This window comes from Moschus berezovskii, chromosome 7 (genome assembly GCF_049115385.1).
Source record: "Moschus berezovskii isolate FMDL1 chromosome 7, NW_MosBer_1.0, whole genome shotgun sequence".
Taxonomy (NCBI): Eukaryota; Metazoa; Chordata; class Mammalia; order Artiodactyla; family Moschidae; genus Moschus; species Moschus berezovskii.
In genome coordinates this window covers 67352377-67493699 of record NC_142466.1, presented here as the reverse complement: position 1 = coordinate 67493699, position 141323 = coordinate 67352377, and the positions used below count along the sequence as shown (strand labels likewise).

The 141323-nt window shown below is 47.3% G+C and overlaps 8 protein-coding genes and 1 long non-coding RNA gene across 15 annotated transcripts; 6 read left to right on the top strand and 3 right to left on the bottom strand.

Moving 5' to 3' along the window:
- The first annotated feature begins 24607 nt into the window (after positions 1-24607).
- Positions 24608-25546, top strand: LOC129557331 (olfactory receptor 13J1-like). Its single transcript, XM_055427890.2, has one exon. The coding sequence runs from the start codon at positions 24608-24610 to the stop codon at positions 25544-25546; it is 939 nt and encodes a 312-aa protein (XP_055283865.2).
- Positions 25547-34707: 9161 nt separating this feature from the next.
- Positions 34708-35910, top strand: LOC129557330 (olfactory receptor 2S2-like). The gene has a single exon (XM_055427888.2). The coding sequence runs from the start codon at positions 34801-34803 to the stop codon at positions 35908-35910; it is 1110 nt and encodes a 369-aa protein (XP_055283863.2). The 5' UTR covers positions 34708-34800.
- Positions 35911-42119: 6209 nt separating this feature from the next.
- On the bottom strand, positions 42120-74364 carry TMEM8B (transmembrane protein 8B). Of its 3 annotated transcripts, none has more exons than XM_088837967.1 (13): positions 73720-74364; positions 69257-69446; positions 68686-68893; positions 62198-62331; positions 61648-61916; positions 60722-61047; positions 57366-57459; positions 57087-57210; positions 56867-57009; positions 56487-56665; positions 51395-51541; positions 51132-51262; positions 42120-51005 (listed from the first exon to the last, which is right to left on the bottom strand). In XM_088837967.1, the coding sequence occupies exons 1-13, from the start codon at positions 74243-74245 to the stop codon at positions 50423-50425; spliced, it is 3054 nt and encodes a 1017-aa protein (XP_088694093.1). In that variant the 5' UTR covers positions 74246-74364; the 3' UTR covers positions 42120-50422. The 3 variants fall into 3 exon arrangements, 2 of the variants coding, with proteins under 2 accessions (XP_088694093.1, XP_055283002.1); XM_055427027.2 differs by having other exon boundaries at positions 50430-50900; positions 51146-51262; XR_008686097.2 differs by having other exon boundaries at positions 50763-50900; positions 51146-51320.
- Positions 46151-47134, top strand: LOC129557148 (olfactory receptor 2S2-like). Its single transcript, XM_055427698.2, has one exon. It carries the CDS (start codon positions 46151-46153, stop codon positions 47132-47134), a length of 984 nt encoding a protein of 327 aa, XP_055283673.2.
- Positions 74365-74405: 41 nt separating the features above from the next.
- FAM221B (family with sequence similarity 221 member B) lies at positions 74406-82110 on the top strand. Its single transcript, XM_088837969.1, has 7 exons — positions 74406-75268; positions 77260-77716; positions 77865-78008; positions 80915-81025; positions 81151-81348; positions 81570-81689; positions 81833-82110. Exons 2-7 carry the CDS (start codon positions 77260-77262, stop codon positions 82012-82014), a joined length of 1212 nt encoding a protein of 403 aa, XP_088694095.1. The 5' UTR covers positions 74406-75268; the 3' UTR covers positions 82015-82110.
- LOC129556806 (uncharacterized) lies at positions 80061-85156 on the bottom strand. Its single transcript, XR_008686098.2, has 3 exons — positions 83511-85156; positions 81163-81334; positions 80061-80804 (listed from the first exon to the last, which is right to left on the bottom strand). It is a non-coding gene; the product is annotated as an uncharacterized LOC129556806 (long non-coding RNA).
- Positions 85157-85273: 117 nt separating this feature from the next.
- HINT2 (histidine triad nucleotide binding protein 2) lies at positions 85274-87707 on the top strand. The gene is made up of 5 exons (XM_055427031.2): positions 85274-85648; positions 86873-87013; positions 87112-87216; positions 87321-87393; positions 87515-87707. Exons 1-5 carry the CDS (start codon positions 85466-85468, stop codon positions 87604-87606), a joined length of 594 nt encoding a protein of 197 aa, XP_055283006.1. The 5' UTR covers positions 85274-85465; the 3' UTR covers positions 87607-87707.
- A 135-nt stretch (positions 87708-87842) lies between these two features.
- SPAG8 (sperm associated antigen 8) lies at positions 87843-91097 on the top strand. 2 transcript variants are annotated; one of them, XM_055427029.2, is made up of 7 exons: positions 87843-88762; positions 88870-89761; positions 89863-90037; positions 90226-90271; positions 90356-90470; positions 90601-90663; positions 90772-91097. In XM_055427029.2, the coding sequence occupies exons 1-7, from the start codon at positions 88725-88727 to the stop codon at positions 90946-90948; spliced, it is 1506 nt and encodes a 501-aa protein (XP_055283004.2). In that variant the 5' UTR covers positions 87843-88724; the 3' UTR covers positions 90949-91097. The 2 variants fall into 2 exon arrangements, with proteins under 2 accessions (XP_055283004.2, XP_088694094.1); XM_088837968.1 differs by having other exon boundaries at positions 90601-91097.
- Positions 91098-91165: 68 nt separating this feature from the next.
- On the bottom strand, positions 91166-111713 carry NPR2 (natriuretic peptide receptor 2). 4 transcript variants are annotated; one of them, XM_088837965.1, is made up of 23 exons: positions 110281-111713; positions 109814-109915; positions 109236-109441; positions 103255-103368; positions 102826-102961; positions 102488-102582; positions 102092-102224; positions 101772-101856; positions 101066-101186; positions 100829-100903; positions 100540-100617; positions 100202-100306; positions 100013-100084; positions 95144-95303; positions 94811-94966; positions 94565-94733; positions 94255-94401; positions 93644-93767; positions 93386-93454; positions 92177-92351; positions 92007-92105; positions 91656-91747; positions 91166-91525 (listed from the first exon to the last, which is right to left on the bottom strand). In XM_088837965.1, exons 1-23 carry the CDS (start codon positions 110945-110947, stop codon positions 91460-91462), a joined length of 3246 nt encoding a protein of 1081 aa, XP_088694091.1. In that variant the 5' UTR covers positions 110948-111713; the 3' UTR covers positions 91166-91459. The 4 variants fall into 4 exon arrangements, with proteins under 4 accessions (XP_088694091.1, XP_088694092.1, XP_055283000.1 ...); XM_088837966.1 differs by lacking the exon at positions 109814-109915 and having other exon boundaries at positions 101066-101227; positions 102088-102224; XM_055427025.2 differs by lacking the exon at positions 109814-109915 and having other exon boundaries at positions 91189-91525.
- Between the last annotated feature and the right edge of the window lie 29610 nt (positions 111714-141323).

Below are 141323 nucleotides of genomic sequence, written 5' to 3'. Positions count from 1 at the left end.
AAGACTCAGCAGTGGCCACAGGACTGGAAAAGTCAGTCTTCATTCCAATCCCAAAGAAAGGCAATGCCAAAGAATGCTCAAACTACTGCACAATTGCACTCATCTCACACACTAGTAAAGTTATGCTCAAAATTCTCCAAGGCAGGCTTCAGCAATATGTGAACCATGAACTTCCAGATGTTCAAGCAGGTTTTAGAAAAGGCGGAGGCACCAGAGATCAAATTGCCAACATCTGCTGGATCATGGAGAAAGCAAGAGAGTTCCAGAAAAACATCTATTTCTGCTTCATTGACTATGCGAAAGCCTTTGACTGTGTGGATCACAATAAACTGTGGAACATTCTGAAAGAGATGGGAATACCAGACCACCTGACCTGCTTCTTGAGAAACCTGTATGCAGGTCAGGAAGCAACAGTTAGGACTGGACATGGAACAACAGACTGGTTCCAAATAGGAAAAGGAGTACATGAAGGCTGTATACTGTCACCCTGCTTATTTAACTTCTATGCAGAGTACATCATGAGGAACACTGGGCTGGAAGAAGCACAAACTGGAATCAAGATTGCCGGGAGAAATATCAATAACCTCAGATATGCAGATGACACTACCCTTATGGCAGAAAGTGAAGAGGAACTAAAAAGTCTCTTGATGAAAGTGAAAGAGGAGAGTGAAAAAGTTGGCTTGAAACTCAACATTCAGAAAACAAAGATCATGGCATCTGGTCCCATCACTTCATGGGAAATAGGTGGTTAAACAGTGGAAACAGTGTCAGACTTTATATTTGGGGGCTCCAAAATCACTGCGGATGCTGATTGCAGCCATGAAATTAAAAGACGCTTGCTTCTTGGAAGGAAAGTTATGACCAACCTAAATAGTATATTAAAAAGCAGAGACATTACTTTGCCAACAAAGGTCCGTCTAGTCATGGCTATGGTTTTTCCCGTGGTCATGTATGGATGTGAGAGTTGGACTGTGAAGAAAGCTGATCACCGAAGAATTGATGTTTTTGAACTGTGGTGTTGGAGAAGACTCTTGAGAGTCCCTTGGACTGCAAGGAGATCCAACCAGTCCATTCTAAAGGAGATCAATCCTGGGTGTTCATTGAAAGGACTGATGCTAAAACTGAAACTCCAATACTTTGGCCACCTCATGCAAATAGTTGACTCACTGGAAAAGACTCTGATGCTGGGAGGGATTGGGGGCGGGAGGAGAAGGGGACGACAGAGGATGAGATGGCTGGATGGCATCACCGGCTTGATGGACATGAGTTTGAGTGAACTCGGGGAGTTGGTGATGGCCAGGGAGGCCTGGCGTGCTGAGATTCATGGGGTCGCGGAGAGTTGGACACGACTGAGCAACTGAACTGAACTGAACTAGCATAACCCTGAGATACCTTCACAACCACAGTACAAAAACACTGCAGACAAACCTCAAAATCCTAAAAAATAAATAACATATTTATATGCCTAGCAGAATATTGAGAGACTAATACTCCATAAACAAGTAAAGTTTGTTCCAGGAAAGTCAGGTGGTTTGATAATTTTAGAAATCTATTGTAATTACTTAAATAAAGAGAAGAAAAAAGTAAAACCATATAATCATCTCAACAGATGGCAAAAACACATTTGATAACGTTCACTAGGCATTCCTGATAAATTTTGCAAATGAACAGAAAAATAGGATACTTTCTTAACATGATTAAAAAGAAAAATATCTCATACCAATAGCCAATATCATGATTAATGGTAAATAAACATAGGCATTCCCATTAAAATCAGGAACAAGCAAGCATGCTACCTCTCACCACTTTTACTTAGTATAGTTAAATAAGAGCATAAAATAAAAGGTAGAAAATTTAAAAGAATATTCTGGAAAACTATTCACACTAACGAGAGTTTAGTGAAGAAAACTTTTAAATAAAAATACAAAAAGCAGTGACTTTCGTATATAACAGCAATAACTAATTCAAAAAGTCAGAATAAATAAATCAGCAACAAAAATTATAAAATATCTAGCAATAAAATTAACAAGTGTACTTACTGATGGGCAGAAAAAAAGACACCGTATTCCTGAGGACTGTGAAGGAAAACCTGAGTAACTGGAAAAACACACGTGTGTCTGACAAAGACGACCCCCTGTAATAAGTCCATGCCAAGCTCGGGGAAAACCAGTTGTGATCAACATTCACTGGGATCTGTTGGATTAGTTGTTAATTGTGATAAAGGTAATTTTTTGCAGCATATTAATGTGCTGTTTTATTTTGCCTTTCTAAACAGGTGAACTTCTTCCTACTTCATCGGGGCATCCATCTGGAGAGAGATTTAAATTATTACAGAAAGTATACAAAGAGGAGTTAACATGCAGTCTCTGACATTTAAAGTAGGGCTTTGTCTTTCAGGTCAAGCCATTTTTCTGAGAGGGTCTAAATCCTTTTTCCTCCCCCTTTCAGTGTACTGAATGAAGACACAAGCTGAGGACCCAGCCTGCGATGTTCCCTGATAATGCAGAAACCACCCCGTCCCACAGACGACAGCCAAGTGGCAGAGGTGTGACACTCTAAGGAAGATGAAGGCCATGCTACCCAGGGCCAGGGGAAAACTTGTCTCCTCTTTTTTTTTTTTTTTTTCAGTTGTGGAGGGATCTTTAGTTTTGGCGTGAGAACTCAGTTGCGGCAGTTGGGATCTAGTTTCCTGACCAGGGATCGAACCCGGGCCCCTTGCATTGTGAGGTCAGAGTCTTAACCACTGGACCACAAAGGAAGTATAGACACAGCCCTTTTCCAACTGTACCTTGCAACGCACAGGGGATAGTTGTGACCCCAGTCATCGCTCCGGGCCTTTTTGGTTTATCAAGCGCTTTCAGCAACACGGAAAAGTACATAGAGTGGGTATGACAATTATTTCCACTTTAGAGGTGAAGCGACCATGGCTCAGAGAGGTTAGCTTTCTTGCCCAAGGTCACACAGCTCATAAGGATCAGAGCCAGGATTGACTTCAGAGCATACACAAAGGGGGTAATTAAAGAAGTTTCCATGAAAAGATACTTTAAAGAGCTAGGGGCAGGGCTCAGGGAACCAACAGAGGACTAGAAAGCAACCCCAAATGTTATGGTTTGAACTGGGTTCCCCAAGGATGATACATTGAACCAGAACCTCAGAATGTAACCTTATTTGGAAACAGGGTCAGGAATTTCCTGGTGGTCCAGTGGTTTGGACGTTGTGCTCTCACTCTTAAGGACCAGGTTTCAGTCCCCTATCTGGGAACTAAAATCCCATAAGCCACATGGCTCAGCCAAAAAAAAAAGGAGTGATTCATGGCAGGTATGATCAGCAAAGATTAGATTATCCTGGAGAAGGGTGGGCCATTAATCCAATATGAGTTGTGTCCTTATACCGAGATATAGAGAACTATGCCCTATGACCATGGAGGCAGCAACTGGAGTGCTATATAAGAGTCTGAGATGCAGTACTTGGATGCAGTCTCAAAAACGACAGAATGATCTTTGTTCGTTTCCAAGGTAAGCCATACAATATTACAGTAATCCAAGCCTATGCCCCAACCAGTAACGCTGAAGAAGCCGAAATTGAACGGTTCTATGAAGACCTACAAGACCTTTTAGAACTAACACCCCAAAAAGATGTCCATTTCATTATAGGGGACTGGAATGCAAAAGTAGGAAGTCAAGAAACACCTGGAGTAACAGGCAAATTTGGCCTTGGAGTACGGAATGAAGCAGGGCAAAGGCTAATAGAGTTTTACCAAGAGAATGCACTGGTCATAGCAAACACCCTCTTCCAACAACACAAGAGAAGACTCTACACATGGACATCACCAGATGGTCAACACCGAAATCAGATTGATTATATTCTTTTCAGCCAATGATGGAGAAACTCTATACAGTTAGCAAAAACAAGACCAGGAGCTGACTGTGGCTCAGATCATGAACTCCTTATTGCCAAATTCAGATTTAAATTGAAGAAAGTAGGGAAAACCACTAGACCATTCAGATATGACCTAAATCAAATCCCTTATGATTATACAGTGGAAGTGAGAAATAGATTTAAGGGACTAGATCTGATAGATAGAGTGTCTGAAGAACTATGGACAGAAGTTCATGACATTGTATAGGAAACAGGGATCAAGACCATCCCCATGGAAAAGAAATGCAAAAAAGCAAAATGGCTGTCTGAGGAGGCCTTACAAATAGCTGTGAAAAGAAGAGAAGCGAAAAGCAAAGGAGAAAAGGAAAGATATAAGCATCTGAATGCAGAGTTCCAAAGAATAGCAAGGAGAGATAAGAAAGCCTTCCTCAGCAATCAGTGCAAAAAAATAGAGGAAAACAACAGAATACGAAAGACTAGAGATCTCTTCAAGAAAATGAGAGATACCAAGGGAACATTTCATGCAAAAATGGGCTCGATAAAGGACAGAAATGGTATGGACCTAACAGAAGCAGAAGATATTAAGAAGAGGTGGCAAGAATACACAGAAGAACTGTACAAAAAAGATCTTCACGACCAAGATAATCACGATGGTGTGATCACTCTCCTAGAGCCAGACATCTTGGAATGTGAAGTCAAGTGGGCCTTAGAAAGCATCACTACGAACAAAGCTAGTGGAGGTGATGGAATTCCAGTCGAGCTATTTCAAATCCTAAAAGATGATGCTGTGAAAGTGCTGCACTCAATATGCCAGCAAATTTGGAAAACTCAGCAGTGGCCACAGGACTGGAAAAGTCAGTCTTCATTCCAATCCCAAAGAAAGGCAATGCCAAAGAATGCTCAAACTACTGCACAATTGCATTCATCTCACACGCTAGTAAAGTCATGCTCAAAATTCTCCAAGCCAGGCTTCAGCAATATGTGAACCATGAACTTCCAGATGTTCAAGCAGGTTTTAGAAAAGGCGGAGGCACCAGAGATCAAATTGCCAACATCCGTTGGATTATGGAAAAAGCAAGAGAGTTCCGGAAAACCATCTGGTTTCTGCTTTACTGACCATTCCAAAGCCTTTGACTGTGTGGATCACAATAAACTGTGGAACATTCTGAAAGAGATGGGAATACCAGACCACCTGACCTGCCTCTTGAGAAACCTGTATGCAGGTCAGGAAGCAACAGTTAGAACTGGACATGGAATAAGACTGGTTCCAAATAAGAAAAGGAGTACATCAAGGCTGTATATTGTCACCCTGCTTATTTAACTTCTATGCAGAGTACATCATGAGGAACGTTGGGCTGGAAGAAGCACAAGCTGGAATCAAGATTGCTGGGAGAAATATCAGTAACCTCAGATATGCAGATGACTCTACCCTTTGGCAGAAAGTGAAGAGGAACTAAAGAGTTTCTTGATGAAAGTGCAAGAGGAGAGTGAAAAAGTTGGCTTAAAGCTCAACATTCAGAAAACTAAGATCATGGCATCTGGTCCCATCTCTTCATGGGAAATAGATGGGGAAACAGTGGAAGCAGTGTCAGACTTTATTTTTTTGGGCTCCAAAATCACTGCAGATGGTGATTGCAGCCATGAAATTAAAAGACGCTTACTCCTTGGAAGGAAAGTTACAACCAACATAGACAGCATATTAGAAAGCAGAGACATTACTTTGCCAACCAAGGTCCGTCTAGTCAAGGCTATGGTTTTTCCAGTGGTCATGTATGGGTGTGAGAGTTGGACTGTGAAGAAAGCTGATCGCCAAAAAATTGATGCTTTTGAACTGTGGTGCTGGAGAAGACTCTTGAGAGTCCCTTGGACTGCAAGGAGATCCAACCAGTCCATTCTAAAGGAGATCAGTCCTGGGTGTTCATTGGAAGGACTGATGCTAAAGCTGAAACTGCAATACTTTGGCCACCTCATGCGACGAGTTGACTCACTGGAAAAGACTCTGATGATGAGAAAGGTTGGGGGCGGGAGGAGAAGGGGATGACAGAGGATGAGATGGCTGGATGGCATCGCCGACTCTGTGGACATGAGTTTGAGTGAACTCCAGGAGTTGGTGATGGACAGGGAGGCCTGGCGTGCTGTGATTCATGGGGTCACAAAGAGTTGGACACGACTGAGTGACTGAACTGAACTGAATAATAAAATAGAACGATTCTAACAATATACTGCTGCTGCTGCTGCTATACTAATATATACTAAATATATAATATAATATAAAACATTATGTGAATGTACTCCTCTCTCTCTCTCACACACACAATGTCTTATTGTTCTGTACTTGCCCGTCTTCTTGTGATGACAGGAGATGATGCAATGCCTTTGATGAGACGAAGTGAGGGGAATGATGTAGGCACTGTGATACAGTGTTAGGCTACCACTGACTTGACTGCTCCAGGTGATTTCTGTTTCTTTCTTCACAGTTTCACAGATAGAAGATTCTCTCTGCAACCTTAGCATACGATTTTTTTCTTTCCTTACTAAGAATAACTTTTATCTTTTCAGTTCAAGGAAGCATTTTATGGCCTCTCTTTGGTGCATCTGAATTGCCAGCATCACTACTCTTGCACTTCAGAGCCATTATTAAGTAAAATAAGAGTTACTTGATCATAAGCACTGCTATCCCAGACAGTCAATCTGAATAACCTAGATGGCTACTAAGTGTCTTATGGCCCTGGCAAGATTTTATCCTCTTACTGAGAGCAGCCTTCAATTTAAAACATGAATTGCTTGTTTCTGGAATTTTCCATCTAATGTTTTTGGACCTCATTTGACCACACGTAACTGAAACCATAAAAAGCAACACCACAGATAAGGTATATACTGTATACCTTATAATACTGTAATTGTGACTTAGAATTCTATTCATTTATGTAATTAACATTCATGCAGCCAGGCCCTGTGTTTGGAGCTGAGGCTAGGGAGAAGAAAGACGCAGCCCTTGCCCTCTAGGAACTTGTTACCTTGAATGGGAGACAGAAACACAAATGATTACGAGGTACCAGGTAAATTCTGGAACCCGAGTGTTTTCAAGGCCCCAGGAAATTGCAAAGGAGAGGGTCATTTATAAGCAATAAACTCCTTTCCGTTCCCTCTCCAATCCACTATTTTTATACACATTTGAACTTATCTCACTTAATCCTCACAATTCCATGATCCCCATGTCACATATCAGGCTTACAGAATTAACACACTTGCTCTGGGTCACACAGCTAGGAAATGGCAGAGCCAGAATCAAGTCCAGGCCTGCCTGACCCCAAAGCCTACATTGAATCCCCGGCTGCATTGTGCTAGACTGAGAGATGGAACCACTAAGGCACGATGCCTCCCTCGGAAATAGAAATTGTGCCTCTGACGACCCAAGAAAAGGAAAAGGAGGACATGAAAACGGAAGACTCTTTCAAGGACTTTTGCCCTAAAAATTGGAAAAACATGCCACAAAGCAGCTAAACATGTGTACCGGAACTCCCGAGACTGTGCTCTGGAGCCTGTGCTCTGCAGCAAGAAAAGCCACCAAAACGAGACGCCTGCACCCCTCAATGAAGAGCAGCCCCCATTCGCCACAACCAGGGAAAGCCCGTGCACAGCAATGAAGGCCCAGGGCAGCTATAATACGTCAATAAGTAAGTAAACAATAACAGGGGCTTTCCTGGTGGTCCAGTGGTTGAGACACCATGCTTCCACTGCAGGGGGTACAGGTGCAATCCCTGTTCAGGGAGCTAAGATCCTGCATGCCATGTGGCATGGAAGAAAAAAGTAGGCAATAAAAAAAAATAATAAGATGGTTGGATAGATGGATTGAGCAAATGTTAGCAGATGGCTAACAGCTGCGGAGACTAGAGTTTAAGTACATGGCTGTTTACAATTTTTTCAATTCTATTTGTTTGAAAATTTTCACACACACATAAATGTTGGAGGCAGGGGAAATTAAGCAATAGTTGAGGGGGCAGTAGGAGAACAGATTTTCCTAGTGCTGTTCCATATGGTAGCTACTAGCCACATGGCTATGAATGCATAACTATGGCTAGTCTGAGTTGAGAGCTTCTATATAAGTAATTTAGACATCAAAATCTTAATACACAAAAGAATGGAAACTAGCTCATGATTAATTTTTATCTTTTTTATATGTTGAAATGATCATTTTGATAAAGTGGGTTAAATAAAATGTTCAGTTCAGTTCAGTTCAGTCGCTCAGTCGTGTCTGACTCTTTGCAACCCCATGAATCACAGCACGCCAGGCCTCCCTGTCCATCACCAACTCCCGGAGTTCACTCAAACTCATGTCCACAGAGTCAGTGATGCCATCCAGCCATCTCATTCTCTGTCGTCCCCTTCTCCTCCCGCCCCCAACCTTTCCTAGCATCAGAGTCTTTTCCAGTGAGTCAACTCATCGCATGAGGTGGCCAAAGTATTGCAGTTTCAGTTTTAGCATCAGTCCTTTCAATGAACACCCAGGATTGATCTCCTTTAGAACGGACTGGTTGGATCTCCTTGCAGTACAAGGGACTCTCAAGAGTCTTCTCCAACACCACAGTTCAAAAGCATCAATTCTTCGGCACTCAGCTTTCTTCACAGTCCAACTCTCACATCCATACATGACCACGGGAAAAACCATAGCCTTGACTAGACGGACCTTGGTTGGCAAAGTAATGTGTCTGCTTTTTAATATACTATCAAGGTTGGTCATAACTTTCCTTCCAAGGAGTAAGCGTCTTTTAATTTCATGGCTGCAATCAGCATCTGCAGTGATTTTGTTACTGGAATTAATTTCACCTATTTATTTTTACATTTTTAATCCCAATACAAAAATTACATATGCAGCTCACATTACATTTCTACTGGACAGAGCCCTCTAGAGCATCCAGTCACCATTGGTCCTGGTCCTTTGTTCACACACAGCTGCTCTGGGCCAAGCCTTGTGCCAGGGGAGCTGAATCAAACACAGTCACAGACTCAGATAGCTGAAGGTCGCAGTCCTGGGGACAAGCCAACACAGATTGGAAAACATCAGATAATTTCACGATTTCAGCATCTTAGGAATCTCAGTGACTTCCCTGTTTGTAGGTGTCCATTAGGTGCCTTTTGGATTATACTTGAGCTTCCCTGGTGGCTCAGATGGTAAAGCGTCTGCCTGCAATGCGGGAAACCTGGGTTCGATTCCTGGGTTGGGAAGATCTTCTGGAGAAGGAAACGGCAACCCACTCCAGTACTCTTGCCTGGAGAATCCCACGGATGGAGGAGCCTGGTAGGCTACAGTCCATGGGATTATACTTGGGGGCAGAATCTTCCTAGAGAACATTCGGAAATATATGGGGGTATGAGCAGTTGTCAGGTTGACTGGGGTGGCGGTCAGCATTTCACATGTAGGATGTAGGATAGTAATTACCGCAATGACAGAGATACTCCAGGAGGAATTTTTCTATCCAAAACACCAGTAGGGTACCTGCTGAGAAACCCAGAAATAAAGAAAGAGTGACACACCTGTTTCTGCCCTCTGGATAAGGACTCTGAGGCCTGTTCTCCAAACCACAGAGGGCAGCACCATTATTTCTGTGGTGGCAAGAACAAGGAACTTCTGGGCTCCTGAATCACATAATCCAATTCCTGTCTCCTTAAGGGTAGGGAAAACACCTGGGGATAGTCAGGGAAGCCCAAGGGCTTCGCTCCCAGCAGGAAACCTGTCTGATTATAAAGACTGCCAATAGACAGTGTTCAATTATCCCAGCCTAATTAGCCTTCTGGGAGCCTGTTTCCAGAGTCAGGGCACCACCTCCAGCATCAGCCCTAAGATGCCACAGGCACAACATTTCTGGAGTGGTGCCTGGGGATAATGAGTCATCCTTTTGGACTGATCTCAGGGGCTGGAGCTATGGGAGATGGGGAGTGTGGAGGGGTGTCCCACATAATTCAGGTTGAAGGACACGGAGTCTCAACATTCCACAGACCACAGAGGGCCTTAGTTGAGGAACAGGTAAAGGTGGAAGGACTCGGAGAGGGAGAGTCACAGCCAGCTTTTGAGAAGCTCAGAAACCCCTTCATTCTCTGGTGGTCCAGGGGTTACGACTCCTAACTTTCACTGCACGGAGCATGGGTTTGAACCCTGGTTGGGGAACTAAGATCCCACATGCCATGTGTTGTGCCCAAAAAAGTAAAAAAGAAAGAAATCTCTTCTTAGAAGAAGGTGCAGAAGTCCAGACAAGAGATGATGGGTGCCTGCGTTAAGGCAGTATTAGGGAGAGGAACAGATGAACAGATTTAAAGTGTATTTTTGAGAGGACATTCTAACTCTTTGATGTGGAGAATTAAGGAGGAGTCAAGTATATCTCCGAAGTATCTGGAATGACCTACCGAGTGGTGAATTGGGCAGGAAACCTGTTAGTGAAGGGAAGAGAGAGATGAGGCGGCAGCTGGAGGAAAAAAATATGTCAAAGCAGGTTTTATTTTAAAGATACAACAAGATTAAGCCTTATGCTCCCAGAGGAGTCACTAGGGGAGAAGAGTAACTCATGAAATGAGGTTCCTGAGAAAGAGAAGGATTAGGACCAGGGATAGGATCAAGTGGGATGTTTTCAGATCGAGTCCCTGTCTCAGGGTCTGATGTCATGAGCCCCGGCGACTAGGTACTTGAATTGATTCCCCCTTGGGCTTCCTTCCTCTTGCTTCCTGCCCACATTTTTTTAAAAAAAATTCTAAGGTATGTGCTGTGTATTATAAAAGTATAAAAAAAAGCAAAAGGATAGAAAAAGATATGTTAATCAAATGTTAAGCAAAAGAAAGATGGTATAATATTAATAACAGACAAGATAAAATTTTCAAGCAAAAATGATTACTTAAAAGGATTTCTTGTTGTTGTTCAGTTGTTCAGTCATGTCCCACTCTTTTGCAACACCATAGACTGTAACTCACCAGGCTCTTCTGTCCACAGGGTTTTCTGGGCAAAATTACTGGAACGGGTTGCCATTTCTTCCTCCAGAGGATCTTCCAAACCCAGAAACTGAACCCAGGTCTCTGCGTCTCCTGCACTGCAGGCAGATTCTTTACTGCTGAGCCACAGGGGAAGCCTGAAGAGGATCTCTACATATACACAAAAGATTGTTTTCTGGGGACTTCGCTGGCTGTCCAGTGATTAAGAATCTGCCTTCCAGTGCAGGGGATGCAGGTTCAGTCTTTGGCCAGGAACTAAGATCCCACATGCCGTGGGGAACTAAGCCTGAGTGCTGCAATTAAGACCTGACACAGTCAAATAAATAAAAATAAATATTAAAATCTTTTTTCACCAGCAGCAAATACCAATTCCAGTCTTGTTGTACCTGATGACATAGCTTCAAAATATATAAATTAAAAATTTATAGAACTGTAACCAGAACTGATAAATTCATAATGAAGAAAACAGTTGTAGCATATATATGTAAGTAACTGAGATACGAAGCTGACAAAACAATCAGTAGGGATTTAGATTTAAACAAAGGAATTATAAAACTTGATAAAATGGACATATATAGAAACACTGCCCTCAACAGAGAAGACATTATTTTCAAACACTCAGATAATATTTATGAAAAACATTCAGAGAGTAGGTTATAACACAAATCACAACAGATTTTAAATAAACAGATATCATATATACCACATTTGCTGATGACAATAAAATTAATTTTTATAATGAAATTAAATTAGAAATCAAGCTGAGATCAATTGTAATTTAAATAAACAGATATCATATATACCACATTTGCTGATGACAATGAAATTAATTTTTATAATGAAATTAAATTAGAAATCAAGCTGAGATCAATTGTAAAAATTAGAAAGATTTACCTAAAAACTTCCATTTGCTTGGAAATTAGGAAATATACTTCTAGAAATAATAATAGTAAAAATTAGAAGTTATTTAGAACCAGACAAAAATAGTATATATCAAAACTTGTGGCATGAAAAGAAAAGAGCATTTATATTGGAAAAAAGAAAGAAAGTCTGTAATTTAATGAGATTTTAAAAATGAGAAAAAAGAAGCCCAAAGTTAGCAGAAGAAAGAAGATAGTGGAGATTAGAGCAGAAATAAATCAGTGAATAGAAAAATGATAGAAAAAGTCAACAAAACCAAGTTAATTTTTTTCTTAATAGAACTAAGGAAAAAGTAGAGAAAAGACTCGAATCAGAAATGAAAGAGGAGACATTGCAAGAGATCACACAGAAATAAAAAGGAGTATTAACAATTATTATGAACAACTGAACACAAATATTTAATAACCTAGAAGAAATGGATGCATTCCTAGAAACCTAACAAAACTGAAATGAGAAGAAATTTGAAAGCCTGAATAGACCAGTAACAAATAAGGAAACTGAATCAGTAACCAAAATATTCCAACAAGAAAGCCCAGGACTAGTTGGCTTCACAGGTGAAAACTACTAAACATTCGAAGAAGAATTAAAACCAATCCTTCTAAAACTCTTCCAAAAGAAAAAAAAGAGAAGCACGAACACTTAGAGACTCATGTTATGAGGCTAACATCACCCTGATTCCAAAGTCAGACAAAGTCACCACTAGGCTGGTGCCACGGAGAAGGCAATGGCAAGCCACTCCAGTACTCTTGCCTAGAAAATCCCATGGATGGAGGAGCCTGGTAGGCTGCAGTCCATGGGGTCGCTAAGGGTCGGACACGGCTGAGCAACTTCACTTTCACTTTTCACTTTTACTTTTCACTTTCACATTTTGGAGAAGGAAATGGCGGCCCACTCCGGTGTTCTTGCCTGGAGAATCCCAGGGATGGGGGAGCCTGGTGGGCTTCCGTCTATTGGGTCACACAGAGTCGGACACGACTGAAGTGACTTAGCAGCAGCAGCAGCAGGCTGGTGCCAAAGACTCAGGATCTTACTTTCTGGACCAAAGTTGGGACATAGTTTTCTGATTTGTGAATTTGTTGATGTGAAAAGCCATCCAGATTTATAAAAATGAAATTATATTTGAGGGATTACGCTCATTGAAAATGGCATAAAGATAAATATACAGCTTAAAGAAAGAACATGTCAGTGAACAGATGGGTGGATTCTAAGAGAATAGATTGTTTTAATACAGATTTGTTCTCTTCTGTCAGAGTCTCCAAGCGGTAAGAAACTAGCAAAGCCCAAGGTGGCCAGATAAAGAGCCGCAGAGCTGGGGCACACAGATTTTATTTCTACCAGATTATTATATCTATCATTCTACTGCCATAGAAATCTGCCTGGGCCTGAGCCTTGCAATTCAAGGTCTCACAGCCACTCCAACTCCCCAGCCCCAAAAGTCCAGAAGAATGGCCTGATGCCCACCAGGTGGAGCCCAGGAGCTGGAGCCCTTCAGCTCAACCCAAATCAATCCTAAACAGACAAGAAGGAAATATCATGAGGAAGATGGGTTTATTTCAGAAATACAAGGAGAGTTCAACATGGGAACTATATGGATGGGAATCACTTCATTAACGGTTACAAAAGAGCTACGTGATCAGTTCACAGTAAAAGACCTGGATTAATGGAGAGACAATGTTTCTGAAGGGCTCCCCTAGTGGCTCAGTGGTAAAGAATCTAACTGCAATGTAGGAGATGCAGGTTGATTCCTGGGTCGGGAAGATTCCCTGGAGGAAAGCATGGCAACCCACTCCAGTACTCTTGTCTGGAGATTCCTCAAGGGCAGAGGAGCCTGGTGAGCTACAGCCCTTAGGGTCACAAAGAGTGGGACGCGACTGAAGTGACTGAGCAGCAGTGTTCCTAAAGGGGAAAGCTTGATTTCACGAAAATGTCACTTTTGCCCCCAAGTTAGTCAATAAATGAAAGGCAAAATCTCGGAATTTTTATGAAATTTGACAAGCTTATTGCAAAATTTTTCTGGAAAAGAAAATTTTCAAGGATAGCCAATATATTATTGAATAGGCTATTATGAGAAAATTTGCCCTAAAGGATATCAGTACACTCTACAAATCTATAGTAACTGAACAGTGTGAATGGGGACAGTAAAAAAAATAAAATAAAATTTCTTTAGAACAAAACAGTGAGTCTAGAAAGAGACTCATACAAAAGGATAATCTTTACAATAAATTCTGTTGGGGCAAGTAAACAAACTTACCCTATCTTGCAAGTAAATAACTAGATAAATAAATCCAGATAAAATAAGAGTGAAATTAAAAAACAAAACTTTAGAAAAGTACTAGGATAAAATATAGAAAATAAAATGTATTTAAAAGTTTGGAGATATGAAGCAAAAGAAAGAAATTTAATTACTCCAAATAATTAAACTTCTATATAACAAAAGGCACCATAAACAAACATAAAGGCCAAATGACAGAAAATATTCGCCACACATATAATAAACAAAGGATATCGTAGAGAATACATAAGGGACCCTTAGAAATCAGTAGTCTTCAAAATTAGAAGAATGGGCATAAAATATGAAGACAATTAACAAAAGGAGAATATTTAACAGCAAAAATTGATGTATGAAATTATATTTAACAGGATTCAGTTCAGTTCAGTCGCTCAGTTGTGTCCGATTCTTTGAGACCCCATGACTCGCAGCATGCCAGGCCTCCCTGGCCATCACCAACTCCCGGAGTTCACTCAACCTGGAGTCGGTGATGCCATCCAGCCATCTCATCCTCTGTTGTCCCCTTCTCCTCCCGCCCCCAATCCCTCCCAGCATCAGAGTCTTTTCCAATGAGTCAACTCTTTGCATGAGGTGGCCAAAGTATTGGAGTTTCAGCTTTAGCATCAGTCCTTCCAATGAACACCCAAGACTGATCTCCTTTAGAATGGACTGGTTGGATAAGTAATAAGAAAAATGCAAAGTAAAACAATGATATCCATTTTCATCCATCATAATGCAAAATATAAAAGGCTGATAACACACAATATCTGTCAGGGTATGGAGAAATGAGTACTGTTCACACTTGGAGATCTAAATTAAGACAGAATTTTTGAGGGCAATTTGGTTGCATCTTTCAAAAATTTAAATAATTATACTAATGACCTAATAATTTCCTACCAAGATATCTATCCTAGAGAAATATATGCGTGTGTCAAAGAGTCGCATAGAATCATACTATGCAGATTGTTTGCATGGCAAAAAGAAAAACGTTGGAGATTTAAAACAGGAAATAGTCAATTATGATTTAGTATATTTATGCAATAGATCATTCAGTTCAGTTCAGTTCAGTCGCTCAGTCATGTCGGACTCTTTGCAACCCCATGAATCACAGCACGCCAGGCCTCCCTGTCCATTACCAACTCCTGGAGTTCACTCAAACTCATGTCCATCGAGGCGGTGATGCCATCCAGTCATCTCATTCTCTGTCGTCCCCTTCTCCTCCCGCCCCCAATCCTTCCCAGCATCAGAGTCTTTTCCAGTGAGTCAACTCATCCCATGAGGTGGCCAAAGTATTGGAGTTTCGGCTTAGAATCATACTGTGCAGATTGTTTGCATGGAAAAAAGAAAAACGTTGGAGATTTAAAACAGGAAATGGTCAAGTAAGATTTAGTATATTTATGGAATAGATCATTAAGCACCATCTTATCAAGAAACAAGTATATGGAAATGTCTACATTGTAAATGTCTATATTGTGATTTGTTACAAAGCAAGCTTCACATGTTAAGGAAAGACAAAAGTTTTTTTAAAAAGACCCAAATAGAACTTTTAAAGATGAAAAATACTATTTCTGAGATAAAAATTATATTAGATGACTCAGTGCAACATGGTACCCTTGACTGGCTCCAGAAAATAAAAATGACATTAGTGGGAAATTGGTGAAATTTGAGTAAAGCCTGTAGTTTAATTATATTGTATTAATTTCTTAGTTTTGATAGATGTACTATGTTTATATAGGGTGTTAACATTAAAGGAAGCTTGGTGAAGGGTATATAGGAAACCTAGGTACTGTTCGGGAATTCTTCTGCCAACCTAAAACATTTTATAGGTTTCTTTTTAATATATTGAGTGGGATTAATGGCAGACCAAAACCTGCAGAACAAAATATTTGGTTAACTTGATGACATAGCAATATAAACTATCGAAAATAAAACAGAGAGGAAAAAACTGAAAAAGAAAAGAAAGAGTAGAGTATCAGTGATCTTTGGGACAACTTCAAGTGCCCTAAGATAAGTCCAACTGGGAAAATGGTGACAAAATAAATAATGTAAAAAGATAACGGTTGAAATTTTTCTAAATATGATGAAAACTACCAATCCACAGATCCAGAAATCTCAACAAGCCTCAAGCAGAAGAAACATGAAAACACCTACACCAAGGCACATCATAATCAAATTGCTTAAAACCAATTGTTAAAAAAAAAAATTAAAAGCAGCCAGAGAAAAAGGCACATTATGCAAAGGCACAAACATAAGGATGGCAGTAGACTTTTTTCTAGAAACCATGTAAGTCAGACAGTTGTGAAACATCTTTAAAATATGGGGGTGGAGGGGTTGGGGAGATAATACCATCAGAAATATGTACCAAGCAAGACTACTTCTCAAAAACGAGGGCAAAATAAAAATATTTTCAGATATACAGACGTTAAAATACTTTATCATCAGTAGACCATATCTATAAGAATGTTGAAAGAATTCCTTCAAGTAAAAGAAAAGTGATACCCGGAGGAAACCTAGATCTATACAAAGCAATTAAGAGACCTGGAAGTGTAAAATAAATATAATATAAAAGATTTTTATATTATATATAAACAAATATAGCAATTTTTTCTCTAATTTTTAAACTTCTTTTAAAAATAGTTGATTATTTGAAGCAAAAGTAGTATGGTATTGCAGGATACGTAACATATGTGAAATGAAAATATATGACAACAATAGCTCAAAGCCGAAGAGAGGGGAAATAAAAGTGCATTGTTAAAAGGTTTATACACTATTGGTGAAGTGGTACAGTATTAATTAAAGCTAAACTGATAGGTTATACTTAAAGCAACCACTAAAAAGAAATGATCACTAGTATGCCACTATGGGGCTTCCCAGGTGGCACAGTGGTAAAGAACTCGCCTGCCAATGCAGGAGATAAAAGAGATGCAAACTCCAAGCTTGGGTTGAGAAGATCCCCTGGAGTAGGAAATGACAACCTGCTCCAGTATTCTTGCCTGGGAAATTTCACTGACAGAGAAGCCTTGTAGGTTATAGTCCATGGGATTGCAAAGAATCAGACATGACTGAGTGACTAAGCACACACACACACCACATGCCAATACAGGGGAAAAAATGAAATCATAATGAATACTCAATTAATCCAAAAGAATACAGAATAAAATTTAAAAGGGAGAAAATAACAGATGGGACAACAGATAGTAAAAAGCAAGATGGAAGATTTAAACCCAACCATATTCATAATCATTTTAAATGTAAATGGTCTAAACATCCCAATTAAAAAGCAGAGGTTGTCAGATTGAATTTTTAAAGGCCCAAATCTATCATAATAGTGTATAAAGTAGATTTTAAAGAATGTTAACAATGATAAAGGGCTTTCCTGGTGGCTCAGTGATAAAGAACCTGCCTGCCAGTAGAGGACACCTAGGTTCGATTCCTGAGTTGAGGATCCCCTGGAGAAGGAAATGGCAACCAACCCCAGTATACTTGCCTGGAGAATCCCATGGACAGAGGAGCCTGGCGAGCTACAGTCCATGGGGTCACAAAAGAGCTGGACGTAACTTAGCGACTAAACAACAACAGTGATAGAGTCACTTGAAAATGACAAAGGGATCAATTCATCAAGCATACATAACAATCCTAACAGTTCATATATCTAATGATAGAACTTCAAAGTAAATGAAGCAAATACTGACAGAACAGAAAGAGAAATAGACCAATCTATCATTGCAGCTGTAGATTTCATCACCTCTCCTTCCATAATTGATAAAAAATAGAAAATTAGGAAGGATAGAGAAGATTTGAACAACACTCTTCACTAACTTGATATTTATAAAACTTTACCCAGTAATAGCAGGATACACACTTTTTTTCAAAATGCATAGAAAACACTTATCATGGGGCAGGGCAGGCCACCAATATTTCTCATTCCCCTCCAACTCTGAGTCGCAGAGGATAAATTTATGGTCAGTGCAGCTAAGAAGTTGGGGGCTCCCTTTCTCCCCAGAGTCCACTCTTGTAGGGTGGAGGCTCTATACCAGATGGAGCAACAGAGAATACTTGGGCCCCAGTCTCACTCACCCCAGCTTTCAGGGTGCTGGGAGAGACAAGCTAAGATGACAAGAGGCTCCTACCTACCAAGGTGCTCTTAACCCAGCACCCAGAGCAGTGGCTCAGAGACTGTGTCCAGGGGAAGAGGAAGTCTATAAGAAGGGAAAACTCCAAAGCTCTCCTTCAAAGGAACTGACTCCATCTGAAACAGAGTGAGCAGAAATTAATCCTAAACATGCCCCAGGAAACAATGCACAGTAATGCAAAGACAAATAACCCAATTTTAAAATGGGCAAAGGATCTGAATAACCGTTTTCCAGAAAAGACATAAATGGCCAATATTCATGTGAGAAATGCTCTACATCACTTGTCATCAAGGAAATGCAAACCACAGTGAGATCACACCCACTAGGATGGTTATAACCAAAAAGGCAGATAATAACAAGAGTTCATGAGGTTCTGGAGAAATTGGAACCCTAATAGATTGCTGATGGGATATAAAATGGTGCAGTCATTTTGGAAAACAGTCTGATAATTCCTCAGAAGTTTAAGGAGAGTTATCATATGACCCAGCAATCCCACTCTTAGGTATATACCCAAGGAAATGAAAACATACATCCATACAAAAACTTGTATTACGTGAATGTTCATAGTGGTAATATCCATAATAGTCAAAAAGTGGGAACTCAATGTCCTTCAACTGATGAATACATGAACGAAAACATCCATTGCCATAGACAATATTGTGTCCTCCAAATATTCACATGCTGTGATCCTAACCCTAATGTGATCATAGGAGGTGGGGCCTTTGGGAGATGATTAAGTCATAAAGGTTGAGCCCTCATGAATGGGATTCAGTTCAGTCCATTTCAGTCGCTCAGTTGTGTCTGACTGTTTGCAACCCCATGAACCGCAGCACGCCAGGCCTCCCTGACCATCACCAACTCCCAGTCTACCCAAATCCATGTCCATTGAGTCAGTTATGCCATCCAGCCATCTCATCCTCTGTTGTCCCCTTCTCCTCCTGCCCTCAATCTTTCCCAGCATCAGGGTCTTTTCCAGTGAGTCAGCTCTTCGCATCAGGTGGCCAAAGTATTGGAGTTTCAGCTTCAACATCAGTCCTTCCAATGAACACCTGGGACTGGTTGGATCTCCTTGCAGTCCAAGGGACTCTCAACAGTCTTCTCCAACACCACAGTTCAAAAGCATAATGAATGGGATTAGTGCTTTTATAAAATAGACCCCAGAAATGTAAATGGATGCAGCCACTATGGAAAACAGTATGGAGGTTCCTCAAAAAACTAGAGTTGCCACATGACTTGACAGTCCCACTCTGGGGCACATATCTAGACAAAACTATATATAATTTGAAAAGATTCCAATGTTCATTGCAGTACAATTTACAATAGCCAAGCCTCCACAACTATGAAAAATAAATTTCTGTTGCTTATAAGTTGCCCAGTCTGTGGTATTCTGTTCTAGCAGCCCAAACAGAGGAAGATATATACATACCATGGAATTTTATCGAGAAATTAAGTACTGATACATGCTATAGAATATAGCTCAAGCTTAAAAGCATCACGCTGTTAATATATGAAAGAAATCAGTCACGAAGGGACACATATCATATGATTTCATTTATATAAAATGACCAGAATAGAATTATATATAGAGAAAGTGGATTAGTGGTGGCCTAGGGCCAGAAGAGGAGAAGGCAATGGCAAGCCACTCCAGTACTATTGCCTAGAAAATCCCATGGATGGAGGAGCCTGGTAGGCTGCAGTCCGTGGGGTCGCTAAGGGTCGGACACGACTGAGCGACTTCTTTCACTTTTCACTTTCCACTTTCACACATTGGAGAAGGAAATGGCAGCCCACTCCAGTGTTCTTGCCTGGAGAATCCCAGGGATGGGGGAGCCTGGTGGGCTTCTGTCTATGGGGTCACACAGAGTCGGACACGACTGAAGTGACTTAGCAGCAGCAGCAGCAGGGCCAGAAGAAGCTTGAGTGGAAATGGAGTGTGACTGTTAATGGGGACAGAGTTTCCCTTAAAGGTGAAACTGCCTATCAATTGTTTATTCACTCACTCGATTCTCTTTAAATGTATTCACCAAGAGTGGCCTATACATTTACTTAATTATGCATGCATCCATCCATTCATTTATTGATCCTGTAAACGTTCATGGCCCACACTGAGGACTGACCTGTGAGGGTGGATTCCTGGCCCTGAGCCACCTCCTCCAACTTTTCTACACCAATTAAGATCTCTAAGTAGACTCTGTGTAATTGGGTCTTTGGGACATCATCCCTGAAGCACCCCAAATTTCTAAGCTGGGTGAATTTCCCCTTCTGCCTCTAAATTGCCTTGGGGATGGCGCAATGCCCCGGTGCAGCAAGCTTTGAAAGGTCCCTGCTCCCCGGGAGGCTGTTGGCCAGCATGGAGCTGGGAGCTGCTTGATCTCTGGCTGCTGAGAGTAAACCACCAGGCACCCTGTTCAGCCTTGATCCCACCGGAATTTCCTAGTTCTATCAAACCTGACACACTTCAGAGAATGCGCTGAATTCTAAGTGCTTGGTCTATTTCTCCCAAATTCTAAGAGCTCCACTTAACTGTATCACATTGCAAACACTTCACTAAACTCTACGAAAGCCTAAGTGTGTCTTCTTAGTTTGGAAAGCTCCATCAGTGTGAAACTCCGGGTCCTGTCCACTGAGGTTCCCTGGATAGAGGAGGCTCAGACCTGCTTCTTGGACCTGTTTTCTCCTGACTACAGCCAGTGAAAGTTCCTGGTCTCGGAAACATCTTCCAGGGAACAAGGCACATGGATCTGGAAGAGGCTAAAGGTAAGTAAAAAAATGGTGACATGGGGCAGAGGAAGGGGCTGGGCTCAGGAGCCCCGGGGAACTCCTGCAGCCTTGGTTTCCCCTCTAACTCACTGTGCAGCACTGGGCAAACCCCTTCCTTCTTTGAGCTTCACTTCTCCCATATATAAAAAGGGGTGGTCTTGCTGATCTGCAAGCCCCCTCCCAGTTCAAGCAGGTGTCATCCAGACTAGGAACCGCTTGGATTGAGCAGCCACCTGCTCACTCCCAATGTGTCTTAGTCTCAGGAAGTGGCAATGGGACAGGAAGAAGTTGGCTATGGCCAGGCTGGGGGCTTCAACTTGGCCTTCAGAATCTGGGTGAGGAGGGGAGAGGGCAACCTCCCTGCCGACCCATGGAAGTAAGCGGCTGGAAGCCAGTGAGAAAGGTGAGCACCATCCTCCAGGTGCACACACACAGCCGTGATGCATACAGGACAGAGGGCTCAGGTGGCCAGGGGAAGGATAAAGGGAGGCTCCTCAGGGGAAGGGGCACTTGAACTGGTTTTCAGATAGCATTTGGCCAGCAGTACACAGAATGACACTGTGGACTCAGCAAACGAAGCTCCCTGGCCCAGCTCTGGGAACCAGAGGCCCACAGCCTGTAGCCACATCCCTCCTCCGGGCTCTTCTCGGCCCCCAGCCCAGGAGAGAAGGCTGAGCAGCTCAGATTCTCAGGTTCTCAGCTCTCAAAGGCAGATGAAGCACTGAGCAGGTCTGCTCACCATGTCCCGGGTCTGAGCTTTCTTTGTCCTCATGGTTCATCCCAGGCAGAGATTGCTCCCCAACCGCAGGGCTGCTGCTTCTCCTGTGATACGTCCAGGGCCCCTGTCTGGTCTCCACGCACCTCCTCTGTCCTGCCTGATCCTCTGAAGCTCTGGCCACAGGTCCAAAGGCCTACTCTACTGGTTGTGTGTGTGTGTGTGTGTGCGTGAATGTGTGAAAGAGAACAAGAGTGAGTGCCTGCCGCACATACCTCAAGCAAAGGACTGTACGTGCACACACATGAGCCTGATGTGGTGTGTATACTCACAGGTGAATGTGTGCACAGTCAAGTGTTTGTGCAGTTTGTGCATACAGGCAGGCAGGTGCCTGTGTGGTGACCTGTGTGGGTGTATGTATATTCTGACAGGTGGATCTGCAGCCATTGACTGCAGACAGTTGCCAATGACTTTAGGGGATAAATTATGTGGTCCATTGAACTATGCAAAGGAGGAGGCTATGGCCTGACCCAGCCACTGGGGCTGTAGCACAGTGCCCACCAACTCTGTGCCTCCCCAACCCTGGCACGGCTCCTGCTGCCACTGCCACTCCATCCAGGGTGTCTCTCCAGGAAGCCAGCCTGGAGTTTCCCTGCTGAAACTTGAAGGGAGCTCACAGCTCACACTCTCCTGACCCTGCAACGTCTCTGCTGCTGCTGCTGCTGCTAAGTCGCTTCAGTCATGACCGACTCTGTGTGACCCCATAGACGTTAGCCCAACAGGCTCCCCCATCCCTGGGATTTTCCAGGCAAGAACACAACGTCTCTAGATACAGTCAAACTGAGGCAAGACCTTCTATCTGAGATCCCAGGGCAAGGCCAGTGCTCTCTTTGCTGCAGAAAGTCCCCTCCGCCCCCGAGGCAGCATGCAAATCTCGGGACACCGCATCTGTGCATGTGAGGGCATAGTCCACAGAGGCCCCAGCCTGGGCCTGACTGGGTGGTGGAGGCCCAGGGAGACCCAGAGAGAGTCCACATCAGGAAGGATTTCGTGATGCTTCGAGTGGCCTGACAGCAAAAATAAAAGTGTGTCTAAGGGAGTAACCTTCCTGTCACTAGAGGCATGCAAGCAGAAGCAGAATGAGGCTCAGGTAGGAACTGGAGAGGATTTTTATCAGGGAATGGTTTAGGCTTCCTGGCCTGGGGGAACACGTGTTCTCATTCCTTCCCTGGTGCCTAGCACCATGTCTGGAGTGTGATAGGAACTCAATTCTGAAAGGAATAAACTTGGGAGGACTAACAGAAGGAAACTGTCTCCTGCATGGGTGGTGTTGACAGGAACTGGTGCCCAACCCAGACCCAGGCTTGGACAGTGTCCCACGGGCTTCAAGAGCCCAAAACACTAGGGAAAGTTTAAGTCCTGCTCCTTAGCTGGTGAGAGGATTGGGAGTAGGGGGAGACACTTAGGAGAAAGATGTCCATCTAGGGTGATGAAAGAACAACCAATATTTAGGGTTTAACAGAAGCAAACATCTGCTGTGAGCTCGGTGCAGCTGTCATGCTGGTAGGAGAACAGGATTCTAGACTCACCTTGCCAGGAACCTGCTGTGCAGCCTCAGTTTTCCTACCTGCCCAGTGGGAGCTCCAATGGATTAATCTCTCAGAGCATATTCCACTCTGATGCCTAGGAGTTCATGAAGCCCAAGCAGCCCTGGCTCAGGTTCAGAGAAAATAGGAGGCAGGCTGAAAGGTCCATCAAATTTTCACTCAAAAACACATCAGTAGTCAGTTCAGTTGCTCAGTCATGTCCAACTCTTTGCGACCCCATGGACTGCAGCATGCCAGATTTCCCTGTCCATCATCAACTCCCGGAGCTTGCTTAAACTCATGTCTATTGAGTCAGTGGTGCCATCCAACTATCTCATCCTCTGTCTTCCCCTGCTCCTCCCACCTTCAATCTTTCCCAGAATCAAGGTCTTTTGTAATGAGTCAGCTCTTTGCATCAAGTGGTCAAAGTATTGGAGCTTCAGTTTCAGCATCAGTCCTTCTAATGAATATGGTGAAGATCAATTCTGAAGGTCAATCTGCAGTAGCTGATGAAGCAGGATTTATGGGCTCACAGGCGGACGAGCCCCTAATAGGCTCAGAGGCCAGGAGCCCCTCCATATAGAGAACGTGTGCTTCATGCATGGAAACCAGAGCTGACTGCAGAGGCAAGTCAGGGTTTTTTTCAGGCTGGGGGATAAATGAGACAGGCATCTCCATCAGTGGGAACAGTGTGATGTAACTCAAGGCTTCCTGAAAGCCAGGAGGACCCTCAGAGACTATCTAGCCCAGTGAGTCTCAACGTGTGGTCCCCTGACCAACAGAACAGCATCACTCAAACTTAATAAGATAGAAACTCTGTGTTTTCACAAACTTTCCAGGTGTTTCTCATGTAATCTTTACAGGTGATCCTAAGATTTGAGGACCTTCCATCCAGCCCATTGTTCCTGAAACTATGCTGCTAGAATATTTATTTGCAGAAGGTTAATGGGTGCTCTGTGAAAGGAGGATCTATGGTCAAATAAGTTTGGGAACTACCTACTCTCTGCATCACTTTTAGAAAGTCACAAATCACAGTGGTGTGCTAACAACTCTGAGAAGTTCCGCAGTAAATTATTTACTTTGGATTAATCCAACGTTGTTTCAAATTGCTTTTCCAGATTGCCCAGATTTCCATTAACACTCTCTCAGAGAAATTCTGACCCATCTCAATCCTCATTTTTCACGTGTATCTATTGAAAACTGGAAGAAGTATGGGGACTGCTCAAAGTCTCAGAGAGAAAATACGTCAGGGCTCGAAAAGGCCCTAGCAATATGCTTCACCCCTAAAGAGACTCTGTGGGCTCCCCACCACCCTGCACCCTCTTTTCCTGCCTCCCAGACATGCATCCCTCCAGAGCTCTTTGATATGGAGCCAGTCAACAGCACAGAGGTGTCTGAGTTCTTCCTGAAAGGATTTTCAGGTTACCCTGCCCTGGAGCACCTGCTATTCCCTCTGTGCTCAGCCATGTACCTGGTGACCCTGCTGGGGAACACAGGCATCGTGGCGGTCAGCGTGCTGGATGCCCGCCTACACACACCCATGTACTTCTTCCTGGGCAACCTCTCCATCCTGGACATCTGCTACACGTCCACTTTTGTGCCCCTGATGCTTGTCCACCTCCTGTCAGCCCAGAAGACCATCTCCTTTCTTGGCTGTGCACTTCAGATGTGTCTGAGTCTGTCTACAGGCTCCACAGAGTGTCTGCTGCTCGCCATCATGGCCTATGATCGCTACCTGGCCATCTGCCAGCCCCTTAGATACCCTGTGCTGATGAGCCAGCGGCTCTGCTGGTCGCTGGCGGGAGCCGCCTGGGTCCTCTGTCTCTTCAAGTCAGTGACTGAGACAGTCATTGCCATGAGTCTGCCCTTCTGTGGCCACCGTGTGGTCAGTCACTTCACCTGCGAGATCCTGGCAGTCTTGAAGCTGGCCTGTGGTGACACGTCCATCAGTGAGGTCTTGCTGTTGGTGGGTGCCATCTTGCTGCTGCCCGTGCCCCTGGCCTTCATCTGCCTGTCCTACACGCTTATCCTGGCCACCACCCTGAGGGTACCCTCAGCCGCCGGGCGCTGCAAAGCCTTCTCTACTTGCTCAGCACACCTGGCGGTGGTGATGCTTTTCTACGGCACCGTCATCTTCATGTACATGAAACCCAAGAGCAAGGAGGCCCGTGTCTCTGACGAGGTCTTCACGGTCCTCTACGCTGTGGTCACACCCATGCTGAACCCCGTCATCTACAGCCTGAGGAACAGGGAGGTGAAGGAGGCTGCCAGGAAGGTGTGGGGTGGGATACAGACCTCCAGGTGAGGGCGGCCAGGGCCCCTGCAGGTGAGCAGGTCAGGTCTGCCTTTGCTACAGAAAGGATGGGTAGGGCACAGGGTTGGGGGTCTGGAATCTTCAACCCAGACAGGCAGCACCACCTCCCACTGATCCTGCCGCAGATCTGAGCTCATGATTCCGCCTTTGTTCCTTCCCCAGGCAGAGCCTGGGCCAGCTCTCAGCATCACTCCCCGCGTCTTCACACCAGCCTCCCAGCTGGCCTCAAGATTTCAATCTTGTTCCTCCCAACCTATCCTCCAAGGGTCATCCAGAGGGATATTTCAGAAAAGCCTATTTGATCATGTCTCTCTCTTGACTGAAACCCCTGAATGGCTCCCAGAGCTCTCAGGATGAAGAGAAAGGGCTTCACTGGGGGCATTCCAGGCCCCTGCAACCTGGCCCTACTGGTCATGGTCAACCGCCTTCCCCGCCCTGTGCCCCACAGACTCCCTCCTGTCAGCAGCACACACCAACCCGACAGGAGCCTCGGTGCGCCCAGCAATATCCAGCTCTGTGCCCTTATTGGTTCTTCCCACAAGGCAGCCCCCACCCAGCACACAGCTCCATGTGTAAAAGGACTGCCTGATCCTCAAGGCCCGTCTTTTTATTTTTAAAATGTAGTTCCCTAAGCTACACATGAGGTCCTTGTTGTTTTCCTGTTTTATATATAGTACTGTAAATCTGTTAAGCCCCAACTCCCCTCCCCCCACCTCAAGGCCCGTCTTGAATGCCACCTCCTCCCCACTCTGCGCCCTCTCACTGTGCTCCTCCTGCTTTATTTCAATGTTGCTCTAAAAGCCAGTAGTACCGGATTTCACTCTGTCCCAAGGTCTGGCCCTGCCCAACCCCAAGCCCACACTGGTTTCTTAAATAAACAGAAAACACATCAGTGTAGAGCAGAGCCTGGGGTACTCCCCAAATCTGAGCAGAGCTGAGATGAAGTTCACAGATGACAGGCACAGTCTGGCACCTGGGGAGGTGACAGCAGAGGCAGTGACGAGGTCCAGCCTCCAAGATTTCCAGCCCAGCCCAGGCCCTGGGTCACTGGTCACCAGGAGCAGCTGAAGGTCTGGCTTCCTCTATCGCTTTAGCTGCAGCCGCTCCATTGCCTCCCCACTGAGCATCCAGGCTTCATGTGGCCTTGGGGAGACTCTGCTTCACCCGTCTTCAACCCACCTACTAAGACCCTGCCATTTCCCCCTCTTCCTGGAGCACAGCCTCTTCCCAGGTTTGAACATATAGAGGAAACGGACTCAGACTTGAGAGCATCTCCATTCCCTGCCCCCTCTGGCCTCGGTGGTACCATCTTGTGTGATGGGAGAGCTCAGCCGCCAAGCATCAGGCCAGCTCTCCTGTGCCCTGTGGGTAAGCACAATCTGAGCCCTTGGATACCCTCCAGTCCCTCTTCCTGCTTCCTCTGTTGGTCAGAACAGAGGCACAGAGGAGAGCAGCACAGCCCACAGCCCACAGCTGACCAAGCCAGGACGAAGCTTCTGCAGAGATGTTCTGCTAGGCCTTTGATGCCATGACAGGAGTTTGGACTTTATGCTGTGGGGACTGGGAGTTTACAATCACACTTACTTTTAGCAGGGTCACTGATTAGACACCATTCTTCACCCATGAAAGTGGCAAAGAATTTTTCTAACATATATTGCTAACTATGGTGCAGTGAAGCAGGTAATATCACACATAGCTGGTGAGGGTGGGAATAAATTTATATGAACTTCCTGCCAAGTAAGTTGTGGGTATGAATCAAGACACTTGAAAACATCATACCCTTTGACCCAACACCTCTACTTTTAGGAATTACTCAGAGAAAATTATTACAGGTACAAAGATTTATCTATTTATCTATCTATATATTACTCACAGAGGTATTTTTGGTAACAAAAACTTGTAAGACTCATAATGTCCAACTGGGGCAGAATGTGTAAATAAATTCTGGTGGAGCCCAATGATGGACTGTGACACAGCCATTGTAAATCTTATTTTTTGAAGAATAATTGATGATGGGAAATGTCCACACTGTAATTAACATAAAAAGGTAGAACAAGTAACTTTGTACTCAATATAATCTCAATTTTTTAATGATATTTTCTTAAGAATATATGAATAAGTATGTATATAGAAATTCCTGGAAAATTATGACAAAATATTAACAATTGTTTCCTACAGGTGATGGAGTTACAGATTTATATTGCTTTCTTAATCATTCTTTCCAACCTTGTTCAATACTTCTAAAATGAACATGACTTTGAACTTAAAAGATAGCATTACTTTTGAGAAATGGAAGATCACGTGGCTCCAGATGGAGCACAGAGGAGACGCGCCCATGCCCGAGGGAAGGAAGTGAGGACGCATGGATGGCGCCTGACCCAGGAGGGCGGTCAGGCAGGGAGGGTGGAGCTGAGACCTCTTGGGGACATTGGGCTGATGGCAGAGATGGCTGAGGGAGAAGGAGACTGTGGTTTGGTGCTTGAGCTTCCGGGTTATTTGGGTGGATATCACATCACCCTGAGAGTCAGCCTGAGAGATGGGGAAGAAAAGAATAGGAGGTGGCAGGAGGGCTGGGGGGAGCTGGTTTGCGGGCATCCACAGAGTGGCAAGACGGTCCCGTTCCTCAGCAGTTAGAAAACAAGTGGTGACAATCTTCCAATGTTTTATTTTGACCTGTGTTCTTGACAAAAAGATATTCCCAGAGACATATCACAGTTTATTCAGGAAATGTGAATTGCTGCTGCATTATTTAAGTCTGTTTTTAGTCTGTCAAGTTGTCATTCTTTCTTGTGAAAGAAAGAGAATGGCATGGGAAGGGAAACATAAAAGAGAACCTGCAGAAACTCACACACCCCGCTCAATCATTGACTTTATATCCGTCACAGGGGCCCAGAGCCTCATCCTGTACAGCAATTCCCTTTCCTTAACCTTCCCTGGTGGCTCAGTGGTAAAGAACCCGCCTGCCAATGCAGCAGACACAATTTCGACTCTTGGGTTGGGAAGATCCCCTGGAGAAGGGAATGGCAACTCCAGTATTTCTGTGCAGGAAAACCATGGACAGAGTAGCTTGGTGGGCTACAGTCCACAGGGACACAAAAGAGTCAGACACAACTTAGCGACTAAACTATAACAACCGCCTTTCATGAGCACAGGTTCCCATAGCACTCCTGCCAGGAGACACCCCATTTCACAGCCCCCAAGACTCAGGTCCAAGGGGCAGGGCTGCAGTGAGACCCGGTCTTCAGATTCCTGTCCGGTGTCTCTCCTCTGCCCACCTCACCCAGCCAGGCCCTCCTGGGGCAGCACAGGAAACCTGGGGTCTCTGAAGCCCCGTCGTGCCAAGCCTGCAAACTTGTGTCATTGCAGAGTCTGAACTTTAAATTGGACAGGGACTACGAGGTCCCCGAAGGCAGGGAGCAGGAGAGATGTCTACATGACAGGGGACCAGAAGGCTCAGCCTTGGGAGCTTGGGGCCTCAATCCTGGCCCACCCCAGCACAGTGTTTCTGCTGGTAGTGAACTCAGAACTCCCTCACTCTGCTCTCCCAAGCCTCAGATCACCTCACCTGGCAGCTGCTCCAGCCACCTGCCTGCACTGATGTCACTGGACCAACAGGTAGGAGGCAAGGAAAATCAATCTAGCATGTTGACTATCTTCATGAAACCTTTTTTAATCATACAGAAACCAGAATACCTGCTTGGAGAAGGGAACAAAGTGATACTATAATATCCACTACCACTTACCCTGTGCAAACATCAGTGCTAAGACCTTTCACTGAATCCTCAAAATTGCGCCACAAAGAAATACTATTCTTATCCCTACAGGTAAGGAGGCTGAGGCTGAGAAAGCCATTAGCAAGTGGCAGGTCTCAGACCTGGGCTTGGCGGTCTGACTCCAAAGCCCACACTCACCGGTTCTGCCGTCACAGTGTGAAGTGATGCGGGAATCCAGATGCGGGAACTTCTGGGTCATTCTAACAGGAACTTCTTCTTGCGCTCAACTTCCTTTTAAAATCATGTCTGAAGGTTAAAATAAGAGTGAAATGGTTCAAACTAGATTCACCAACCAATGAAACTGGCATGATATTCCAACTGGGTTGGAAGTTGCTAGAAAGATGAGGGAATATTTCAGGGATGGTACAGAGTATCCAGTTCAGTTCAGTTCAGTCACTCAGTCGTGTCCGACTCTTTGTGACCCCATGAATCACAGCACGCCAGGCCTCCCTGTCTATCACCAACTCCTGGAGTTCTCTCAAACTCATGTCCATCGAGTCGGTGATGCCATCCAGCCATCTCATTCTCTGTCATCCCCTTCTCCTCCTGCCCCCAATCCCTCCCAGCATCAGAGTCTTTTCCAGTGAGTCAACTCTTCGCATGAGGTGGCCAAAGTATTGGAGTTTCAGCTTTAGCATCAGTCCTTCCAGTGAACACCCAGGACTGATCTCCTTTAGAATGGGCTGGTTGGATCTCCTTGCAGTCCAAGGGACTCTCAAGAGTCTTCTCCAACACCACAGTTCAAAAGCATCAATTCTTCGGCGATCAGCTTTCTATAAGAAACCACATAATGAATAATTCCATTTCACACAAGGAGAAACTCAATGAAGGTCATAGAGCAGAATGGGAACAAGGGCAAGAATCAAACCTGGACCCCTCACTCCCAGTCTAGGGCTCCTTCCAGGGCATCACCTTGCCTCTCAGGAGGGCTAGAAGTGGGGAGAGAATTAGACAATGATTTTCTGTAAACCTGACTTTCCGGGACGTGATGGAATGAGAGACCTGTCAGACAGATGCTAGAGTGGTTTCATGAGTCTACTGCAAAACACCATTGCACCAAAATGCTCTGGAGCATGTCTGGTCCTCCTCCTCTGGGCATGCGGTAGGATTACACAGGGCAGCAGGCTGTGGACAGATGGGACACATGTCGCTTCTGAGTCGGAGCAGTGACCAGTCAGTGTGAGATGCTCTGCTGGGTTCTTCCCCAGCTGTGAGAACTGGTGACGTCCCAGATGGTGGAGCCAGGGTATCTGAGGATGACAACCTGGAACAGAGCCCCCTGAAAACCTGCAGTCTACACGAAGGGTGAGAACTAAACCTCTGTCCTGGTAAGTCACTAAAATCATGAGGCTGTGTGTTACTGCAGCAAGACTCTGCTCATCTTTTTTCACTGTAAGATCTTTCTTATTTTAAACTTTAAGCTTTTTATTTTGTATTGGGCTATAGCTGATTAACAATATTGAGGTAGTTTCAGGTGAACAGGGAAGGGACTCAGTCATACAGATACATGGACCCATTCTCCCCCTACCCCGCCCCACCATCCAGGCTGGCACATAACATTGGGTAGAGTTCCATGTTTTGTGCAATACGTCCTTGTTAGTTATCCATTTTGAAAATAGCCAAAATTCAGCTCATCTTAATTGATAGATCAAGAGAATTACAGTTGCTGTCTGTGGTACCAGCCTGAGCCCATGTTGCAGTCCAAGCTGTCATGCATGGTATTTTCTAGACAGAGTCTTATTTCTTTGGGGTCACAAGCCTACAGCTTCATGGGCTGTTCCTGACTTCCATGACTGTGTTCTGATCAGAAGCTTAAATTGCAAGGAAACCCACCTGTCTCCTCATTTAGCTCTTGAGAGAGCAGTTGTTCTTGCCTGGAGGAGATGGCAGCCCAGAGCTCTCGTCCCTGTGATCACATCCTGCGTGTGCACATCGGGAAAGGGGAAGGAGGGCGATCTCAAGCTAGGAAATGCGGGATCAGGATTTTAGCAGAAGGAAAGCACTGGATCTCAAACGGCAGCTCCTGTGTGGGGTGCTGGAGAGGTGGGGGGTAAATTGGACAGCCCTTTGATTTCCGTGGCTCACAGTCTATTGTGTGAGAGAGAATGACACACACAACAAACCTTGCTAACAACTGTGTGAGTGTCATGTTGTCAGGATGGTCAGTGCTGTGGAGACGTCTGAGAAGGCAACCCCAGGGAGGAGGTGGGTGTGAGCTGAGCCTTGGAGGATTAGTACAGAGAGAAAGGTGCTCCAGCCTGAGGAAAGCAGGAGAAGAGGGAGGGACAGGAGCCTGTGGGGTTTGTCCACCAGCGGGAAGTGGTCTGCTGAGGTGGGGAGGCATCCCTGAAGGTACAGGAGGTGAGGCGGGGCTGAGGGGAGGCCAGAGCCTGATGACAAAGCCCTCTGATGTACATGCCACTCCCACTTCGTCTCTCTGATGGAGACAAGGTTGGGGAGAGAAAGGCAGAGTTAGGTGGTTTCCTACCTTTTATTTGCCTGAAAACACCCCTACTCCTGTGTCCAGTGTCAGAATCGGAGGTTATCAGGACTCTTGGACATAGCCAAAGGCCTTATACTTGAATCTGAAATGAAGCTGTGGACTTAATCCAGCCACATGAAGTCATAACCTAGGAGTGAGCTGCCCTTTTAACTTCTGCTTTCCAGACCTCAAGTTTTACTCTGTCTTTACATTCCAGACTCAAAGAGAATCTAGATGTTTCTAAAGCCAAGTGAGAGGAAGGAATAGGACCCAGGTCACCAAGAAACACGGGGATGACTGTAAACACTGTGAGGGCAGAAGGCACACAAGCCTCTGCTGTGTTGCCAGCACTCAGCGCATAGTTCAGTTCAGTTCAGTTCAGTCGCTCAGTCATGTCCAACTCTCTGCGACCCCATGAATCACAGCACGCCAGGCCTCCCTGTCCATCACCAACTCCCAGAGTTCACTCAACTCATGTCCACAGAGTCGGTGATGCCATCCAGCCATCTCATTCTCCGTCGTCCCCTTCTCCTCCCGCCCCCAACCTTTCCCAGCATCAGAGTCTTTTCCAGTGAGTCAACTTGTCTCATGAGGTGGCCAAAGTATTGCAGTTTCAGCTTTAGCATCAGTCCTTCCAATGAACACCTAGGATTGATCTCCTTTAGAATGGACTGGTTGGATCTCCTTGCAGTCCAAGGGACTCTCAAGAGTCTTCTCCAACACCACAGTTCAAAAGCATCAATTTTTTGGCGATCAGCTTTCTTCACAGTCCAAATCTCACATCCATACATGACCACGGGAAAAACCATAGCCTTGACTAGACGGACCTTTTTTGGCAAAGTAATGTCTCTGCTTTTTAATATACTATCAAGGTTGGTCATAACTTTCCTTCCAAGGAGTAAGCGTCTTTTAATTTCATGGCTGCAATCAGCATCTGCAGTGATTTTGGAGCCCAAAAAAATAAAGTCTGACACTGTTTCCACTGTTTCCCCATCTATTTCCCATGAAGTGATGGGACCAGATGCCATGATCTTTGTTTTCTGAATGTTGAGCTTCAAGCCAAACTTTTAGCTGCTCAATAATAATATCCTGAAGTGTGAATGAACAAGCCATCACACTCATGCAGTTATTTACCTTTTTGCCAAAGTTCAGCAAGAGAATCCCTACCTTGAAATGTTTACATGGGTAAGGTTTACGGTCAGTGACTGACCCAGATTAATCACCTACCCCATATGATCCAGAAACTTCCTTAACAATATCACCCTGATTTAGGCTGGAGGAGGGAAAACCAGCACTGGCTCTGGGAAGAGAGGGAGTCCCGACAGATGCTGGAGGTCTTGTCTGGGAGGAGGGGAGCAAAGATCCAGCAGGTGCCATGGTTGAAGGTGCAGTCTCTGACCTGAAGCCTTGTTGCTAGGTGATTTACCGGTACTTTTTTATGTGAGTCTCATCTGGACCACACAGAATCCCCACTTTTCCAAAGGAAATTGAGTCTCACAGGCCAAGTGACTTAGTCAATATTGCACAGCTATACTTAGTTATGAAACTGTTATGCAGGGCTGGGTTTTTGAATTAACTATCTGTTGACCAACTGGCCTTGGAAGCATTCTCAGTATGAGGTGCCTGGAGGAAGTAGACAGAGTTTGCTCTCAGGTGTGATAGAGGAGACAGGTGTGCAGCACAAGACCAGGAAGGATGGCCAAGGGCTGTGGGAGGAAGAAGGGAGCAGATAACTGCAGGGGGCAGGCAGGTGGGAGAGAAGGAGAGATGAGCTGGGCTCTGAAGAGGAGAAGCATCCCCCTTCTGGGGAAGAGAGGGAGGACAAGCCTTCAAAAGGGAACTTCTTGGGCAAAGTTATAGCTCTGGGGAAAGACATGGTTTATGTAGGAAGAGTAAGCTCACAGGCTGATATGAAATATAGTTGCAATTCTACAGGAAGAATGAGAGGGAGGGAACCATTGCTGAAGGACGGAGAGGACTCTAACGTTGTCATAGGACATTGGCCTCACGTCAATCTAGGTGTGAAGAGATGGAGGGAGGGGTAATTTGATCTTCTGACAAGCTGAAGTTCACTATCAGCTCCTATTTATCCCTAAGAGCAGGGGGTCATCTGGGCCACAAGACAGCTTTCCATCTAACACTTGGCTCCCTCCTGACACTGGCATTTCCCAAGGGGCTGAGACCAGCTCAGACGAGACATGGAGGCTCCTGGGCAAAGACTGTGGCCGCTTCCCACCCTCCCTTTATAGAGCTGGTCAGTGACCCGGGACACCTCTGCCAGATTGGAACCTGCCCTTCCCTTCTGTGTAATATTATTGTCAATATCATTTATTCTAAAAAGCTATATGGAGGCCAAGAGGAAATTCAATTGGCTTTTATGACCAGAGTTAAATGTTGTGACCAGTGGCTCTATTGAGATAAGTATGTTCTTGTATATTCTTTTAAAAATCAATGCATGGTCTCTGATCTTAAGGAGGGATACCAGAATAAGGCTTGTACATCCTATGCAGTAGAAATGTTCAACCTTTATGCCCAACGGAATGAGGGGACCATCACTCATCTCCCACCTGCCTTCCCAAGTTCATCCCATTTAATTTGAGAAAGAGGAGCAGCACTTGTTACATTGTGACATCTTTTTGTCCACATGGTTTTCTTACTGCTATAGCCCAGCATCTAAACAACACCCAGCATGGGGTGGGCTCTCAGCAAATCCTCAGTGAGTGAATGAATCTGAAATACTATGGGCATCATTCAGCCACATGAAGTCATAACCTAGAAAATGTGCTTCCTCTTAACAGCCAAGAACACTGCAGATTCAAAAGGAGCTCAAGAAACAAGAATTTATTCTCTTGTCTCCCCTAGGCCAGCTGGGGGAGAAGAGAGAAGGGCCTAGAAGATTAGAATGGACCCCGACTCCTGTAAGTTACACCAGAACTATAGAACTGAGGGCGCAGGCTTGCAGACCTGAAGTCCACCCTCTCATTGTACCGATGGTGAAACTGAGTTCCAGAGGCAGGGCTGACCCGCCCCAGGGCACACATCCATGTTGCTTGGCTCCCAGGCCCACGGGTGCTCTTATCCAACACCTTCATGTGGGAAGAGGGAAAAGAGGGAGAATGAGATGGATGGAGAGTGAGGTGAATGGGGCAAACCAGACGGTCGTGACAGAGTTTGTCCTGCTGGGGCTGCACGACCACCACGACCTCGAGATGGTCCTGTTTGTGCTCTGCCTGGGCATCTACTCCGTGAACGTGCTGGGGAACGCCCTCCTCATCGGGCTGAACAAGCTGGACCCCCGCCTGCACACCCCCATGTACTTCTTCCTCAGCAACCTCGCCCTCATCGACATCTGTGGCACATCCTCCTTCGTGCCTCTCATGCTGGTCAACTTCCTGGAAACCCAAAGCACCATCTCCTTCCCTGGCTGTGCCCTGCAGATGTACCTGACCCTGGCGCTGGGCTCCACGGAGTGCGTGCTCCTGGCCATGATGGCGTGTGACCGGTACGTGGCCATCTGCCAGCCGCTTCGCTACTCAGAGCTCATGAGCTGGCACACGAGCATGTGGATGGCAGCACTGAGCTGGGGGGCAGGCTTTGCCAACTCCCTTCTCCATTCCAATCTCACCTGGAGCCTCCCCTTCTGTGGCCACAATATCATCAACCACTTCTTCTGTGAGATCTTGGCGGTGCTGAAACTAGCCTGTGGGGACATCTCTCTCAATGCACTGCTATTAATGGTGGCTTCAGCTGTCCTGACACTGGCCCCGCTGCTGCTCATCTTCCTGTCCTACGTGTTCATCCTCACTGCCATTCTGAGGGTGCCCTCTGCTGCCGGCCGGCGCAAAGCCTTCTCTACCTGCTCTGCCCACCTCACAGTGGTAGTGATTTTCTATGGAACTCTCTCCTTCATGTACTTCAAGCCCAAGGCCACGGATCTCAACTTGGATAAGCTTATTGCACTGTTCTACGGGGCCATGACCCCCTCGCTGAACCCCATCATCTACAGCCTGAGGAACGCAGAGGTGAAAGCTGCCGCCATAGCTCTGCTGAGGGGAGATCTCCTCTCCAGGAAGATATCCCGCGTTCCTGTTGTTCTCTAAGTCCGTCAGGCAGGTGTGTGTGTGTGTTATAAGTTGCTTTAGTCCTGTCGAAATCTTTGGGAATTTATGGACTCTAGTCCGCCAGGCTTCTTTGTCCATGGCATTCTTCAGGCAAGAATACTCAAGTGGGTTGCCGTGTCCTCCTCCAGAGGATCTTTCTGACCCAGGTATGGAACCAGGATCTCTTATGTCTCCTGTATTGGCAGGGAGGTTCTTGACCACTAACGCCACCTGGGGAACTAGTTATACTGTGGTGTGACTTCATAACTGCAGAGGCTTAAAAACACAAAGGTTCTTTTTCTTGCTTATGCTGCAAGTCCATCAGAGATTGGATGGGGGGGTCTACTTCATCTTTTTCATCCTGTGGGCCTCAAGATGACAAAGCCTCTGCCATATGGCACACTGCTGGTCAAATGGCAAAGGAAGAAGAGAAGATGACAAAGCCTGTGTGGATTCTTGCAGCTTCCACTCAGAAATGACCTCTTACTTCCACTTCATTGCCCAGTGTGAGGTACAGGCCAGCACTGACACCAAGGGTTGGGCATGCCCACCTATCCCACATCTGGAAGGAGGGGGAGGCCTGAGGAATTCCTGAAGAGCCTGGTGACAGCGCCACTACCCTACAGTCAACAAAGGAGCTACTAGAGATGTCTAGGGCTTCCATTTTCTGACCAGCTGTCCCTCACTGGCTGCTTCCAGGCTAATCACCCCAGGGAGCACTGGTTAGCTGGTTTGTGGTGACTCTGAACTGGAGTATCCAGCTAGATTAGAACCGGCCCTACAAGAGCTTACTCTGCTTTCAGGTTCGGGTTCGGGTTGACCACGAGAGAATCTGGAAGAGATGGGAAGGCAAAGGCAAGGCAGCGCTGAGGCGGTGGAGCCCTCACCTGCTGTCAGTGCAGCCCCTCTGGCTCCTGCCAGGCCACCTGCAGCTGCTCTGAGGCCTGAGCGAAGAAAACACCAACGCAGAGAGTGCCAGCTCCTCCTGCAGGTCACCAGTGTCACTGAGGCCAAGGCAGTGAAGGCCAGACACGGGTTCCAGTGTGTCCTCCTGGGTGCTGGTCTGTCCTCACCTCCCCCTCCACGCCACCTGAGAGCAGCTTCAAACCCGACACCAAGTGCAGAGGCCGAGCGTGGCACCGGCTTCTCCTCCAGCTCCCACAGACAACAGCTCTGTTCTCCACAACAAAGCCTTACATCACTCAAACTGGTCCTGCGACTTTGGCCAGATCCTGGCTGATTCACCACTCCAGAACCTATGTTTGCTCCCCATTATCAGAGCAGGAAGCCCAAATTCTCCAGCTGAGTCCTCAGAACTCGAACACCTGGCTCTCCATTTTGTCAGCCCGATATTCCACTCACCTCTGCACGCATCGACCCCTCGCTAGCGTCTATACTGTGTCGCATCTTGGTTTGTTGTTCATGCCATTCTCTGGTGAGACCTGGAGCTTTTTTTTCAAGGCAGCTTAGACACCGTCTCTCTGACATAGCCTTTCCTGGCCCTTTAAAGGGGTTCTCTGCTTTGCATCCCACAGCACTTTGTTAGAACCTTTCCCTTGGTATCTATCCCTATCTCCTTTGCATCCATGATATTTCACAACATATCATGGGCACCTCAAGGGCAGGCCTCTGTGGGGACCTGTCTCCTCAGCTCACACAGAGCTTTCCTGATAGAGGGTTACTGAACTGAACTGTCACTCAGAAGCCATCACCTGTCACACCTGGGGACTGGATCCCGTGCTGCTCCAGGTAGTCAGGGGCTCAGTCTGAACGCGTGGACGGACACAAGTAGGGGAGCAGCAGTATCTCGTGGCCATGGCCCTGCCTTCCAAGAAGTCACCGAAACAAGTCAGGAGACAGCAAAGGACCACCATTTGTGGAGCCAGGAGACCAGGGTTCCAGACCTGGTTAAGCTGTTCTCCCCGGCAAGGTCTTCCTGCTGGCCCTTCCCCTCCAGGACCTCACACTTAAACTACCCACAGCTGAACTCATCCCTCTGCCCCCAAAGGTCTGTCACCCTCTCAGGGAACAGCACCAACACTCCCTAAGTCACCCAGCCAGAAATCGGGCAGTCATCAGAGGCGTCCTCCTACTCTCACCGCCCCACACATCCAAACATCACCACGGCCCAGAGCGTCCACCTCACAGCAGCTCCTGGTCAGTCCTCTCCTTCCTCTGATACATCATCACCTCCTCTCTCTCTCAGATAGTGCAACAGCTATGCCAGACTCTAAAATCCATCCTCTGCACTAAAATAAAAAAAAAAAAACCTGAGAAAATAAAACAGAAAACCACACCAATCCAATATTACTACTCATCCGCTTAAATCCCTCCAATGTCACCATTGCTCATCTGTCCTAGGATAAAAGCCAGATCCCATCCACCTGCCCAACCTCATCACTGGCTGCTTATCTCCACCCTACTCCACCCACACACACATTCCAGACACAGTTCCCCATGAATATCAGTCTTTCCTGCCCCTCTGTCTCCCCCTTGCTGTTGCCTCTCATGTCCAAACACCCCGGACCTTTAGTTAACGCATATTGGAACTTATCACACACCAGGCTAGGCACTATACCAGTGTTCTGAAAGCTTTACCGGCTGGGGATCAGATGGGGCGATGGAATCACAGGTGAGGAATGCAATATGGACACTGGGGACCGTAGAGACCAGTCCCCCAGCATTGTAGCATTATGATAACTCTTTCAGTCCTCACTCAATGCCTCCACCAAAGCCCCTCTGGTCCCTCCTTCCTGAGCGGGGTCTGTCTCAGCTCTGTCTCCCTCTTCAGTGCCTTCTGTGCTCAGCTAACTGTGTCCTGAATCCCAGCTATTTAAATTATGGGTATGAATCAAGAGATTTTAAACTTCATACCTTTTGACCAGACACCTTTACTTCTAGGAATTACTTTGAGAAAATTACTAGAGGTGCAAAGATTTATGTAAAGTATATATATGGTTGTTAATCACAGAGTTATTTGTGGTAACAAAAATTGGTAACTCTTACAATACTTTGGCCACCTCATGGGACGAGTTGACTCACTGGAAAAGACTCTGATGCTGGGAGGGATTGGGGGTGGGAGGAGACGGGGACGACAGAGAATGAGATGGCTGGATGGCATCACCGACTCGATGGACATGAGTTTGAGTGAACTCTGGGAGCTGGTGATGGACAGGGAGACCTGGCGTGCTGTGATTCATGGGGTCGCAAAGAGTCGGACATGACTGAGCAACTGAACTGAACTGAACTGAACTGAAAGGGCATCCATAGCGGAATGTTTAAATAAATACTGGTGAAGCCCAATGATAGACTGTGACACAGTCATTAGAAATCTTACTTTTTCAAGAATATTTGATAGTTTGAAATGCTCACACTGTAATTAATAGAAAAAAGTAGTACATGTAACTTTGTACTCAGTATAATCCTAATTTTAAAGGTATTTTTCTTAGGATATATGAATAAGTATGTATATAGAAAATCCTAGAAAAATAGGACAAAATATTAGCTAACAATTATTTCCTGTGGGAGGTGGGATTTCAGATAAATACTGTTTTCTTAATTATTCTTTCCAACATTGTTCAATACTTCTAAAATGAACATGAAAATAAATAAATAAAATGAACATGACTTTGAACTTAAAAGAGTATTATTTTTGAGAAATGGAAGATCACGTGGCTCCAGATATAGCACAGAGCAGAAGGACCCATGCCCAAGGGCAAGAAGTGAGGAAGCACCCACGGAGCATGACCCGGATGGACGGTCAGGCAGAGAGGGTGGAGCTGAGACCTCCTGGGGACATTGGGCTGATGGAGGAGATGGCTGAGGGAGGAGGAGAGGTGGCTTGGGGCTTGAACTTCTGGGTTATTTGGGTAGATACTGCACCATCGTGAAAGACACTCTGAGAGATGGGTAAGATGAGACAAGGAGGTTGGAGGAGGTGGGAGGACCGGCAAAAGTTTGTTTGGGGCATCCACAGGGTGGCAAGATGGCCCCAGTCCTGAGCACCTGGAGGATAAGTGGTGACAATCTTCCAATATTTTATTTTGACCTGTGCTCTTGGAAAAATATTCCAAGAGACAAGTTATAGTATAATGAGAAAATCTGCAACTGCTGTGTTATTTAAGGCTTTTCTTTAGTCCCTGAGCTGTGTCAAGTTGTCATTGTTTCTTGTGAAGGAAAGAGAATGGCATGGGAAGGGAAACAGAAAAGGGGACCTGCAGAAACTCACACAATCAGCTAAACCTCTGACTTCACATCTGTCACAAGTGTCCAGGCCTCACCCTGTACAGCAATTCACTTTCCTTAACCTTCCCTGGTGGCTCAGTGGTAAAGAACCCACCTGCCAATGCAGGAGACACAGATTCAATCCCTGGGTTGGGAAGATCATCTGGAGAAGGAAATGGCAACTCAATCCAGTATTTCTGTGCAGGAAATCCCATGGACAGAGTAGCCTGGTGGGTACCTCCACGGGTCCCATAAGAGTCAGACACAACTTAGCAGCTAAACTATAACAACAATCTTTCATGAGTGCAGGTTCCCACAGCACTCTTGCGAGGAGACACCCCATTTCATAGCCCAGGATGCCCACCTGAAGGACACAGGGTCACTGCCCCTGAGCCTCAGGTCCAAGGGGCAGGGCTGCCGTGAGATCCAGTCTTTATATTCCTGTCCAGGGTCTCTCCTGTGCCCACCTCACCCAGCCAGGCCCTCCTGGGGCAGCACAGGGAACCTGGGGTCTCTGAAGCCCCATCATGCCAAGTCTGCAAACCTGTGTCATTGCAGAGTCTGAACTTTAAATTGGACAGGGACTGCAAGGTCCCTGAGGGCAGGGAGCAGGAGAGATGTCTATGTGGCAGGGGACCAGGACGCTGGGCCTCGGGGGCTCGGGGCCTTGATCCTGGCCCACCCCAGCACAGTGTGTTTGCTGGTAATGAATTCAGCACTCCCTCACTCTGCTCTCCCAAGGCTTGGGTCACCTCACCTGTCATCTGCTCAGCCACCTGCTGATACCAAGGTGACTGGGCCAACAGGTAGGAGGCTAGGAGAATCCATCTAGCATGTTGACTATTCTCATGAAATCTTTTCTAGACATACAGAAACCAGAATATCTGCTTGGAGAAGGGAACATAATGATACTATAATATCCACTAGTACTTGCTGAATACTCACCCTGTGCCAAGTTCTTTGCTAAGAACTTTCACCGGATCCTCAAAATCATCCCATGAGAAAATGCTACTCTTATTTCTACAGGTAAGGAGGCTGAGGCTGAGAAAGCCGTTAGCAAGTGGCAAATCTCAGACTTGGGCTTGGCGGTCTGACTCCAAAGCCCACACTCACCGGCTCTGCCATCGCGGTGAGGAGTGACGTTGGAATCCAGATACGGGCACTTCTGGAACATTGTAACAGGAGCTTCTTCTTGTGCCCCTCACCTTCCTTTTAAAATCATTTCTGAAGCTTAAAATTAGTATTAAATTGTTCAAACTAGATTTACAAGCCAAGGCAACTGACATGATATTTACCTGGCTTGGAAGTTCCTAGAAAGATGAGGGAATGTTTTGGAGATGGTACAGAGTACCAGAGATCACATATTGAATGGCTCCATTTCACATAAGGAGAAACTCAACCAAGGTCAAAGAGGAAAAAGGGAACAAGGGCAAGAATCAAACCTGGATCCTCACTCCCAGGTTAAGGTTCCTTCCGTGGCATCACCCTGCCTCTCAGGAGGAGTAAAACTGGGGAGAGAATTAGTGATTCTCAGAGACACTCAATATCCTATCACTCGGTAAACCCGATTATCCAGGATATGATGGAGTATAAGACCTTGCAGACAGATACAAGAGTAATTTCCCGAGTCTAGTACAAAACACCATCGTACCCAAATGCCCTGCAGTGTGTCTGGTCTTCCTCTGGGTGTGCGGTAGGATTACACAGGGCAGTGGGCTGTGGACAGATGGGACGCATCTCGCTTCTGGGTTGGCGCAGTGACCTGCTGGTGTGAGATATTCTGCTGGGTTCTTCCCCAGCTGTGAGAACTGGCGATGTCCCAGAAGGTGCAGCCAGGGTCTCTGAGGATGACAACCTGGAACAGAGCCCCCTGAAAACCTGCAATGGTACAAAGGGTAAGAACTAAACCTCTGTCCTGGTAAGTCACTAAAATCATGAGGTTGTGTGTTACTGTAGGAAAACTCCACTCATCTTTTTTTTCTCCACTGTAAAATCTTTTTTATTTTCAAACATTAAACTTCTGTATTGGGGTATAGCCGATAAACAATATTGTGGCATTTTCAGGTGAACAGGGAAGGGACTCAGCCATACATATACATGTAGCCACTCTCCCCCAACCCCTTCCTGTCATCCAGGCTGTCGCATAACACTGAGTAGAATTCCATGTGCTGTGCAATATGTCCTTGTTGGTTATCCGTTTAGAATATAGCCAAAACTCAGTTCATCTTAATTGATGGACTAAATGAACTACAGCTGCTATCTGTGGTCCCAGACTGAGCCCATGTTGCAGTCCAAGCTGTCAGTAACCTGGAAGCATGGTACTTCCTAAACACAGTATCTCATTTCTTTGGGGTCATAAGCCTATTGCCTCATGGGCTGTTCCTAATTTCTGAATGAACGTGTTCTGATAAGACTCTTAAATTGCAAGGAAACCCACTGCTCTCATTTAGCTCTTCAGAGACAAGTTCTTGCATGCAGGAGATGGCACCCCCACGGCTGTGACCCTGTGACCTCCAGGTGGGCATGCTGGGCTCTGAAATGGGGTGTATCCTGGCAGTAGTGCTGTGGGAACCTGCACTCATGAAAGGTTGTTGCTTTAGTCCTCCCAGCAAGCACATCCTGCGTGTGCACGTGAGGAAAAGGAAAGGCGGGTGATCTTAAAGAAACCTGGGATCAGGATTTTAGCAGAAGGAAAGCACTGGATCTCCAACGGCAGCTCCCATGTGAGAGCGGCGGGTAAATTGGACACAGCCCTTTGATTTCCATGGCTCACAGTCTACTATGTGAGAGGGAACGACACACACAACAAACCAATTTGTGCTAATGGCTGTGTGAGCGTCATGGTGTCAGGATGGTCAGTACTGTGGAGACGTCTGAGAAGGCAGCCCCATGGAGGAGGTGTATAAGAGCTGAGCCTGGGAAGACTGGTGGGAGAGAAAGGGTGCTCCAGCCTGAGGAAAGCAGGAGAAAAGGGAGGAGACAGGAGCCTGTGGGGTTTGTCCACCAGCAGGGAGTGGTCTGCTGAGGCTGGAGAAGGCCAGCAGAAAGGGATGTGTAGGAGTGAGGGCAGGCACAGGCCAGAGGCTGATAACAAAGCCCTCTGATGTCCATGCCATTCCCACCTGGTCTCTCTGATGGAGACAAGGGTGGGGAAGAGAAAAGCAGAGTCAGGTGGTATCCTGCCTTTTATCTGCCTGAAAACTCTCCACACACCTGTATCCAGGGTCACAATTGGAGGTTGCCAGTTCTTTCTGTAGCAACACACCCAATAAACACCAAGTTCTTATGCTGCTGCTGCTAAGTCACTTCAGTTGTGTCCGACTCTGTGCGACCCCATAGATGGCAGCCCACTAGGCTCCTCTGTCCCTGGGATTCTCCAGGCAAGAATACTGGAGTGGTTTGACATTTCCTTCTCCAATGCATGAAAGTGAAAAGTGAAAGTGAAGTCGCTCAGTTGTGCCCATCTCTTAGCAACCCCATGGACTGCGGCCTACCAGGCTCCTCCATCCATGGGATTTTCCAGGCAAGAGTACTGGAGTGGGTTGCCATTGCCTTCTCTGCCAAGTTCTTATAATGAAATCTTAAACTGCAGGCTTAATCCAGCCACATGAAGTCATGACCTAGGAATGATGCTTCAACTTCTGCTTTCCTGACCTCAAGTTTCATTTTGTCTTTATATGCCAGATTCAAAGAAAATCTAGAATCTTCTAAAGCCCAGAGAGAGGAATATGACCAAGGTCACCAAGAGACAAGGGGATGACTGTGAACACTGAGGACTGTAAACTTCCGAGGGCAGAAGGCACATCTTCCTCTTCTGTGTTCCCAGCACCCAGCACAAAGTAGGTGCTCAATAATAATTTCCTGAATGAGTGAATGAATAAGCCATCACACTCAGGCAGTTATTTACCTTTTTGCCAAACTTCAGCAAGAGAATCCCTACCTTAAAATGTTTACATGGATTAGATTTATGGTTAATAACTGACCCAGATTAATCAACTACCCTTGTATGTTTCATAAACTCCCTTAACAATGATCTTGATTTAGGTTGGAGCGGAAAAAACAGCACAGGCTCTGGGGAGAAGGGGGTCATGACAGATGCTGGAGGTCTTATCTGGGAGGCGGGAGACAGATCCAGCATGTGCCCATAGTTGAAGGTGTAGTCTCTGATCTGCAGCATTGCTAGAAGACTCATTAGAACTTTTCTCTGTGAGTCTCATCTGGACTACACAGAATCCCCATTTTTCTAAAGGAAACTGAGTCTCAAAGCCCAAGTGACTTGGTCAACATCACACATCTGGCTAGGGCTGAACCTGTTATGCAACGCTGGGTTTTTTAAACACGTGTGGACTATCTGTTGAGGGACTGCCCTTGGCAGCACTCACTGTATGAGATGCTGGAAGGAAGGTGATGGAGTCTGCTCTCAAGTGTGGCAGAGGAGACAGGTGTGCAGCACAGAAATAAGGAGGATGGCCAAGGGCTGCGGGAGGAAGCAGGGAGCGGTAACTCGGCAGGGCTCAAGAGGGAGAGGAAAGAGGTGAACTGTGCTCTGAAGAGGAGAAGTGGCACCGCCACTGGGCAAGAGACGGAGGACCTGCCTACACAAGGGAACTTCTTGGGCAAAGATGCAGCTCTGGGAAAAGACATGGTTTATTCAGAAGAGGGTGAGCCCATCGGCCCCTACAATGATAGATGCAATTGAGCAAGAGGAATGAAGGGGAGCTGGAGTAGGAAATGGCAAGCTGCTCCAGTATTCTTGCCTGGAAAATCCCATGGACAGAGGAGCTTGGTGGGCTACAGTCCACGGGGTCACAAGGAGTCGGACATGACTGAATGACTGAGACGCACATGAGGGGGAAAGATCCAGCACTAAGGACAGTAGGACTCTAATGCTGACAGGACACTGGCCTCACAGGCAGTGTAGCTGTGAAGGGACTGAGGGAGAGGTAATTTGATCTTCTGACAAGTTAAAGTTTACCATCAGCTCCTATTTGTCCCTCAGACCAGGGATCACAGGGGCCACAAGACAGCTTTCCATCTAACACTTGACACTTGGCTCCCTCCTGACACTGGCATTTCCCAAGGGGCAGAGACCAGCTCAGACAAGGCATGGAGGCTTCTGGCAAAGACTGCAGCCTCTTCCCACCCTCCCTTTATAGAGCTGGTCAGTGACCTGGGACACCTCTGCCAGATTAGAACCTGCCCTTCCCTTAATATTGTCAATATCATTTATTCTAAAAAGCTATATGGAGGCCAAGAGGAGAGTCACTTGGATTTGAGGACCAGGGTTAAATGTTGTGACCTGTGGCTCTATTGGGATATGTATATTCTTGTATATTCTCTTAAAAATCAATGCATGGTCTCTGATCTTAAGGAGGGATACCAGAATAAGGCTTGTACATCCTGTGCAGTAGAAATGTTCAACCTTTATGCCCAAAGGAATGAGGGGACCATCACTCATCTCCCACCTGCCTTCCCAAGTTCATCCCATTTAATTTGAGAAAGAGGAGCAGCACTTGTTACAACTGTGGCTTCTTTTTGTCCAAGTATTTTTCTTACTGCTATAGCCCAGCATCTAAACAACACTCAGCATGGGGCAGGCACTCAACAAATCCTCAGTGAGTGAACGAATCTGAAATCCTATGGGCATCATTCAGCCACATAAAGTCATAACCTAGAAAATGTGCTTCCTCTTAACAGCCAAGAACACTGCAGATTCAAAACGAGTATGGGAAACTTGAGTCCCATTCTATTGTCTCCACAGAGCCCTCCTGGGGAAAAGAGAGAAGAGCTGAGGTGATTAGAATGGACCCCGACTCCTGTAAGTTACACCAGAACTACAGAACTGAGGGCGCTGGCTTGCAGACCTGAAGTCCACCCTCTCATTGTACCGATGGTGAAACTGAGTTCCAGAGGCAGGGCTGACCCGCCCCAGGGCACACATCCATGTTGCTTGGCTCCCAGGCCCATGGGTGCTTTCATCCAACACCTTCATGGTGCAGATGGGGAAAGAGGGAGAATGAGATGGATGGAGAGTGAGGTGAATGGGGCAAACCAGACGGTCGTGACAGAGTTTGTCCTGCTGGGGCTGCACGACCACCACGACCTCGAGATGGTCCTGTTTGTGCTCTGCCTGGGCATCTACTCCGTGAACGTGCTGGGGAACGCCCTCCTCATCGGGCTGAACAAGCTGGACCCCCGCCTGCACACCCCCATGTACTTCTTCCTCAGCAACCTCGCCCTCATCGACATCTGTGGCACATCCTCCTTCGTGCCTCTCATGCTGGTCAACTTCCTGGAAACCCAAAGCACCATCTCCTTCCCTGGCTGTGCCCTGCAGATGTACCTGACCCTGGCGCTGGGCTCCACGGAGTGCGTGCTCCTGGCCATGATGGCGTGTGACCGGTACGTGGCCATCTGCCAGCCGCTTCGCTACTCAGAGCTCATGAGCTGGCACACGAGCATGTGGATGGCGGCGCTGAGCTGGGGGGCAGGCTTTGCCAACTCCCTTCTCCATTCCAATCTCACCTGGAGCCTCCCCTTCTGCGGCCACAATATCATCAACCACTTCTTCTGTGAGATCTTGGCGGTGCTGAAACTAGCCTGTGGGGACATCTCTCTCAATGCATTGCTATTAATGGTGGCTTCAGCTGTCCTGACACTGGCCCCGCTGCTGCTCATCTTCCTGTCCTACGTGTTCATCCTCACTGCCATCCTGAGGGTGCCCTCTGCTGCCGGCCGGCACAAAGCCTTCTCTACCTGCTCTGCCCACCTCACAGTGGTAGTGATTTTCTACGGGACTATCTTCTTCATGTACTTCAAGCCCAAGCCCAAGGATCTCAACTTGGATAAGCTTATTGCATTGTTCTACGGGGTCGTGACCCCCTCGCTGAACCCCATCATCTACAGCCTGAGGAATGCAGAGGTGAAAGCTGCCGCCATAGCTCTGCTGAGGGGAGATCTCCTCTCCAGGAAGATATCCCGCTTTCCCGTTGTTCCCTAAGTCCATCAGGCGGGACAGGCTAGTTACACTGTGGTCATGACTTCAAAATTTCAGTGGCTTAAAACCACAAAAGCTTTTCTTCTTGCTTACACTGCAGGTCCTCAGAGGTTGGTTGGGGGATCAACCTCATCTTCTTCATTCTTTGGGCCTCAGGGTGATAAAGCAGCTACCACATTACTGGTCAAAATGGCAAAAAGGGGAAAATGACAAAGCCTGTGATGACTCTTAAAGCTTCCACTCAGAAGTGAGGTGTTACTTCCACTTCCACCGCATAGGCCAATGCAAGGCACAGGCCAGGGAGGATCACAAGGGAAGGGGATGTCCACCTACCCCACACATCTGGAAGGAGGGGAAAGACTAAGGAATTCCTGAAGGGGCTGGTGAGGACTCCAAACCCTACAGTTCACCCAGGAGCTACTAGAGAAGTCTAGGGCTTCCATTTTCTGACCAGTTGTCCCTTACTGGCTGCTGTCAAGTTAATCACCCCCAGAGAGTGCTGGTAAACAGGCGTCTGGAGAGCCTGCACTGGGGCATTCCAGCTAAGTTGGATCCAGGCCACACAGAGCTTTCTTTGCTTTCAGGTTCGGGTTCGGGTTGACCACGAGAGAATCTGGAAGAGATGGGAAGGCAAAGGCAAGGCAGCGCTGAGGCGGTGGAGCCCTCACCTGCTGTCAGTGCAGCCCCTCGGGCTCCTGCCAGGCCACCTGCAGCTGCTCTGAGGCTCGAGTAAAGGAAACTCCGATGCTCACAGTGCCAGCTCCTCCTGCAGGTCACCAGTGTCACTGAGGCCAAGGCAGTGAAGGCCAGACATGGGTTCCAGTGTGTCCTCCTGGGTACTGGTCTGTCCTCACCTCCCCCACCACGCCACCCGAGAGCAGCTTCAGATCCGACACCAAGTGCAGAGGCCGAGCGTGGCACCGGCTTCTCCTCCAGCTCCCACAAACGACAGCTCTGTTCTCCACAACAAAGCCTTACTTCACTCACACTGGTCCTGCGACTTTGGCCAGATCCTGGCTGATTCACCACTCCAGAACCTATGTTTGCTCCCCATTATCAGAGCAGGAAGCCCAAATTCTCCAGCTGAGTCCTCAGAACTCGAACACCTGGCTCTCCATTTTGTCAGCCCGATATTCCACTCACCTCTGCACGCATCGACCCCTCGCTAGCGTCTATACTGTGTCGCATCTTGGTTTGATGTTCATGCCATTCTCTGGTGAGACCTGGAGCTTTTTTTTCAAGGCAGCTTAGACACCGTCTCTCTGACATAGCCTTTCCTGGCCCTTTAAAGGGGTTCTCTGCTTTGCGTTCCACAGCACTTTGTCGGAAACTTTCCCTTGGTATCTATCCCTATCTCCTTTGCATCCATGATATTTCACAACATATCATGGGCACCTCAAGGGCAGGCCTCTGTGGGGACCTGTCTCCTCAGCTCACACAGAGCTTTCCTGATAGAGGGTTACTGAACTGAACTGTCACTCAGAAGCCATCACCTGTCACACCTGGGGACTGGATCCCGTGCTGCTCCAGGTAGTCAGGGGTTTAGTCTGAACGCATGGACAGACACGAGTAGGGAGCAGCAGTATCTCGTGGCCATGGCCCTGCCTTCCAAGAAGTCACCGAAACAAGTCAGGAGACAGCAAAGGACCACCATTTGTGGAGCCAGGAGACCAGGGTTCCAGACCTGGTTAAGCTGTTCTCCCCGGCAAGGTCTTCCTGCTGGCCCTTCCCCTCCAGGACCTCACACTTAAACTACCCACAGCTGAACTCATCCCTCTGCCCCCAAAGGTCTGTCACCCTCTCAGGGAACAGCACCAACACTCCCTAAGTCACCCAGCCAGAAACCGGGCAGTCATCAGAGGCATCCTCTCACCCGCACCGCCCCACACATCCAAACATCACCACGGCCCAGAGCGTCCACCTCACAGCAGCTCCTGGTCAGTCCTCTCCTTCCTCTAATGCCACCATCACCTCCTCTCTCTTTGTGAGCAACAGTGGTGCCAGACTCTCTAAAATCCATCCTCTGCACTAAAAAAAAAACCTGTCTGAAAAAAACAAAACGAAAAACCACACCAATCTGATCATGCTACTCATCTGCTTAAACCCCTCCAATGACACCATTACCCATCTCTCCTAGGATAAAAGCCAGATCCCATCTACCTGCCCAACCTCATCAGTGGCTGCTTATCTCCACTCTACTCCACCCACAGACACCTTCCAGACACAGTTCCCCATGAATATCAGTCTTTCCTGCCCCTCTGTCTCCCCCTTGCTGTTGCCTCTCATGTCCAAACACCTCTGGATCTTTAGCTAACATATGTTGGACACTTATCACACACCAGGCTAGGCACTATACTAGTGTTCTGAAAGCTTTACCAGCTGGGGATCAGATGGGATGATGAAATCTCAGGGGATGTATGGGATATGGACACTTCTGACCAGAGAGGACACCCTTTCCACATCTCAGCATTATACAAAACCCTTGGGACTTGGCTGTGACCTTTGTGGAAAGAGAAAAATATCCAAAATGACAAAAGATTATGTGTCTGGCACTGGGGCAAAATGGGGGCTCAAAAAGGAGTTACAGTCTTGTGATATTTCTTGCACATCTGAGATTCATACCAGCTCATCCCATCTCCTGATCCCTCAGCTTCCTTCCCTGTTGAGTGTGGGCACCACATAGGAGAAGGTCTGTCTCACTGATTTGTATCATCTTATCAAGTACATACACACTCACAACTCTGTACTCCAAGCTGCTGCAGCCTGACACAATAGGGCAAAAGCCTCAGGCAGCTGCTCCAGCAGCTCATGCCAGCTGGGCTGGGTCACCCATGCCCCTCTCCTCAGGGTCCATCTTTCCCACACCCTTGCCCGCAGGAAAAAGGGCAGCACAGAACCAGGAAATTCTTCATTGGAGACACACCAGATTCCACCTGTATCACGTCAGGATACTAGTGCCCCCAGCCCAGTCCCCGCCCTGTCTGTCCTGCACCCCCTCGCAGTGCAGCCTGGCCCTGACATTGCCCCCGGGAGGGAAGCCAAGGCCAGAGAGGATGAGCTGCTGGGAGATATGGGGACTCAGCTTCCCCAAGGTGGACTCCATCTCTTTAGGGACTAGGCTGTGTGTCCTGTCAGGGCTCTGTCTCCATGTCCTCAGCAGGTTCCACACCCTGGGCAGGACCCCTCGGTCCTGAGGAGGCTCAGTGGCCCTGCACAGGCTCCAGTCGTGAAGATGCTGGAGGTCTCCTGGCCCTCAGGAAGTTGCCAGGTCCCCGGAAGAGTTCCATGTCCTTAAGAAAGACTCCATGTCCTCAAGAAACACAACTTGTCTCTCAGCCCTGAGAGGACTCCATGCTCCCAGGAGGAACCCCAGGAAGGGCTCTGTGCCCTGAGAAAGGGTTCCAGTTCTCCCAGGGCCGGCCCGAAGCCCCTCTCAGCTGGCACAGATGCTGCTGACGGTGGCCCCTCCCGGGCCCACAAGGCCCAGCTCCTCCTGCTCATTGATGCACAGCTGGTACCCGCAGCCCCGAGCCCGGGCTCCGGAGGGGACCCGGCGGTCAGTCTTGGCACGAGGGGGCAGCAGGAAGCCCACACTGCCAGCGATGAGCATGTGCCAGATGCTGTGAATGTAGAAGTAGTTGTCTCGGGTCTCCACAAAAGCATACAGCAGGATGGCACTGCCCGCAATGAGGCTGCCCGGGCACAGGCAGAAGAGCCAGCGGCGCCATGTGGGCGGGTAGCAGTGCCGGCGGCGGACGCTGCGTACTGTCTGGGGGAGGCAGAGAAGGGGGGCTCAGGAATGGCTCTGGAACCCAGGCCAGAGCCGGTCACTCTCAGGTGTCCCCTGAGCCCTGGTGGTGACCCTTGGCATCTGCTGAGACTGGAGTTCGGCCCTGTGAGCAGCACAGTGATGACAACAGGGTCCGAGCTCACCTTAAACTGCAAAGCGGATACCCAAGTACCTGCACCCAAGTCCTGCTGGGACCTCCCCTCCCCCAACCCTTCCAGCCTTACCCAGGCTGTGGCCAAGATCCCCAGAGCAAAGAGACTCGGTCCAAGCAGATTCCAGAGTCCATGCCGGTCAAGCTGCAGAGCCATGGACAGCAGCATCGCCCCCAGCAAGTATAGCACCTAGAGAAAGAGGTCTCCAGGGGCTGGGCCAGGGTGGTGAGGGTGCTTGGCCAGGCCCCTGGGAGAGGTCGGGAAGTGAATTTCAAATAGATCTGGGCAATGGCTGTCCCCCAGGGCCCTCTCCAGACTGACCTGCTTGACCACAGGCTGTAAGCGAGCCATGGCAATGACAGTGACCCACACGGACATTAAGGAGCCCAGGAAGTCACAGAACTGCAGCACATCATAGTCCATGATGCAGAAAACCACAATGCCAGGCTGGTCACAGGCATGGTAGAACTGGAGGAAGAAAGGACAAGCATTGAGAGAACTCAGGGCAGAGGGCCAGTCTACAAAGCTGGAGAAACAGACCATGGGGTGGAATGCTGTTGTCAGAAAAGCAGAGGGCAGAGGGTACCAACTGAGCAGAACTGGGAAATGCCTGACTCCCCACCCCTGAGAGTACGGTAAAGAGGCCCACTCTGTGTCCTACTTCATATGTACCTGGCAACCCCGAACCTCAGCCTCACCTTCCTAATCTTCCTGCTTGCGCAATGTCCTGGGGGGGCCAGGACCCTCAAGCTCAGGCCAGTCCCTGCCTATATCTCCCTGTGCTCACACAGGGTCCCACATGTAATCCTCAGCCTGACCCAAGCTCTGGGGCTGGACTCTGACCTCTTGGTCAATCCAAACCCCAAGCCTCATTTGATTGCTCAGACTCTTGAGTTACGTTTCACCTTCAGATTTTGGACTAACTGGTCTTCTGCATCCCTTCCCACCCAATAACATGAAGGCAGGAGGCAGTAATAAAAAAGGCAGTCTCTAAAGCCATGGAGAAGAGTATGGCACTTTACACCATGGGGAAGGGACAGTGTTCACCTACCCTACACTGTGGAAACACAGCAAAGAATAAAGTACTGAGGAGTTTAAGAGGGGAGTGTGCTGGGGACACAAGTAGACCTGGAATAAGCTCTCTAATATTCTATGACTGATTTATGACTGATCCGTATACTAAAAGGTCAAAGAGATTGTTTAAGTTGCAGAAAACCCATAGGGATAGAGTTAAATTAAAGCTTCAGGGTGAAGTGAACAACATGATCTACATTTCACCAGGCCTGACCAGGCCACTGTCACCTCTCAGTGTCCAAAATGCCATCAGTAAAGTCCATCACTGACTCCATCATGCACCACAATTTGTTAGAGGAACAAGCCAATAACTTGTGGCAGCTCACTTCATTAAAACTCCTCAACCTGGAGGAGACAGCATCTTGTCATCATATATTCTAGGCATATATCTGTCTCTTCTACCTGCAGTGCTTCAGCCTGCTTTGTTATTCATGGAGCAGAGTCCATTATCAATTGCCATGGCACCAATTCATTGTCATCTCTAACCAGGAGACACAATTTATAGTAAATAAGGTTAAGCAAACTTCACTGGTGTAACCATTTACCCATCACCTAGAAGCAACTGGCTGTACCAAATACTGGAATGAGTTACAACATTCAAAAAACTAAAATCATATCATTGGTCCCACACTTCATGGCAAATAGATGGGGAAACAATGGAAACAGTGACAGACTTTATTTTCTTGGGCTCCAAAATCGCTGCAGATGGTGACTGCAGCCATGAAATTAAAAGATGTTTGCTCCTTGGAAGAAAAGCTGTGACCAATCTAGACACCATATTAAATAGCAGACACATTACTTTGCCGACAAAGGTCCATCTAGTCAAAGCTATGGTTTTCCAGTAGTCATGTATGGATGTGAGAGCTGGACCATAAAGATAGCTGAGTCCCGAAGAATTGATGCTCTTGAACTGTGGTGTTGAAAAGACTCTTGAGAGTCCCTTGGACAGCAGGGGATCAAACCAGTCAATCCTAAAGATCAGTCCTGAACATTTTTGGGAAGGACTGATGCTGAAGCTGAAAAGCTAATACTCTGGCCACCTGATGCAAAGAACTGACTCATTGGAAAAGACCCTGATGCTGGGAAAGATTGAAGGCAGGAGGAGAAGGGGACGACAGAGGATGAGGTGGTTTGATGGCATCACCGACTCGATGGACATGAGTTTGAGCAAGCTCCAGGAGTTGGTGATGGACAGGGAAGCCTGGCATGCTGCAGTCCATTGGGTCGCAAAGAGTTGGACACAACTGAGCAACTGAACTGAAGGCTGGGTTATGTATGGTGGCACCTGGGAGAGACTACCCCGAAAGTCTGGAATACTCTCCTACATGTTTGGCACACAATATGTGCTCAATAAATGTTAGTCATCTTATCCTTTATATCATGTATATTCATGGGATAATATCCCCACACTAACAGACTTTCCCTATTAAAAAAAAAAAAAAATATATATATATATATATATATAGCACTACTGTTGTCTCACAGAAAATTGTGGACTAATTTTTAGGTTAGTATTCCCTTTGCATTACCAATAAAAAGAAGTGGTAGAAATAACACAGAAAGACTGGGAGATTTAAGAAAACAAATTCAGACTACAAACTGCCTTCTATTAGTATAATCTAATTTGACATCTTCCTCAATTTTGGCCATTTCTTTACTCATAAGGTAATTTTGGAAAATTATCCTAAATTGTTCTTTTCTGTGGAATTTTATATTTTTACAACATAACTATATAGCTCATCTAATGCTCCAAATAGAGTATCCTGGCACTACAGAATTTTAAATTGGAGATGCAAATATATTCAATCTGTACGAAGACTGGAATATTTGTACTCAGGATAGACTGAAACTTGCTGCTGTTCTCTTATTTTCTGCTTCTGTTTCCTCTTGGAAACATCATGGCACTTTGCCAAGGGCCACTGAGAATGATTGTGCTGATGTGAGGAATAGAAGAGGAGGTGGGATAACGAGTAGGTGGGCTTGCAGCCAGGATCTCAGTAATCGGCAAGGAAGGCTGCCGGGGCCCCAGATTGCCATCTCTGTCTGGGTCTTACGGGATCCAATTATGAGGTCTCTAGCACTGGGAAGGCCACATGGCTTGAGCTGTATGAGTGAGAGATGTACAACCTCCATGTCTGATACATTTTCCCTGTCCTTTCTAATACGTAGCTTGGTTATAATTTCTGACCTTTTGGCTGGCTCTCCTTTAAGAGTTTAAGAACTACTAACCTGAGGTCATTAGTATCTCCACATACTCCTGGACTTCTGAGAAGCTAAATTCAGGTTGGGAATGTATGCGTGCATGCTCATTGCCTGGGGCAAGGAGAGCCCTACAGCTCAGTGATGACATGAGAGGGACCAAGAGGCAGGCTGAGTGACAAGTCCGGTTCCTCCACTCACCTCAGGCCTTAACCAGAGTATTTAAACTTTCCTCATCTGCAAAAAAGGGATGATAATAATATAGCAATACTTCTCCATTGTTACAGTGCTATGGGAAGGATTCGATGAGCAGTGTATGACACACAGCACGTATCAGCAGATACAGTTTTTCTGTTACCATTATCTGAACTACCAGTTCAGTTCAATTCAGTTCAGTCGCTCAGTCGTGTCCAACTCTTTGCGACCCCATGAACCGCAGCATGCCAGGCCTCCTGGTCCATCACCAACTCCTGGAGTCCACCCAAACCCATGTCCCTCAAGTCAATGATGCCATCCAACCATCTCATCCTCTGTTGTCCCCTTCTCCTCCTGCCCTCAATCTTTTCCAGCATCAGGACTATCAGCTACACACAAAATCAAGTGCTGGGTTTGTAGCCTGTTTTTTTTTGAAACACATTTACATTTTGCATTTTAAGCTCCTGGATAACAAAGCTACTGTCTGCTCCCAGGCCCTGGACAGGAGTCAACACACTACTCCCAGGTGTAGACTATCCTGGACTTAAAGACGGGAGGAGACTGCCGCCTCCAGTGCTGGTGCTGGCACCTGCAGCAGGACCGGTGGGTCCTTACACGGAGACTGCTGAGGAATGAATGAAGTCTACACCAAATAAAGAGCAGGAAAGAGGGACAACAGGGATCCTGCCTGGGAAAACGGAATCACAAGTAGCTCTACACTCTGGCACACATGGGGAACAAACAGGAGTTAGAGCAGGACTTTAGGCAACCCCTCAGAGCCAGTATATTCTCCGTGATCATTTGCTTACTGCCCTATTTACAAAAGTGGAGGCACTGTACGTGGAACCAGGCACTTTTGACTCCCACAGTGTTCCTACTAGGGGAAGGTCTTTTCAGGATGATATGCCATGAAACCCAGATGATGAGGAGTCATCTGCTACTGAACACCCCGGAGCCAATTTTCAGGATGCCTTGTGAAGTGCAGGAAACTGGATAAACTCTCCTCACATGCTCTAGGCTCCTGACTCACTTAGATGTTCTTACTAATTGTGAACCACATTATATCTGCACACAACTAAGAATATACTGGTGAAACTGCTGTTGCTAGAGGATTTGGTGAGCAACAGTACAAAGGGCATCTGGCAATTAAATAAGAGAGAGGAGAATATTGAAAATAAAAGTATAATGGAGCATTGTCAGAACAGGTCTAAAAGGGGGGCATTCATTCAAAACTGGAGTGTGCTGTTCTCATGCAGCTTAAGGGGCCAAGGTCTCACTGCATGGCACAGTTACAACCACTGTTCCTCACCTGTGGAGAAGTATCCAGGACCTTAGAACATGACCCCCCAGTCCCCACTTCCTCCTAAGATGACAGGTAGAATTTCTGTGATTTGGACAGAGACCTGATCTATTAATACTGGACAACAGGGAAGCAGGGACTGGTTTCTGTGATATCCTTGTTCTTAAGAAACATGGAAGTCTGAATCCATCTAAGACGTTTGAAGTGCTCATAGGCAGGCACTATACATCACAAGATGCCAAGAGCTCACGGATGAGATGAACAGATCCCTAGATGTAAGCATCTCAAGGGAATCATGTAGACACAATTCCATATTGTAGGTCAGAGCTTCTTGGCCAGCATGTTGAAGTAAAGGTCCCCTCAGCCCTTAAAGTGGACAGGTAGGGTGTGGGACGCTGAAGACTCCATGCTGCTTGTAGTGGCTGTTATCTTAAGTTGCAAACAGCCTGGTTCATTTATTCCCATGTGTCTTATAAAAATTATCGTGTTCTATGCATGCCATGATAGGAAGCAGTGGGGAAGCCCTGCTGTAGAGGATAGTGAAGACAGACAACTTCAAACCCAGGGAGGGCCATGGTGGAAATGTAGACCCTCATCCACCACCACCGCTAAGGACTCGGTGCAGTCAATGATGGCACCGCATACCGTGGAGAAGAACATGGTGAAGGTGTAGACAGCCGCTTCCAGCACGTATCGGCTCCGAATGGCCAAGACCACGGGTGGCAAAAACATGAGGTTGCTCAGGCAAAGCAGTAGTGTGGACAGCAGCTGGAACCCGTAGGTGAGCGCATCCGCACTGTCCGTGCAGCCCCAGCCCCGCCATCCTGCAATGGGACGAGCACAGGATGGAAGAGGTCAGAAGGCAGCCCAGGGTTCAGCAGACACTCCTGATGGCCTTTCTGGTCAGGCCCTACGTCACTGCCGGGGGGGAGGGGGGTACCCTGACCCCGCACCACCCTCTCCAAACTCTGCTACACAGGTTGCCACCTCCCTCGTGCCCCAGGTGGCCAGCCCAGCCTGCTCACCGGCCTTGCACTCGCAGGCCGCGTACAGGTAGTTGTGCGTGCGCAGCAGCTTGCACTGGCCGTAGGGCCCGCAGTCATCTACGCACGGGGACAGGAAAGTTCGCAGCCGCACCTCCGCGGTCGCGTTTCGACATCTCACGAACCTGCGCACAAACTCGCGGTCACCTGGAGCTCAGGCGCATCCTTCCCGGTCCCGCCACCGAGGCTCCGCCCTGCTCACCGAGGCCCCACCCCGCACAGGGAGCGCAGGGTCAGGAACCAGGTCCCTGTCTGCGGAAACGGAATTCTCAGCCTGGCCACTCTGGAGGCGGCACTGACCGTGAGGAGGAAGCCGGCCAGGGACTCTGAGGGGAGAAGGGAGATGCCAGTGTGGGGTCAGGACCTAAAGAACCCTCTCCCGCCTGCTCCCAGTTCCCAGATGCCCTAGCCCATCTTTCCTCCATACCCTACCCCTGCCCCGGTCTTCCAGCCCCTCTTCTTCCCCAGTTCCTCACCCTACCTTTGGAACAGGTCACTGCAGCATCCCCCAGGCTCAAGGGCACCTCATGAGTCAGGCATCCAAACACTGTCACATTTTCCTGGCGCAGGGAGCTCTGGGCAGGCAGATATAAACATGAGGCTGTCACATCCTCCAGATCTTCCCACCACCACCCCGATTCCTCCGCCTCTTAACCCTTCCCTAGAAACTCCTCCAGGCCCTCACCTAACACCCCTGGTCCTGTAGGTGCTCCCACAGGAAGCACACCCACCCCCTTCATTCTTACAACCCAAAAAACGGGGAAACACAATCACCAGATCTTCCATAGCAGAGATCTTTCAAAGACTGAGGAGAAGCCAAGGGCACTTCTAAACCCTTTCTTTGGGCAGAATTGTTTAAATTCTGTCTAGGTAAGAGGCAACACCCACTTTTTCAGTCCTACCTAGCTTTTTGGGGGGTGGGGGGAGAGGAAGAGCACTGTTGCTGGATGTAGAAACTAGCTGTAAAAAAGGTCTGCAGTTGTACGGCTCATCAGTCATCATCACATCTTCACATAAACCTGAAAGCAGGAGGTGTGTAAAGATATGCATGCTTCCTCAGGTGAAATGATTCTAGGTACTAATGGTAAGAGAACACCTGCAGGATTAAATGTAGCAACCTGGCTGGGGTTAAAAGAAACTGGTTATCCACAGGACTAAATGAAAAGGGTTGTCTACAAGAATAAAGGTAACAGGATCCCATAAGCTCACCTCATTCAAGAAGGATTTGGGGCCGCTTATTAAATACAAAGAACAGGACAGAATAAATGCATGAGGGAAAATTATACATCAGGATAGGAAAAGAAAGTCTGTACCTAGATGTGGGCCATATATTTGACACTGACTTTCAAGCAACCAAAGCAAGGAAATGTGAGTTACCACTTTTCTGAGTCCACACGATAAGTTAATCAGGGTCTTGGGAGAAGCACTGCACCCAAAGGGATGGTTCTCAGTTAAATTCATATCAAAGAAGCACTGTGTGTTGCCCTGTCTCCAATGCTTAGCTGCAAGAGTGAATTTCACACAACTTGCTCCTAACTTCCCTCAATGCAAGCCCAGAACAACATGCCAAAGGTTTATTCAGCAAAAGCCATTCTGGTGGGAACCAGAAAATGTCCTCTATGTATGCAGTTCTCTGTTCCAGATGTCCAGTTCTTGATGCAAGGGAAAACATCAAAATGCTTGGAGGGAAAGATCAGAATAGGTGTGCCAATGTACCTCTCAGAATAAATAGAACAGGTGCTCTGAGGTATGTAGCAATGTCATAGCATGCAGATGACAGAATGTAAGCAGATGCCCTTTAGAGAAAATAAACAAGAATGTAGAGAGTGACAGGGCAGGAAGTAGGGGAGGCAGGCCTCTCCTTTCTAGAGATGGAGGAAGAGAAAGGGTGAGGCTGGGCTCTGACACAGGCTCTACAGTTTCAAGGTCAAATTGAGGTTTCACCATCATTGGCCAAAGGCATGACAATAAGCAAACACAAAATATGTGTCTTAGCCAGAACACTGTCAGAGAAAATTTGAGTATGAAAATAAGGAATGTCTTGGGGTTGAAGAATCAGCTCTGTCCTAACCAGCAGGATCACTAGAAAGTTCTGAGCCATGTCCCACAAAATACCACTTCAAGTCACAGACCAGGTATCAGATGGCCTGATAGGAAAATGGCCCCTGCCCCAGAGCTGAAGAACAGTGAAGTTAAAATGATTCTTGGCTCAGGGAACAGTAGATAAATAATTAGATCAATGCCAACCCAAGACAGTTGCCAAAGGCCTGAAAGGGCTCTGTTCTCAGCCCAGTTCAGTGCAGAAAATAATGACTAAGAGGTTTAGAGTGTGTGAATTACACAAAGTAGTAAAGACCCACAGTTCAAACCAATGTTAGGCAATGCCTCAAAGATGAACATAAATTCTTCCACTCAGGTTAAAAAGTGCACTGCAAAAATATAAGCTAGGAATTGGCAGCTGTTCACATGAACCATGCTCAGAGTATGAAAATGTGCGTGGTCCTTGGTTACAACTAGATAAACACATCAGTTACTGTGGATAAGGACTGCTGCTGCTGCTGCATCACTTCAGTCATGTCCGACTCTGTGCGACCCCATAGACGGAAGCCCACCAGGGTCCCCCGTCCCTGGGATTCTCCAGGCAAGAACACTGGAGTGGGTTGCCATTTCCTTCTCCAATGTGTGAAAGTGAAAAGTGAAAGTGAAGTCATTCAGTCGTGTCCGACCCTTAGCGACCCCACGGACTGCAGCCTACCAGGCTCCTCCATCCATGGGATTTTCTAGGCAAGAGTACTGGAGTGGCTTGCCATTGCCTTCTCTGGTGGATAAGGACTAGAAGGACATATAACCAAAAAGCTAAGCAGTTGTGTTACGGGGGTATCTTCCTCTATTTTCCAAAGCTTTTATATGTGATCCTATCATTTTTATAATAAAAAAGCAAATGTATGTAATTGTTTTGAAGCAAAAAAAGGATGTAAAGAAAAATGATCCAGAGGTCTTAGTCTACCACAAGCCTCAGGTGAGGCAGCAGTTGAAAGAGGTACCTTGATCTCAGGCTGCACAAACGCTGCCTGCCACCCAGGTCGGACCACCTGGGATCACTTGTTTCAGAGGCATGATGACCAGAAGTATGACCAGAGGAGAGAGCAGAGGAAGAGAAGTCTCAGATGTGGAGGTTGTTCAGCTTTGGCAAGGTTGAGAGGCATCTGAAAGACTGGATAGGGATGCAGCAAATGTACCACACTAATATAAAATCTAAGTAATAGGGGAAACTGTGTGGGGAAAAAGGGGGACTCAATTTACTTTCCTCAATTTTCCTGTAAGCCTAAAACTACTCTGAAAAATAAAGTCTATTACTTTTTTTTTAATAAAAGGACAGGAGTAGACTACTGGATATAGCTTCTAGGACAAAACAAAGATCAGTGGGTAAAAATCCATGGAGACAAATTTTGATGGTATGCCAAGAATGCCTCTAGCAATCAGAGCTGTCTAAACACGGACTGCATGGCCTCAACAGGTGGCAAGCTCCCCATCACAAGAGATGCATGAGAAACAATGAACACCTGCCATGGAGAGAGGCCTTTAGTGAGTGGCAGGTAAGCCTATAAAACTGGAGAAATCTGGATCCCTCTGAGCTGCCCTGGCTGACTCAGCCAATTTGCAGTAAATGCTCAGAGCACATTTGTTGGCCAGAAGTGGGCTGAGGCATGGTCTCTAACCATAAACTGGAAGCAACCTGGACGGGCTTCCTGGAGGAGGTAAGGGCCCCTTCACCCCTGACATCTTCTCCTTCAGATTCCCCCACAGGGCGACCTCCCTGCCCTCCACAAAAAGTACCGCGTTGAGCTGGAGCTCTAGGCTGAGCACACCTCCGCTGTCCAGCACTGGCAGCAGCCTCAGGGCAAACACGGCCGGGCGCTCGGGAGGGAGGGCCACGCTGGGGCCAAAGAAGATGTAGAAGTGGACGGAGAAGGTGTCCAGTTCATTGCGCAACGTCGGGCGTACTGGCCAGCAGTGCTCAGGTGGGGATGTGGCCCCAGGCCCCTCGGCAGGGGCCCCGAGGGATGGTGGCTCTGGGGGCAGCGGCTGGTTGCCCAGTGACTGGGGCATGTTCATGGCAGCTCCAGGGACCAGGGCACGGGACAGGCTGGGCTGTGGGCACTCTGTGGAGCAGAGGAAATCTGAGCTGTGGCCTGCCGCCCTCCCAGTCCTGCAGCCCCATCACACACTGGATCTGAGCCACACAGGGTTTAAGAGAGGGTGGGGAGGGAGAGAACTTGAATCAAATATCCCTGTGGAGTTTGGCATCTGAAGTCATAAGCCTAGGTCCAGGCACTTCCTAGTGGTCACAGCTAGTGGAATGTCATGTTGGAGGGACTGAAGGTCATCTCTTCCTCCCCGGTGGCAGCGAGGGCACTGATGAAACAGATGATGGACCCTCTCACTGACCCGCAAAGGGCTCTGGCAAGAACCATGTCCCAAAGGTCCCAGTTGCCCCTGCCTGCCCCATTACACTGGGAGGTTACATCAAGGAGAGTAAGTCCCTCAGTAAGCCTAAGTCAGGTACCAAAAGTGACCTGAAGGCCTTCTCATGACTTGAAGCTCCAAGTGGGACGGCTTTGGGGAATAAGGGAGCTGGGTGGTATTGGGGAGGTCATAGGGACATGGCCAAGGACCAACGAGCACAGCCATCACGCCTGCCTCTTCCCAGCCACGGATGTCAGCACAGGCCAGGTGGCTGGGGCAGGTGCGGGGCTTCTGACCTTGCAGCCACACGCACAGCTGGAAGCGGACGGTCCTGCCGGGACCCCGGGATGGTGTCTCCACGCGCACGTAGACCCAGTGCCCCCAGGGGGGCAGTGCCAGCTCCAGCTGGCATACCGAGGCTCCTCCACAGGCCACAGAGCTTGAGTTGTGCAGGGGTGGGGCCTTGGGACGTAGGCGCAGTGTCAGGGGGCAGGCGGATGCCCCACGGCCCCCCACACACACCAGCTGTGCTGAAACTCTGTAAGTGAAGCTGGGCACGAAGACCCTGGGCAGAGGAGAGGGTGGAGATGAGAAAAGACAGGATACAGAGATGTGAGAGGGACACAGGATGAGGGGAAGAATGGAGGGGTGGGGAGACAGAGGAGAACAGAAGACCTTTTCTGGTCTTCCCCTCCATGCTAGGAGAGAGGGAGGGGTCAGACCCAGCCTGGGGTTCTGGGTGGCCCAGCAGTCCAGGCTGGCCAGGGGGAGCGCAGGATCAGCAGGCAGCCTGAGGCCAGGGAAGGAAGATGGGAAGGGCCCGGGTTGGGGGAGCACTCGACTTACTTGTACAGGGCTGAGCGATTGTGGACATAGAGGGTCTGCTCAGAGGGTCTCCCAGGCACCAGCACGGCCACGTCCAGCAGACGCCGGACAATCAGCTGCGGCTGGAGGAGGTACTGACACTCATCCTGGAGACCCTGAGGCACAAGCAGGGGTGGCAGGAGGGGAGAGACAGCAATGCACTACTAAAGCGAGGCCAACAGCCTGCGGAGGCGAGACAGACCTCCTCCTGCTTCTGGGCTGTGACTGCAGTCTCTCTAAGCTCTGGGTCCTTCCTCGGTCTGCAGGGTCTGCTGTGATTTGGAGGTTTGGAGGCTCAAATCCAAGCCCCTCCTGACAGGCCCTGCCTACCCCTCTTCCAGTAACCCCTCCTGCACACCCCCAGACAGCCCATCAAGGTCATTTCAAACCAGCCCATTCCCCTACCAAGCCCACAGGAACCAGCACTCTTCGGGCACTAGCATGCCCCCCAATAAAGTTCCTTAAAGGCCTCCAGTCCAAACCTCCCCACTTCCCCCATCTGAATCTCTCATTTCCTTTATTTTCCACCTGCCCTTCCCAAGTATTAATACCTGTCCAGCCTCTGCTTTAATACCCCCAGGGAAGAGTCACCCTACCTCCCCAGGCAAACTCCAGACTACAGGTAACTAGAAAACAGAAACCTGGTCTTATTTTTGGTCCTCCAGACACAAAACCTAATGTAAAGTGCACACCTCACAAATGAATGTTTGCTGAATAAATGAATAAGTGAATCAACCCAGCTGGGGCAGCTGTGACCTTTCTGAAGCCAAAGCCTATCTTCTGTCTCCTCATATCGCTCTGCCTCAGGGGCCCCGGATACATCCGCTCCTTCTGTCTAAGCCTGGGTTCCTTCTGTCACTGGAAGAGAACCACCACGTCTCCCCGAGCTGCTCTTCTGGATAAAATCACTAACGCTTCTCTACTCGGGGACACCACCCGGGCCCAGGTAGCCACAGCGTCTACAGCGAGGACGGGTTCGTTAGTTCCAGCATTTGCACCTCTCTGGGCCCTCAGTCCTAGCAGTTAAGGGGAGCAGGGTGGTGGGGTGGGGTGGGGGGCTTACTAGGTTTCCCTCATCTTCTGGACAAATGTCTTTCCACTAGTCCAATAAACTAGAGGCCACTGTTCACTTTTGTGGTTCTTCTGACCAAGACATACCATTAGCCTTGATCTGGGACAATAATTCCAGGCTCTGACATCCCACTGAGTTCCTTGTCATGGAACATGCCAGCCAAGGCTTGTTTGTTGACTTGTAGCAAAGCTCCACAAGGCTGGAAGGGGGCCTTGATGGGTGCCAGGCCAGAACATCTTCTTACCCTCTGCCTGGAATTTTCCTGTGCCTTTTTTATCACTGCATTCCCAACACCTGTCACACCACCTGGCACATACTAGGTGCTAGAAAATATCTGCTGAGTTAAAGAACAAGTGTCAAAAGAGGTCCCTTCAGAAAGCTCCTGAACCCACCTTGTTGCTCAGAAACCTCCATCTCTGATATACAAAGCAGATGTCCCTCATGTTTGGTGAGGACCATAAATACTCTCATGAGTTATTTTACTGACCCCACTTCCTAAAGTAGGAATCACCACCATAATAATCTTGTGATTAATGACCCTGAGGGTGGGGACTCACACTCAGGAGATAGCCCCCATCCTTACTAGACAGTCCAGAAGGAGGAAACACCTTGTTCCATGTCTTGCTTGCGGTTGACCTAACAAAGGATCAGTGGACATGACCTCTCTGGTTAAGATGTGCTTTTTCCTGAAACTGTATTATGTGCATGTCTAACACCTCCCTTATTGTAGATGCGAGTGTTCAATCAGTGGAGACCAAGAAAGTTGCACGAACCTTCACCCTGACACAGAACCACAGAAAGGGCACCAGACATCAGGTCTCAAGAGCTGCCAAGACAAAAGTCAAGTGAGAACATCCAAACTCAGTCAACAGCAGCAGTCATGGAAGGAATAGGGCGAAAGCGAGGCAGTTTGAGAAACCAGGAGGGCCCAAAGTGAGAAGTGGAGTGAGAAGTGATCTGAAAGAAGCTGGCGTGGAAGACCTTCAGCTGATTACTAGACTGTACTAGTACAGGTGGACTAAGTTTCTATAGAAGCGCCTGAGCCTCTGGGTGAGGCTTGCAGGCTGAAGATATCCAAAGATCTTGGTCTCTATGGCCATCTCTGTGGGAATATTCCAGCGTTCAGGACAGCTCCAGCACACAGTTAGCTGGCACCAATCAACATGGAAGTAAATGAGCGCTGGACAGAGGGCAGGGGGCAGGAGTGGAAGCAAAGAGGCCACTTAGGAGGTTACTGTGATGGCCCAGCAGACAGCTGAGGGAAGGTGCTAAGAGTGAACAGAAAAGTAGATGTATCCATGGCATGCTTTAGAAAGAGAGTCTCAAGACTTTTTCTTTATGGATTAGTTGTGTGGAAATAAGGGAAAAAGAAGAATCAAGTATGACCCCTAAATGTGGGGCTTTGAGCAACTGGTGACTGGCTGTGCTATTTACTGAGAAGATTAGAGAATGAAGAGGCTTAGACTTGGGAGACGTAAATAGGAATTAAAGAGATTCCTGACTTCAGGCTTTGTTTGGATATGCACTTGTTAAGTTTGAGACAGGTCTTAGACATCGGAGATGTCAAGTAAGCCACTGGGTATAAAATCTGAGATTCAAATAAATTAGGGCTCGCTTAAAACTCTTGGAAGACATGAACTTATAGGTGGTATTTAAAACTACTGTGCTGGAGACACTTAGTAAGAGGATGGAGAAATAAAAAGGAGTTATCCCAGGACCAAGCTTTGGGTACCACAACACAAACAGATCAAGCAGAGGAGAAGCCAGGAAAGGAGACAGAGGAGTGGGTGGTGGGCAGGAAGAAAAGCAGGATGGTTCTATAAAGTCACAAAGGACAAGAGGAGAAAATATTTCAAGAGGAAAGAGGTACTAGGTAACAGTTAGTTACTAGTTAACTCTGGAGAGAGAATGTGGGGACCGGAAGGGGATGAAGGGAAGAGGAAGACTGACTTTTCACTGTATGCCTTTCGGACCTTTGGAATGTTGTACCAGGTGCATATATTACCTATTTGAAATACAAATAAAATAATTTAGAAGGAGGAGGAAGAGCAGAAGGAAGAGAGTTAGCAGATCTGAACCCCATCAGTTGAGATGCTGAGTGAGCCACGCTTAAGTCTGAGCTGGTGGAGTCGATTGAATCTGCTCCTTTTCTTTCCTTATGGTTGTTTTCATTATTTTATCTGCTTTCATTTGCTTTCAAATCTTGGAGCTGGGAAGAGGAAGCATTCAAGGAGAACTGTGCCCCACGCATTTGGAGAACTTCTCCTAATAAGGCATTTGGGTGCCAGATGTTACCCAAAACCCAAAGGCCAGCCTTTCAGGACAGACTGGCAGCTGGACACCACAGGATGAACACATGCTCCAACACAAGACAGGCAAGGAGATGGAAGGCAGAGGTTAAGACAGAAGAGGTTGATGGAAAGAAGGAGAAATGAAACCGGTTTCGGAAACATGAATTTGAGAAGATGGCAGAAGGGCAACAAAAATTTGCCAAGCTCCTATTATGTGCCAGGCTCTGTGTTGGGTGCTAGGAACACAGTAACAAAGTAAAAATAACACACACAAAGGCCCACAGAAGTGTGGGACCAGAGCCCAGGAGAGTGGCCTGGACCAGATAAGTCACCTCCCTTTTACAACGTGTTAAGGCTCCCTATCACTCTCAGGATAAAGCTCTAACTTCTAGACCCTTCCTGATCTGGCCCCTGTTCACCACTCCAGCTCCCTCACTCACCCTCACACTGAACCACTTCAGTTCTCCTTTCTCACCTTCAGCCCATGCTATTCCCAGCACCTGGAATGACCCCTTCCCTGCTTTCTCAACATCAGATCTCACTTCCTAACAGTTTCTTAAAACCTAAAACTACCTCTCCACCACACCACCCAGTTGAGTTATAAACCTCTACTTTGTCCTCTTAAACTGCCTTCCATATCTCACTAATATACATCTTATTTATCTATGTCCCTAGCACCCAACCCAAGGCCAGTGATAAAGCCAGTGTGCCAAGACTAAGGTCTAAAGGGAGCTCATCCCCAAAGCTGAGGAACACTGCTGCCTTCTTATTGCTGGCACCCTTCAGTCCCCACCCAAGGATATTCCTGAACCCACATAACTTCCTGGGGTTACTAAGCCTCATGGGAAGTCAGGACTATGGGACAAGGAGAAGGCAAGGCAAGAAGTTGGAGCTCTGGAGGAATGCCCTGGACAACCCTCCAACAGGCTTGCTTCTAGAGAATTAACCAGAGGACTTAAGAATCCTTACAGACCCTGGACTTCCCTTGTGGTCCAATGGATAAGAATCCACCTGCCAATGCAAAGGACATGGGTTCAATCTGGTCCCAGAAGATTCCACATGCCTCAGAGCAACTAATCCCGTGCACAATTACTGAGCCCCAGAGCCATAACTACCGAAGCCTGTGCTCTGCAACAAGATAAGCCACCACAATGACAGAGGCCCACGCACAGCAGCAAAGTGTCGCCTCCACTCATCGCGACTAGAGAAAGCCCGTGTGCAGCAGCGAAGACCCAGCACAACCAAAATAAATATATTTTTTAAAAATACACTTAAAAAAAAAGAATCCTACAGGCCCAAATGAGATTACAAAAGATAATCAAACATTTAGAGGAAACATAAAGAAGATCCTTGTCCCCCTTCCTCCAACCTCTAAAAGAGGGCTGACTGGAGAACTCCATCTGTCATGGGGTCCACTCACAGCTGCCACTCCCAGGCAAGGTGTAACTGTGCCCTCTTCTCTCTCATCTCACCACACCCAGAGACCTCTCCTTGTTAGTACTCCAGCTTGCAGTACCAAGTTCCTCAGGTCCCACTGGCTGTATCTAGATGCACATAGGCACATCAGGCCTGGTTCTGATCTCGCCTAACCAGGCTTCAGCTCCCATAATTGCAGCCCAGGCCTAGGCACCAGGTTCCTCTGGTTTAATCAGAAAGGTTGTTGGGTAACTACAGCTTGGCTCCCGAAGGATTTTCTCTTCTTACAGAGAGAGTCAAGGATCACAGCTGGGATCACAAACAAGCTCTCTGGGATTTGGCCAAAGACCTACGAAGATATTCCTCCTAATGTAAGAGACCTTGGATCTGATGGGAGTCAATAGAGCCCAGAGCCACTTCCAGGCAAGTTCCCAGCATGTTATCACCCAGAGGGCTGCCAGGCCTGGAGAGGAAGTTCTCCTGTCCTTCACTCTCAGGAAAACCTAGCAATGAGGCCTCAAGATACTCCCTCAGCCTGAGTTCCCATCTCTGGTAACAGTAGGGCCAGCACAGTTGTCCCTGTGTAATTCTCAGCTCATTCAAAAGCACTGTAACACCTTTGAACACTGGGCCTCGGCAGGAGGGGAAGGGGAGTCTGACACAGTCCAGAGCGCCTGTCCTCAAAGAACTCACCCTGGAGAGAGACATTTGGTCAAATCCTCACCTGACTGGGGATTTCTGCTCCTCTCAGTTCTCAGAAGCCAAACCCCACTCACTTTCTTGTTCTCTGTGTCCTACTCTTTAAATCCTGTTCAGCTCACGCTTGTGCTTGGTCCTCTGCCGTTACCGCTGGTGCCACACACCTGGCCATCCCACTCTGACATGGTCACCATGTCCCAACCTCTCTTCCTGCTAACAGACAGGAATAAGAAATCCTCTTCCTATGATGAAGAGAGCCAGGCAGCCCAGTATCTGAGAGTGGCAGGAAAACTCAGCAGCATTTCCTTCCCTTCAAACCAGAACACAGAAGCGACCTGACCGTGACCCCACAATACTGGAGACTTTAAGAAGCTCTGATCTATGCAGTCACTATATCTGGGGGAAAGGAGGGCAACAGTCAGGTTGGACACCAGTTGCCCAAAGCCTCCTCTTAACAGGAAAGGGCTTGCCTACCACAAAGTGTTCTCTTACCCTCTTCATAAGGTGTAGGGACTGAAATTATGATAGAAGAGGAACATGTACTCCCATAGGGACTAATGACTGGGCTGCAGCCTACAAGACTCTGCAGGGCTATCACCAACCAAGACGTATATCACCAAACAAGATGAAGAACAAGACTAGCCTTGGGTTTGTGCCGCAGCATCTGATCGGTCCCTGGCTGGCTTCTGACCACCGTGATTAACCCTGTATCTTCCAATAGGAAGGGACACCACTCCCCGTACCAGGCTTCTGATGGCAGGCTCTGGACTTTCCCTTTAGCTTACCTGGACCCACGGTGTCTCCTAAGTCTCCCAAAGTGCCTCCTGCAGATCATGGCCTCTGGCCCACCAGGTGACCTGCTGACCTCTAGCTGTGCCCCACCCCAGCCACCCTTAGGCTGTTTTCCACACTGGTACAAGACTGGAATGCCAAGTAGCCCAAAGATGGAGAAGCAGCTCTGGCCCCTCCTGCCCTGGACAGCATCAACCCACCTTGACTGAGATGTGGCCATGGGCCTGGGGAAGGTGGGCAGCCAAGAACCAGTCCCCAGGTAAGGGGCTGCTGACGTTAAAGATGCCAGAGGTGCGGTTGGGCAGTGTCCAGCTGAGAGTCAGTGAGAAAACTCCAGGCACGGCTGTGTCCCCTGGGAAGTGTGTGCGCAGGGGATTGATGACAGGGGGCGCCCCAGACCGGAAATACCTGGACCACCAGAATGAAGAGAAAGGGAAAGCAGGCAATGGGGTAAGAGACAGGAAATGGGGAAAAGAAAGACATGTCACTCATCACCAGTAAAACAAACAGATTCCCTCCACTGACCCACACAATAAAATGGTTCCAGGTCAGGGGTCAGACATAAGGGGAAAAAGATCAGCTTGGGCATTCATGTAGTCAAACAGAACTCAGGAATGGTCAGGAGACAGAGGTCTTGGCCTTCAGCCAGTCACACTTCAATCTGGACAAAGGTCAGGGGTCAGGAGGGCAGCTTAGATACTCATAAGGTCTCAGTTTAGTGTGGAAAGTGGCCTGGTGTGGGCACGGGGTCAGGAGGTTAAAGACACTCACACGGTCACACTTTGGTCTGGGCAGTGGTCCCCAAAGGTCCCTCCCTGCTCTTTGAAGATGATGAGATTCCACACGGCCAGGAACGTGTCTTCAGGCACATGGAAGTGGAAGAGCTCGGTGCTGGCAAAGGAGCGGAAGGGACTCAGCTTGCGGGGTGAGCAGGTGGAGTAGTCAGTCAGGAAGAGGCCTCCTGGGGAGCAGACGGTAGAGAAAGGAGCAAAGTAGGACAGGCTATTTCCAGCCACCCCCAGGTCCACCAGGCTGCACCCCCCACAGCACCCACTCAACAAACTGGGTCTCGTGCTGCCCTTGCCATCATCTGCTTTAACCCTTACACTGACCTTGGGGGAAATGACCTTTCTTTACAGGTAAGGAAACTGAGGACTCAAACCTTGATCTGTCTCAATCCGAAACCAGAACCCTTTTTATAATCCCCATGGTTGCCCCTCACTTAGAAGCCATTGTTCTCCTCTTACCAAGCCTAACAGAACAGATGTGGATGGTGGGCACGAGTACATGCGTTATGCATGTGCATGCACACAGTGACATGGGTTCCCAGGCTACTGAGCAGCCTGCGACTCCACCTGTGGGCTTGGGAGTCGGCATGGAACTATGAAACTTCCTTGTTTATTTTCTTCCCCTTTCTGTTCCCCTGTGGTCAGGAGCAATAAAAACTCTCCGAAGTTTCACAGGAGCTGTCTGTACACTGGCTCAGGGCAGCAGTGGGGAGGGGAAAGTGTGGTGAGGCTGCAAGGGGCCTGCTTGGGTGGCAGAGGCAAGGACAGGAGCTGGCAGGCCACACAAGAGCCCCGGCAGAGAAGTAAAGGAGAGGACAGCAGGACCTCCAGGATTCAGAAGGGGGGGATGGGGGCGTTTCCCGGAGGGAGGCCCAGGGAAGCAGTCAAGTGGTGACACAGTGGAATCTCAAACTGCTTGGGAATATTCATATCCAGCAAAGCCAGGGGTGGGAGGTGGGGAGGATGTGGTCCTCATAGCTGAAATGCCTAGATACCTGATTGTGGCTGTTAGGAGCAGATGCAACAGGTGAGCAGAACAGTCTGGTATAAGCAACTGCCAGGCAAACACACAGGCACCAGGGCTGCTATCACAGTGAAAAGAACCCAGTGGCTCAGCTGGATAGAAAAGGGTCCAAAAGGACAAAAAAGGCCCCAAAAAACAAAAAGTTCTGGGGAATCTGACTGCTCTGCAGAATGAACACCAGCCCCAGCGAAGCCCAGAAGGATGCCCTCAGGACAGATAAGGTCGGGGACTTTAGCAGCTTCAGAACAAGAGTAAGGGCAGTGGGTAAAGGAGACCCTGAAGTGGATTTTTCAGCCACGGAGGAAATACCCATGGGCCTCACCTATGCTGACAGTCTCTCCCTCTGGAGATGGGAGAGAGAACTCCAAAATGAGGCAAGTGAAATAACAGAGAAAGAAGCATCTGGAAAGGGAGGCTGCTGATGGAGGGAGCATGGGTCAAGGTTGGCCCTACTGAATTTCAACAACCTCAAGTCACCCTGCAGAGAGCCGTCCTCTGTAGGTGGAGGTCACTGGCCCTAGATAGGCCTGTGCTCTTCAAAAGTCGCAGTCACACCCGAGGCTAGTCTGTGCAGTTCGATCACATAATCGCTCTCACCTGTCAGCAAGAAAGACCTGCCACCTTGCAAGCTGAACACTGCCCAGGAACTGAAGAGGCTCATAGAGCAGCAGTGACGTATTCAAAAGAGAGGAAAGGAAATGAAACAAGTGATGGGGAAGAAAGGTTTCCTAGGAGCCCTGGCAGTGACAACCGTGAGGCAGAAAGCCAAGAGCTGAATACCTGGATACTATTATTACAGGAAAGCAGCGTACTGAGCACCCCCTGCTGGAATTAGGAAAGGGCTCCTCCTTCTCCTTCTCAAGGCTGGTACCAGGGATGGGTCACTGAATGGGCCATTGCCCATGTTAGAAAAAATGGTGGCCAGGCCCCCCAGTGCAGGTTCTCAGAGAGTTGGTGGTGAAAGTAGCTAGTGACCTTTAGGAAACAATGGACAGATATGCACAAAGAGCCCTGTGGTTAAAGGAACAATGGCATGGCGTGCAAAACTGAGGAACTAGTTAAGCCACCCGCAAGTGGCTAGGGCCTACAGAGGTCACAGAATAGGCTGGTGGGAAAGGAGAGTAAAAAGCAGCTGGGGATGCTAAGAGGAAACGAGAAGTTCTGAGGGCAGATGTTTGAGAAAGCACCTAGAGCCCTGTTCACTGCAAGGTTTGGTTTGGGGTGTCACTAGGCCAACAGCTCTGTGTCCCAGAGGAAGCAGGAGGAAGGCCCTCACCAAGCTCAGATGAACCTGTCCTGGGTGCACCAGCACTTCCAAATGAGGCTAGGGTGATTTTCCATCACCACCTGAAACACACAGACACACACCCGTGGGCTCAGGCTGGCCCTGCTAGTAACAGCACTCAGTAAAACAAAAAGGTCATTTCCTGTAATGGCAAGGCGTGCCTGGGTTATGCAACTGCAGTCAGACAAGTCCAAGGAAAAGATCCAAGGGTATGCTGAGACTGACAGTGCCATTGCAGTCCCGTGACACTGCCGGTCCCTCCTCAGGGAAACCTCTCCCCATCACCGGGTCACAGAGCACCCCTGCAGGCCGGTGACCAGTAACTGTACTCAGGGTGGCCCTGCCTGCTGTGTGGGCCAGTCAGTGCTCTTTTTCAGCCTCATTACAATCCTCCCGAAGCACTTGAACCTGCTTCTAGGCAATCATGTTTTAATCCACATCTTTCAACTTTCTATAGCTCTGTGACTGATCACCACCTTCCTCTAATGGGCTCACGAACAAAGAACCTGGGGTGACAGGGATAGAAACTATGAACTGGGCTCAATAGAGTGGACTCCCTCTCACCTAAACTGAAAAACTGACCTGGCTTTTGTCTCGGCTGATTGCCCGCTCTGCCAGCAGCAGTAATCAGCACTGAGCAGTTACCAGCACTGAGCCCTTCAAGGAATCTGGCAGGGGCAGATGGATTACTTATATATATTGTGGAAGGCACCCAACACTGCCTCCGACCAAGGAGCTATCCACTTGGAGGTGACACTTCAGTGATCTGTCTGCAGGAGGAGCAAGAAGAGCTGAAGAGGAACATGCATGGGCCACAACACGTACCTCTCCCTCACACAATAACATAGACACTAAGGACACACAGGCTCACACGACACAACAAACATATGCCTATGCTTACCAACACACAAGCATGTACACACTACACACGCCCAGCATTCCCACAGATCCCTCAGGTACACTCACAGACACATAAGAACCCAGATACCCGTGAGAATCCACACAGAGCTTGCACCTCTGCGGGAACAGTGACCTTTGGCGTGCATCGGTCTCCTCGAGATTATACTCTGAATGCAGCCCGCTACCTCCAGCTGCTCTGCTAGCTGTTTTTGCCAAAGACTTCCTTAGGCACCTCCGCATCCCCTCTAGAGTGCTACCCACCAGAGACAGCTGGGAGCTGGGGCCATGAAGACTCTCTATTACGGGGCCATCTTTATGGCACATATCCTACAGCCGGGACCCCCTCCCCTACCCACCTTCCACCCATTAGGAAGCTGGTTATCTCCTCCTGTCCCAGTCACTTCCTCACTAGATGGTGGCCCTGGACTGACAACTGGCAAAGGAGGAAAGTTTGTGGATGAAGCCCCCTTGTGGGCAGACAGGGGAGAGGACAGGTTGTGCTTCGAGCCTTTCTGCACTTGGATCTGTTTTCCTGTTGGGCATATATTGCAGTAAAAACAATAACACTAGGACAGGGTAGGAATCAGGAAGCCTTTTTCTAGCCCCACACTGTCACTGACAACATGTATGACCTCGGGCCAACTGATCCCTTGCTGTGCCTCAGTTTCCCCATCTGTAAAAGAGTCTCCAAGTTTTAACCCTGCTCTAAAAGTGTCAGAAATAATTCCTAAGCATATCAAACTTATTTGGAACGAATTTCACTACAAGAAGAAAACTCATTATAATGGCAACTAACCCATGGCCATCCGTTTGCTACACATTATTTTCAAAACTGCTTTCTTAACCCTGCCCACTACGTCAAAGGTTTAGGCCAGATCTTCTCACACTTGACTAGAAGTTCTCTGATGAGGGACTCTCATGCCCATCATACTTCACGAGCAGGTACAAAGCACTCAAGATTTCCTTGGAAAAGAGTCAAAGTGGAGTCCAGATAGAGCCCCAGAAAGAAAACCTTGTAGTCTCTGTCAGCCACCTGCTGAGCCTCAAGCCCACAGCTACCACTCTTCTGACCCTGCCAATTCCTCTCGGTTATGTAAGACTTCTCTCCTCCTCCCTGTTTCTCTGCTTCTTCCCCAGCCATCTAGGTGCCAATGTCCCACCTCGCCTGAATCCCTCCAGTCCACCCCTCCCTGCCAGAACCCCATCCCTGCCTCATTCTTTCCTGCTCTGCACTCACCAGCCCCTGGGCCAAGGACAGACAACAGCAACAGCAGCAGTAAGGCTGACGGCAGCTGGAGCCCAGACCTGAGTCGAGGCTGGTAGAGGGGCGGGGTATGAGAGAGAGGGGTGGGCAGTGGGAGAGACTTGGGTAAACACAGAGATGAGGGCACAGACGGGGATAAAGAGTTGGGCTGGGCTGGACACAGGGACTTATGCAAGGGTAGGGGGTGTGATGGAAGGAGAGGCTGTGATGGGGACTGGAACAAGGGCAGGCTTTGGGCCCCGGGCTTAAGCAAATTTTGAGAATGGGGTTGGCACAGGAGCCGGGCTGGGATTTGGGAAAAGAGGTGAAACAGGGGCTGGGGTTGGGATGGGGCCCAGGTCAGGGACTGGAGGGGGCGCCTGAGCTGGGACCTGGACCTGGGCAATCGCTGGGACCCAGGCGGGAACTGGAACCGATTTGGGAAGCGGGGCGAGGGCGGGGTCGGGGGCCAAGGCCCAGAACGGGATAGGACAAGGGGCCGGGACAAGGGCTGAGCCATGGCCCGGGGCGGGGGCGGGGCCGGACAGGCCAGCGCGGGCGCTCGCTGAGCTGACCCGCGGCTCCGCTCCCACCCCCCAGGGGTGGCTTCCGGTGTCCTCGCGGGCCTAGGGCCGGAGTCGAGCCGGCTGGGGCCAGGCCGGAGACTGGGTAGGAGTTCAGGCCTGGGCGACTCCGGGCTGCGCTGGACAGGCGATAACCAGGCCCCGCGGCTGCGGCCTCGGCCTGACGTTGTACGACGCTCCGCCCTCCGATTAGGTCGATTGGTCCTTCTCACTAAGGCCCGCCCCCGGCCCTATTCTATTGGCCTCCTACTTGGCCCCCGCTGGGCTCGAGCACAGACTCCGCCCCAGGCCCGGCTACCCGAGTCCCCGCCTTTCTCACCCCAACCACCGAGACCAGACATCCCCATAAGGTCCTCACAACCCTCACCGACCAACTCACAGACATCTCACAGGAACCCTACAGAGACCTTCACAAACCCAGACACCCACGGACGTCCCCACAGATATCCGCAGACCCTTCCCAGAGACTCTGAGTCTCACAAAGATCCCGCAAAAAAGCACTCACAGAGATCCGGCAAAACCCCCTTAACAGAAGTGAACCCTCTAGGTTTGTTCCCTCCGGATCAACGCAGCCCCCTTAGGAGACCTCACTCACCGAGGAGGTGACCAGACTGCTGTTGCCACGGAGACTACTAAACGTTCCGGTTGCCCTGGTGACGGATCCTCCATTCCCGGCCAGGGTTCCAGAGGCTTCACTCAAGCCTCTCCCTCATTCGGCCCTGGACCGCCTCGTCCCTTCCCCTCCCCCACTTCCTCAGAACCAGCCCGAACTCCTTCACGAATTTCTGCAGGTGTCCAAGTCCCTTCCCCAAGCTGTAACTTGTAGGCAAGGCCTCAGCACACAACGCCTGCTGCCAGGGCTAGTCCACAACCAAGCGCCTTCTCTCCCTTGGGGTCAACACTTCCCCTTCCCACTTCAGACAAGATTCTGACCTAAGGACTTGTAACAAAGCCTAGAGGTATGTAGTCTCTCAAGTGGCCCCTCCTCCAAGTCCACATCCAACTCCTAATACCTTCCTGTTCCTTCCCACCTCACTCCGACCCCCTCCCATCCTCTGCTTTTCATCCTTATCCTCTCCCTCCCCCACTTTTCTCCACTCAGTTCCCTCCTCCCCCTTTTCCCTTTCCTCTCCTCCCATCTTCAGGCCCCGTTTCTCCTCTTGCTGAATATCTGGCTATCTTCCTCTCCATCATCCTACTTCTCCCCCTTTTTGGAAAAGCCCTGATGAGTTTAAGAAATGATAAATGTACTATTTGGGGAGCATGGACCAAAGTAGAGAGCAGGAGAAGGTAAGGCTGGAATCCTTAGGCAGTGCTGCACATGATGACAGGCCTTGAATGTCAGGGCCAAGAAATTTGGACCTAATCCTTAGGCTGAGTCACTTGATTGTTTTTAAGCAAAGGAATGCCATTTCAGAAAGGTCTCACACCTGGGTCACCCTTTGGACCTGGGCTTCCCAGGTGGTACTAGTGATAAAGAGCCCACTTGCTGATGCAGGTAGTCGTGGGAGTCGTGGGTTTGATCTCTGGGTTGGGAAGATCCCCTGGAGGAGGGCATGGCAACCCACTCCAATATTCTTGTCTGAAGAATCCCATAGACAGAGGAGCCTGGCAATCTGTAGGGTCACACAGAGTCAGACACGACTGAAGTGACTTAGCATGCATGACCCCTTTTGGACATCCTTCCAAGATAAATTAGGCACACCCCAGTCCCCACAGCATCCTGGGCTTACCCCAGCACAACACCAACTCATTTGTATTGTCATTTTGGTTAACTGGTCTCCTTTCCAGATTCTTTCAGCTGAGTCCAGTACCTGAGTAAAAGTGTTAAGATTAGGCTCTTTAAAAGCATAAGTTACATAAATCAATAAAAGAATAGACGAGTGGATTAATATGCTAGGGAAGGCAGCAGAGGAGCAAGGGTATGACATAATCCAGGTAGAAAATAATGAGAATTTGAACAAAATTGGAGGGAAAGGAGAGGAGAGAATGGACTTGTGGGATATTTAGAAGATAGGAAATATAGTCTTTGGTGCCCATTCTAAGATGTGGGCTGAGAGGAAAGGCGAAGACCACACTAATTCCCAGAGTTCAGTTTTGATGACCTGTGGGACATCAATTTAGCAAGGTCTAGGAGAAGGCAATGGCACCCCACTCCAATACTCTTGCCTGGAAAATCCCATGGACAGAGGAGCCTGGTAGGCTGCAGTCCATGGGGTCTCTAAGAGTCAGACACAGCTGAGCGACTTCACTTTCACTTTTCACTTTCATGCATTGGAGAAGGAAATGGCAACCTACTCCAGTATTCTTGCCTGGAGAATCCCACGGACGGGGGAGCCTGGTGGGCTGCCGTCTATGGGGTCGCACAGAGTCAGACACGACTGAAGTGACTTAGCAGCAGCAGCAGCAGCAGACAGTTGGGTATGACTGTGAAGTTCAGGGTCTGAGCTGGAAATATGGATTTAGGGGTCATCAACATACAACTGGAAGTAGCTGAAGCACTGAACATGAATGACATTACCAAGGGCAGGGAGGGGTCCTTAGACAAGACTAGACTGTGGTCATTGCATCCTTCTGCACTCTTGGGAGCAAACCCCCACTTTGCCTTGGTCTTCCCAGTCTCTAGAACTTCACAGCCTGACCTCTATGGTCCTAAATTACACCCAGAACCCTGCTCTCGGACTAGCGAAGATGCTATGTTCAGGATCCCTTCTCTGCTACCATCTACTGATGGGATTCTGACTGTTTCAGACTTTCAGTACACAGTTTGGGTCTAGGCACATGGGTGAACCTCCTAGCACCAAGCCCTGGCCCAGAGCTCATCAGGCTTCCCCCGAGTTATCTCAGGTGCACTAAAAACTTTATCTTGATTCCATAGCCCGCTGTGAATCCTGACTTGCAGACCCTCTAATCCTAACCTAATGAAACATGTACCCTGTTCTACCACTAGATGGAAGCAGACAAGGTCACAGAAGAGCCTCATACCACCTTGGATGCAGAAGAGAGCCTTTCTTCAAAGGACCCCTCTCCTGAGGACTCACAGGAGGCCCCTATCCCTGAAAGCCCCTTAGAGCCCGCCCTCTCTGAAACCCTGTTAGAGTCCCTTGCCTCTGAATCTCCTGAGTTGCCCTCCACTTCCCAGACCCCTTCAGACATCCACACCTCTGAAACCCCTGTAGAGCCTTCCACCTCTACCACCCCTGTAGAACACTCTGCCTCTGAGATCCCTTTGGATCCAAAGCACTCCCTTTCAGACTCTCCATCCCAGGTCTACCTGGACACATCTACAAAAGTGAAGGAAGAGGAAGAAAAGGGCGAGAAAGAGATGAATGTCACTGCCAGTAATGCTCATGCAGCTGAGCCTGAACACCAGCTGGGCAAGAAGAAGGGGAAGAAAGGAGTCAGCCGTAATTGCTCCTGCCCATTCCCCCTTTCTCAGCACCGTCTTTAACCTGCCTCAGGAGGAGGAGGTTGGGTTACTCTGTGACCTGGCCCCTTCTCTTAGATCTGGGGCCTCCTCACTTCCCCTTAGTTACTCAGCCTTTCCCTCCCCAGGTTACACCATCCACCCAGTGGTCCCTGCTAAGCAGGCAGACCTGGTGGACGTGGCTAAGGCAATGCACAGAGAGAAGTTTGGTACGCAAGTGAATTATCTTTTCCAATGGGAGAAGGATGCAGCCCTGAATGCCATCCAAACAGGTGAGCCCAGGCAGCCTTTCAGGGGCCTGTGACAGGCCCATGGCCATCCCTCTATCCAACGGGATCTAGGAACCTGCTCCTTCAGTGGATAGCCCTTGTGGAAAATGGCAACGCCACCTTCCTGGAATCTGGGAGGGGAGCAGATGGGTAGGCCAAAGTAGATGAGGGTGGATGCAGACAAAAAGTGAGGATATTCATATAAAGCCAGGTAGAAACAGGTGGCTGAACTAGGGCTCAGGTAGCCTGCACCAAACAGATCCTAAAGCAGAGATGGCCCAGGACCCTGGACAGTTTTCAGGTGACTTGTTGCTCTAACAAGGCAAAAGGTCTTAGTCCCCTTGGTGGAAATGTATTAAAAGGGTGTCATGGGGACTTCCCTGGCAGTCCAGTGGTTAAGACTCTGAACTTCCACAGTAGGGGACAGTTTGACCCCTGACACTGATGTGGGGGAACAAGGATCCTGCCACATGGTGCAGCTAAAAGTTAAAAAAAAAAAAAAAAGGTTGTGATCCCTGCATGCCAGACCCATGATCACCTGGAAATCCAAAGTTCTGAGTCTCCTCACCAGAGAGAGCCATGTCTTCTAGTCCCATCAACTCCAAGTCTCAGCCCAGAAGTAGTATTCTAGACGGTCCTGTTAATGGCATGCCGGGCTTCACTATGTCTGTATATAAAGGGTGTGCATATGAACCGTGTGAACACACACCATTCTGTGTGTGAGCATGTGCATCTGTGTCACTGAACTTCACGTCTGTAGGAATCTGGTAAGACAGCTACCTGACCTGTTATGAGGATTCTGGGATTTCTAGACTGAATTCAATAGGTATCACTGCATTTGGGGGAAGGGGGTTTATACTTCATTTTCCCTAATTATGGGAATAGAGTTATGTTCTAACCATAAGAGATGTTATCATGCAAATGAGACTGTGTGATCATGGAAATGAATGTGTTGGGCAGTCAAAATGGCATCCCCAATATGTCTCCTCCCCAGTCCTCGTCCAATTATAACAGGAAGAGGGTTTGGAATCAAGGCAAAGTAGAAGGCCCTACTCTGGAATGCACAGCCCACTCTGTATTGTCCCACTTTAAGGGGATTATAGAGTCTGAGGTATAATTGTCATCCCTCTAGCTCAAACTTCAGTCTTCTTCATCTGAAAGATGAGCAATGACTCCGACAACAGTGCTTGAATTTGACTCTCCCAGGCCCTCAGGCCAGGCCTTGATCTATGGGGCATTAACCCTGTTCAACTCTGCACCTCACCTGTTCATGCACTGGATTCTGCTATTCTAAACAGAGTTCAGAATTCCTCCAGTGGAATCCTGGCCTCCACCCAACCCCATTGTGACTCAGTCTAGACTCTGCCCACTTTCAACCAAGCTTCCCTGGTGTGATGGGGCACTAATACAACGGGCTGGCAGTGTAAATCAAAAGCATCAAAGCCAAAAGCCACATTTGGACAGGCTTCAGATCCTAAGAGACCATGGGTAAGACAAGAAAACCTAGTTTGACAGGCACAGAATTGTGGATTGTGGTCCTGACCAGAGTCAAAGAGCAGAGGACACTTGACCCTTTCTCATTCTCCTTATGGAACTTCAGGGCTTTACCTGGAATACTGGGTCTCTCTTCCCTCCTAAAGGAATTTGCTCAATCGCTTATTCAGTCAAGCTTCTATGTTCTCTGAGCACCTATTTTGTACCAGGTCCTGTGGGAGGACTCAAGACAGCAATGAAAAGACTGACCCTTCCTTAGAGGAACTCACAGTTGAAGGAGAATACAAGTGAACAGTCCACTGGAATGCACTGTATTGTGACAAGAGTAGCACAGAGTCATGGAAGGCAGGAGGAGAGGGTGTCCTAGACAGAAGGGGAAGTCAGGGACAACTTTTTCTTGGAGATGACAGTCCACTGGAGCTTTTAAATAGGATTAAGAGTCCTAGCGCTGAAGGCCCCACTCCCGGGGGGTGGGTGGAGGGCGGACCCAGGATTGTTGACTTCAAGTTGGGATACTCTCAGCTCTCACAGAGGATGAGAAAACCTGAGTGGGAAATGCTCTGGATCTCCTCCCATATCTACTCAGCACCACCTGTGCCTTGTGATGAGACTAATTGTGAAGCCAGACAGTTTCTCATCTCAAGGGCAGCAGCCTCTGGCTGGTGCCTGCTCTCAGGGATACATCTTAGGCTCATCTTCCTTCCCATGCCTCCTTTCTTAGCCTCACAAGCCTCTATTTTTGCTCTTCACTCCACTCATGACTTTGGCCTCCCCTTTTCTCCTGAACCCTGGAGAACCATAGGCAGCCCTTCTCAAGTTCACAGAGGGCATTAATTCAGTAACCTCAGAATGTGGAAGGGACATATGACGGTGCCAGCCTGAAGAAGTGAGGGAAGCCCGCCTCCTTCCTCGTGACACTGGGGCTGCCCCACTTCCTCCTCTTCAGGTCCCTTCAACACCATGCTCCTTAGGAGCCAATCTCCACCACCTACTCTGTACCTGGCCCATCATCGTCCTTTTCCCTCACCTTAGACACTTAAAGGAAACCAAGCAAAGGTGGGCTCGAGCATTGGGAGGGGAGGAGATGAGAATCCCACAGTCACAGAGAACACAGCAAGATACATGTGCATCATCACACAGAAGCTCATTTATCATAATCTCCCTGCTCAGAAATGAAGGCTGTCTTCAGTCACCTCTGACAGGCCAACACAGGTGGAGTGGATCTTCGGGTGGGACGGGCTCTGAAGACACTCGCGGGGTGATGAGAAAACCTTGAAGAAAAAGTCTAAAGGTGCAGGGAGGAGGCTGTGTGGGTGGCAAAAGAGACACACGGAGGGAGAGGTAAGAACACTTTGGGGAGCTTAGGCTATTTTTCTCTGTTACTTTCCCTTATTACTCAGTCCCTCCATACCCAGGTCTCTATATTGGCTGGCGCTGCCCCCATTATCTATGGGACTGTTTCCGGATTGGGGATGAGTCCAAGTGCTTTTGTGGACACTTGCTGAGAGAGCACCAGATCATCTCAGGTGTGGAGGGTAACTGTCTTCTGTCATGTGCTGAGATGTGTGAGAGAGTGTGTGTGTTGGTTTTGGGGAGAGGTTGACATGGGAAGGCCAAGCCCCGTCAGGTGCTGGTCTAACCCTCTTCACAGACATATCCGTACCCTGCCACGTGGGCCAGTGCCGCTGCCTCATGTTCTGCTTCATCCCATCACGCCCAGAGGAGGTGGGTGAGTTCTGGCTCAAGAGACGGGCCACTTTTGACCCGAGGGCTTGGAGGGCCCAATGTTGCTGCAAACACAGCCATGAAGACCACACAGCTACCGGGTCCCATTCCTGCAGGGTCAAAGGTACCTTTTTAAGCAAGGGGAGTGCAGGGGTGGGCATGGGTTGGGATAGGCTGTAAGTAGTTTGGGGATGCAGATGGGGAGCTGGGAGGAGAGACTTGGGCATGCAGTTGGTGAGGAAGTGGAAAGACCTGGACATCAGTTGGTGAGGAAGATGAGGGTGTGGTCAGCCCCTGGGGAAGGCCTAATCCCCTGCACTCTCCTCGGCTGCCCCCTTGCCTTAGGCTGTTGCTGCAGCTGCTTTGAGTCTAATTTCCTCTGTGCGGCCTGTGACCGGCGCTGGGAGGAACATGAGACTTTCTTTGAGACTGAGGAGACCCGGCGACGAGGAGGGAGGCCACACGGTGAGAGGGCAACCTGGGATCAGGGCCCACTCAAGGGTCTATAATCAGCCAAGCTGAAGGCACTCCTGCCCTCGGCCATCCCACCCAGGACTACTTTGCCCCTCCTTCCTGCAGCCCACACCCGCACTGATTTATACCCCCAGGAGCAGATTATGTGCCTTTTGCAGAGATGCCTACCCTCCGAGAAGCCATCATCAACAACTCTGACTTCGAGGCCCTCCAGAAGCAGGGGCTTTCTGGCCATCCCAGCTCTTACCCTAGTCCCCAAGGGCTCCCTAGCCCACATGACATCCAGCCTGGCCCTCCATCTAAGCCCCATATCTGACCCTTTCACCTCTGCTCTTCCCTCCTCCAGGGACAGACACAGTCAACACCTGGCGCAGGCCTCTGTGAGCCTGGCCCAGATCAGCAATAAAGAGAAAACCACTGGAATCTGACTGACTCTCTATGAGGCAGATAGAGCCCAGCCTGGGGCAGACACCCTAGGACCTTTGAGTTAGCACCTCCAGGGGGGCAAGAGGGAGCTCCAGGCAGAAGACAGAGTAGATCCAACCATCTGCCTCACCTACATTCAAAAGGCTATGTCTGGAATCAAGAAGAGAGAATGGCTTCAAGGAAGCCAAGAAGGGAGGGATTTCAAGAAGGAGCAGTGATGTCAGATATAGCTGGGGGCTCCAGGAAGATAAAGACTGAAAGTGTCCATCAGATCTGCATTTAGAAAGTCTTTGGTAACTTCAGAAAGTGCAGTTTCAGTGGTGCAGTGGAGAGAGGAACCAAACAACAGTAAGTGTGAAGGAATTTCTGTAAGAAACTTAGATGAAAAGAGCAGGGAAGTCAGACAATATCTACAGGGGGATGTGGAATCAAGGAAGCAATTTTTAGTTAGGAAAAAGCATTTTTTTTAGTTAGGAGAGACCAGTAGAGAAAAAGACCTTGAAGGATACAGTAGAAAAAGACAGATGCCTAGGGAAGCCAGATCCCAAAGACAGAAGGAGAGGATGAGGTAAAGGCAGAGGTGAAGGGATTCAGTCTGGACAGGAGAAACACAACTTCCTGGGACCAGGAAGAAGAAAGGATGGGGCCCTCACTGAGTTGCAGGGAGTAGAATTCTGTGGAAGTTACCCTATGAACATAGGAGACAAGGTCAGTTTCTGGTGAGGGAGGAAAGGTATAAGAGTGGGGGGGGGGCAGGTAGGAGACAGGAAGAGGGATAAAGGCTTGGGAAGGTTAATGAAGGGAACTAGAGAGAACCCTGATGGGTGGGTAATTGAGGATTCAGGTATAGTTGGAAGCTGGAACCAAGCAGAGAAGCAAAATATTTAGATTAATGGGTGGTTATGGGAAGAGTGTCAGGGAGGAAGAAAATAAGCCAAAAGAAGGCCTGAGGAGGTGGAGGGAGCTGACCACACAAATAAGAAAAAAAAGTAAAGCCACGATGCAATCAACAGATTTTTTAAAAAAGGAACGGAAGTCTCTAATGAGGCCCAGTAGCAGATGCAGTGGTCAGGATCAAAGTACAGGAGACAGTGGCCAGAACCCACAGAGTGCTGCAGCTTTCAGAGAGCAGCTACAAGTGATCACAAGGGCCTGGAGCAGAGAATCCAGGGGCCAGGGGCCAGAATGGGGTGAGTGTGTGGGAGTGACTAGGAAGCCCAAACATGATTCTAATGGAGAATAGCAGATTCTGACAGTAATGGGCTCTATGATTTTAGGCCAGTCACTTTCCCTCTCAGAGCCTCTGTAGCACACAGGTAACGTATGTGCTACCTGTGTCTTTAAGAACCCAAAGAAATAACCAGTTTCAAAGTGTTTTGTACTCACCTACCAGTCCTGGCTGGTTTCCTCTTCCTACATCCTGCTGCTGCTGCTGCTGCTAAGTCACTTCAGTCGTGTCCGACTCTGTGTGACCCCATAGACGGAAGCCCACCAGGCTCCCCCATCCCTGGGATTCTCCAGGCAAGAACACTGGAGTGGGTTGCCATTTCCTTCTCCAATGTGTGAAAGTGGAAAGTGAAAAGTGAAAGTGAAGTCGCTCAGTCGTGTCCGACCCTTAGCGACCCCACGGACTGCAGCCTACCAGGCTCCTCCATCCATGGGATTTTCTAGGCAATAGTACTGGAGTGGCTCTTATCTCTTGTCCTTCTCCACAGGCACACAGACTACTGCAGCCTCCAGGGCACAGAAAAGGCCAATGTACATTTCCACATTTAGTGAGGTCATATATTCTTCCAAGGAAAGGAATGCAACTTTGACTGCTAGAACTCCTGGAGAAATCGCAGGGTCAAATGTCTGCCTTCGGAAGGAGAAAAGACTCTAATATGGCTATTCAAAATAAATCATTACTATCTCCAGAAGTAGAATTCCTTATTACTGGTTATTATGGAATTAGCACCACAATGACCATTAACTAAAACCATTCAACTAGCAGTCAACAATAAAATAATGGTTACTGTGATAAACTCATTTAAAGAAGTATTACTATTATGCAGCCATTACAAAGTATTTATATAGACTATGTAATACTATGGGAAATTGTGAAAAGGATAAGAAATTGTGATAAGAATGTAATATGTAATACATATGTATTATATATTATGGAAAAGGAAATGAAAGAAAACAGCAAATGTTATCCATTCCACAAATAGTTCTTGAGTGTCTATATATGTCAGGCCATATGCTTTAAACAAAAAAGAAACAGTGGTGACTTTTGCCCTATATTAAGCATCAGACTAAAACTTACCTGGTTTGAGTATATTAGAGTATATTAGCATTTTGTGATCCCATGTTTCTGATGTCAAAAAATACATATTCCAGCAGAACAAAACATACTTCTAACCTAGCCGTAAGGCATTTTCCCTCGTCCTTCGAACCCGCCTGACTCACTGAAAATGCCAGGCACGGAACTAACCGTATCACATACTTATTCTGAACAGGAAAGGACATTGGACACATATTCCTTTGCTTATTAGTCTTGCAACAAAGACAGGACACTTCTGCCCCGCCCGTTAAAAAAAAAGAAAAATGCAAAACCGCCGTGAAAACAAACTGCAGAAACTTTAGTCTTTGAGTGAACAAACACATAAACTAAGGAGGAATTGCCCTCAGACGAGTAAGTTAACATCTTTGAAATGGTCAAGAGGCTGAAACTGTTTGTGGGGGAAATGCTGGGTAATCATCCCAACAGTCAAAAAAAGATCACGGCCGTGTTCACCTTCAGCCCCATCCGCCGGGCGTCCCCCACCCGCTTCTTTCCCCGGTACTCCTGAGGTCTGGAACTTCCGGACTAGTGTCCTGGAGCCAATAAGAGCCGAGTGGCTATCTCTCCAAACCCCGCCCTCCTACTGGCCAATGAGCTTCTGCGCGGCAGGTGACGGAGCACCGCCCCCTTCATCTCAGCCCACCAATAGGGGCCCGACCCAACTAGGCGGTGTCAATAAGGTAAAAGCCCCACTACCCGGGAACCGCAACCGAAGATGGGCCGACTTTGTGTTGAGAGCCAATTGGAGGAAAATCCCACCTCCAGGTGTCTCAATCCTTCCAGTAGAGTGAGAAACTATCTCACAGCGAAAACTAGTGAGGGGACCCAATGGTAAAGGAACTTTCACTCTGACTAGACGAAGCCAATGGAGTAAAAAATTCACCCTCGAGTTGGCACAAGAAGCCAATGGGATGAAAAGATTCCGCAACGACCGTGGCGGCGGAGCCAGTGGAGTGCCGGGGCCAGGAACGCTACCCAATGGGATGACGGAGTTCGCTTCCGGCCTCGGCCGGAGCCAATGGCAGTCGCTCGCCGGCTCCCCGCCGCCCCACCTCAGCAGGCTGCAGAGCCCGAGCGCTGGCCCAGGTGGGAGGTTCCCGCGGCCGAGGGAAAGATGGCAGCGGCAGTGGTGCTGGCCGTCCGGCTCTGTGTGGCGCGTCGGGCGGTGGCGGTGGCAGTGGCAGGGCCTCGGGGGGTGCAGGTGAGAGGTGGCTGTGGGGCGAGGAAGGGGTCCCGCGGGCTCTGACTCTCTCCAGGGCCGGGGGCTGCATTCCTCCTCGGCTCCCCCCGGCTAGAGCAGCCCTAAGGCCTCGCGGGATCGCAGCCTGAGTGCCCTGCGGGGTACGTTGCCCCTCCCGAAGCGCAGGCTCCAGGGCTCTGCGCCGAGGTCGGACTGATGGTCGCGGTGGCCTCTCTTAAAACCTCGCCGCGGGAGAAACGAGCCGGCGATGACCGATGCCGTACACAGGCCCTGGCTCCGAGGTCGACACAAGGTCACTGCATCATGTGCTGCCCTCTCCCAGCCAACCGAAGGCCTACCTCCCCGGAGCTCCTCAGTGCGCCCTGCAGAATTAGAGGGAGCCATTTTTTGTTTTCTCCTGAGAGTCTTCTCCCCGTTTACTAGAACGATTCAGGAGTCAGATGCACCTCGTTCCTTTCCCCCACAATGTGACACCTCTGACTTCAGCCGAAACGGGGACTTACCCTCAGTTCCCTCGGGCTGGGGTTGTGTGCATTCAACTCCTCCCTCCTCCACAGATTTAGGAGACTGGAGGCAAAATTCACAGTAAGAGGTCAGGTGTGACACCCAGACCCCCTTGTGTCAAACAGGGCAGTTGTATTAAACCTCAATAAAACAAGTAACACAGCATAAAGATCAGACAAAAAGTAATGGAAGTGGAAACTTATAAACAAAGAGATACAAAGTAGTCTTAAGAGTTGATACAAATCACCCCCTTTATATTTGATGCTGAGAGAAGGGATTTAGCTAAGGTAATTCAATAGTCCATGGGGTCGCAAAGAGTCAAACAGGACTGAGCGACTAAACACACAATTAAACACACACTACTAAACAAAAAAAGTAGTAAAATAGGAACCAGGACGTAAGCCTCTAGGTTCTCACTCTGCACCCTTTCCCTTGAACAGGGATAGGTTTCCTTAGTGCTTCAGGAGCAGCACTCAATCGCACTGCTGAGACCTGCACTGTAATACTGCCTGTTAGCTAACCAGACCCAGCACTATCTGGGCCTAATCCCTGCTGCTGGTACTCTGAAAGTGAGGAACTCTCTCTTTGAGTGGGAACCATTAATAGGTTCTTAGAAGGGTGAAGTTAATGGCTGTCAGAGTCCAGTCTGCCAGCCCCACCTAAGTACATGAGAGAAGTATTGCCAACTTCCTCCTATGGGTGTGTCTGACCTACCTGCAGGTCCGAGGAGCTGCAGGTGTGACTGATGGGAATGAAGTGGCCAAGGCCCAGCAGGCAGCTCCTGGGGGAGCAGCCCCAACCATCTTCTCCCGGATCCTGGATCGAAGCCTCCCAGCTGATATCCTATATGAGGACCAGCAGGTGCGGTCCCCTTAGGACCCACCCCCCCCCAGGAATTTCATAATACCATCCAGCCTATTGAAGTAACATGCTGGCCTCTGGCCTGTCACTGCTCCCAGTGTCTCGTATTCCGGGATGTGGCCCCTCAGGCTCCTGTGCACTTTCTGGTCATTCCTAAGAAGCCCATTCCTCGGATTAGCCAAGCTGAAGAGGAAGACCAACAGGTGGGAAGGACAGGGCCAGGGTTTGGCTGGGGGAGCCCTGTATTCCTCCAGAAATTTTGCTCCCTATAAATGAAGCAACCTGTCTCCCTCCCCTTTCCCTGTAGCTTCTCGGACACCTTCTCCTTGTGGCCAAGAAGACAGCAAAGGCTGAGGGGCTGGGTGATGGATACCGACTTGGTGAGTGATGTTTGGCCCCTAAGCCCTTCCCTAGACTGTGAATTCTCATACCTGCCCCGCTGTGTGACCATTCTTTGACCTTCCCATGATCCTTATCCCCTAACACAAAACTCCATTTCAGTGATCAACGATGGCAAGCTGGGTGCACAGTCTGTGTATCACCTACACATTCACGTACTTGGGGGCCGACAGCTCCAATGGCCTCCAGGTTGAACCTACCAAATGACCAGGGACCCCAGGCCTGGATGTTTGGATGGGATGGGGAAAAACGACACCCTGTGATGCTAATAAACTTGCTCTCCCTCAATTCTGGATCCTTGTCTTAAATATATGAAGATTTATACTACAAATAGGAAAGAAAACTGATTCAAGACTATGATCCCTTGACTATGGTCTGAGACACTTAAGGAAGCCCATTCTGTAAAGGAGTATTTGCCTATATATCTCTGACCTCAAGACTCGTGGTCTACCTGGGGCAGGCTTCTAGAAAAGTAGTGGTAGGAATACGCCTGAATGAATAGGAAGAGACTGAATCTCAACACTTGCTCAATTCACATGCCAAGCCACATTCTAAGGGGGGTCTGTAAGGAGGATTATCAATGTGAGAGCCTTTTACTGGAAGAGAAATAATCACACCAAAAAAAAGTGGCTACCCTTAGGCTAATCCTCATGAATCACCATTTTGCTTTTGAGCTACTGTCTGATATCTCTTCATCCTTAAAAGCTTTGAAAAAATGTCTCTCCATAAACACAGGAAGTAGGCTTTTGACTGATACCACAGCCCTGTGCCTGTTCTAAAACACAAAGAACCACCTTGCTGCTGCTGCTAAGTCGCTTCAGTCGTGTCCGACTCTGTGCGACCCCATAAACGGCAGCCCACCAGGCTCCCCCGTCCCTGGGATTCTCCAGGCAAGAACACTGGAGTGGGTTGCCATTTCCTTCTCCAATGCATGAAAGTGAAAGTGAAGTCGCTTAGTCGTGTCCGACTCTTCGCGACCCCATGGACTGCAGCCCACCAGGCTCCTCCATCCATGGGATTTTCCAGGCAAGAGTACTGGAGTGGGGTGCTATTGCCTTCTCCGAAGAACCACTTTATAAAACCTCACAAGTTCTGCTTAGGTACGGAGGCGAGCGGAACTTTAAGAGCCAGGCTGACGCGGAAGGGAATTCGGACGGAAGGCAGCCATTCCAAACCACAGCGGGTTTAAGACTTCCGCCCCGCAGAGAACTTGCCAGCACCCTCACCCTCCACGTCCGCCCAGCTCTAGTTCTGCGCAGTCTCCTGGCATGATTTGCTGTCTCTATGGCAACCCGGTAGCTGGCGTCGGAAGATGGAGACCTCTGAGTCTACTGACAGATCGCAATCGCGGTGAGAGCCCCAGCTCTGGCTGCGGGCGGAAGGGGACAAGGAAAGTTAACAGACTTTGCTGTGCTTCTGACAGCTTTGCCGCTTTCACTATTTTTTTTTTTTTCCAGATCTTTAGACTTACAGCCCAGCTCGGACGGACTAGGGTCTGGTTCCGATCCCTTTTCTTCTTGGGATGGCCGTCATAGATCAGCCCTGGTAGCTGCAACCGCAGCAGCTTCAGCAGCTGCTACAGCCGCCTCCACTGCCAGAGCAGCTGCATTATCGACGAAGAGCCCAGCCCCCTACTCTCATGGGGGCCTGCGCACGGAGCCCTCCTCTGACAGTCTGACAGAGCGCTACACTGGACCCAGATTGACCCACAAGATAAGCCATGGGAGACTCGGCTTTCAGCCTGTCTATGTTTCCCATATTGCTCGGAATCCCTATACTACAAATGACCTTAGCTCTAGACGTGGCCCTATTCCTGGCTCCAGTTCTGGCCCTGTTCCTCGCTCCAGCTCTAGCCCTGGTCCTGACTCCAGCTCTGACCCTGGACCTAGCTCCAGTTCTGGTCCTGGTGGTAGCCCTGGAAGTGGCTCTGGTCGAGGTGCTGGCCATGGCCCTGGTCCTGGTGGTGGCCCTGGTCAGGGTCCTGGTGGTGGCCCTGGTCAGGGTCCTGGCGGTGGCTGTGGTCAGGGTCCTGGTGGTGGCTCTGGTCAAGGCACTGATCTTGGTCCTGGTATTGATTCTAGGCATAGCCCAGGCCATGGCCATGGCCCTGGGTTCAACTTCTCTGCTCCTGTAGGCTTCAGAAACCCCAGGGGAGATCTTATCCCTAATTATACCGGCTGCAAACACCACTGTCATTGGGAGCCGCAGAAACAATCCTGGAAATTTTCGAACGTCTCAGAACCTGGTGCCAAAGGGCTGTGGAAGCCCCCCAAAGTTGAAGGGAAGAGTATGGTTCTCAGTGAAACACTGCCACGGGGCCAGTGCCTTCTCTATAACTGGGAGGAGGAGGTATTAAGGTTTGACTTGCTCCCTTTTCTTGATGGCTGCCCCCAGTTGGTGGGGGTGGGTACAAGGAAGGATATCATTGTCACTCAACTTGGGGCCTACAGAGAGCCACCAACTACCTGGATCAAGTCCCAGTCATGCAGGATGGCTCTGAGAGTTTCTTTTTCCGACACGGACACCTGGGACTGCTGACCCTGCAGCCACAGTCACCCATGTCCTCCTGCACCACCCAGAAAGACTCATACCAGCCCCCAACAAGCCACTCTCAGCCAATTCGAGGTATGAAACATGAGAGAATGGGCAAGAATGAGTCCAGTAGAGCAAAAAAGGAATATCAGGTGGGCCTATGGTTGTCCAAGGGGTATAAGACAAAACCCAATTTTTCCTCCTTTCCCCAACTTTGTTTCTTCTGCGCCTGTTTCTTAAGCAGCCTCCTCTATTCTGTCCATTCCCTGACCTCCCCCCAGGGAAGCGTGAAGCCATGCTGGAGATGCTCCTGCGCCAACAAGTCTGGTGAGAGGCTGGGTGAAGGGAAATGGGGAGGGGGAGGACAAAAGTCAGGGGAGAATGCCCTTGACACTCCCCAGGCCTGTGTAGTAAAGAGGTGCAGGCAGAGCAGGAACCCACAAGGGAGGACTCTGAGGTCGAGTCTGTGACACACCACGACTACAAAAAGGAGCTGGTGCAGGCAGGGCCTCCTGCCCCAACAAAGGTAAGAACGCAGTCACCCCCACCCCTGGCCCTTGTACAGCTGGGTCCTGACAGGCTGTGGGAAAGCAGCCAGCCCAGAGGCTGAAGAGTTAACTCTTCAGGCCAAGAGTTATTTAATATTTCCCTCACAGCTCCACGACTACCGTACAGAGCAGCCTGAAACCTTCTGGCTAGAGAGGGCACCACAGCTACCGGTGTGTGAGGGTGACCAGGTGTTGGGAGTGGGTGAAAGGAGGGGAGGAGGCTGTTCTGTCCTGGCTTGGTGCAGAGCAGGCCCCATCCTCATTCTGGCACTCCTACAGGGTGTCAGTAACATCAGGACACTAGATACACCGTTCCGGAAGAACTGCAGTTTCTCAACACCCGTGCCTTTGTCTCTAGGGGAGCCATTGCCCTTTGAACCTGAGAATTATTCCCAACAGGGAGAAATATCTTCCCTTGCCTGTCAGGGAGGAGGGCAGGGTGGTGGAGGGGGTTGAACTACTCCTGTCTAAGGGCTGAGGAAGCAAGTATGTGGAATATGGAATCTCCTCTCTGTACTGGAGAGGTGGGGAGGAAGTGAATTTGTTCTGCACTTGGTGACAGGGTTTTACATAAAAAGTGTTCTCTCTCATCCTGAGACTGCTGATTCAGTGATTCTGTGAGTTACTGTGTCCATACTCCAGAACCTTTCCATGGAGCCACCCCTAACGCAGAGTATGTCACCCATAACTGTTTTTGTTTCTTTGTTTTATATTTGGCCAAAATATTCTGGTTTAGATACAGATATTTACAGAAGGTAGGGAGGAAGGGGAACAGGCCAGAGAGGGACAGGTATATGTACAAGACTGAGCTGCAAAGGGCAACAGTTTCCATATAAGGTGGGGGTTTTATGCATGTTGGTTTCCATCTCATGTGACAATGTCCACTTCTGATGTGTGGAGAGATGATGGCTACTGCCCACCCAGGTACCAGCAGCAGGGGATTGTCTGACTTGGGAAGAAGTGGGGTTTATAGGAGCCCAGCAGGTCCTTTCCGCTCTCCTAGGAGCCAATAAGTTCGCATCTTTCCTTTTCCCTGGAATTGGGGGAGCAGAGATAATTCAGATTCTTGTGTTATTCCTCATACCTCCCTCTCTTCCCCCATAGCCTCCACAGTCACATTGATCCTCCCTTTCCATGACTCCCTCCCTGTGGCCTGCCATCACCTTCATCTCCACATCCCCTCGAAGCTCTAGCTGGAAGCATCCGAGCTCATCCAGGGCATCCTTGGTGGTAGAGGAGACATGAATCTTCAGGGCTGGGGCAGGACAGGAGAGATGATGGAAAGAAGAACCAAAGAAAAGGCAACCGAAGAACTGCAGTATCAGAGAGAGCTTTACCCAACCACCATCCCTCAGGAGGGTCTCAGTCTTCCCGGGGTACATGCACTAGAACCAAAATATGTCCAAGGGTGGGGCAATCAAGCACTGCGGTCTATCCAATTGAGAGATTTGGAGGAACTCTGAAAAGAAAAGGCCAACCCAGATGGAGGCTGAGGTTGAGGGTTGATGTCTCACCTTGACCATTAGACTCCATTCGGGAAGCAGTGTTCACTGTGTCTCCAAAGAGACAATAGCGGGGCATCTTCAGGCCAACGACCCCAGCACAGACGGGCCCTGTGAGAAGAAACAGGTTGGAAGAGCCTGGGGAAAGTGGATACGAGGGCAGGAGGGAGAGTCAGCCCTACCTGTGTGGACCCCTATGCGTAGCCGCAGTTGGTCGTGGGGTCGGTGGCGGATGCGGAAGGAAGAAACTGCATCCAGTAACGCCAGGGCCATACGAGCAATTTCTGGGGCATGACGCTGACCATTTCTGCCTGGGAGACCAGATACCACCATGTAGGCATCTCCAATCGTCTCTACCTGATTGAGAGGGGGATAAAAAGGTCATCTCTATCTGTATCAATGGGGGTGGGGAAGAGTAAGAGGAGACAAGCTGAGTACCACTATGAGTCATCCTGGCAGCCAGGAAGCCAGATGTTGACTGTCAAATAAGTGCCCTGGTCCTGAGAATCTGGGAGAAGCAGGCCCACTGAAATGAGCCCTACATAGCCCAAAGTGTCAAAGGAAAGAAAGCAGGCACTTGGCTTTAACTGTACTGAAGCTGTGTAAGAGAAGGTCCCGGTTTTTAGGAACTACACATAGATTTATTCAGGAACGAAGGGCCACTGTGTCTGCCACTTACCTGCCAAAGGTTCAGAAAATAATTATACAGATATCTAGATAGATTTTTTTAAATAAAGCAAATGGGAAATACAAACAATTGGTAAATCTGAATAAAGGGTTTATGGGAATTCTTCATTATGGTAAATAAGAGACGGCAGACTGAATCCAAAGGGAAGAGACAAGACTGGATATTTATTATCTACACAGTGTTAGGCCCTTATTCACAGTAAGTCTATTATTCCCATCTGAGGCTCAAGGAGCTTCTCTTACTTGCCCAAGGCCACACAGTTAGCCACAAAGTCAGATCGTTTTTTACTCCCAAGCACCATAAAGCCTACCCTAAATGACTGAATGACTTCAACAAAAAGCTTTCACTACATAGCTTGTCCTTCATCCCAATATATCATTCTATACCCACATCCTGTATGCTTCCTCCGTGTCTGGAGGGGATGAAAAGAAAAGATGGCTAGACTCTGACCATACCCTCAGGCAAAAAGTGGCAGACTAGATCCTGTGATGGTTCTGATTAGGGAAGCCTCAAGGATTCACAAAGATTAGACTGGGATGTACAACTACAGTGCCAGAGTCTCAGTTGTCTATAAAGGGCACTCCAGCATTAGAATGCTGGAGACTCAAGTGGAAAAACTGACCACGGAGCAGGTAAGGCACGTGGGGTTCGGGGAAAATGGCTTTTAAAGGAGTGTCAATGGAAGGGCAGCCCCAGCTCTCACCTTGTAGACATCAAAGTTGTCAATTATGGCATCGAAGCACGTATACAGATCGTTAAGAAGTGTCACCACCTAAAAGGGATGGGAAAGTAGAGGCCTTAAAACTTGTGCCTGACTTTCTAAGAATTCTTAACACACAAGCCATAGCAAGATATGGAAACTCCAGAACAAGCTAGTCTTTCCTATTATCAAGGATTTCTATGCCCCAGCTAAGCTTCCCTAGGTCCCCACCCCGCCCCTGGCCCCTAACCTGTCTCTCACCTGCATGGGGGTGCTCTCTGCCGACAAAGCTGTGAAGCCAACGATGTCACTGAAGTAAATGGTAACGCTGTCAAAGGCCTCAGCCTGTACAGTCTCTCCCCGTTTTAACTGCTCTGCCACTGAACTAGGAGGCAAGGGTACAGTCCAAGCCAGACTCAGAAGGGGGCAAAGGGAGAGGAAAAGAGTGTATGGCTGGAGCACAGATGGGTTCTAACATGAAAGCTGAGCCTGGTGGAGGAGAAGGAAGGTGGCTGGGAAGTCATGACAGTCCAGAGCACGATAGGGTGGACACAAGATGGGGGTTGGAAGAGGATCCCTGGGGCTGCAGGCCAAATATCCTGAGATGGGACTGTTCTACCTGCACTCACTGGAGTGAAGCTCTGGTAGAGCAGCATCCTAAGAAGAAGGGATAGGAGGCCAGGAAAAAGGCAGCACAGCTCATTTGGAGACAGAATGAAAAACATGGCCTAGAGCTAGAATGGGTTCATGGTAGCAAGATGTGACAAAGCAGGGTTCTGAGGGTTGGGAAGGGAGTTGTCAGGAGCTGGATGAGGTAGGAAGAAACAGAGCAGATACCAAAGGAAAATTCAGGAAGGGGTCAGAAGTCTCACTGGGGTAGAATTTGGTAGAGCAGAGCCTCAGCCTTGCGTTTCTCCTCCAGGTAGGCCTGTGTGCGCTCCTCCACCAGCTTCTCCAGGTTGTTGGCATACTGCTCCATGCGCAACAGGAGGTTGTCCAATATGCTGGTGCCACCTTCCCTGGAAGGAGGCCAGGATATGGTACCTGCTCCAAGATGTTCAAGACTCCCAGGGCTTTCTACCCAGCCCACCCACCCTCTTGGCCCCACCAGCCCCACCTCATCCACTAAGACTGATAAGGCCTCTATCCCTGGGGAGCCCCTGCCCCGTCATGCCCTCTCACTTGTTAAAGCGGCGAATGAAGCCCTTAATCTGTCCAAAGTCTGGTCGTTCAGTTGGATCCTGGGCCCAACATCGCTCCATCAGCAAAACTAGCTCTTCATTCAGTTGAGTCCGGTCAATACTTGGCCGGAAATAAGGCCGCTGACCATTCCGGACCTTCTGGACAATCTCTGAGGGTGATCAAAGGCTTGGTTGAAGAACAGGTCTTTCAGGTAGGGGAAGCGCTGGGTAGTAGATTGACTCTTACCTTTGGGGCTGAGATCCAGGCCCTCCAAGTAGAAAGGCCCACTGCGAAGTGCTATCTCCTGTAAGATGATCCCAAAGCTATAGACATCAGCCTTCTGCATACCTGTGGTCGGCAGGGGGTTCCCACTGAGCAGTTCTGGGGCAGTCCACAGCTTCTCTGAAAAGAGGGAACCAGGTCCTCAAAGATGGAATCCCCAAGCCCACCTGGGCTCATCTGCATAATGCTCGCCACAGTACTGTCACTCCATCTCCCTCTCCCACCCTCCCTAAGTGGAAATGATCACATTGCCTGGGGGAGGGCAATGTAGAAGTGGGTTGTGGGGAAAGGCCTCACTGGCATAGAGGGCATGGCTGTCATCAGGTTCAGCGGTTGATCGGAAGCTGGCCAGGCCATAGTCTGTGATTTTGAGCACGAAACGACTATCCACCACACAGTTGGAGGACTTCAGACTCCCATGGGATGCAATAATGCTGTTATGGAGAAAGGCCATGCCCTGCAGGATACAGATCAAGTCATAGGATTGGATCGTATCTGGCTTAGGATACCCCCTCTCCATGAGATGGGCATTAGCTAGCTGTCTAAAGATCTCGGGGCCATAAAAACAATATGCTAATTTTGGAAGACATCCTTTGTTTCCACTCAAGGAAGCAGGCAAAAATAGGAGTCATCTCTTCCATGGGCTTCCCTGGTGGCTCAGATGGTAAAGAATCTACCTATAATGCAGAAGACCTGGGTTTGATCCCTGAGTTGGGAAGACCCCCTGGAGGAGGGAATGGCAACTCACTCCAGTATTCTTGCCTGGGAAATCCCATGGACAGAGAGCCTGGCGGGCTATAGTCCATAGGGTTGCAAGAGTCCAACGCAACTTAGCAACTAAACCACCACCATCTCTTCCTGGTACCTTAAGCAGTATATCAGCACCTAAGCACCAGGGACAGGAGACATGCATAAGAAAAGGGACAAGGGAAGCTATCAGTTATTACCCTGGAAAGGGCAGTCTGTCTTCCGAGTAATGAAGGGAATAGAACTATGAAGGTGAACTCCAAGAATACTACACTCATGATGGCCTCAAATGCTTGGCCACTGCTCAGGAAGGCAAGCTTTGAGATCCAGGTATTAAGACTACCTAGATGCACCAAGGAAGATAAGCCAGTTGGAAACTAACATATAATTGAGAACAGGCAGGCAGGTCGAGATGGAGGAGAAAAGTGATCTACTAGAGGGAATGTGAACCAGAGAGAAAGTGGAGAGGATGGTAAATTAGGAAAACCTAGGACTTCCCTTTTGCATTCAAGAAACACCTGGAGTAACAGGCAACTTTGGCCTTGGAGCACGAAATGAAGCAGGGCAAAGGCTAATAGAGTTTTGCCAAGAGAACGCACTGGTCATAGCAAACACCCTCTTCCAACAACACAAGAGAAGACTCTACACATGGACATCACCAGATGGTCAACACCGAAATCAGATTGATTATATTCTTTGCAGCCAAAGATGGAGGAGCTCTATACAGTTAGCAAAAACAAGACCAGGAGCTGACTGTGGCTCAGATCATGAACTTATTGCCAAATTCAGACTTAAATTGGAGAAAGTAGGGAAAACCACTAGACCATTCAGATATGACCTAAATCAAATCCCTTGTGATTATACAGTGGAAGTGAGAAATAGATTTAAGGGACTAGATCTGATAGATAGAGTGCCTGATGAACTCTGGACGGAGGTTCATGACATTGTACAGGAGACAGGGACCAAGACCATCCCCATGGAAAAGAAATGCAAAAAAGCAAAATGGCTGTCTGAGGAGGCCTTACAAATAGCTGTGAAAAGAAGAGAAGTGAAAAGCAAAGGAGAAAAGGAAAGATATAAGCATCTGAATGCAGAGTTCCAAAGAATAGCAAGGAGAGATAAGAAAGCCTTCCTCAGTGATCAATGCAAAGAAATAGAGGAAAACAACAGAATAGGAAAAACAAGAGAGCTCTTCAAGAAAATTAGAGCTATCAAGGGAACATTTCATGCAAAGATGGGCTCGATAAAGGACAGAAATGATATGGACCTAACAGAAGCAGAAGATATTAAGAAGAGGTGGCAAGAATACACAGAAGAACTGTACAAAAAAGATCTTCACGACCAAGATAATCACAATGGCATGATCACTCACCTGGAGCCAGACCTCTTGGAATGTGAAGTCAAGTGGGCCTTAGAGAACATCACTACAAACAAAGCTAGTGGAGGTGATGGAATTCCAGTTGAGCTATTTCAAATCCTGAAAGATGATGCTGTGAAAGTGCTGCACTCAATATGCCAGCAAATTTGGAAAACTCAGCAGTGGCCACAGGACTGGAAAAGTCAGTCTTCATTCCAATCCCAAAGAAAGGCAATGCCAAATAATACTCAAACTACTGCACAATTGCACTCATCTCACACGCTAGTAAAGTCATGCTCAAAATTCTCCAAGCCACGCTTCAGCAATATGTGAACCGTGAACTTTCAGATGTTCATGCAGGTTTTAGAAAAGGCAGAGGCACCGGAAATCAAATTGCCAACATCCGCTGGATCATGGAGAAAGCAAGAGAGTTCCAGAAAAACATCTATTTCTGCTTCATTGACTATGCCAAAGCCTTTGACTGTGTGGATCACAATAAACTGTGGAACATTCTGAAAGAGATGGGAATACCAGACCACCTGACCTGCCTCTTGAGAAACCTGTATGCAGGTCAGGAAGCAACACTTAGAACTGGACATGGAACAACAGACTGGTTCCAAATAAGGAAAGGAGTACGTCAAGGTTGTATCTTGTCACCCTGCTTATTTAACTTATATGCAGAGTACATCATGAGGAACGCTGGGCTGGAAGAAGCACAAGCTGGAATCAAGATTGCCGGAAGAAATATCAATAACCTCAGATATGCAGATGACACCACTCTTATGGCAGAAAGTGAAGAGGAACTAAGAAGCCTCTTGATGAAAGTGAAAGAGGAGAGCGAAAAGGTTGGCTTGAAGCTCAACATTCAGAAAACAAAGATCATGGCATCTGGTCCCATCACTTCATGGGAAATAGATGGGGAAACAGTGGAAACAGTGTCAGACTTTATTTTTTTGGGCTCCCACATCACTGCAGATGGTGAGTACAGCCATGAAATTAAAAGACAGTTACTCCTTGGAAGGAAAGTTGTGACCAACCTGGATAGCATATTAAAAAGCAGAGACATTACTTTGCCAACCAAGGTCCGTTTAGTCAAGGCTATGATTTTTCCCGTGGTCATGTATGGATGTGAGAGTTGGACTGTGAAGAAAGCTGATCGCCGAAGATGCTTTTGAACTGTGGTGTTGGAGAAGACTCTTGAGAGTCCCTCGGACTGCAAGGAGATCCAACCAGTCCATTCTAAAGGAGATCAATCCTGGGTGTTCATTGGAAGGACTGATGCTAGAGCTGAAACTCCAATACTTTGGCCACCTCATGCGACAAGTTGACTCACTGGAAAAGACTTTGATGCTGGGAAGGATTGCGGGCAGGAGGAGAAGGGGACGACAGAGAATGAGGTGGCTGGATGGCATCACCGACTCGATGGACATGAGTTTGAGTGAACTCCGGGAGTTGGTGATGGACAGGGAGGCCTGGCGTGCTGTGATTCATGGGGTCGCAAAGACACGACTGAGCAACTGAACTGAACTGAACTGAGGACTTCCCTGGTGGCACAGTGGATGGGAATCTGCCTGCCAATGCAGGGGACACAGGTTCAATTCCTGGTACAGGAAGATCCCACATGACCCAGAGCAACTAAGCCTGTGAACCACAACTACTGAAACCTGAGCCCAGAGCCTGGGCCTACAACAGGAGAAGCGACTGCAGTGAGAAGCCCATGCACTGCAATGGAGAGCAGCCCCTGCTTACGGCAACTAGAGAACGCCCACTGCAGCAATGAAGACCTAGCACAACCAAAAATAAATAAATAAACTATTTTTTAAAAAACCCTGGAAAATGGACCAAGGTAGGAGGTAGCTGCCAAGTCAATGCAGAAGCCTGAAACTTCTGACTCCACAGGGCCAGAGAGGAGTGAATCTTTGCCTGTGAAGGACTCTAAGGCAGGTCCTAAGAGGATAGAGTGATGCATCCCCTGGGAAGTCAGTTTGGGTGGAACAGAAAAAGGATACAGTGCTAACCAAAATTTCTCTAAATGTTTAACTCTGGGTCTAAACAATTAAAAACTCTAGTCTCTGTAAACTCTTTCTTCTTCTTTGTTTCATCTTGACATCAACAAACCTTGGGAAATCTCCAAATTTGTGAATATAGATATGATTAGGCTTCTGGATTTGTTATAAATCATCTTTCCATTAAATCATTGTTCTCTTAAGAGTCATATTTTTCTTATAATTTATCATCACACCTCCAGTTAAGCACCACATCAACGTTACCTAATAATTTCTCTCTCATTTGATGGCAAACTTTACATTACACACAAAATTTTTAAAATAACTTCATTAGAACTAAGCAGAATAACCAAAGTCAGCTTCTGGTGTGGTACAGGTGATCCACTAGGCTAGCTCACTGACCCAGAGACTTGGTTCTAAACACCTGTGCAAGATGCAAATTTATACCTCCACAAACCCATGGACCTCTGGGTCACTTGAAAATAGCTGAAGCCTAGTATCTTAGAATATACCAAATGATCAACATAGTTTTCCTTGGCTTCTCAGTTTTATTTAGAGAAGTATATAAAACTTATTTTTTTGATGTAAATGTAAACTTTACATTTACTTGGTAAAATGTTCTTTTTGAATTTCAGTTTTTCTGAACAAAAAAGCAGATATGCCTAATATTGGCTAGAGAGTAAATGACAGAGAAAAATGAGGGTAAAAACCAAGAGGATAAGTATGTTTGGAGACCCCATTCACTTTTCCCTGCTAAGAGATTTTAATACAAACTCTTGGAAGTTAAAAAAATTAAAAGGATGATGGAGAGAGATTTGAGGTATCCAGTGTAGGAAAACAAAAATTTGCTACAAAGACTCTGCGTGGCAAATAAAACTCATTCCTCCCAATTAAAAGCCCCAGATCCCTTGTTTACCCATTATTACCCAATCTTCAGAATAAGGGGAAGTGGAGAGAATGGAATTTTTAGAGGACCAGGAAGAGAAATCCTAAGCAAAGACAGAAACAAGGAAGCATTATTAAAGTGGATGAACTCAAGGAGTGGGGAAGACTCACCTTGACAAGGTCATTAATGAGTGAATAACGAAACATCCAGTCCAGGTTGATGCTGTCATTTTCCAGAATATCCTGGTAAGTGACATGGAATAGATGATATGACTATCCTAGCCCCACTGTCACCCACACAGTTGATGTAATTTTGGGTCTATCTCCCTTGCCCCCATAATCCCCACCTAGATCCCACACCTGTAAACTCCCACGAGGACAATACTCGGTGACAATGCAAATGTTGGGAGGGTCTATGCAGGCGCCAATGAAGCGAGTGAGATGGTTAAACTGAACATCTCTCATCTAGCCAAAAGAAAAAAAAAAAAAGGAAGGAAAGATAATTAAAAGAGCTAAAAATTAGATGCAGAAATCTACCACTACAGGAGAGGACCTTTCTCTTAATTGTACTCACAACTCAAAATCATTTATAAATGCCCTACTTGCGCTCCCAGCCAGTATTACTATTCCCTAGTCCTCTCCTTCCCCTTCCATGTCGGTGTTTATCCTGGGCCCTCAACCCATACACCATGACTTACATGTTTGAGTTCAAACAGAACCTGCCGGGTCAGCTCGATGCGCTTCTTATTCACATGTTTGATGGCCACAACATTTCCCTGAGGGTGGGAGTAAAAGGAGAAGAGGAACATTAAGCTCTGCAGGAGCCACTGGGTGCTGGGAAAGACTAGAGAACTGTGGGAGCACCCAGGAGCTCAGCCAGACAGAGAGAGGAGGCTGACGAGAGGCAGAGGGTCACGGGAAGAGATGAAAGATGATGATGAGACAGGATGAAATGGTGGGGACCAGAATAAGCAGATGACTGTTCACCTTGAAGTGACCGGTGTTGGCAAAGATCTGGTATTTCCCATGGGCTGTCATGAGCGAGCCGTAACTGGATCCCCGCTGGGGCCAAGGGCAACATGGAGGCGGAAGGATGAAAGGAACATTAGATGGTGGTGGTGGTGCAGGCGTTATCATTACAGGCTGATGTGCTAGGAAAGCTCCAGGGTACGAAAGGACAGGCACTCAGAGGGAAGCAGAGGGACAGCTGAGAGGAGGGCTCACCAACGACAGTGTGAGGCGACTGCCTGCACCTTTGTGGCATCGCTCTGAATTGCCGAACTGCAGCTCTTCCCAGCGGATGCGCCACAACATGCTGGCCAGCTCCTTCTCCAGCATCAGTTTTCTGTAAGGACTGCACCCCTCAGCTGACTGGCAAGCCTGATCCTACCATCCCAGAAGCCAGCTGCGGGGTGGCGGGGGCTTCCTGGCAGCTCTCGAGAATGCAGTTTTCACACCCGAGAGACAGGACAGAGAGAGCGTGAAGCACTCTCTGTGGGGCGGACACAAGCCCTGTGCTTATGTAAAACACAGAGGCTGAAGATAAAGTACCTTCTTAAAATGCTGCCCGACTCTTTGCAACCCTATGGACTACAGCCCACCAGGCTCCTCTGTCCATGGAATTCTCAAGGGAAGAATACTGGAGTGGGTAGCCATACCCTCCTCCAGGGGATCGAACCCACATCTCTTATGTCTCCTGCATTGGCAGGTGGGTTCTCTACCACTAGTGCCATGGTAGCATCCATGGAAAGTTCACCTTTGCCCACAGAAGACCCCACTCAAAATCATTAATTCTAGACTAGTGTACCCAGTCTAGAACCAAAGTCGGGGAGGGGAAACAAGACCATGGCTAAAAGACAACTGACAAGAAAGGCTAGAGACGGTGGAGTTACAGCTAAGGGAGCCTGTCAGCAGAAAGCTCAGAACTCACCGGAAAATGAGGAAGCTGGAAACACCAAACATGATGAAGGTGATTCCTGTACTCAGCGCCACAATTGCCAGAGTTGAAAGTGGAGCTGAAGGGGAGAGGGGGACCCTGAGAAAGACTGTGTGTGGCCTTGTGAGCCAGAAGGGGGCGATGCTCTTAGATGCAGGGAGCAGACCCATCTCTTGAGGCAGAGAAGGAGGGAGCGGGTAGGGGAGACGAGGTAAAACAGAGCTAAGAGTTGGGGGCAGGGGGGCATGAGGAGGAAATAAGAGAAAGGAAAGCGAAGGGAGGAAGGGCTGCTCCCAGTCCCTGCACACACCCACTTTTATCACAGGACGGGTCGTCCAGGTCAAAGGCACAGGGGGGATTGTCCAAGGGGGGGGCCCCCTTCACCCAGGGGATGGGCCGTCCTGTCCACCAAATCTGCTTCTCGGCTCCCGAGTAGTGGGCTGCAGGCTGTGAGGATGGAGAGAACGGGGCCCACAGGCCTGCTCCCACCAGCCTCCTCGCCCCATACCCAGCTACTTGGCTGCTTTTCTCCCCACCTGCGGCTCCCCCCACCACCATCATCAGCTCCAGGAGAGAAAGTAAGTCCCTGCCTCCAGTGCCTTTGGTTCTGCCCCCATAAGAACCCTAAAGGCTGTTCTTTGTGGGTCTTTTAGGGTCTTAGCTGTTCTTTGTGGGCCTCACACTCTCTTCCCTGCCTCCTCCCCCATCACCTGAAAGTCCCCGGAAACCAGGTCTCCCATGGCCCACAGGACAAAATCGGTCTCCCGGTCATTGTTCTTGTCCATAACGACCAGTCCAGTTACACCTAAGACAGAAAGGAGCACCCCTTACTTGGAGATCTGCCCTTGGTCCCTCTCCTATCTTCCCAAGCCCTCTAGTTACCTGGCGGTCTGTCCCTGCCCCCATTCTTAGCATGTGTCCACCTCAGCCAGGTGCTCTGACCCCAGCTAACTTTCTCTCCTGCCCCTGGTGTCTGTGTTTGCCTCTGCCCACTCCACTCCTGAGCCTGACAGCAGCGCTCTGGCCCTCATCTGACCCTCTCCATTACCACGGTATCTTCGTCCTTGCATCTTCTCGACAATTCGAAGTCCGTCTTCCCGGGTGCCTCCCTCCTGTATGGTCTCATTCAGGACTTCGGCGTACAGAAGGATCCCATCGTAGAAGCAGCCAGCAATGAGGTTCATCTGGGGGTGGTAACTTCAGCAGGGCTCTCCAAAGGTCCCGCCAGGCCCCTTCTCCAGCCCCTCTCCCGTCTCTGAGGTCTCCTCCTCCTTCTCCTCCTCCTGGTTTGCTTTCTTCCCTCCTCCCATAGCTAAGGGGCCATCCCTGCCTCACTAGGCCAGAAGAGAAAAACCCAGAAGGAAGCTGTCAGCCCCCACAGTAAGGCTGGCTCTGTGGCCAAGGCTGTATTCTGAGTTAGGGAGAAGAGCCTTTTCTCAAAGCCTGGCCTGACTCTTGGGGAAAGAGATCTGCTTACCAAGGAAGGGGCCAGCTCCACACCAAAATCCTCCCGTGCTCTAATCAGAAGACGATTCTGGAATTCCTGGTACTCGGGATTCGGGGGTTCTCGGTATGTGATGACCAATACCGTCTGGACCCACAGCACATGGGAGAGTGAAAAGGATTCGAGATGAGAATTAGGGGGAGAGAGGAAGCAGGAGAGAGAAACGTGGAGAAATACACATGATAGAAAATGTACAGGATGACCTTGAAGGCTGAGAGGGCACTAAACAGTGTGTGTGTGTGTATGTGTGATACATTTGGGAGAAGGGGTGGCACTGCTCCATACAAGACAGGTAGAAGCATCTGTCTATGGATGGTTCTGTGAATGTGGAGACTAAGAAACAGATAAAGTCAGCTCCATCCCCTAAACGGGCTCTTCATCTTCCTGAAGCCCCTACTATCCCTCACAGCTCCTTGGTCCCTTCCTTTGTTACCAGCAAGGACAACCCTGAGCAACAGCAAGGACAATGGTGTTAATACTGCTAATGTTATCAGCAGAATGTTGGCCCAGTGCTTCCACCCAGCGAGTTAAAGAGATTTCAGGTCCTATGACAAGCGGGGGAAATACTTTGAGACAGTGATTCCATCTGTAAAAAGCCACGAGCCCATTCCTTCAATGTGTGTAGTATACCCACGATATGCAGTACTGCCCTGCATACCAGCCTAGTCCCACAAGTCATGAGTCACAAGGAAAGCACACGGTCCCATGCCCACACACACCTCACAGGTAAGCCACTGACACATGTGGTCTCAGCTGTACACACTTCTCACTGGCCACGGTCAGCATTTCTCCGTCTTCCATGGGGGTGTCTGCCTGGCTCCCACTGCCCTCACACACTTCCTCCTTCTTGGCCTCTGCCTGCACCTCAGGCCTCCACAATCACTAGCCTCTCTGCCTTGATCAGAAAACTGGCATGGAAGCTTTGGGGAAAGACTTTAGATTAATACAGTTTGTGAAATGATAGATTAAAACTAGTCATTTCTAGCAATTGTGTTAATCTGTGTCTTTAATCCCTAAAGTACCATAGAGATACTAGATATATTACTTATGATCTATTTTCGATCAATTCACTCCAGGTACGAAATAGTGAAGTCAGTTTATAACACATATTCAATATATAGACTAGAGTTTGCCTATTGAGGTAATTATTCTTACTGGAGTGTGTGGATGCTTGACCATACATCGCTAATACTCTCCCACTGTCAGGCAGAATTAAAAAGGAGAGGGAGACTGAGGGTGGGGCTGGAAGGGTTCATTCAGGAACACTTACTCAATGAATAAAATAAAAACAGAAAGGGAGGATATGGTTGACAATGTAAAAAGTTAGTTAAAAGACTTGAGGGACTTCCCTGGTGGTCCAGTTGTTAAGAATCCACCTGCCAACGCAAATGATACAGGTTTGAGCCCTGGTCCGAGAAGCTCCCACATGCCACAGAGCAACTGAGTCCATGCGCTACAACTACAGAGCCTACGCTCTAGAGCCAATGCTCCCCAACAAGAGAAACCATCGCAACGAGAAGCCTACACACTGCAGCAACAGTAGCCCTGACCCACCACAACTAGAGAAAGCCCACACGCAGCAAGGGAGACCCAGCACAGCCAAAAATAAAAAAATAAATAAACTTTTTTAAACATTACAAAAAAAACTGGAAAAGATCAGGCTTCACACAATTTATATTTCAATACAAATGCTGATAATATATTTCCAGTGCTTTTTAAAAAGTAATTCCCTAGGTTGGTTTGTTCGCTAGACCAGCAGTTCTCAAATGTTTTTGGTCTCACAACCCGTTACTACTAGAAATTACGGAGGACCCCAAGGAGTCCGTAATTTGGATTACATCTATCAATATTTACCATAGGAGAAGTAAAAACTGACAAAGTTTTAAAGCACAAGAATACACAAGCACACCTTCTATAGCTGCCAGAGTGATGACATCATCTCACATCACGTAGCCTCTGGAAAACTCCACTGTACAATCATGGAAGAATGAGAGTGACAGAGGCAAATAACATCTCAGTATTTCTAAAATAGTTTTGACCTCATGGTCCTCATAAAAGGATTCCAGGGGCCCCCGGGATCCCAAGACCACACATTGAAAACTGCTATGCTAGACTCTTCTGCTGTGGTTACCAGGTACAGAAAAAAGAGAGAGAAGCAGAAGAACCTCCAAAGAATTGCTGTTCTTGCTCAGGGGCTAGAGAGAAGGTAAAGGGAGGTCACTGTGTCCCATTTCATAGGGGACCCCAGGTGGGAAAAAAAAACAACAAGCAAAGGCTGCCAAAAATGAGTACAGCAGTGATGGAAGCCAGAAGGGCACCCAGGAAATGTGGAAGGGCAGCAGACACCCGGCTCAGCCTGCAGGCCCACCCACACCTAACCCCGATCAATGGACAGAATGGCGGTCTCCAGAAGAGATGCTGCCCCACACAGCCCTTGGTTTAGTGCTAACTTCCATTCTAGATGCTGGAGTCTCCCCTCGATAACCCAGTCTCATGCTGGTCACCTAGGTGGTGGCTTTTGCCCGGGTTTCTAGGCCAGTCTGTCCAATGTTCTAAAATGTCCAGACAGAGGCTCTGGGTCCTTAGAGCTGAGTCATTTGTTTAGCTCCACCGTATCTACTTATTTTTCCCTATCCTGACTGATCATCTCGGTTTATAGTATCTGCTAGTTCTACTCCTCTCTAGAAGAATTCCTGACTCTGTCTCCCTCTTCCCAACATACACCTTGATTTAACTCAGTAAACACGTGCTGGGCACATGGACTTCACAAGTAAGCATGATCCCTGCCCTTTAGCAGCTACAGTTTAATGAGGTTTAAAAATCATAGCAACATACTTAATTTTAGGGTCCTCTCCCCAACTCTAGCTAGTATCCAGCACGAGCTGGGACCCTTTCCTTGGGCACAACACCCAGCTGGAAAGCTGTGGATATCTGTACCAGGGACTCCTCACCTCTGCTGCCACCTTCTCCAGGTTAGCCCAGTCTGGGACCACAGTGGGCCAGGTATGTCTGGGGTGTGGCCTCTCTGCTCTTTCATCCTTGTCTGAAACTGACTACTCAACCTCCCTAACCCCCTGCCCAGCTTCAGGATCAGAAAAGGATAAGAAGAGCTTTGTCAGAGGATACCCCATCACCCTCTCTCCCCACTTCACCGCCTTGATTTCCCCTTCGGCATGTTCTTGACTGCCCCTTCTCTTATACTGTAGCAAAACCTCCCTCTTTGCTTTTCTGTCTGAATAATGCTTACAGTGGGTGGGAGAGCTGAGAATTAATTTATAGTCGGCCCTTGAGCAGCATGGGTATGAAGTGCATGGGTCCGCTGAAAATGTGGCTTTTTTCCCAGTAAACACAGACCACGGTGCTGTATGATCTATGGTCGGCGGAGTCCACGGATGTGGAACTTCCGATGGGGAGGCCCGACTGTAAAGTGATGCTCAGATTTTTGACTGCATGGAGGGGTGGGTGTCCCTACCTCCCACAATGTTCAAAGATCAATTGTCTGTAACTAATTGTTAGTGGACTATATCCCTCCTCCCCTATCCTAAGTGTTGGGGCCTCTTGGCTGGTAGGAAGTCTCCCACAAGAGAGAGCTGTTCCCTCCACAAAGAAAATGTGGCCCAGAAGGCTGTGGAGTCTTCCCATCTGGGAGGGTCAGGGAGACCTTCCTTGACCACGGTAGCTGAAGCACAATTCCCTTGTTACTCTTTTCCAAAACTACTCCATTCTTTTTTTTTTTTAAGTACCATACCACATCACAGTTTGTTCTATAGTATTGCTGCTTATTTGTTTATGTTAGTCTACCCTACTGAATGTAGATTCCAAAAAGACAGGGACTGCACCTGTCACGTTCTCTGCTGTATGTTAGTACCTAGCACAGTGACTGGGACATAACAGGTGCTGAGTAAACTCTAATAGAATGAGTCAGTCTTCAAATGAATCAAACACTGACTGAATAGTAAGTTCCAGAGGAGACAAAGTTAGGCACAAGAGTGGGAAATCCAGTCCAGCCTGAGGATTCAGGGATTGTTTCCAGAAGGGAAGATAACTGATCTGAGTCCTAAAGAATGCCTTATTCAGACACACAAAAGGTGAGAAGGTCATTTTAGGCAAAAGTTACAGCATCAACAAAACCTGTCCTGTCACTGCCTGTGTTCACGTGTGACAGTCACAGACTCATACTCAGGAGTGCAAACAGATATGTCATTCACAGTCAGACACAACCAAATACAAAATCAGAGCCAGAGCCACAGGGAGCTCAACCCAGTGCTCAGTGACAACCTCCTCAGTGAGCTGAGGAAGGAGATGGGAGGGGGTCTCAGGAGGGAGGGGACATATGTATGCCTGTGGCTGATTCCTATTGATGTGTGGCAGAAACCAACACAAATATCGTAAGGTAACCATCCTCCAATTAAAAAAAAAAAAACAGTCATATAAAACCTCACTTACTAGAGAAGGTGGCCAAACAAGTCCAGCACTTATACATACCTATTTAGAGTCAAACAATCTAAGGGTTGAAAGGACCTTAAGATTATCCTATATGCCACCTCAAATCGTTTTGGGAAAAGGAGGGATATGCATAAATAAGTTAAAAAATACTTATGCACACAATTCAGTGAAAAATTGGTGGGAGAAGAGGGGAGCAATTCATGGGTATGATTTTAAGAGGCAGAGATTTGGGGTGAAGGGAGGAAGAGCACTGTGAACAGAAGGAGCAGACAGCATAAAGATGAGGAGCAGCGTTTGGTCATGGATGTGAGAGAGGTCTAGCCGCTGACATACTCAGCAGTACTGGAAAGTAAGATTTTAAAAGTGGGTTGAGAACAGACTGTAGAAAATCTTAAAGGTCATGATAAGGAGTCAAGACTTCATTCAGTAGGAAATCAGTCATTTAAAGTTTTGAGCAGAGAAGTAGACAGAGTCATGTCACTTCTCCCTACAAGCTGTTTCTCACATCCATTTCTTTTCATTCCTGCTACCATCACCACCCGCTGGAGAAGGAAATGGCAACTCACTCCAGTATTCTTGCCTGGAAAACCCTGTGGACAGAGGAACCTAGCGGGCTGCAGTCCATGAGGTTGCAAAGAGTCAGACACAAATGAGCACACACGCATCATTACCACAGTTCAAGCCCATACCTCTACGTCTCATTCTAACCTTTTACATACAGGTGGTCTCACTGCCGCCAGTCTCCTCCTCTTCCAATCCAACCTGAATTCTATCAGTATACGTCTCATCACACACACACAAAAAAACCTCAAACACTTGGCCATTCAAGTCCAAGCACCTCAGTCTTAGGTTCAGGGCTTTTCTTAATCTGAGGCTACCCCTGCAACATTATTTCTTATAATCTTCCCCAAGTGAACCACTCTTTCTTGTCAGGTCAGTTTGCCTTGAACCCCCAAACAGGTCCATTCCTGTCTTTTTCTCTTAGCCACCTGGATCCTCTTTCCCACTCTGACTAGGAAAACAACATCTGTCTTTAAAATCATGATAGAGTCTTGCTTCCTTTATAAAAGCCTTCCCTAAACCCAGCCCACAGTGACTCTCTCCTCCGAACCACTCACGTTCTTAGCATCTCTTCCAGGACCCATAATCACATCCTATCTCATACTTATATCTAACTGTACTGCAATCATGCCTCACCTCTTCAGAAAGGGTGGAAGCCCTCCCAGAGACTGGGACTAAATCTTCTCCCGAACTTTTCTCCCTGGCGGTATAGCTACCATTGGTACTTAGGAAAGCCAGCCATTCCAGGATCTTAAGAGGTGACCTTGGCAGACTTACTGAGAAAGAGCCACAAAGGTGAGACTAGGCGAGAAAATCCTCTGTCCATTTCACCCCTATAGTTTACAATTCTCGCCCTATTGCTGGGGCTTCTGTGGGGTCTTGTGAGAGAAAGAGAATTCCTCCAAAAGTTCCTCTCCCCCTTCCTTCAAGTTTGGTTCAAATGATACCTGAAACGCTTCTCTGAGGGCCTGGGCCTGTTCCTGGGTGCGATTATCCTGCCAGGGCCGGCCCATGGAGCGTGTGGGGCCCGCACGGAGACTCTCCCCAAAGACATCCAGGTAAAAGAAGACGTAATCCCCGTTGGTCAGGTTCTCCCTCTGGGCCTGCAGCAGGATCTCATGCAGCATCTCCAGAGGGCCACAGATGTACACAACTGGGAGCAGGGACATGACAGGGGCCCTCTGAGAGAGGGGCCAGGACCCTGAACAGCCCCACTTCTGACCATCTGCATTTCCACCCTCAGCAAGGAATAGAGGCCCTAACCTATCAACCACCCACCAGATGTCCCCCATCCCTCCCCTTGGGAGTCTATGTCATAAGTACCCTGGGGCCATAAGGACCATCTGGCAGAAGTCAGAGCCTGACTCCAGACTCCGAAGGAAGGGAGCTATCCCTCGAGCCCCTCCTCTTCCCAGAGCCCTGCCTTCTGCTCCCCACCCAGACCTCCTCACTCCCTACTCTGCCCTGCCTCTCCCTAGGCTCAAAGGCACTGATTGCTCAGAATTTCTCTCAGTGTGAGCTTTACCTGTCTTTCCCCACCAAATCTGCTGTACCTCAAAGCCCATTAACAGAGTCCTCACTCTTCTTATGCCTCCAAGGGGTCTTGGCAGCCCAGTCTGAGAAGTCTCTGCTCACAGACAGGCACACATTTTGGAGTGACCATCAACTACATTCATTACTCCAGGGCACTCACATTGCTCTCCAGATTCAACTTCCCCCAACCCCACAATTTCCCTGACCCAAGCTTCATCCTCCATGCTATCTTACTCCTTGTTCACATCTACCTGTGAACAGCCACCAGCAGCCCCCCAATCCCGCCCCAATACAATGCCTCGGGCCTCTCCCAGGGGCTCCATCCACGTCTGCTTCTTGATCCCAACCACCACCATCAGCTGCTCAACACCTGTCTGCATCTATAGCTTCCCAGTGCCGAGCCCCAGGGACACCAAGACCCTCCTCCCCTAGACCTAACACAGCCCGGGCCACACTCACTGCGCCCGTTGGCCCGGATGAAGTGGGTGGCCTGCTCAGGGCCCCCCGGCTCACGGGCGTACACCTGATGCTGTACGCTGAGGTTGCTGCCCTGCAGAGCCTCAAAGACGCCCTCGATGGTGAAGTAGTGAGGCCGGTCATCTGTGCGAGCATCCAGATACAGCAAGGCAGCACGGGCAGTCCAATTGAAGTGCCCGTGGAGCATCACTACAAACTCACCCAGCTTGGGAGCAGAAGGGCCAGTGCGCACCAGGGTACGGTAATGCTCACTCTTAGCCGAAAAACCAGAGGCCACAGCACCCGCGGTCAGCAGGGGAAGGCGCCAGTGTGAGGCAAAGCGAGCCACAGAGGCAGCGGGGTACACGCAACCCGGGCCCAACAGAAGGTCGGGGTCATGGTACAACTTGAGATCCACAGCGCGTAGAGGGGCCAGGTACTCAGAGCAGGCGCCGTCCAGCTCAGAGCTGACGAAGCGGAGGTCCACGGGCAGCGCCCGGCCCAGCGCCTCCACGGCAAGGGCCACAGCGGGACCCACCCGTGGCCAGGCCCAGGCATAGCTCAGGTTGTGTTCGGGCAGCACCACCGCCAGCGTCAGGTTGCGCGCCCCGGGAGGACGCACCCCACCTGCCAGGGCTGCTACCACCAGCAGGAGAGATGGCAGTGCCATGGGGAGAAAGCGGCGGCCCCACTGCCCCCAGAACCCGGGGTCAGGCGGGCCTAGGGGGGAGGCAGCAGCACCACCCAGCCTGGAACTAGGGGAAGACCGCCAGAAGAGAAGTGATGATGAGCCAGGAGGGCTGGGACACAGGAGAGGGGCAGGGATGGGCGAGGAAGAGGAGGGAGGAAGGGACCCCCAGGGAGCGGGTGAGAACTGGGTCCAGCAGCCCAGGGCAGGGACTGAGGAAGACTAAGGGGAGAGTGGCAGGAGGACGGAGGGACCGAGGGGGCCTGTGACTGGGATGTGGACAGTGAGGGGTGAAGTCCGAGACTGGGATGGGGTGGGGGTGGGGGGCAGGCTGGTACAAAGAGAAGGCCTGGGGGGCACCTCACGGCCGAAGGGGCTAGGAGGGCAGAGAGCTGCGGAAAGGAGGACCAGGGGATAAGGTGGGAGGGGGCTGGCGCGGCGGAAGGACTGGGACCATGGGCGGCGGGGAGCGAAGCGAGGCCTGGGCCGGAGGAGAGGGAAGGCAGGGGTGAATCTCCCTGAGAAGGCTTCTCCCGAAGCTCCTGCTTGGACTAACGGGCCCAGGGCGCTGGTCCCATCCGGAGCTGCGGCGGCCCCGCCCGTGTCCCAGCTCCTCTGCTCCGCTTCTCCTGGGCCCCGGCGGCCGGCGCAGCGCCGCGCTTCCTCCCGCCCCCTGCCTGGGCCCCCGGGCGCGCCGCTCGTCCGGGTCAGGTCGCCGCGGCCCGGCCGTCTCCGCTCGCTGCGCCGGCGGCGGCCGAGTGCGACTCCCTGGGCAAGCCGCCCGCCCCCGCCCCCGCCCCGCGCCTTCCCCGCCCCTCCCCGCGGCCCCGCCTTCTCCCCGCCCGCCCCACCCCCCGGCGCCTGCTGTCTCCCCCAGCCCGCCCCCCGCCCCTACCCGGCCGCCCCGGGACCTCCCAGGTCTCACACCCACCCAGGGGGCGCCGCGCAAGGGGCTCCCAGGCCGGCGAGGTTCCGAGCGCCCCCTCACTGTGAGGCCTGCCCGGTCTCCTCCAGGCCCCCCGGCCACCCCAGCGCGCCCTGTCCATCTCACTCCGAGGAGCCGGGGCCTCTCTACACGGCCCTAGCCATCCCGCTCTTCTTAGGGTCTCCTTTCTCAATTCCCCCGAGTCCCTCTGACACTCCAGTCTCAAGAAGTCTGGAACCCCCATGTATTTGTATCCTCACTTGTCCTCCACCTAGCGAGCCACACCACCCTTCTCTGCCGGGAACTCTCTCTCCCCTTCACCAGCAAAACATGCTTGCTCCCTGGAAGAACAGGCCCCTCCAGGACCAAGGCGTCCCAAAGACCGATTTTTCCCGAGTCCTAACGAAGTCCATGCGTCTCTCTTTTCCTTAAGACTCAACTCGCCAACCTCTCACTTCCTGGCCCTACGCCCCGTCTGTGCCCTCCCAGGTCCTCAGAGGCCACCACAGCCCACTGGGCTTCCATCACACCATCTGCTCCTGGGCAGGACCCCAGAACAGCCTCTTCTCTTTGTCTCCCTTCACGGCCCAGGCTCGCACCCGAGGAAAGTTCAGGGACTGACTCAGCAGAACATTTCTAGCAGTGGAAGCCCACTGTGTCCCCTTTGGGTTCCACCCTCCCTCCTAAGCATCCAGCCTAGAAGGCTCACCCCAGACGCCCCAGATCTGGAGGAGCTGATCTGATTGCGAGGACCGGCTTGGGAGGGATGAAATCATGGTTGCTGGGAGGAACTGCCATGGGACCTTTGGGAGTTTTCCTCAAATTGTCATTAAGGAGATGCACATCAACCCATTTTCCTCCCCCCTGCCAAGAGCCACAGTGCATCTCCTGCTTCAGGCCACTTCTCCAGCAATCACAATGCCAAGAAGCTGAGAGCTCCCGGAGTAGAGCGAGAAGGGTGGGTGTGCAGGGAGAGGAGGGGCCTAGTTTCTCTGAGGTGGAGGCGACACCTAGTGGTTTGGGGAGGGAACTAAAGGACAATGCCATTTTATTCTCAGGTACAGTAATGGCAACCCACTCCAGTACTCTTGCCTGGAAAATCCCATGGACGGTGGAGCCCGGTAGGCTACAGTCCATGGGGTCACAAAGAGTCGGACACGACTGAGTCACTTCACTTCACTTCACAGTATTTCTTTATTGAACACTGTTTGCCTTGCACAAGCTTTGGGGGTGAATGCACAAAGCCGAATGATATAGGCTTACCTTTGAGGAGCATTCATTTGGAATCCCTTGGGCTCGGAGGCCAAAGGCAAGCCCCCCAACAACCTCTTTTGCCCTCAAGCCAGTAGAAATGGAAACCTTTGGATAGCTCTTGAATACCGACATGTAACTCCAGTTCCAGCTCCTGACACTGTTAGTGCAAAGAAACTTCATCCTGTCTGAACAAGAAAAAAAAGGATAGACCAGACAAAAGGGTAATGGGACAACCTGAAAAAGACATGACTCTAATTTCACATACAATCAACCAAATAACTTTTCAAGCAATTACACACATTTTAATCAGAGAAGCAAATCCAAATGACACAATCTCTGCCAGAATCACAGAATTTCAGTGCTAGGAGGAATCTTATAAATATATTGTTCACTCCTCTCATTTAAAGATAACTGAAAAGTGAGTCTCTGAGAGGGAAGTCCCATAGCTTCCTCTCCAGCCCCTCTCCCCCAACTCTATATGTTTTTTTTTTTTTTAATTTTCTGCTCAGGGTCTTAGCTGAGGCACACAGAATCTTTCATTTTCCTTGCAGTATCGGGGCTTCCCTGGTGGCTCAGAGGTTAAAGCCTCTGACTCCAATGCGGGAGACCCGGGTTCGATCCCTGGGTCGGGAAGATCCCCTGGAGAAGGAAATGGAAACCCACTCCAGTATTCTTGCCTGGAGAATCCCATGGACGGAGAAGCCTGGTAGGCTACAGTCCACAGGGTCGCAAAGAGTCGGACACGACTGAGCAACTGAATGGAATGGAATGGATGTGGGATCTTTAGTTGCAGCATGCAAACTCTTAGCATGGCATATGGGATCTAGTTCCCCGACTAGTGGAGAAGGAAATGGCAACCCACTCCAGTAGTCTTGCCTGGAGAATCCCATGGACAGAGGAGTCTGGTGGGCTACAGTCCATGGGGTCGCAAAGAGTCGGACATGACTGAGTGACTAACAGTACACTACACTACAACTCCCTGACTACAGATTGAACCTGGACCCCCTGCATTGGAAGCGCAGAGTCTTAGCCAATGGAAGACTTTCCACTAGGGAAGTCCCTTATGTGGCTTCTTAATAGCAGATCAGACACTAGAATACAGGTTTCCTGGTCTCCAAGGTGGGCTTTGTACAGATATTTGCTGACTCACGGAACTTACCACGTGATTAGAGGTAATGGCCACCAAAGACCCAGAAGAGTCTCTCTAGAACACCTGCAGACCCAAGTGAGGGAGGATCAGACAACACTGTTGCCCAGACTCTCCAGACGAATTAAATACATGATATATCATTTCAAGTATCTTGCCCTTTCCCTCTTCCTTCCAACTTGCCACTAAGATTAGAAAGTGGGAAGGGCAGGGAAATAAAGTTAACTGCTTAATGCTGTTTCTTATTTCTTTTTGAAAAAAAAAATTATTATTTTTTTTGGTTGCATTGGGTCTTAGTCACAGCATGCAAGATCTTTGCTACGTCATGAGGGATCTTGCCTTGCAGTGCATGGACTCTCTCTAGTGTGGCATGCAGGCTTGGTAGTTGCAGAGCAGGCTTAGTGGCTCTATAGCATATGGGATCTTCGTTCCCTGACTAGAGATCCAACCCACATCCCCTGCATTGCAAGGCTGATTCTTAATCACTGGACCACTAGGGAAGTCTGCAATGCTATTTCTAATTAACACCCAGTGAAAATTTTTTTTCATTTGCAAGAAGAGGCCAAAAATGTTAGATAAATGAGAACTTTGATTATCTATATATTCTAATCATCTAATTATGTTCTCCCTGATATGGACAATAAGATTTTGACTATTTGGTGGCCATACTGCTACTCATACAAAGCCTTGGAAGCCTAAAGGTCCTGCTGGCCTGAGCAGCACCGGCTAGAAGTCAGCCTTCTCTCTGGAGGGTTGGTAACGCCTCATACTACTTCGCAGACACCCTCTATAAATTCTTCTGGGACAGGGTCAGCCGAAACAACTCATATCTGATCCCGAACTAAACTGTGGACCATCAAATTAGCTAACTACTAAGGAAATGGCAACCCACTCCAGTATTCTTACCCGGGAAATCCCATGGACAGAGAAACCTGGTGGATTATAGTCCATGGGGTCGCAAAGAGTTGGACATGACTTAGCGACTAAACAACAACAGAAGCTATGGTAGTTTCCAAGTTGCTCTGTTCCTTAGTACAAAGAAATCCTGAGGCCTGTCACACTCTGGCCAAATGAGCCTCAAGACCCACGCTGAGTTCTGAAACCAACATGGGATTCGGGCTCATGACAATCTCCATGTTAAGCCCTAAAGCCCCAAACAGACTCCCAGCTTAGTACTGAACTTGTAACTTACCTGATTTCACAGCTAACTCTGGACCCTCTGGCTTGCTGTACACCACATTGTGCCACCAAGCCCATAGGATTCCAGAGAAACAAAACACCTTGCCGTCTTTTCTCTGCTTAACCAACCTCACTTGCGGAAAAAGGCTTTGACTTATACGTGTTTGTCGCCTGCACACAAGACATGTCCAAGAGAACTTGCCAACAGAGGACAGATAGTAGTTATGGAAAGTAAGATAAGACAGAAAAGATACAATTTCAAACACAGCATTTCAGTAAAGGAGAGGAGAAGGCAGTATAAAAAAAGAAACATAGTGGAAATTCCCTTGCAGTCCAATGGTTAGGACTCTGCACTTTCACTGCAAGGGTGTTGTTTCAATCCCTGGTCTGGGAACAAAGATCCCACAAGATCCCACAAGCCTTGTGGCTGCAGCCAAAAACCAAAAAAAGAAAAAAATAATAGTGAAACATATTAAAGGCAAAAAAGACCTCACTATAATTCTACATTATTTCTTATAGCCCCAGTGAGGGAAAGAGACAATCCAGAAAACAAGTCAAACTCCCATTTTTGCGCATGTGGCCCACTCCAATCCCCCTCCTGACTCCCCTCCCCCTCCATACAACATGGTTCTAGACTTTGAGGTCACCTTCTCATCATATTCAATATTCTCAAAGAGCTGCTATTATTGTTTAAAGGGTCAAAGGTTTTTACTTTGAATTTACACACAGTTTTCTAAGTTAAAATGTTTTAAAATATTTTCAAATCAAACCCCAGCTTCTAACTTACCTATCAGGATATGTATCCTAAAAGCTGAAATGGTACATACTGTGAGGGTCACAAACACAAGTTTTGTGAAAAGATGGTGCAGAAGAGTAGTTTTTTCCAAGGAAAATGCTTCATGAAGAGCCAGTGATTTCCTAAGAAGCCATTTAAGAATTGTCAGGAGAAGCCACCATGCACTTTTATCTCTCTGATGATTCAAGCTCCAAGTGAACCCATTTTTCACCAATCTGCTCCCTCCAAGCCTGGACTAGCACCGTTGTGGATGGTCAAGAAGGTCCCAGCGGTTCCCATTGCTCTTCCACACTTGGCCTCCTCTCCCAGGTTCATACACTGCTTCCCTATGTTCCTATTCCCACTCTTTACCATTGTTACCATCCTCAGCAATGACTTATCACTCCTTGGGAGTATCTGATGCCATAAAGTCTTAAATATTTTCAGTTATATTTCTTTCTCCACTATGCTTAAAATTCTATTTTCTTCACAAAATCTTTCACTGAGAAAAAGTGGCGTGTGTCCCCTCACCTTTTAAGTCCTGCTCAATTTACATATATCTCACATAAAAAGAAGCAAAGGAAACATGATCTAGATCTAAACAATAGCTTCTAGAGAATGGAAATGTATTAATTTTTATTTTAATCTTCTGCTATATTTAGGATTTTTCTGGAGAAGCCAAAGACTGGAAGAGGAGGAGAAATCTGAAGCAAGGTTTGACAAAACTGTACTCTTTTTGCGTGGCTGAATTATGTCATAGAAAATAAAGACTAGCTATAGTGGCAATGTAGGATTCGCTGGCAGGCAGACTGAAAGCAAGAAAAGTTAAGGGAACTCCCCTGGTATATACTGTGAGGGTCACAAACACAAGTTTTGTGAAAAGATGGTGCAGAAGAGTAGTTTTTTTCATGGAGAGCCAGTGATTTCCTAAGAAGCCATTTAAGAATTGTCAGGAGAAGCCACCATACACTTTTATCTCTGATTCTCCATGGAAGGTGTGCTTTGCAAATTGTTGTTTTTAGCAGCAAAACCCTGCCTTCAAACAACAGTTTAAATATAAAATGGAAAAGAAGCTCAGGTGCTACAGGTGAAGTAGCAGAGGTGAGCCCCAAACTCCTTACCCTCTGCCCTTAGTGCCCTCTCAGACAGAGCTCCTAGGCCCTGAACCTCTGGGCAGAAGCTTCCAAACAGGGAGAGGACAGAAGGATGTTCCACGGCCCATGTATGTACAGAAGGTTTCAAGGGAACTCATTTCCAGATCCTCGTCTGCCATATATACCATTTCCAAAAATTCACCTGCCGGAGAATGAACTTGTGCTCACACAGTCCTTCCCTCACTTGACAAAAGAAAGGCCTGTCCCTCACCCCATCAAACTTGACTATGATGAATTGTTCTGGAGTGTAAATACACCCAACAAACAGATATGTAAATGAACATATTGGTCTAGGGAGACATTTAAAAGCTAGTTAGTGCCTTAAACTACTGGGGCTTCCTATCTTCCTCACCAGATACAGACTTCTATTATGGGTAAAACCTGGCATTGGAAATGGGGTGTTAAGCCCATTCTGGGATTTCCTACAATCGGCATAGCCAAAGGAAAATATATTAGTGACATACTTCCTTTTAAAAGTAACCAGAGTACACATTTGGGTTTTACCATCTATAAATTATACCTCAATTAAAAAAAAAAAACAACAAAAAATGTAATTGGAAGGTTTTAAGGGCCACCAAAAATTTCAGATACACTGAAAAATATCTATGGATAAAAAAATTCAGTAACTTATTTTGTATTTGGCATGCATTATTCCATAAGATTGGAGAAGGCAATGGCACCCCACTCCAGTATTCTTGCCTGGGAAATCCCATGGACAGAGGAGCCTGGTGGGCTGCAGTCCATGGGGTCACTAAGAGTTGGACACGACTGAGCGACTTCACTTTCACTTTTCACTTTCATGCATTGGAGAAGGAAATGGCAACCCACTCCAGTGTTCTTGCCTGGAGAATCCCAGGGATCGGGGAGCCTGGTGGGCTGCCGTCTCGGGTCGTACAGAGTCGGACACAACTGAAGCGACTTAGTAGCAGCAGCAGCAGCAGCACCATTCCATAAGACAGTTAAAATCTACTTCATCAAATCATCATGAAATATTTTTTATGATTACAATCAGTCCTCAACTTATGAAGTGATTAGTATTTTCTGTCTCCTATTAACTTGAATAGTAAATGTTAGATTTCAGTGTAAAGCTGTGTGAGGAGGTTATCGCTATTTTATGGAGCTCGTGAGGAAAACATCTAAGTTCTGTGGCTTCACACAATACTTTGGAAACCAATGGCTACCAATGATAGTGGCTCTTGATCCTATCAGACCTAAGTCTCCCTACTTCTAATAAATATTTTAAATAATAGCAGCCTTACTATCCTAGATTGGAATACATAATGATCTATACACATAATTTCAAAACACCAATACAATGTCCTAAATCTAACACAAAAGAGAAATAAAAAATAATAGCTTATAATGAAATATAGAAGACTTACTGAAACACTCAGTTTCTTGTACCTAATTGTACGGAATGAGTAAGTTAGGGTTTAAAAGAAGTCAGATGAGAAGCCATATCATTTAAAAAATATACTAGATTATACATCAATATTAGAATTAGTAACAATAGCCCAGATTCAAAAATTATGCTGAACTCAGGAGTCCCTTGGACTGCAAGGAGATCCAACCAGTCCATTCTAAAGGAGATCAATCCTGGGTGATCATTGGAAGGACTGATGCTAAAGCTGAAACTCCAATACTTTGGCCACCTCATGCGACAAGTTGACTCACTGGAAAAGACTCTGATGCTGGGAGGGAATGGGGGTGGGAGGAGACTGGGATGACAGAGAATGAGATGGCTGGATGGCATCACCGACTCTGTGGACATGAGTTTGAGTGAACTCCGGGAGTTGGTGATGGACAGGGAGGCCTGGCATGCTGTGATTCATGGGGTTGCAAAGAGTCGGACATGACTGAGTGACTGAACTGAACTGAACTGAACAGGACATTTGACATAAAAAACATATTGCTAGTGTTGAAGTACAAAGATTAACAGGATAAAAGTCATTCTCAGACTTTGCTAGTGGTCTGGTGGTTAAGACTCCAGGCTTCCACTGCAGGGGGCGAATGTTTGATCCCTGGTCAGGAACTAAGATCCCACATGCTGTGCAGTGTGGCAAAAAAAAAAAAAAAAAAAATACTTCTCTCATAAAATATATGACCTAGTGGGATAAGCAGATATCTACTTTAAAAGAATATATTCTTAACTATGTGAAACTATTCTCACATTGGAGAGTCTAGCATCTGTGCCACCCCCTAACTACTGAAATGCCAGTAGCACCCACCTTCCATCACATCACAATGAAAAATGACCCACAAATGTCCATAACGCCCCTCCCCGGGCAGTACCATTGCTATGAAGAACCATCATCTACAGGATAGAGAACAAGCAGGTTAGCCCATCAGGATGTGCCTCCTGCCAAGTCTGCCTTCCCAACACACAGAACCATCTGTTATTCCCTAAGTGGACACAGTCCATGTAGTCCATACCCACTGTTTTTCCATCAACCTGAAATGTCTTGTCTTCTTTTGCTTTCTCACCACTATTCTTCTTTGAGACCTTCCAGGCCACTTTTAATAACACTTAATACATTGTTTCATTGTTTTTTAAAGGAGGTAGTTACCTTCTACTCTACCCCCTTAATCTGTGCATTCCACAAGGGAAAGAATTCCTTCATGTTTAACCTTTGTACCTCAAAACTGGCAATAAATTCAAGACATCAAATAAATGTTCTCTCAGTGAGTAAACAAGAGTACAGATGAAGGAATTCACTTTACAGGAAAAGAATTATTTCTTCTTAGACTGCAGGGGAAGATGGGACAGTGGATTCAGGGATGGGTTTAGTGATAGATCAGTGTAACTGTTGGTTGAGCATTGAACTCAGATGGGTATAAACACTCCCACCCACCCCATAAGAGTCTTCCTCTGTGCCTTGACATGCCTCACAGCAGCACAAACAGATTCCACGTCTCTCTGCTCCCTTTTAGTTATGTGAAAGCTTGGTCCAACCCAACTCATTTAAACTCCAGTCTCAGATCCAACACAGAAGTCATGTCCTTCCCTCTTCCAGTCCAACCTGAGCCATGGATGAAGGAGCCTGTTCCCTCCTATGGCTTCTCCACCTCCTCTTCTACTTCTCTAGAAGGGGGTCTAGCTTCTAGGTAATTGTTACTGAAAACCACTGTTGGCTATGGATGACAGGCCAGCCCAGCCTGTTGTTTGACAGACATCAAAATGCCAGATCTCTTATGGGACTTGTGAGACCTCTCTACTGAGTTGTGTCCCAGTGTAGACCATCCTGCCCCTTTAACCCTCTTAGCCTCTGTCCAGCAGGGAGCCTCTTGCATGGACTACCAGCAGAATGGCTCCAGTCCAGCTATCTTCCTCCATGTCCCCAGAACCACAAGAAACTCATGTGCCCATGCTAAGAAAAACAGAAGGAATGCAGGCTATTCTACTGCTAAACCCCTTCTGTCTTTCTATACTTAATTGCCTTTCTTCTTAGATAAATGCAGAGCTAAATAAGTCCATTGTCCAAACAGAGAGTCTAGCCAGTGAAACAGAAATTAGTCTCTTTCTGTAGACTCTCTTTGATATCCTCCTGCTTGGTTTGGGGGGCAAAAGAAGGGGGAGGTATTGGCTGCTAGGCTCATGACTCCCTCCCTTGAGTCATCATACACCTTACATAGACTGGAAACAAGGTGAGGTGATGCGGGATGGGTGGGGTTAGTGCTTAGAGGTACTATGACCAGTTCTGCTACCAGAGGGTGACTGACCCAGGACATTAGCAGCTCTCTCCAGAATGTGTGATTCTTAGTGTTTCTTTGTCCTCATTTTTAGACCCTTGTCACCAATTCAGGGCAATAGGAACTCAATATCTTCTACAGAATGCTGACGTGAAGGAAAAGTTATACGAAATAAAGAGCTCAACTGCATTCCAAAATGAAGATGCAAAGCTATCTTCTGAGTGAGGGAAAGAACTGGGAGTTGAAGGTTTAGGCAGAATAAAGAAGGAAGACAGAGATAGGTTGGGGGCAGAACACTGAATGAAAGCCATGGACACTTTCTCTCCTCACCCCCACTCTCCCCAAAAAGGCACATACATATTACACACAAAATTTTGCATTATCATTTTGGGGACACATGGACCCAGGATCTTCTGAAACCCTTGAAGGCCAAAGGACCCCAGGTTAACAAGTCTTCAGCTAAGAGAAAGCTGTCAGGAAGAGACAGTTCACTGTTGTATATGTAGGAGGAAGGAGTGGTATCTGTGCAGATAAAGCAAATCCTGGAAGGTCAGACATTTAGGGACAGGCATACACTCAGAAGCAGTCTGTGCTATATGTCAGTTTTCTAAATGGAATGTTTAATCCAAACTATTCTGATTGCTTAACACTATTGAACTTATTTTTCAGTATCATGCCATGATATCCACTTACATGCAGATTTTTTTTTCAATTATATCGGTACTACAGTACTACACAGTTGGTTGAAACCACAGATGAGGAACCAGACAAGGAGGGCCAACTATATAGTCATGCGTGAATTTTAGACTGCCTGCAGGGTTGGCGCCCAAAAGCCCCGCATTATCCAAGGGTCAACTGTACATATATACATATTTGGATGAGAATAGGGCTCTAAAAACAACAGGTGTGCTATATATGAGTGCAGAGACTCTATGTGAGTATATGAGACAGTCACTGTCCTCAAACACCTGCTAGATCTGAGAGAGAAAGATGGAGCAGTAATGTGATGCCAGTCTCTCCCACCAAACAGCAGCTGAGAACATGACCCACCAACTACTGACAGTAACCAGACTGTCCATCAAAAAGGGCAAGAAGATGGCCCACCATCTGTGATTCAGAAGAAAACAAGAAGAGAACTCTGACATTTTTCTTTGAAACCTAAACTTTATGGTAATCTGACAGAGGACAAATAAACAGATTCCAGGATCCCCAGATTAAAACCTACTCATGATGAACACAAATGTAAAGGTGTGTTGTAACTTGTACAGCATGGTGTACATGTTCATTATTATGGTAATCATTATGGATATTTCCTACCCAAAGACGAGGAACTAGACCCCAGCATCAGCAGTTTGAGGTCATATTCTGGAAAGGTGAAATCTTTGAAAAGAATGAGTCTGCTTGTTTTCATAACAAATGTGCAAAGGTTTTCAAAATTTTCATCAACTCACTGAAATGCCTAAGAAGAGGAGCCAGTCAGTGATACATGACCAGGAGTTAGAAACTCTAGTTTAAATTTGGTTCAATATAGCAAATATTTTATTGAGAGGCCTTCAGAGGACACAAAAAGAAGTCAGAATATAGCTCCCTGCCTGACCCCCCTACCCCCCCAAGAAGCATACTAACTGGGAAGGACAAACACAAGTTGCTGTGGCAAAGTGCTGACATGCTCCTTCCTGCCCTACTCACCCCTTTGTCCTTGGCCTGTTTATCAGATCCATGCTGCTCCCTCTCCAGCAAGTCTGACACTCACAGACTGAGCCCTTGGCTCCTGGAGTCCCTGCTGAATCCCATCAACGAAGGGCGCTGGCAGAAGAACAGAACTCAGTAGGAAGTGAGAGAGCGAGAGGACTTCCTCCCCTTCTCCTTCCACCGTGGCCAGGCCAGCATCTCCGGCAGAAGCTGTGTGTTCCCCGTGGCTGCCGCTACCCTCAGGTAGGCACTCCTGAGTTCCAGCTTCTAACTCGTCCTCGTTCCCCCAGCCTAGGGATGAAAGAAGATTCCTGCTGTTGCTAATCTCTGGCTTGCCTTGTCTTCCCTTGAATAACTTCCCATGTCTTCCTTCACTTGTATAGCTAGTTCTCTGGATGAAATTCCCTCTAATTTAGATGCTTACAGTAGTTTCTGTTCTCCTGGCTGAACATGACATGTGGCAGCTAAACCAAAAGTGAGCTGACTGCTCTTGAGAGCAAAGATCCTGATTTCACCATTGCTAAATTCAAAGCTCACTGCTATTGGTGTGGGTCCAGACTGAATTACACAGAGGAATGGAGAGACAGAAGTGATTTTCCTCTTCTCCCAAAAGAACACACAAGAGTAAGAGAGAAAAAGAATTGGGGGAAAGAGAGAGGAAGAAGCATTATGGACTTACTACTTCCCTGTCCTCAGGATAATTTGGGGAAGAGGCTGCTGACAATGACAGGAATATCTCCGCCCCCCTCCTAAAATTCCGATAAATTAAAGAGAATGGACTTGCACACAATGGAAAGCCACTCCAGTACTCTTGCCTAGAAAATCCCATGGATGGAGGAGCCTGGTAGGCTGCAGTCCATGGGGTCGCTAAGGGTCAGACACGACTGAGCGACTTCACTTTCACACATTGGAGAAGGAAATGGCAACCCACTCCAGTGTTCTTGACTGGAGAATCCCAGGGACGGGGGACCCTGGTGGGCTTCTGTCTATGGGGTCACACAGAGTCGGACACGACTGAAGTGACGCAGCAGCAGCAGCTTAGGGTCTTTAGAAACCCTAAACACTAAAATTTAGATTATGGTGTTCCACCTGCCAAAAAATCAATGAAAATAAAGTCAATCCTTTATACTTATAATACAACACAATGTAAGTATAAATATTAAATACAATAATTTGATTTCTTCCCATAGTAACTGCTTGCACATTAAAAAATAAATATATATGTATATATATATATAAAATCAAAGTCTTTTCCTCCAAATCTATTTGGGGGCCCTGCTTTGTCCTAAGCACACACCTAGTCAGCCCACTGGATCCTCCAGTGAAGGGCCTGGGCAGCCTGCCTTATCCAGAGCTCCAGTGGCCAGCCTCTCAAGGATGGTGCATGTGCTATTATGGGGGTATGGGGTGCTGGAGGCTGAGTGTTCTGAGGACCCAGGAGTGTAGAGAATTCTTAAATTCATATGTGCCTGGGAAAACTGAAGGCTTTAGAAGGGAAAGTGAGTGGAGCATTAACCCTAAGAGTCTCTGAAAGAGCAAAAGGATGCACAAGGTTCACCTGCTGGTGGTGAGGTGGACAGTGGATGTGTCTCCAAGAGGTTATCTATGCACCATCCATCAAACCACCACTGACCATCATCTTCTTAGAATGAGCTATGGGCACTCAGCCATAAGAAAGAATGAAATAATGCCATTTGCAGCAACATGGATGGACCCAGAGATTGTCATACTGAATGAAGTAGATCAGACATAGAAAGACAAATATCATATAATATTGCTTATATGAGAAATCTAAAAAAAAAATTGTACACATGAACTACTTACAAAACAGAAATAGAGTCACAGATGTAGAAAACAAACTTATGGTTACCAGGAGGGGAAAGGAGGGAGGAGGGATAAATTGGGAGATTGGGATTGACATATATATAATACTATTAATATAACAGTGTAATATACTACATTAATATATAAAGTATGTAACTAATAATGACTTATGGTATAACACAGAGAACTCTTCTCAATACTCTGTAATGAACTAAATGGGAAAAGAATCTAAAAAAGAGTAGATATATGTGTAACTGATCCACTTTGCTCTATACCTGAAACTAACACAACATTGTAAATCAACTACACTCTTATAAAAATTTTAAAAAGTATACTATACTCAAACATTAAAATCCACACAGCCCACTAAACACTGTTTCAGAGATGTATGATATCAAAATTGTTCACCATACATCATTACATGAAAACAGAAAGTTGAAAAATGTATGGAATGAGCCCAGTTTCATTAAACATGCACACATACACATGCCTAGTAGAAACCTGGGATGAATAAATCAAAATGTTAAGGATGACTGTTCTGGGGGAATACTATGTTATAATCTATAATTTTATGTACAACTTAATTTTCAATGATTATGTATCACTTTTGTAGTAAGAAAAAATTATAAAAGGACTTTTATTTTTTAAAAAAAAGGTATCATAGGGATGAAAGGATACCAAAAGATGTTCTTTAAATGTCACTGAACTATGTCGGTAGTTTGCATTTAACCAATATACCAGTCAAAATTGATGGAATTTTTAATTTACAAGTTAACCAGGAGATTTATTTATAAAGACATATGATTTGGGACTTCCCTGGGGGTGCAGTGGTTAAAACTCCAAGCTCTCAATGCAGGGAGCCTGGGTTTAATCCCTGGTCAGGGAACTAGATCCCACATGCTACAACTAAAGATCCCGTACGCCACAACTAAGACCTGGCACAGCCAATAAATAAGTAAAAATAACTTTTTTTATTTTTAAAAAAGATGTATTACTTTAAGACACTGTCTGCTTCTTTTATACAACCCCACCACAGTTAGTATGCAGCCCAATAAATACTTGTTGAATAGAACTGAATCATCTAGTATAAAATTTTTATAAATGGTTGAGATGAGGAAGAGCCCAGTGAAGTTCATTCTTTACAGATGACAGTAAGTTCCTCCATTCTACTTCAAACACACTTGGCACTGTCTGTCAGCATCACCTTCTTGTTAAACCTCTTACCGTGGCTTCCATCGCAGCTCATCCTCCTAGTCATCCTTCCGTTTCAGTGTCCACTGATCACTCACTGTGGTGGGGATCCTCTTCCTCCTTGGAACTGTGGTCTTCCCCTCCATACTACCCCCATGCTCTAGCCTGCCGCTTTCTGCATTCTTCCTCCCATATATCATTTCCTCGGTGAGTTCATCCACAGTCATGGCATCATCTATCACCTCAATTTCAGGTGGAACATGACCTTGTTTCCCTGGGTGTGCGCTAGTGTGCTGTCATTGCTACATATACAAGGCATTTTGATATTGCACAACACTAATGATTAGAATTTTACAGTATAACTCACCAAGGGAAAGACTGTTTGGAGGATCTGAAGAAGAGTTGTTGGCATCAATGGCCGTAAACTTCTTCCTCCATGCCATAAAGTAAACCAAATAACAATACACAAATAGAAAAAGTCAGCAAAGCATGTGTTTAAAACTCTCAGGTTAATGGTGTCATACTTTGTTTGGAGAAGGAAGAAACAAAGTAAATGAAACAATTAGCCAACAAAATATTTTTTAAAGGCCTTAGATTCTGTATTTATAAAACTCACTTATATGAACAAAGTATATATTTTTATTAATCATAACTCTGTTTTTTATTTTTCTGGTGGCTGGTCCTACCTGACTGACCACACTACTCTTATGGATTCAGCTTCAAAACAAATCTCCTTAACTGCCTCCCTCCCCTTCCAATCAGATTTCTTCCCTTAAGATTCTATATAGAAATTGCAAGCCACCACTGGGCTTATAGATTCATTATTTAGACCCAGAGTATGTAGATCATAGGTCCTGAAATAAGCTAAGGGTTACAGGCATCCCCCAGAGCCAGTACATGGAACATAGAGGTTATAGACTTTTGGAATAGAAGGATGGCAATTTGGGGCCAATTTTTGAATAATCCTGGCAGGAAAGAACGCACACGATAGAAGTGCCACAGGATACTACTACACAGGAAAAGTAATCAAAATCCTTAAGGCCATGAGCAAGACTGAGCCCACCTAACCTTACACCTAAAGCAGTTAGAAAAAGCAGAACAACACCCCCTACAAAGATCAGAGCAGAAATAAATGAAAAAAGAAATGAAGACTGGGCCCAGATACTAGTCCAGAATAACAGATATAAAAGCCAAGCTTCACTGAAAGGTAGAACATAATAAATATGTTTCAGTCAAGCAACACAGAAGAGAAGGAGATGACTGAGAATAGAACTATCAAGGCCCAGAGCCACCAGCACCCCCAGAGAGGGTAAAGGAAACATCTACATTACCTAGGCCTATAAAACTGGGCTGTGCTCTGTGGTGACTGCTCATTAGGGGTGCATAAGGCGGTACCTTCCAGGGCTGGCCAGCCAAGCAGAGGGGTTATCAGAAATATGTATATATGTACACACTGCCACATTTAAAATAGATTACCAACAGTACCTACTGTACAGCACAGGAAACTCTGCTCAGTATTAATAACCCAGTTTCTGACTGACTCTTCCTTCTCTTGGGTCGATTAGTGTTTCTTGAGGCTCTACTCTAGATTTTCTCCACCCAACCCTCTGTCTACAATTATATCTATACTCATAAATCCAATGACCATTTCTACATGTTAAGGATGAATCACCAGTCCATTTATGCCAGATCTAAATTAATATATCCAGTTGTCTACTGGATCTCTTCGCTTGATGGCCTTGCAAGCACTTTGAACTCTGATGTCCAAAACCTGACATGTGATTTCTTCCCCAGATATCTTCCCACCACAGTGTTCTTTTACTCAGTAAATGATACTACCATCACTCACATGCTCAAACCAAAAACCCAAGTCATCCTTGAATTCTCCACTTCCCTTACTTTCCAAATCCATGTCTTGCTGGATATACACTCCAATATGTCCTCAAATCCATCCACTTCCCCGTTGCCTCTGCCCTATAGAGTCCAAACCACCGTCATTTTTCACATGGACTGATATAACAGCCCCTCAACTTGTCTCCCAGAATCTAGTGTTTATCCTTTCCAGTCCTCTGTGTGTAAAACAGCCAAAATGCAGTGCTGGCAATGTCATTCCTCTGCATAGAACAAGGATGAACTGCAAACACCTACTCATGGATTTCACTATGCACCATGACCTGACCCCTGCCTACCTCTTGAGCCTCATCTCACATCACGTCCCTCCCCTCCCTGTCTAGGCTCCAGATGCACTGAACTTCTCTCATTCCTTTCATATCTGTCACCTTTGCACATACTGTTCCCTCTTCCTGAAACATTCTTCCCACCTCTCACCTGATCACCTCAGAATCACTCCTAAGATCACAGAGTAAACATCACTGCTTCCTTTGTAGACAAGATCCACCCCCAAAAAATGTGTATTCCAGTAATGTTATGTGCTTTCTCAGTAATATTTTCCAAACCTAATATTGCTCAAACTTTATTATAGCTACATGTGCTTATTCCCTTATTTCATACTAAAGGTTATATCCTCAGTGCCTATCACACTGTATGGCATAAAAGACTCAGTTAATATTAGAATAAATGAGAAAATGAGTCAGTGACAAAATCCAAGTAATTTGGATATGACTCCTCAAAAAATGGGCTCCTCAAGGTGAGTCAGATCAGATAAAAGGTAGATGCCAGTGGAAACAGCAGATCACAGGAATCTGTCCTCCCGTGTCTGACCAGGCTAGATGAGTGGATGTGTTCCAGCTGTATGGTTCTTCCTTGGCGATGGGTGCACCAGTGCTGAGTCACTGGTGGTGCTGAGGCAGGTGCACATGGGTAGGCAATCCCATTGCATCTGAGCGCACAGAGCGTCCATCCTAACTTACCTCAGATGGGCCCAATCAGCCCCTTTTGGAAACATGTACACAGGCCTGCATCATTCCACATTCAGTCCCGCACTGCTCAGGCTTCCCTGGTGGCTCAGTGCTAAAGAATCCGCCTGCCAACTCAGGAGACATGGGTTTGATTGGGAAGATCCCCTGGAGCAGATAATGGCTCCAGTATTCTTGCCTGGTGGGCTACAGTGCATGGGTTTGCAAAAGAGTCAGACACGACTTAGCGCCTGAACAATAACAAAGATTCTGCTGAGACTCTCTTGGATGAAAATATCTGTTTCTCACACAGTTGCCTCTCCCTGCTTCTCTAACCAGAGACGGATCTGGATGTTAGGTGGGAAGGGGACTTTGTAGCAGCAGGATAGAGTTGAACTCCTTGAGTAGGTGATCCTCTGGCTTCCTACATCTCTAGGACAATGGTTGTGAGACCTGGACCGTAAAGAAGACAGAGTGCCAAAGAATTGATGCTTTTGAACTGTGGTGCTGGAGAAGACTCCTGAGAGTCCCTTGGACTGCAAGAAGATCAAACCAGTCAATCTTAAGGGAAATCAACCCTGAATACACATTGGAAGGACTGATGCTGAAGCTGAAGCTACAGTGTTTTGGTCACCTGATGTGAATAGCCGAGTCATTGACAAAGTCCCTGATGCTCAGAAAGATTGAGGGCAGAAGGACAAGGGGGTGTCAGAGGACCCAATGGCTGGATGGCATCACTGATGCAATGGATGTGAACTTGGGCAAACTTTGGGAGGTGGTGAGGGACAAGGAGGCCTGGTGTGCTATAGTCCATGGAGTCGCAAAGAGTCAGACATGGCTGTGTGACTAAACAACAAGCCATAGTGATCTCATTCTGCTCTGAATTAACACCACTTCTTCTCTGGTTATCTAATGTTAGCACTAGTTTATAAATGTTCATAGTAAGCAATAATTATTACTGATGTTTGCGGTGGCTTGAACAATGGTGGAATAATTAACACAAATAAATTATGACTAGTTTTAAAGAATATATGAATGGTTAGTTATAGAAGATATCTGGCTCTCTGACTATCAGGAAAGAGATTGAGGAGTTCTTTGAAGATACAATTACTGAACTCTTTTGGCAAAGACATCAGAAGTAGGACTGGAGACAAAGATACTCCAAGATACTGTTTAGCTTAAATCAAGGAAGAGAACATTAAGTACAGTCACTGTACCTTAGTAGTAACAGGAGCACGAGCCCACTTATGATTTTCCATCCGGTACTGCTACGCTGCTTCCTGTATTGCATTATAGTAGGCTGTACACAGCCTGAGATTCCCTTTTCTCTACAGATCAGTGACCCTTTGTGGAAAGAGGTTCTTGCTCAATCATATAAGTATATTGCCAAGGATCTAATACTTGAGGAATCAGAGATAGAGGCAGTAATGTTTTCTTGACTTTGCCACGCACACAGTGGCTACTCACTGAAATACAGCCTCTCCCATTAATATGTGAACTCTGTGGAGCAAGGACATTGTCTAGTGTGTTTACTAATGTATCTCTAGTGCCTGATTCACACAGCAGGTGATGATACATATTTTACTAGTGAATAGTTAGTACATAATATTAGATGAAGACAATGAGACACAGAAGAAAAGTTTAATAATTCTATTCTAAAGTATATCAATTTTTGAGAGAGGTCTTTTAGATTCTTCCTTTCCTACTGCATCTGCTGTGCAGTGAGGACAAAGTTAAGAAGTGGCCAAAATGGAACATAAACACAAACAGACCCAAATGTGAAAGTTAAAACTATAAAACTTCTAGATATAGAGGAAAACACAGGAGAAAATCTTTGTGACTTTGGTATAAACAAAAAATTTTTATGCAGGGCACAAAAAGAACTAACTCGATAAGGAAAAATTAAGAAATCAGACTTCATCAAAAATTTAAACTTTTGGTCTTCAAAAGTGAAAGAAAGTGAAAATGAAGTCGCTCAGTCATGTCTGACTCTTTGTGACCCTGTGGACTGTAGCTTACCAGGCTCTTCCGTCTGTCCATGAGATTCTCCGTCCGTGGTCTTCAAAAGATACCATAAAAAAAAAAATAAATAAAAAGGCAAGTCACTAACATGGGCAAATATTTTCAATTCATACACCCACAGAAGACTTGTATCCAAACTATTTTAAAACCTTTATAATAAAAAAATATATAAAGAACTCTTACAATGCAATAACAAGAAGCCAAACATTCCAATTCTTTAAATGGGCAAAAGATTTAAAAAGACTTCACCACATTTAAGATAGGTGGCAACTAAGCAAATGAAAAGATGTTCAGTATCATTAGTCACTGAGAAAATGCAAACTAAAACCACAATGAGATACCACTATACACCTACTAAAATAATTTCTTTTTAAATGACAATACCAAGTGCTGATGGAGATGCAGAAACCTGGAATTTTCACAGAATGCTGGTACAGCCACTTTGGAGAAATTTAGCAGTTTTTTCTTTGTCAAGTTAAACATTCATTTACCACAGGACCTAAAATTTCACGCCAAGTTATCTGTCCAAGGAAAGTGCATACATATCCACAAAGACTTGCTTGGGAATGTTCAAAACTGGAAGGTGGAAACAAATGTCCATCAACAGGTGAATGGATAAACTGTGGTATATTCAACAATGAAATACTACCCCACAATAGAAGGGATGAACTATTGATATACACAGAAACATGGATGAATATCAAAAACAAAATCTGAATTAAAGAAGCCATATACAGGATACATGCCATATGATTCCATTTATATGAAGCTCTACAGTAGGCAAAACTGATCTACAGTGAAATCTGATCACTGGATGTCTGGGGTTGGGTAGAGAGACGATTGCATTGGTCAAAGGGAGATTTGGGGAGGGTGACAGAAATGTTCTACATATTGACTGCAGAGATGATTACACAGATGTAGATACCTGTCAAAACTCACTGATTACACATTTAAAATGGGTTCATCTTGTTTGAATTTTTCAGATGTGTATTACTTCCGTAATTTAAAAAGATCTGTTGTCCTTTTAAAACTCTTCTAACTGGTCAGGCTTGGTCAGTGAGAGAAGTAGGTTTTTAAGATGCTTTTATAAAAGGGATTACCATGAGTAATTATATGAAGAGACTATAATCACTGAAAGTTGGCTATGAGCCACCAGATATTACTAGCATGTTTTTGTCACAAAGTTAACAATACTTCTGTCAAACTCACCTGATAGACAATTTAAAATTTTTAAGCAAAAAAATAAAATTAAAAAATAAATAAAATGGGTGCATCTTGTATATAAATTATATTTCAATAAAGTTGAAAAAATAATTATTTTACAACATTTAAGGAGTTAAGTCTTTTTTGTTATCAATAGTGGCTGGCCAACAAGTCATTACAAAGGTTAATCAGTTCATTTTAGGATAAGAGTATCCTTGATCCATCACCCTCTGAAACATACCAGAGGAACAGATTCTCTTACCAGCAGAAAATCAAGGAATTTGCTTTGCAGTTCACAGAAGTTAGAGTGTGAATTTGTACACCCTCTTATGATTAACTGGGGTTAATTTTCAAAAAGTCAGGCCTAAGCTATGTGAAAGTGAAAGTTGCTCAGTCAAGTCTAACTCTTTGCGACCCCATAGACTATACAGTCCATGGAATTCTCCAAGCCAGAATACTGGAGTGTAGCCTTTCCCTTCTCCAAGGGATCTTCCCAATCCAGGGATTGAACCCAGGTCTCCCACATTGCAGGCAGATTCTTTACCAGCTGAGCCACCAGGGAAGCCCATGTTAAAAGTGAAGAAAGGTATTTTTTATCAGGTTAATGCTTCAAAAGTAAAGAATCCCCACTGTGAGAAAACAAAATACTTCTGGCATATACTCTGATTGGCGTCTGGACCTTCCAAAGAGGGCAGCACACACACATGGCAGGCAGATGGAGAGAAATGCCTTCCTGACCACACTCTATGTGGCACACAGTGGAAGAATAGCTTCTCCATTAGAGGAGCAGGCTGTTAGAATATCCAGAGGGATAAGGTTTTTATTTGTAATTGGGCTCACAAATGTTTATTATGATCTTTTTTTTTTTAAACTGTCAGTCACTGAAAAGGCTTTCTCTGCAAGCACAGAAAGGGAAGAAAGAAATCTGTTAACTTCCCTTTCCACCTACCTTACCTTACCCTTCTCCTTTCCCCTGTTCCCTTAACTCATTACCCCTTGATCACTGCTGCTGCTGCTGCTAAGTCACTTCAGTCGTGTCCGACTCTGTGTGACCCCATAGACGGAAGCCCACCAGGCTCTCCTGTCCCTGGGATTCTCCAGGCAAGAACACTGGAGTGGGTTGCCATTTCCTTCTCCAATGTGTGAAAGTGAAAAGTGAAAGTGAAGTCGCTCAGTCGTGTCCGACCCTTAGCGACCCCACGGACTGCAGCCCACCAGGCTCCTCAATCCATGGGATTTTCCAGGCAACAGTACTTGCCATTGCCTTCTCCGCCTCGATCACTAGTAAAGGTTAAAACCACACCAGGGGGCTTGGTTGAACCAAAAGAAAAGGAAGGCCTAGGATCTGGATGTATTGATAGATAAGAAGTAGGGGAGGGTGACTGAATTCAATGAACTCTTGTCATTTCTAGTTCCATGATCTTTATAGTACACTAATGTCCTGTCCAGCAATGAACTCTTCTGCTCTGTGCAAAGCCCTGTTGGGAGAATAAAATTAAATGTCTGTCCTCCCTTGACAGAAACCAAGGGACATCCTAGGGACTCCTTCCCCTAGACCCTTTCTCTCTCTATCCTGATAGAACCATAGATGGCCCTTGACTTAAGTTTGGCCAATCAAATAATCTCATGGAATATTTTTCTTTCAAAGAGTAATGCAAGAGGCAAAGACATGGTTTGCAGTGGAGCCAGGCAAGACAACCAAACAGTTTCTTTCTCTTGTCAGTTCCAAGCCTTGTTCCTTAGGTTTCCCATCCATCCTGTGAGGCTTTCCTCTGTGGAGAAATACATATTTTAAGTTTCCCACCTCCCTCCCCTACCCCTCATCCTTTTTTAATCACACCCCCCAACCCCTGCATCAGAGTTTGGAGAAGGAAATGGCAACCCACTCCAGTACTCTTGCCTGGAAAATCCCATGGACGGAGGAGTCCGGTAGGCTACAGTCCATGGGGTCGCAAAGAGTAGGACACGACTGAGTGACTTCACTTTCACTTCCATCAGAGTTAATGTTTGTTACCAGCTTGTTGTTGTTCCAATTGCTATATATCCCATTTGTTTTTAAAAAATGCATGGATGTGTCATTTAAATTGGATTATATTATACAAGTTGCTACACAACACACTTTTCCTGAGCTGTGATCTTCTATTTCTTTTGTATTGTCTCATCATTTCTGATTAAAGATGTACACAAAAATCTTACCAAAGTTGGAGTCTATGGATAGGGTGGCCTCAGTTAATCTATTACATAGCCCATTTATTACTCATAAGAGAATGGGTTCAAGTTCATCTGGCTGAACAAGGATTCTAAAGAATGCCAACTATGTGTGAGGCTCTGAAGTTCTTACAGGCAACATAAGGGTTCTTGAGCAGAGAAATCTCATGATGAAGACAATGTTTCATGAAGAATAACATGGCAACAGCGAGTGTAATAGACAAGAAGGAGACCCTGGACAGCAGGGAGACCAGGTCAGTGGCTAATAGAGGAGTAGATCTAAGGAAATAACACTCTAGATTACAGTGGTGGTCAGAAAAATGGAGAGAAATTTTACTGAATTTTTAAGAAGGTAGACTAGTAGAGTGGAAAAAACAATGATTGGAATTAGAAGAGCTAGATTTCAATTCCAAGACTGAAATTTATTAGCTGTATGATATTTGGTAATATACTTCCTTGCTCCATATCTTTTTCTCTGTCAATAAAATGAAGAACCTGGAATTTCAGGGATTTTTTTTTTTCCCCAGCAAAACCCCCGCTCCTTGCATAGGGACAGGGTTCAGAGCCCCAGCTTGCCTTCATTATACCTCCCAGCCACTTTGTTACACCTCTGAGGCATTCTTGAGGAATTGAGAGGACTAGGATACAACATTTGAGAAATCTTTAAAGGCTCTATTATCAACTCTAATATTCAGTGACTCAAGGGGGTAAGTTTGGCAGAGATGTCTAGAAAAACAGTAATGATTTGAACAGTTACCACAGAATCAAATTAGAAAGGATGAACTGACTTCTGATAAATCTGTTTTTCTTTACATGTCAAATCCAGCTTAATGTCCAAAATCTCATCTAAATGTTGTGCAAATGGTAATCTAACCTCTATGCCTAACAACTCAGTTCACTCCCATTTGAGGTCCTCTAACTGTTCAAATGTTCTTCCCTGTTAAGTCAAAACTGGTTACCCATCACTGTCATCCGAAATAAAGGTCCTTATTCCACCTTGTGAAGCTAAACCAAGTAAATCTAAGCTCTCTTCCATAGGACAGTCCTTCAATTGTTTGAGAAGAGCTCTCAAGTCTACTTTATTCCCACCCCCTACCTCCCCCCCCACCACTTATTGTCTCTTGCTCTGGCCTGCCAGGAACGTTCCACAAAGGTGGAGAGCGCCACTGCTGGATCAAATCAACATTTTCTAAGCATCTCCCTAAAAGGAGATCTGCACTTCTTTAAGGCTTTAAAGAATTAATCAAATCAGATGGTCTTCCTTGAAACAAATGACCAGCTTTATAATAAAGTATAAATAGAACCTACATTCATTATCTGGAAACCATTATTTTCTTACTAAACTTGGAAGGAAAGTTATGACCAACCTAGACAGCATATTAAAAAGCAGAGACATTACTTTGTCAACAAAGGTCCATCTACTCAAGGCTATGGTTTTTCCAGTAGTCATATATTGATGTGAGAGTTGGACTATAAAGAAAGCTGAGCGCTGAAGAATTGATGCTTTTGAACTGTGATGTTGGAGAAGACTCTTGAGAATCCCTTGGACTGCAAGGAGATGGAACCAGTCCATCCTAAAGGAAATCAGTCCTGGGTGTTCATTGGAAGGACTGATGCTGAAGCTGAAACTCCAATATTGTGGCCCCCTGATGCGAAGAGCTGATTCATTTGAAAAGACCCTGATGTTGGGAAAGATTGAAGGCAGGCGAAGGGGACGAGAGAGGATGAGATGATTAAATGGCATCACCGACTCAATGGACATGAGGTTGAGTGAACTCCGGGAGTTGGTGATGGACAGGGAGGCCTGGCGTGCTGCAGTTCATGGGGTTGCAAAGAGTCGGACACGACTGAGCGACTGAACTGAACTGAACTGAAACATTAGCTGGTCCCAATGTATCAGAAGTAGATTGCTAAATCTTTCAACCCAAAGCAAATTGTGAAAACATCTAGCTAGGGATTCAAAAAGATCTAAGACTCAAGCTCCAAAGAAACAAGTATAAATAACACAAATAAATGGAAGCAGCCTGACTCCAAGCTTGTAATCTCATCAATTCTCAGGGAAATGTAATTCTCACAGGTAACAAAATTTAATTATCACCAAGGTGACCTGGAATATCAATGTTAGTAAGAAAACTTCATTCACAATTCTTCATTCCACCCATTCCATATTCAACCATGAGGTCTGCAAAATCAGGATGTGTGACTTAGGCCTGTGTTTCTTCCAGTCTGGGTAATCTGGGGATGGGGATTAGGAAGTAGGACCAAGTCCCTCAGGAGAAAGCAAGCTGGCATAGCCAGTCTGTGATGCCTGTGGGAGTGCTGAGACTTTATGGTTTCCTGTGCCCTGGTTGTCCTAGTAACCTGAGGCCTCCCTATTTGTGTTGGCATTGTGGGGCCAAGAGCGGAAGCAAAGCTGAAGTACCAGGAAGACTTGCAGGGAAAAAATGTGGGTAATGCAGCAGTTATGCCACTGAGGGTCAAGCCTAGGGCATAAGAATTACCAGACTTTGGGGAAAGGGGGTAGTATCTTATAAAAATCAGATTTCCAGATTCTACTTCTAGCGTTTCTGATTCAGGAGATACAGGATGAGCTCAGGAACCTGAAATTTTAAGAAGCTACCTCCTAAGACAAAGATCACACATTTGAAAACTCGGGCTAAGCAAACACATCAGCAGTTGAGGAGAAAAAGTATCACCATCGATCAATTTCAGAAAGCTGATATTCTAGCATGGTAGTTCTGAATGTGGTGGGGGTGGGGGACAGAATTTCCCTCCAGGGAACACTTGGCAATGTCTGGAGATGCTTTAGGCTGTCACATCTGAGAAGGTACCTCTGACATGCAGTGGGTAGAGGCTAGGGATGCTGCTAAACATCCTACAGTATACAGAACTGCCCCTGCAACAAAGAATTATCCAGCCCAAAACATTAGTGATGCCATGGTTGAAAGGATATTCTGCCCCTCAACACCATCACCTCCCAATCCACAGAAATCAATGCTACCTACATATTCTTAGGTCATAGTACAGAGACTTATATGAGATCCCCTGGAAATCACTTAAGACCCCTAAATGATTATTTTAACTAGTGATTTAAAAAGAATACAGATGCGGGGGAGGGGGTGCTTCCCAGGTGGTGCCAGTGGTAAAGAATCCACCTGTCAATGCAGGAGTCATAAGAGACACAGGTTCATTACCTGGGTCAGGAAGATCCCCTGGAGAAGGGCATGGCAACCCACTCCAGTATTTTTGCCTAGAGAATCCTATGAACAGAGGAGTCGGGTAGACTACAGTCCATGGGGTCACAAAGAGTCGGACATGACTGAAGCAACTTAGTACACATGCAGATAAGGAGGAGATGAAAATAACAGATAATAAAGAGAGGCAGGTATGGACAACAATGGTGAGCTAAGAGGGGGATCAAGGGAGGACAAGGCACTGGGTGACCACAGTGGGAAACGAATGCTGCACTCCTGGTGGATGTAGGCCATGAAGACCAGTGAAGAGAAGATAAATCTATTAAAATATCATAGAAGCAAAAAAGAAAAGAAAGAAAATGAAGAAACTGTGAAGAAGTGGTTTTAGAATCTGCCAAGAATAGATCTGGAATGAAAAGAAAATGTTACAGACACTTCTAAAGAGTGATAAATAAGGATTTCTCAGCAATGATTAAAAAAAAAAAATGAGAGGACCGTTAGAAAGAAATCAGGAATTATGTGAAGAAAAGAAAAATATAATTATTTATGACCTTCTAGCCCTAATCACCCCCCAAGAAAGATGGATCCAGAAAAAGTTCCCTGGCTTCACTGAGCAGAGACAATGAAAGGGAAGGGGAGCTGGACAAAGAAGTGCACGCCCAAGAACCCTTCTTCAAGGAGAAGGGGGCAAAGGCGGTGCTCTAGGAGCATGGAGGAGCAAGGTCAGAGAAGAGAAGGAAGGGGAAGGATAAGCGAGAGGGACTTCAGGGACTCTCGGGGACAGAGATTAAAGGAGGGATTTTTGTTTTCAGTGCTGCTTTTGAAATATGGGAGATGAGACATAACCTTCCTCTTCTAAGAAACGTCCAGTAAAAACTGACATTACTCATCAGGGCTTTGGGTTGGGTTTGTGTTTCTTTCCCGGTTGTGACCACATGTAAGACTGGCCTCCAGACAGATGAAGAGCTCAGTCACATATGTTTTACTATGTCTGAGGTGACCATAAGATTTCTGGAGCAGCCGAAAGACAGCCAGTCATGTGACAGGGTACTAACTCCTGGAGTTTGGAACTACACTAACACAAGAGTCACATCTGGCCATTTAAATTTAAATTCACTAAAATTTAAAATTCCAGTCCTCAATCACACTAGCCACATTTCAAGCGCTCAACAGGCACATGTGGCTAGTGGCTACTGATTAGGCAGGACAGGTAGAGAACACTTCCATCATAATAGAAAGGTTCTATTGAACCATGCGAGAGTAAGGGAAAAAAGCTTAAACAGCTAGCAAAAAACAAACTCTTTCAAATCTGTAAAGAGCTGCTGCATTGAAAAACAAGTCAATTTCCCCATACTGTTTCAAAGAGCAGAATTGTGGGAATGGATGAGATGCTAGCAAGACAGACTTCTGCTGAACAACACGCGAGTAACTTAAAGCTAGCTGACCACAGAATGGGCCGCCTCCACTGCAGATGACAATAATCTATTCCATTCAGTAGAGACAGTCAAGCAAAGACCTCCTTGGTCATACTTCAGAGATAATAAAGAAGTAGATGCCGTCTCAGTATCTAGTTTTGAGTCTATAACTTTAAGAAAAGAGCAATTTACAAGTGAGATAAAAATGAAAGTCATAAATGAAATTTCAAAAGTTACTACTATCACAAGTAGACTGTGGGGCAAGCATGAAAAATTAAACCATCTAAATAGATAAGAAACTCAGTCAGAATTAATGGTGTTTAGCTGGGGGTTAATTATTAGTGGTGGGGGCTATCATTTACATAGCAATTCGTAAGCAGAAAAAGTTAAAAAGAAAAATTTGCTAATGGTTTCAATGGGACAGTGACAACACAGGGCAATTTCAATATAGGTTATCAATGGAAACCTGACTATGGTTGAAATTGGTATAACCAAAGAATCTTTTATGTTCTCTGCCAGAGAGAATATGAATTGTCTGGGAACAGCAACTGTCTATTCTTGGGACTCTGGCTGCTTCATCCCATCCTCACCATTCACCACAACCTTACAAGTCATGTCTCTCAACTCTTGAAACTCAGTCGCCTTCAAACTGTCCCTTCATCTCCAGAAGAATGATTCCTCTCTTCCTCATCAGAATATAGAATGGCAAAGGATATTGTCTCTTAACCTTCTATCCTAGCTATGAATATACCCACCCTCATCTTCCACTCCCAAATGTATTTGGCTTGCTCATAATGTAAAATATACTGAATAGACATATTCATAGTCATATACTGACTTATGGTTCTATTGTCTGTGTACTTTGGTATGTACATGTATATGAGAACATTCATGCACACACATGATAACACCTGTTACTGGTAAGAATTTAGGAACCTGGCACCAGGCTAATGAAATGCACTATACACTGCCTAGCACAACACCAAGCTTAAGTGGTCACTCAAGGGACTTTCCAATAATAGCCCAGTCATGCTTCTGGATGCAAAATGTGGAAAGATGAGACTGAAGTAGAAGTGAATTTGAAAACTTTTTTTTCTTGTAGGAAATATAATGGGGGAGAAAAGAATCTTGTGCTATATCTATTGGAAGAATGTTTAGTCACAAGAAGAAGGTTGAACCTGTGCTGAAAGTAAGCGTAATAGAGTGTATAGAATTCAGAGTAAGAAAAAGGTGATAGAGGAAAGAAGACAGAAGTGGATCATGCAGAATAAATAAGGCCTAACCCTTTAAAAATCCCAGGTTTTACCGAAGAGAAAGGAAGAAAAAGATTTTCAATACGAGAGAGTTTTGAGTTTAAGATGGAAAAGAGCCAGAAAGGGCTGTAGGCTTAAAAAAAAAAAAATCAATGAAGAAGCAGTGGTGTATGTTGGCAAAGAGAAGTGTAGAGTTGAGAGGAGGGAGAGAATTTATGGTAGAGGAAGTTGGTGTGAAGTTTTCCTCTAAAGATGCCCAGCAGAGCAAAGAAGGAATGAAGGTAAAAGCCACTGGGAATAAGGTAGGGCTGGGGTTGAAACAGCACGGGGGAGAGGAACAGAGCCCAAAGTAGGAAATTATTTTCTTTTAAAAAAATTAACCGACCCAGATTTCCTTGTTTGGGGCCAAAAGTAACTGGAATTTAAGGATCTTTAAAATAAATTACAACAATTCTAATCCTTGCAATTGCCTTTGGCCCAGAATAAAATAAATTTAAAAGATCATGATAGAATTAGTGTAAGTTTCTGACACTGTAGAGTTGATTTTAGAATAGAAATCAGACTAATAAATTGCTATGTTTATAGAAACATTATTGAATAACACAACTTTAGCTGTATCTCTTTTTTATCAGCCACAGGTAAATTTAGAAACTTCACAGTTACACACATGTCCACAGATGATAATAAGTAACCTAACATATATGGTAAAGTTGTTACTTGTCTTTCTATACTGAATGCCAATGAAATGTTTTAATGGATTTAGGATATACAGTGAAAATCACCTGGATGGAGGAGCCTGTCAGGCGGCAGTCCATGGGGTCGCTAAGAGTCAGACAGGACTAAGCGACTTCACTTTCACTTTTCACTTTCACGCATTGGAGAAGGAAATGGCAACCCACTCCAGTGTTCTTGCCTGGAAAATCCCAGGGAAGAGGGAGCCTGGTGGACTGCCGTCTATGGGGTCGCACAGAGTCGAACACGACTGAAGTGACTTAGCAGCAGCAGTGCAGGTTAAAGGGTTGCACAGACAAAAGTTAGAGTTAAAAATAAAGACCATAAGATGAGGGACAGGAAAAGTAGTTCTATGCCACTGACACAGAACTGAGGCATTAACAACACTAGAATTTCCACATGTCAGTGACAGGAACGAGGTGCAAAAGTAAGACAAAGGAAAAGACTCGATGCCATGTGCAAAACAAGGAAAAGACTCGATGCCATGTAACTAACCTTTGAGTTTTAAATCAAATACTGAATCAGATACTTCAACTTTTCTATTTTTAAAAATTCAAATAACTTAAGCTGTTTGACAAATATAGCCATGCAATTTTAAGTGACTATAAAAATTAGAGGATCAATGCCTAGCCCTTTGGCAAAGAC

Coding starts and splice junctions, on each gene's coding strand:
- TMEM8B (XM_088837967.1), bottom strand. CDS start 74,245: ATGGCTCAGCCCTTGTCCCGGCCCCTTGTCCTATCCCGTTCTGGGCCT. Junction 68,894..69,256: donor CCAGACCAAAGTGTGACCGT/GTGAGTGTCTTT, acceptor CTGGTGGTCCAG/GTATTTCCGGTCTGGGGCGC. Junction 61,917..62,197: donor AATCGCTCAGCCCTGTACAA/GTAAGTCGAGTG, acceptor TCCTCTGCCCAG/GGTCTTCGTGCCCAGCTTCA.
- HINT2 (XM_055427031.2), top strand. CDS start 85,466: ATGGCAGTCGCTCGCCGGCTCCCCGCCGCCCCACCTCAGCAGGCTGCA. Junction 87,217..87,320: donor CTGAAGAGGAAGACCAACAG/GTGGGAAGGACA, acceptor CTTTCCCTGTAG/CTTCTCGGACACCTTCTCCT. Junction 87,394..87,514: donor GGGTGATGGATACCGACTTG/GTGAGTGATGTT, acceptor ACTCCATTTCAG/TGATCAACGATGGCAAGCTG.
- LOC129557148 (XM_055427698.2), top strand. CDS start 46,151: ATGAGATGGATGGAGAGTGAGGTGAATGGGGCAAACCAGACGGTCGTG.
- SPAG8 (XM_088837968.1), top strand. CDS start 88,725: ATGGAGACCTCTGAGTCTACTGACAGATCGCAATCGCG. Junction 89,762..89,862: donor TCTATAACTGGGAGGAGGAG/GTATTAAGGTTT, acceptor TGGGGCCTACAG/AGAGCCACCAACTACCTGGA. Junction 90,038..90,225: donor CCACTCTCAGCCAATTCGAG/GTATGAAACATG, acceptor ACCTCCCCCCAG/GGAAGCGTGAAGCCATGCTG.
- FAM221B (XM_088837969.1), top strand. CDS start 77,260: ATGGAAGCAGACAAGGTCACAGAAGAGCCTCATACCACCTTGGATGCA. Junction 77,717..77,864: donor GGGGAAGAAAGGAGTCAGCC/GTAATTGCTCCT, acceptor TTCCCTCCCCAG/GTTACACCATCCACCCAGTG. Junction 81,690..81,832: donor ACGAGGAGGGAGGCCACACG/GTGAGAGGGCAA, acceptor TTATACCCCCAG/GAGCAGATTATGTGCCTTTT.
- LOC129557331 (XM_055427890.2), top strand. CDS start 24,608: ATGGAGCCAGTCAACAGCACAGAGGTGTCTGAGTTCTTCCTGAAAGGA.
- NPR2 (XM_088837965.1), bottom strand. CDS start 110,947: ATGGCACTGCCATCTCTCCTGCTGGTGGTAGCAGCCCTGGCAGGTGGG. Junction 109,442..109,813: donor GATTTGGTGGGGAAAGACAG/GTAAAGCTCACA, acceptor CCCTGCTCCCAG/TTGTGTACATCTGTGGCCCT. Junction 102,962..103,254: donor TGGAGCTGGCCCCTTCCTTG/GTAAGCAGATCT, acceptor TACCACCCCCAG/ATGAACCTCATTGCTGGCTG.
- LOC129557330 (XM_055427888.2), top strand. CDS start 34,801: ATGGTGAAACTGAGTTCCAGAGGCAGGGCTGACCCGCCCCAGGGCACA.